This window comes from Mustela nigripes, chromosome 9 (genome assembly GCF_022355385.1).
Source record: "Mustela nigripes isolate SB6536 chromosome 9, MUSNIG.SB6536, whole genome shotgun sequence".
NCBI lineage: Eukaryota > Metazoa > Chordata > Mammalia > Carnivora > Mustelidae > Mustela > Mustela nigripes.
The window spans coordinates 18496261-18640439 of NC_081565.1; the positions used below are offsets into that span (position 1 = coordinate 18496261).

General features: G+C 46.3%; 1 protein-coding gene and 1 long non-coding RNA gene across 15 annotated transcripts; one reads left to right on the forward strand and one right to left on the reverse strand.

Annotated features, from left to right (window-relative positions):
- Positions 1–51788: 51788 nt before the first annotated feature.
- On the reverse strand, positions 51789–53232 carry LOC132024475 (uncharacterized). Of its 2 annotated transcripts, none has more exons than XR_009406249.1 (3): positions 53144–53232; positions 52696–52802; positions 51789–51900 (listed from the first exon to the last, which is right to left on the reverse strand). It is a non-coding gene; the product is annotated as an uncharacterized LOC132024475 (long non-coding RNA). The 2 variants fall into 2 exon arrangements; XR_009406248.1 differs by lacking the exon at positions 53144–53232 and adding an exon at positions 52983–53072.
- TNC (tenascin C) lies at positions 53151–117607 on the forward strand. 13 transcript variants are annotated; one of them, XM_059410942.1, is made up of 28 exons: positions 53151–53607; positions 56337–57746; positions 59076–59339; positions 60378–60493; positions 61181–61337; positions 65178–65447; positions 66680–66865; positions 67130–67219; positions 68872–69135; positions 76832–77104; positions 77673–77945; positions 78560–78832; positions 81309–81581; positions 83936–84205; positions 88128–88403; positions 91710–91982; positions 93566–93838; positions 99418–99540; positions 100648–100791; positions 102852–102971; positions 104723–104866; positions 105635–105765; positions 109193–109325; positions 110815–110966; positions 111885–111981; positions 112889–113050; positions 114936–115099; positions 117032–117607. In XM_059410942.1, the coding sequence occupies exons 1-28, from the start codon at positions 53151–53153 to the stop codon at positions 117140–117142; spliced, it is 6879 nt and encodes a 2292-aa protein (XP_059266925.1). In that variant the 3' UTR covers positions 117143–117607. The 13 variants fall into 13 exon arrangements, with proteins under 13 accessions (XP_059266925.1, XP_059266927.1, XP_059266926.1 ...); XM_059410944.1 differs by lacking the exon at positions 88128–88403; XM_059410943.1 differs by lacking the exon at positions 78560–78832.
- The last annotated feature ends 26572 nt before the right edge of the window (positions 117608–144179 follow it).

The following is a 144179-nucleotide window of genomic DNA, read 5'->3' on the forward strand; positions in this document are numbered from 1 at the left end:
CTAAATGAAAATATCGATACTGTATGAAGTTTAAATATTAAATGACATCACATATTTGACATTATCCAACACAGGATGTACTCATTAGCTTCATTCATTCATGAATGTATCATGAATGTATCAAGCACTTTGAATGGCCAAGAGGTACTCTGGGAACAGATGATACAGTCATGGACTGAACAATCGCTTGCCTTCTTGGAGCCTTCACTGTAGTAGGGGAGCAGGCAACAAAAAGATAAACAAATAGATTTCTCTCAGCTGGAGCAAGTACTATAGGAAAAAAAGCAGCAGAGTGATAGGATGAACAGTGATAAGACGGTGGTGCTCGAATAAACACTAGATTCTTTCCCCTTTTGCTGACATGGTTCTCTTTGTGAACCCCAAATTCTCCCACCCACTGAGCACGGGCCTCCAGGAAGGAAAAACAAGAGGTTATAGTCTATTCAATAGAGTCATCTGACATCCTTTAAGTAAAGTTGTGGACACCAATAGAAGAGTCTGTGGTCAACAGGATGGACAGATTGGGGGTCGCTTTGGAGACCCTTGGAGACTCGTAGCTGTCCTGTCTCTGGGCTTGTCATGGTTGACACTACAGAGGCCATTCTTGGGGAATAACGCTTCCCCCCAAAGGAGGCAGTCCTCAATAATGCCATCTTTGTTGCAGCGGAACATCAGTGACCTTGTTCTGAGCTGGGTCCAAGCTGAAGGGAGAGAAGGGAACGGCCAGCTGTGAAAAGATCAATTTGTTTCCAATCCACTCTTTCTTACCGTCAGAGCAGCTGGCTCCCCACATTGGCTGGGTCTGTCAGGGACAGATGCCAAGTAGGGCACAGACTGAAGAAATACCCCCTGTTCCCACTGAAGCAGGAGCATTCAGCCTTCTGAGCAGAGTCTATGGCATCAGCCATCACCCGGCTGTCTTGCTTTGGGGAGACCCAGGCTGCGGCGGCCAGGAGAGAGTCTTCAAAACTTTAACTGTCCAATTCCTCTTGTTCACATTTGAAAATACCTAGGGTTGGCTGTTTGTAAGAGAGTCAGCCCTCCCATATAGCATAGTTTGGTGTAACCTTCTCCATGTGACAATATCGATGGGAACTAAAACCTTTGTTGCAACCAGTCCACTTCTAGGAATTTATCCTTCAAATAAATTCACAGAAGTGCACCAAGATGAAGTCACAGGTATATTTACCACTGTTCTGTTTGTACTAGCAAAAACCTGGAATCAACTGAATGTTACCATACAGCTTAAAAAAAAAAAAAATGAGGCACATGTAGATTTATGTAGAAAGGAGACCAAAAGAAAAAAGAGTAAGGCAATATGGATGGTAAAATCCATTTGTTATATATGAAGTTAATCCCTCCATCCGTGTGTATGTCTCGTTGTATCTCTGCTTAGACTTCTGTCTAATCCCACTCCAGTTTTAGTATCTGATAATACTCAGGTGGCAAAAGGACTCATGTAGGGTGCTATGAGTGTGCAGGATGTTAGGGATGAGTGGAAACCATCTGTAGATGTAACAGCATAGTAAGAGGCCTCGCAGGCCTCTGCTAACTCCACTCTGTGCATCTGTTTTCCTGGACCGGGATGATGTCAAATCCATAGCCAGGTGAGTGGAGAATTGCTTATATGGTTTTGGCTTTTCCTGAGCTCTTTCTGGATAAGTAACTAAGACCACCCAGTATTTTCAGCATCCTCATAATGGTTGACCCATTTCCTTCTCTCAGCAAAGAGCACAGAGAACAAATGTGAAGGAACCTAAAAGCTCTCCCTAAAAGAAAGAAAAATCCATATTTGTACCAAAAGACTTTTCTCCCTTACAGCTTTAAAATATCTAAACACTTGCCAGTTGCAAATAAGACCAAACTCAGAATGAGCACCAAATGTTGAAGAACAAATAATCCTTCCCACCCTGCCACTAATCAGCTATGGAATTTTGATGGAGTTTCCTGCTCTCACTGGGCTTCAGTTCTCCCTGTGGTCCCTATGATATGCCAGGCTTATACAGAGGACCCACGCCACTTCTAGCCCTGCTTCCAGGGCCAGAAGACAGACATGACTCATCAATCACAGCATTCTCTCCTTCAGATCCCAGAGGATTCCTCCCAATCCTTCCTAATATAGAACTCTAAATAGTCATAAACGATTAACACAAGCCAATATTAAAGATAACGTTTCATTGCCTTCTCCAGACTAGATGATCTTTAAACTTTATTCCAGATTTAACATACTGTTTCCATAATTGAAGGATTCATAGGACTCCAAGCTTGCTCATGAGGTCAAGCTGCATTGCAGAGACACAAGTGAGTTTTTCCCTCTTCTGAGTTATAGAATCTGGTCCATGTAAGGTCAATATGAACTTGACTTCTAGCGGCTTTACACTGTTATCTCCTTGTTATTACCTGTACAACCTTGCTGCCTGTCTGGGGATACTTAATTTCATTATTGAAAGGATATCTCATAACACAATTTTCAAACTCCAGTGCACTGTGCCCACAGAGGTACTCAAGGGTTTTCCGAGGTCCCCAGATGGCGGATAGTTTTAAGGGAATTTTTAGATTCTCAACTTTCATTTCCACTCTTTCTCAAGAATCTGAGGACAAGAATACTCTCCTTTTCATAAATGCCTTTCACCCACTTTAAAAAAGGAAGCCATACTTCTCACTCATCTTGACTTGCCTGGGGGTATAAATTTGTCTGAGAGACCAAACAAAGGTACTATTCAAAATTCTGTTGTAATTGTTGACAAAATGAATGACTGATAATCTAGTAACAAATAATTTTGCAAGTCAGATGACTCCCAATGCTTTGGTTACAACAAAACTAAAGGGGAACTTAATTAAAATGTCAGTTAAAATCCATTAAGAAGGCTTTTTAATGGTTATTCCTAACTGATTTTTGGCATACAACCTGTTAAAAGATTATTAACGCTGCTATAACAAAAGTCCTTCTTTTCTCATCTGTTTATTTCTGTGAATGGGTTTCTCAGGGCTTACAACCTAAACATGAAAACTAGGAATAGAATTTATATAATACCATCTCATCCTAGCAATAATGTATATTCCTTAACAGACATATGATCTAAGCGAAGAAAATCCATCTCATTCAGAAAGCACTTCCAGGGGCACCTGGGTGGCTCAGTCAGGTGAGTGTCAGATTTCAGCTCTGGTCACGATCTCAGGGTCATGGGATCAAGTTTTGTTTTGGGCTTCACACCAGGTGTGCAGCCTGCTTGGGATTCTTTCTCTCTCTCCCTCCTACCCTCCCCTGCTCCCTAAAAATAAATAAATACATAAATAAATAAAAAGAAAGGGGAGGGAAGGGGAGGAGAGGAAAGGAAGGAATTTCCCATAAAATCTTCTTCATGTCATAAATACTTATCAAAATTTTATTAAGTATATAGTGAATTTATCAATTGAATACTTCTTTTTTTTTCAATGGCTTTCAAATTTATTAGAGATCAAGTATGCATTTTATTATACTAAAAATATTTTAATTTCTATATACATTTTATCTTTTTTTTCCTTTTTTTCTTTTGAGTATAGGATTTCCTTTAAATTAGATTTTCCAGCGGCTGGTCCAAAATGAAACAAGATGGGATTGGGAGGGAGACAAACCATAAGTGACTCTTAATCTCACAATACAAACTGAGGGTTGATGGGGGGAGGGGGTTTGGGAGAAGGGGGTGGGATTATGGACATTGGGGAGGGTATGTGCTTTGGTGAGTGATGTGAAGTGTGTAAACCTGGTGATTCACAGACCTGTACCCCTGGGGATAAACATATATGTTTATAAAAAATAAAAAATTTAAAAAAAGTGCAGCAATTGAATACTTCTAATAACTGTTACTATATTCAATCTAGAAGAAATTATCTTGTGCTGGAACCCTATTCCTACAGAACATTAAAAAAATTAATATTAATTTATATACATCTTTTGTTTTAAAGGAGTAGGATAACAAAGAAAGACTTTCAAGTATAAAAATACCCTACATATGATAAACTCCTGTGGAGGAAATTGAACGGGAAAAGACATTTAAGGAGGAAAACAAACTATGTAAGTTTTCAACTGTTAAGAAAGATCTTATTCATGTATTTCTTAATGGATAAATAGTACCAAATCAGTATGGAATTTAGATTTTGTGAAATCTGTTTCAAAGAGTTGTATTCAAAAATGATTATTATATTTTAATATACTTGAAGTTACAGCCTTTGCAACTACTTAAACATACAGTAACAGCATTTGTCAACTTTAAAGGTAAATGGTTTTCTGAGATTATTTTGGAGGTACAAAGCAAACTCTTAAAGATTACTATATTCACCACCTGAAGATTTACTGTATTTACCACTACTGTATTTTGCCATCTCTTCGATCATTTTAACAGGGTAGATCAAATGGTAGGTATTTAAAGGGACCCTACGTGTTGATAAACTAATCTGTGTAAAGGTGGGGAGGATGACACATTTTCTAAGTATAAATGTTGCTTGTCAAGTTGGGCTGAGATTGGACTAGATCTGGTTCTCTTTGTCAATCTTAGTCCAGTGTTCCTACACCTGAACCCATGCTACCCTTTGTAACTGGTCAACACAGCTTACGTTAGGAAATGGAAAGATTTTCAGCTCTGGGCTTTGTTGAGAGATTTAAAAAAAAAAAAAAAAGGAAAAAAACAAAAAAACTCTTCAATTACAAAATATAATGCTGGCACCTTGGAATCAATGCCTCATCTGGAGAACACAAGCAAAGCGATAAATATTTTTTTAAAGATTTTATTTATTTATTTATTTATTTATTTATCAGCAAGAGAGAGCAAGAGTGAGCACAAGCAGGGGGAGTGGCAGGCAAAGGGAGAAGCAGGCTCCACACTGAGCAAGGAGCCCAATGGTGGGCTCAATCCCAAGACCCTGGGATCATGACCTGAGCTGAAGGCAGACGTCTAACCAACTGAGCCACACAGGTGTTCCACAATAAATATTTTTTAATCATTTTTTGGGATACCCTTTCCTTCTTTGGTCAATTCCAGATGCTTTCGCTTCTGGGAAGATTGCCAAACTGGGGTAAAGGCCAGTTAGGGGGGTAGTAGGAGGAAATGAAGCATATCATCTATCTACTGTTGCTTCAGTTTTAAGTGGGTTTATTCATCCATTGACTCACTCAGTAAGCCTTACCTAAACACCGGTCTGTGCCAACTGCTGGAACTTTCAAGTCCAAGAAGACACAGGTTCTGCCTTGAAGAGGTCACAGTTTACTAATAAGGGAATGATAAACTCATGGACAAAAAATTAAGATACTCTGTAGTAAGCATTTTATTAGAAGAACCATCAAGGTGCTATGAATCAGAGAAGGGTGGAGAGACCTATCCTGTAAGAGCTGGTGCTGTTTGGGCAGGTTTTAAATCAGCGAGAAGACAAAGCAGTTCCAGCAGGAGACCCAGCACATACTTTGACACGGCAGCAGATTCCATCATCACATTTGAAGAATGGAAAAGAGACTGTGGTTAATGCAGTGGGTGGAATCAGCGGGTCGGAAGTGGGGACAGGAGATACGCTCAGGAAGGAAGTTGGGGATAGGTCACAAAGAGCCGGGAAAACCTTACTGAAGCTTGATCCTTTGAGCAGTGGGAAGAAGCATGACTAGATCAGGATTCTAGGTTGATGATCCTGGATGCAAAGAGATTACTCTTAGCTGACCTCTCAACAATGTTTTCTCCCTCAAAAAAAGAAGGACTCTGAATCCATGGCCTTCAGTGTATCCAGTCTACATTTTATACTAAGAGGAGGAGGGAAGGAACCAAGAGGAAGATAGTGCCTCATTTGCTTTATCAGTATTTATCAAGTGCCTCCTCCCTTATATGTGCTTCTACACACTTTTTCCTCTCTACGATAAATTTATCAAGCAGGAACTATGATTCCCACCTTCCTAATGTCTACCTCGAGTTACAGATGGGCTGAGTAACTTGGCCAAGGTGACTCTGCTGTAAGAATTAAGACTATTTGCAAACCCCAGCAGCCTGGCTTACATGAACTATTTCACTGTTCAGGACCGTGACAATAAAAACACAGCAAACCAGTGAGGAGAGCCCTTCAAGGGATGAATTTGGTCTACCCTTGGCTCCATTGCAAGTGAGGGGTTCTATGTATATGAGCTCACAGGCCAAGTCTGGAGATGGATGGAACATGGACACTACATCCTTCTGAGGCCAGGGTCACAGAGGAATCTTTTCACAGCTATGGCTTCTGTTGCTGAGCTGGAACTGTCAGGTCCAAATGGTGGTCATCTCATTCTCCTAATCCCACTTTGGTAAATAACATCACTATCCTCTGGTCTTGCCTCCAGCATGCTGCTTCTTTCTATTTCATTCCCCACATCTGATCAATCACCAAACCCTAGCCAGCTTGTTCTTAAAATCGCTTAAACCATCCACTTCTTCCATTCCCACAGGTCCAGCCCTGGCCCAAACCACCATCTCCTGCTAAAATGACTCTGATGGCCTCTCAGTGGTCTCCCTGACTCTAGTTTGCCTTCTTCTGAACCCCACTTCATCCTGCAGTCAGGATGATATTTCTGTGGCTTGAATCTATCCTTGTCCCTGCCTTGTTGACATCCTGGAGTGGCCTCCCATCACCTAGCTGTAGGAGAGACTGAAATCCGTTACATGGCTTTCAAGGGCTGCAGGGGAACCTACCAACCTTGCCTTTCTCACCAGCCCAACTCCAGTGATCCCTCTGCCTCCCACCAGCCTTTCTAGAATGCAGGATGCTGTTTCCCATTTCCACATACCAAAAGGGCAAATACCCCTGCCCCTTTCCAACTCCTTTCCTTCTTTCCTGTCCCCTTCTCTGTAACCCAAAATCATGTCCAAGACACTGCTCAGGTGTAACACTCTCTAGCAAGCTTCCCCCAAACTGACTCCCACCCACATAGATCGTCTACCCACTCTACCATGGCACTCGTCACGTTGGATCACAACTGTGACTATACTTGTCTGTCTCCTCCCTGGGCTATAAGCCTCGTTAGGGCAACCCCTGTGGTTCATCTAAATAATGCTAAACATAGAACTAGTGATCAGAATATATGTATTAAATAAATAAATATCTTCATTGTCATCTTCGCCTCATAATGGACACTGTATGTTCTCATAGTAGATGCTGTATTTGCAAACAGAGTAATTGCAAAAGTTAAATGAGCTCGAACTTTGCCATTAACTCATTAGGGCCACCCCCAGCCTCCCTCTCCTGGGGATGGTAAAGATGCCTTTATCATCTCCATGAGACCATGTTCCCCTAGCAGGGGAACCAACTCATCCAGCTAATTGGAAACAGAGGCTAACAAATGCTTTCTCCACAGTTTTAAAAGTCTGAACAGGCCTTCTGACCATGGATGAGAACATAATAGCTTTTTCACACCTGCTTTTCCAAAAACAGAAAGGAATCCACTCCAAGCTCTGCAAAAGAAAGGCTCTTGTAACATTTCCTTTTTTGGGGAAATTTTCCAATACTGTAGGCCCCAGACTACTGAGTGGAAACTACTTCCTCACTTTTGCCTCCTTCCCAACACACACACACATACACACACACACACACACACACACACTCACACATACAGAAAGAGAGAGACTGAAGCAGGTGTTTGAAGATTTCTCTTAACCGGGAATTGACCCTAGGAAGGGTTGTGTCCCGTAAGCTCTTTCAAGGGAAAGGCACACTGGGCTTGCTAAAGGTCAAGAAAGAAGATGAAAAAGGGAAGGACACAGGGGTGGTCCAGATGCCTAAGCCCTTTCCACACTGTGACACACAGCTGTTTCAGCAAAGTTTTGCAAATCTGATCCTAAAATATATCGCAACGTCACTGAACGTTGTCTGTATCATGACGAAGCGCAGAATAGATGTCCTGTGGTGTAAATGCCTGTGGCAGAAGCCCAAGGTTTACTGCTCTGACTCCTTGGTTACGCCACTGTTGAGCTTTCCTAGTATTTGTTTTCTAATATAAAACAAGCCTTGAATGGATATTGTATTGCTTGGGGAGGGAAAAGAAAAATTCCAAAGATATTTGTTCCTATCATTAAAACAAATTTTTTTTTAAGATTTTTATTTATTTACTTATTTGTCAGAGATATCACAAGTAGGCAGAGAGGCAGGCAGAGAGAGAGGGGAAGCAGGCTCCCCACTGAGCAGAGAGCCCGATGCGGGGCTCGATCCCAGGACCCTGAGATCATGACCTGAGCCGAAGGCAGAGGCTTAACCCACTGAGCCACCCAGGTGTCCCTGTTCCTATCATTTTTCGGAACTGTTGTTATGCCATACCGATGGACTGTGCAGAGCAAGATAAAGGTGTAGATTGTTAAACCCTCCAGGACTTAGCATCTAAGAACTTCTACCTACTCACTTTTAATATGGAACTAGTAACATCTGCCCACACTCAATCTGAGAAGATTCCATGAAAAAAAAAAAAGTGTCAAACAATTATCCCAGTGCGTGGCACATGCAGGCACATAATAAATGTTACCTTATTTTATAATCTCATGAGAGAGGCACATATGGAAGGAATTATTTATGATCCTGGCAAAGAGAGTAATCAAGGAACAGAGACACAAGTAAAATATAGAGAGGCGTTTGGAGCGGAATATCGAGGAATGACTTACAGAGCAGGTGGCACTCGGGCTGAGTGTTGGGAGATGAAATGGCATTTTAGATAAGATGACAAGGCTGTCTTCCCAGAAGTCTGTGTAACTGAAACTCAGCACTTGAGTGAGGAAAGAAACATTTCCTGGCTCAGCTAGTGACTATTGTGTCATTTGTTAACATTATCAAATCTTTTCCATGTGTTTCTGCTTCCTATCCAAAAATAGATTACAAACGAGAGACTGAGATTCTAGTTCCCAGCGCATCCTCTAATTTGTCTCTTTCATGAATGCCAATGACTACGGGGTGTTAAGTTGCTGTAGAGTGATGATATGATGACTCGATCTTTTTCTCTGGAGACTGGAAACAACTATCAGTCCCCTGGGGCTGGAAAGAGGGAGGACATCATTTTATTGGAGAGTCCTTGGAAAAACCAAGAGTGGTACCCAAGTGGGTAGAGAATCAATGCCGTCTGTTGCACACATTATTGCTATAAGAGGCTAGAAGGTGTAGCAGAGATTGTGTGTGGACAACAGCTCCAAGGGCAAAGCAACTAGAGGAAGTCCCTGACCTAGTGAGCTGCACGCACATGGTGAGCTGGCAGTGCCCCAGTCATTAGGGACAAGCAGCAAGTTCTCACCAGAGCCAGCCATGGGCAGTTCCCTTGTGTTTCATGAAACCCCCTATTTCACCTTGGACACTGTCCTTTCCAGAAGGTCAGAAAAGCTGAATAAATGCATCCTCCTCTGCCAGGCACACGGTAGTCATCATGATCTAGTCCAGCTGCATCTCTCCCTCATGGATCCTGTATCCATTCCTTCTGAATTATTCACTGCTCCAGAATGTTATTCTGTGACTCCTTGCCTTGCACATGATGTGCCTTTTATCAGAACATCCTTTCCCAATTGCTTTGCTCTGAAGATGTTTTAAGACTCAGTTATTTTTCTTTCCAGCCTAGGTTAAATGATCCTCATTTAGTTTGTGCCTACCTCTGCCACAAGGCTCATTCTACCCCATTCGTCATCTTTTCCACACTTGAATGGAAGCACCCCAAGGGCAGAGGCTGGATATTTAGGTCCCCACCACCTAGCATGCTCAAATGAATGTTTGTGGAATAAATGAGCCAATGAATTACTCACAATATGGCTACGCTCACATGGAACAGGAAGATAAGAGGCCCCACTGATCCTTCTTCCCAAAGAGTTCTATTTTCATCCTATAAATTGTTCCACCCCCCCGGGGAGTGTTGCTCACCATCTTGTCCCTGTTTCCACCCAGGAGGGAGGTCTTTACATAGACAGAATTAGTTGTCAACTCAAAGGTGAGCTCTGAGGGATACGGCCGGATCTCTTACCTACCAAAATTTCTTCCTGATCCCTGACCATCTCCTCCAAATTCAAGAACAAGTTCATTGATCCCCACTTTGGCAGGGATGGTCTATCTCTTCATCAAATTTGTTTCCTCACTTTCCTAAGTCTCCCAGATAAACTTGCAGTTGAGTGCGGTCCTGTGATTGGGTTCTAGCCCATAGAATGTCGCTGCTGCCTCTGCTCCGTGATCCCACCCTTGCAGTCCTCCATTTTCTTTCTACCGCTGGCTCACTGCAAGTAAGCATGATGTCCAAGGAAGTCATGGAATGGCTTCCATAGATGGAAGCATTCTGGTGTGACTGCTTGATGGAGAGTCAGCCCCCTCGTGGGGATCTTCATGGCCAAGATACAAATTTCCATTGTGTTAAGCCACAGAAATTGTGTAAGGATTTTTGTTTGTTTGTCTTTGTTTTTTCCTGTTACAAATTTTTACTTCCACCTACAGATGTGTCACAATTGAGCCAATGATGCTATTCATCAGATAAACCCAAGAGCAAGGACTCTGGGAGGATGGGCTACGAAGAGAGCAGAAAACACCCTAAGCTTGAGACAGAAGGCAGCAGCGGCATGGCCAGGTGAGAAACGTGTGCCCAGGGGGAGACCGGAGCCTTACAGACACCTGTTCTACCTGTTTGCTACAGGGCAATGCCAAGAGGAGTCCTAGATCCTTCCATCACTCCTCATGTAACTCCCCTTGGGTAAGCCATGCCTTCTGCACGAGTGGGAGGCATCTAGCTTGGTGAAGACCGAGGCCTTGAAGGAAGTGAGACCTAGGTTGAAATCCTGGCTTTGTCACTTAGTGGCTCTGTGCTCGTGGGTCAGCCAGCCTCACTCGTCCTGTATCCTGACAGCTCTCAAGGGGAGATGCTAATCGACACATCACTGTTTCAGTTACATGAAATAATAGTTGTTAGGCACATAATAGAATCTGGAATATTATAACCAGTAAGAATTAGTACTCATTCTTACCCTTTCCTAAGAAATAAAGCTTCTACAAGATCTCTATCACTCGTCCGTTTTTCTTTCTTTCTTTCTTTCTTTCTTTTTTTTTTTTTTTTTTTTTTTGAATTACAGACTTCTTGCCACTGGTGTGGTAAGCGCAAGAAATACGCACAGAGAAACACCCAGTCCCTGCCCTCCAAAGAGGATACCAGCATCCTTTGGCTTATTTCTGTTTCCCTCCTTTCTCTCCTTTGATAAAGCTGCAAACGAACACCTCTCCTTGCCTGTCTTGGGATCCGCTTGAGTTTGGAAGGTCATAGGCCAGCCCAGAGAGCACCAGGCCACTGTGGGTCTCTCAGAGCCAGAGCTGCTGTGGACGTAATCCAATCTGACCACAGAGACTGTGACTAAGCGAAAGCCCATCTGCTGCGAGGCTTCCCATGTTCTCAGGAGGGACCAGAGCAGGATATGAGGCGGCGGCGGCGATCTCGAGGTGAGGGCTCTGTGCGGAAATGGTGAGATCCCCCACGTGTAATGTGTCTCACCGCAGGCCCGTGTGGGTCTCCCCAGCATGACCTCATCCCGGAGCTCAGCACGTCTTGGATCCACACACACTGTTCCCTCCATGTGCTCAGGGGACATGGGGGTGTGCATAAGTGTGAGCACGTCTGTGTGCAGTGCATGGTGTGCGTGTGTGCGTACACGTGTGTGAGGTGCTAGAGGGGATAAACCAGGGCTGCTCACTCTCAACACCATTGACGTATTCATGCTATCTAAGCCTTTGGTTTGGGGGTCGGGCAGAGGCCCATGCATTACAAGGGGCTCCACAGCATCCCTGGTCTCTGTCTGCTAGTTGCCAGAAGCGTTCCCACCCAGGCTGTGACAGCCAAAATTATCTCCAGTCGTTTCCAAATGCCCCCTCGGGAGGAAAACCCCTTCTCTCCCAGGTCCGAACCATGGGCATAAACCATATATCAAAGCAGAGAAAAATTCAAGAGGAAAGTAAAATGCAGTAAGTCCCCAGCTCTTCTAGTTTTAGAGATGAAGTAAAAGCTGGTAAGGAAGTTATGTTCAAGTTATATTAGTTCAATAAAGAGAAAAATCTAGAAGCAATAATAATTACCGGTTGTTTAGCATTTCATGTGTCCTGAGTATGATAGTAAGTGCTTCATCTCACTGACTTAAGAACGTGAATGTAGTGGTTTTTACGTCCATTTCATGGATGAAAACACAGAGGCCCAGGGAGGTGACCAGTCTTGCCCAGGAGCATGCAGTCTTGAAAGTAAGAGAGCTGGGATCTGAACCCGGGTCCCTGTGACTTAAACCCCAAGCTCAGAACCACTGGGTTCTCTTAGTGCGTTACTTTGGAGTGTGTATGCAACATCGCAAAAATGTCAAAGTCCGTGATTTAAACCAGTGAGTATTTAATGAGAACGTCTACATTCAGCCTCAGCCTAGACAGAGGTAGGTGGGTTTGAGTGGAGGAATCAGACTTCCTGTGCCTTTACGGAGACAAGACTAACCAACTCAAGTCTGTAAATCAACATGAGAGAGCGCGCATATAATTAACCCCTAAGGGGGTGGTACATTTTAAGGCATATAAAGTAAAGGGCAGGCTGAAGAGAAGGAGCATGTTTCAGGGACTGTGTTTCTAGTATTCTGCCCCAGAATGGGGCGGCCCCTATGCTGTAAGACTCCTAAGTGGTGACGTGGAGCTGAAGGCTTGTCCTTGGCGTTGGACGGTGCCAGGATCTAATTCCAGCTCTGACACTTACCAGCTGTGTGGCTGGGCAAAGCACTTCACAACGGGGAGCGTCGGCTAACTCTCCAGCAACAGAGAGATGGAAATGCTCAGTTCTCACGCCATTAGATGGGCACATCTAATGGCGTGAGAGTTCATTTGCTTTGGGAACTCCTCAAGGCGCAGCAGTGTAGTGGTGATAAGCAGGGATTCTGGGAGTCGAAGAGGCAGGATTTGAGTCCAGGCCCTGCCATTTACCAGTCGTACCGCCTGAGACATGTTATCTCACCTCTCTGAGTTCCTGAGCTATTTCCTTAACTGTGAAGTGGAAATAATAGTGATGAAAATAATATGTCTCCACTAGGTTAGGAGGATTAAATGAGTTTGCCACCTGGGACGCACTTAAGTCCATAGCACAAAATAAATATTATATAAATATGTTTTAAATGAGTCAAGTAAAAATTCACATTCCCATTCTGCAAACTGCAAAGGAAACCAGTATCATTAATAAAGAAAAATAGCTTATGTTATTCTTTTTCAATCAATAGCAAGGTATTTTTAAATGGCTAAGTATTTTCTGCAGATATCAGTTTTGTCTACAAGGAGTGACTTAATTATTTTTTAAAAAATACAAACTTTAAAAAATTCTCACTCCTCAGGATTGAACTAAGTTTGTCCAGGAAATGGGAACCAATGTAGAGCCTCTCACAGTGACTTGGTTCTTGTTTTACCACACTCATCACTGTTTTGTTTGTGAGTATATGCTTTTTGGTGTACTTATGTGTTTTGTGGTCACCTCACCATGAACCTGAAAGTTCAGTGAGAGTGGAGACTATGCCTTTTACTGACTGCCTCTCCAGCACCTGACTTAGTACATGGCACATAATAGATACTCATTTTGTGAGATGCTGAGCGAATAGAAAAGGTCAATGCACTCTTTCTGCATTTTCTTGTTAAAATAGTGAATCTCCTAATACGGGAGGTGTTCGAGCAATGGGAAAAATTTGGTTCTCTGTACTTCTGTGTCCCTATCATAGCCTCATACAGGGACTTTCACTACAACACATATCACGTTGTTCCGCAGTCACCCATTTCAGGATCTGTGTTCTCCCATGAGGACTGTGAGCACCTGCAGAGCTGGATGGATCACCTTTTAATCCCTGTCACATGGTCCCATTACAGGTAGGTATCCAAGGTGGGATACACGTCTGAGTCCAGTAGATAAAATCTGTAACATGAAAACATTGACGTCTTAGAGGGAAGGCACTGTCGACCAAACCACAACTCAGACTAAATTACCAGTCTGATATCTTCCTCCTCAACTCATCAATTCTAGGCTTCAGCAGTTCTAACTGCTGCCAACTCTGTTCATGCAACATCCCACAATGAGGAACAAAAGATTTCAGTCATTGTTTTTATTGCTACAGGAAAAACATAGACAATCAACAATTCCATACTAAATTAAATTGGCTGTTTTTATAAAGAAAAAGCATGAGCCAGATTTTCACATCCAAGCTTCTGTTTCAAAGATGATGAGATTCAACCATTCATAAAACAAATATCTACAGAGTGCTTGCTCTAGGCCAGTCACTGTTCAAGGTGCTAGTTAAATATTGTTGGATCACTCAAGACCTAGAGAATGATTTTGCCATTGGGCGTTCTTCCAAGGTACCTAAAGGAAACTAGGTGTTTGGGATAGAGAGAACAAAAGGACTCAGAAGTCTGAGAGACAAACTCTCCATCCTCTGACCTCAGCACCTTTGGAGAAGGAAACAACCAATAGTTATTAAGTTAACTAATAACTAATAGTTATTAAGCCACAGACAATTCTTAGCCAGAGAGTAGCCTCCAAAGCAGATGTCTGGGCATTGAGAAGTCTGGCAGAATTCTAGGTCTCATCTCTCCAGCCATCATGTAACTAACTTCCCTTTAAAGCAACTTCTTTCATCACTTCATTTGTGATTGTTCTCCATGGGAAGAAAGAAGGATTTCTATGGCTGGCCATAAGCTGGTAGTTTTATGTCTATAGCCCTGGAGTAAATCTAATACTCTGCAACATTGGAGCATAAGAAGCATAGCATTCCTTTATTCCTATTTATTCTTTATTTCTTTATTGCTTTGCTCTTTATTTCTCTTAACCCCGTCTTTCTGCTCTATGTGATCACTCAAGTAACTGGTAAAATGAAATAATAATAATAATAATAATCACCAACCATCCAGTAGAATTCAGTCTCAGCTCTGGTGGGGAGCTGTTCCTGGTTCATTCAGGCACTCAAGGATTTTACATGTCCTAGAATACCTGGGGACCACTGCTCTCCTCCTTTGGCTCTGGCCATGGCAGATAGCCTCACTGGGCAAGCCTGCATCCCTAGCAGTGAGCAGCTGTGCTCTGTGCACACGCAGCTGTGGTGCTGGGATCTCAGCAAGGCCTGAGATCACTAGTTGAACTAATATGTAAGTGCCAGCTTTGTAGGTCAAAGGTAGTCGAATACCAGCAGTTTCACATAAATCATCTGTGAGATTCACTGTGTGCAAACAAGACTGCAACTTGCTGAAGAACCAAAATACTTCCACTTCCTTTGAAAGCATGCATTCACTACTGAGTTCTGCTCATGAAGCCAGGCTCCCAGAAGATCTCTCATTGGCAACAGGATACTGACACAGAGGAGCTACTGGCAGAATGTGCTTCAAAGTGAGCCCCCCTCTGCTGGTCTACAATGCAGCTGTCGCACTGATTCATTCCGGCTCCACCCCCTCCTGCCCATGGGGATTAGCAAGGCTTCTCCGGAACTTCCTTATAAAGTGCTTACAGGGAGGAAGTCCCCTGTCATCTGCTTCAGACCGTGAATCACACATCTATACTTACGCTAGCGCACCGCCCTCGCCCGTGTACCATCCTTCTGCGAGTTGGGTCCATTCCCGGCCTAGGCAGGTGTCAGAACAGGATTTAGGAAGCCTTTGAACTTCCCCTACAGAGGTGGGTCTCTGAGACGGGGTCTGAGAGCCTGGCTTGGCATCTCACTATGAGGCTCCTTTGGTCCCCAGATACCACAGCTCCAAGTGATGCGGTCACTGGGTGAGCTGGGAATCTGAGGGAAGTCCACGAGAGAGGACTTGTGGATTGTGCACAGAAGCCGGGAGGCAGAGCCGTGCCTGGCAAGTGACCCTCGCTCTTCTCAGCCACCCTCTTACCTCTTTTCTTTCTAAGTAGAAGAAGCTCTGTGTGAGCGCCTGGGTGGCTCAGTGGGTGAAGCTTCTGCCTTCGCTCAGGTTATGATCCCAGGGTTCTGGGATGAGTCCCGCATTGGGTTCCCTGCTCTGCAGGGAGTCTGCATCTCCCTCTTGTGTTCTCACTGTCCCTCAAGGAAACAAATAAAATCTTAAAAAGAAGAAGAAACAGCTCTGTAAAGGATTTTTTTAAGCTTTTATTTATTTATTTGACAGACAGAGATCACAGGTAGACAGAGAGGCAGGCAGAGAGAGAGGAGGAAGCAGACTCCCTACCAAGCAGAGAGCCCGATGCAGGGCTCGAAACCAGGACCCTGGGATCATGACCTGAGCCAAGGCAGAGGCTTTAACCCACTGAGCCACCCAGGCGCCCTGTGAAGGATTTTCTAAGAACTCAACTCCTCTGGCTTCTGCGAGTCTCACAGAAACTCGACAGGTCCCTTCCTCCCTATGATCCATTACTTGAGAATCAGCAGCACTGGACTTTAGCCTCAGCTGACCACAATTCACAGTGTGTGGGCAGAGCAGGCCACGACTCCGAGCCTCCTTTTCTTATCTCTTCCTTGAGCACAGGGATCTCTTAGCTCTTTCAGCTTGACAAAGTGTGCTGCAGAGGGGTCTGAGCTCAGAGTTACAGATGAGCGGCTGCCTAGATAAGTCTGACACTTATGAGGGCCAGGCTGCCCCTGGAATGATAAGGACGTGATGGGTAAGTCCAGCTTTTCCCCTGTCTCTGGACTAAATCACTCAACACTGCAAAACTCCTCCATCCAGAGGCCACTTCAAAACTGTCAGGCTCATGGGGGAGGTGGAGCTCCCTCCAGCTTCCATGCCTTTCCCCATCTTCCAGATGGTACCTAAAAAGTCATATCCAAGGAGCTGCAATAAGAAGATATTTGAGAATCTACTGATGTGGAATGACCAGTTTTAAGGCCTTGCTCTGCACGATGCAGAGACATCATCTCATTGAGTCCTTGTCTTCGTTTCCTATGGCTACAGCTACTATAAGAATCTGCACCAATTCAGGGGCTTAAAAGAAAAAGAATTGGGGCACCTGGGTGGCTCAGTGGGTTAAAACCTCTGCCTTTGGCTCAGGTCATGATCCCTGGGTCCTGGGATCGAGCCCCGCATCGGGCTCTCTGCTCGGTGGGGAGCCTGCTTCCTCCTCTCTCTCTGCCTGCCTCTCTGCCTACTTGTGATCTCTGTCTGTCACATAAATAAATAAAATATTGAAAAATAAAAAAAGAACAAGAATTTATTCCCTTGCCGTTTTGGAGGGCAGAGTCTTAAAATGAGTTTTATTGGGCTAAAATCAAGTAGTCCATGGGGCCAGTTCCTTCTGGAGGCTCCTGGGGAGAATTGTTCTTTGCTTCATTCAGCTTCTGGTAGCGGCCAGCAATCCTTGGCATGTGGCCACAACCCTTCAATCCCTGTTCCCCAGTCACTCTGCCGTCTCTCCTGCAGTCACATCTCCCTCTGCCTCCCTTTTGTAAGGTCACTTTGTGATTGCATCTACGATAATCTCCTTAAGACACCACCCTTAATTTAATCACATCTGCAAAGTCCCTTTTGCCATAAAAGGTAACATTTAGAAGTTCTGGGGAATTAGGTCGTGGCCATCTTCCGGAGGGTTGGGGGTTGCTTATCGGCCTACTGTAGTCCTCGTGTCCACTGAACAGAGTGAATAGTCTCAACCCCCAGTTTATAGGCAGCAACCCAGACGGAGCTCACAGCAGTGACGGCATTTGAAACATCACACACTATATAAATGACAGAACCCAGATGATACCCAAGTCTGTCCAGTTTCAAGCAATGGGCTTCTTCTGTTATGTCACCGTACCTCATAAAACTGAGGAAATAATACCCATATAGACAGCTTCCACAGTGCAAACCAAGGAGCCCAGTATTTTACGTGCGGAAAACCTCTGTCAACCTACACACTGGCTATGTGACTTTAAGTCCCTTGACCTCTCCTCACCTCAGTGTCCCCCCACCCCCTTAATGAAGGGGGAATGTAGGCATGAGAATAGAAGTAACATTAATGCTTTGTCATGTTATTAACAAATATAAGTGGTCTATTTGCTGCTACTCCTGCTGTTGGGAGACTGCGGCATAGGGAAAGATTAGAGGTGGGACCGCCCATCAGGACAAAGGCGAGCCCACGGTGCTCCCCTAGGAGGAGAGTGACCCCGTACCCCATACAGTCCATCCAAGGGAGCTTCCAGCTCTGAGGCAAGTGATACCTTCCAGCTGACTCCAAATAGGGGAGAATTTTCCAGCATCACTAAGGAAAGAGAATGCACAAAGGCTTGGAAAACTGTGGCAGGACAGAGACCTTAAAGCCCGCTACAGGAGGGATTGGAAAATGTATTCCACTACTCCAAGGAAGTTAATGCTACTTCTTCCAGATAAATCATCTCTCAAACCAACACTAAACAGCCCTTTGGGAAAATACTCAGTGAGGTGCGTGAGTATGCACGCATATGTGCATGCATGCCTGTGTGTGTGTGTGTGTGTGTGTGTGTGTGTGTGTGTTTTGCACATGCTTAGCAGGATGGAAGGGAAATCTGTGTGGGCTATTTCAATGAACTCAATTTGGCCAACCTGGGAATTTCAAGGTATGTTTCAATGTCTATACATTCTTTTTGTGAACATTTTTATTTTAGAACATGGTTCTGAGATTATCTTTTCTGTCATTTAAGATGAGAAATTAGAGGCACCTGGGTGGCTCAGTGGGTTAAAGCCTCTGCCTTTGGCTCAGGCCATGATCCCAGGGTCCTGGGATTGAGCCCCGCATCAGGCTTTCTGCTCAGTGGGGAGACTGCTTCCCCCTCTCTCTCTCTGCCTGCCTCTCTGCCTACTTGTGATTTCTATCTGATAATTAATAAAATCTTTAAAAAAAAAAAAAGATGAGAAAGTAAAGGCCCAGAGTAGAATAAATGACTTGTCTGTAAGAGTCAATGACCACCATTTTGAGATTACTCAGAGTGTGGCAAGCATAAACATTTGACTGGGTATATTTCCTTTATTCCTGAGAGCAACTCTAGGATGTATCGGTTCATACTGGGCCCATTTTACAAGTGGGGGACCTATAACACACAAGTTAAGTAATATGGCCCAGGTCCTCCTTCTTCTCATAACTGGTTAATGGTTGAATTAGGATGGGAACAAATCCATACCAGATCCATTCACAACTCTAGTATTAGCATGGACGGATGGGGACTTGTCACTGAGCCCTGTAGTTAGAGCACCCAGAAACACCTAACCAAAGCCCTTCTTTTTTTTTAGATTTTATGTATTTATTTATTTGAGAGAGTGAGCACGAGTGGGGGTAGGGAGAGGGGCAGAGGGAGAGGGACAAATAGGCTCCACACTTAGTGTGGAGCATGACTTCGGGTTTGATGTCACGATCCTGAGATCATGACCTGAGCCAAAATCAAGAGTTGGGTGCAGGCACCCCCACCAAAGCCCTTCTTGCCTCATTAGATTTTTATGCACAAACTCCAAAGTCTGTCCGGTTGGTCCATCTGGGTTCAAGCACGTCATCTTTGCCTCTGGGTAACTGTGAAATATGTAAGGAAGCACCCCCCAAAAACAAGAAGCCAAGGTTGGAGTTTACAGACTGAGTCTGGATCTTCTTCTTGCTGCCATTTGTTGCTCATGGGTCTGGCATGATGTACCTACTAACATCTCTGTACCTCACACTCCCCATCTGAAAGAGGGCAATAATAAGAGTGTCTACCTAGGAGGCTCATGGTAAACATCACAGAACTGAACACAAGCCAACAACTTAAAAGATGCCCTACATGACAGGGACCACTCAATAAATGTGAGCTACTGTTATCTACCATTGTCCACCAACAAAAATCTAAAAAAAACCAAGGAGAAGGGACAAGTTAAACTTCCTCACGAGCATCTAACTCAGCTGCAACAAATCAGTCAAGATACCCAATCTGCATTAACTTCAAAGCTATGCATTCCCTCTGTGACCTGCATTAAGCCCCAAGATGGCTTGACTCACTCATATTTGTCATTGCAGCCTGGGCTCAGACTAGTAAACATGCCCCAGACCACTTCCCCAGCCATCTGGAGGGAATCCACAACTTCAGACCTTCCAACTTCTCATGGGCCAGTGTTAATCTTTTGAATCCTCCCTCTTCCCCTTGGGCCTCCAGCTAAGAAGCCTTCTTTGGAAAATGTTAGAAGACAAGACAGCACCGGGTGGCTTCAACTCCCTTTTCTCCCCTGTTAAACCTGCAGAAGTATTTTAGACAGAACCTGGGATTCATGCTTCTCTAAGTGCAATTCAGTAATGCAAAGTGTGAGCATTTGACTGGAATTTTAGGGGGAAAAATCATTTATTATCCCCCAAATATGTATAAATCATCACAATTTCTCTTCTACTCTCTTCCTTCATCTTTAAACCAATGTTTAGAGGTACTAGGGTTAGGAATTTTTATCTGTCTCTCTAATGGGGAATCTGAGTTTCAAAGAAGGGACATGATTTCCTCAAGGTAATTCACCTTGTAGATGGTCAAGCTGATGAAACCCCAACCTACCAGTCTTATGCCTTTTCCATCATCTAGATAATCAGTTAGTCAGTCATTTCATGGGAACATTAACTGACTTCTCAGTGCTTTGGGATGGGAAGCAGAGTTCTTGTCTTAAAGGAGCTCTCATAGTCTCAATGAGGAAATAGATGAGGAAATCAGTGATAACAATGAAGACTCCAATCATCTAATAAATCATTCCAAGAAAGGGTTTTTTTGTTGTTGTTGTTTAGCTTCAGTATCTACTGTGGGTCTAAGCCATTCTAAGAACCATGATGTGTAGGAATGATATTCACAATAATTAGCAAGTGGCATAGCATAGGAACCAACCATGAACATATCTGTTAATAAGCCAAGGAAAGGTATGGTGCCTACCCTCATGGTCTACTGAGGTAAAATATATAATGTGCTAAAAATGAAAAATGGAAATCTGGATGAGAATAGAAGAGGGGTCCTTCTCTCTTAGTGGAAGGCCATGGAAATGTTCTTGGAAGTATATAAAGTAAATCTTGAGAAATGACATAGGAACTTGCCATGCAGACAAAGAAGAAGGAAGGTTGTTCTAGGGACAGGTCACTGAATGTGCAAAGTCTCAGAGCCCTCTAAATTATTTCTTTGATTATTTTACTTAAAATTTTTAAGTTGCTAAGATCCTTAGGGGTGACTTGTTTGGTAACCAGTACCCTGAAAACCAAGGCAAGGAAGGGATTTGCCCCCAAGTTACCCAGTAACTTGTCCCACTCTCAGGACTTGCCCCACTCTAAGCCAAAGCTCCATCCCTTCTGCGATGCTGACCAGTCTACCTATCGGTTGATTATGCAGCTGATTTACCCTATTCCATCAAGAAGGAAAGCTGTCCTCTAGCTTGCAGTTCATTCAATGACGCCTTGAGCTTTCTCGTCCTTTATTGTCTCAGGAAAAATGAGAAGAGATGGCAAAAAGCATCGAACAAAGACTTGTGGACCGCAAATTAGGGAACCTTGACTCCAAACAAATGCGTCTAATTGAATGACTAGCCCATTGTGTTGGGTCCGAGCTCCTTCGTTGCTCTGGGAGAGATTTCTGGTAATTGTAGAGTCATGTGGGATTTCTGGAGTTAGCACATTTCGGGAGTTAGCACACTAGATGAATCCCAAGAAGAGGAAGAGATTGGGAACAGTGAAGGAGTGGCTAAGCAGGTGGGAAGCAGGGGGTCCTGTGGGAAGGGGGTGCCAGACTTCTCAAGGAAATGAACGCCTGACTGCCTCAGATAGAGGTAGTCCTGACCAACATTCCACTCACTGGCTGATCCATCTGGAAAAACAAAAAGAGCATTGCATTTCACAGACCTTCAAGGAAATGAGAATGATCTCACCTGAGGCAAACCCTCATGCTCCCTCTGGCCTTCAAACCACAGCCTCCACCAGCAGCCAGTGAGGGAGGATTGCAAACAAGAAACAACAGGATCAGCCTTTGGCCCACTCTGTGCAGAGGTGTTTCCAAGCACTCACTCCATCCTCTCATGTGGAAGAAAGAGCTTACGGTACGAAGAAGGACAAGACCGTAAGAGATCGGATGCCAAGAGGTGTGGCCTCTGCCAAACAGGAGAGTGAGTGGTTATTAATTCTATAAGCATCCCCTGCTGTAATGTCTAGAGTGGAAAGCAGCCATGGTGGCTTTGAGCAAGTAATTTCTGTGAGTTCCCTTTCCTCATCTGTGCAATGGGTATGTTGGACACGATAATCTAGTTTCCCTCTCATACTCTATGAAAGAACAAGGACAATGTTTAATGATACAGCACAGCATGTCAAACATTCACTTGTTCCTCCATTACTGTATTCATCCATTAAACTCTATTTCCTGAGTTTCTGCAATGCCCAAGGCTCTGTGCTCGACACAGAAAAAGCAGGCGTGATCCCTGTACTCTGGAAGCCTAGAGTGTAAGGGGAAAAAACTAGACATCCATCTACCATGTACAGATAACGAATGTCCTAACGGAATTCCCACATATTAGGGTGCTTGGAAACACTTTTTGTGGATGAAATCTAGGAAGCTCTGTGGGGAATTTGGATCAGAACTGGACGATAAGGTGATGTGTGGAGGTGGAGGTGAGAGTTCTGGGTAGAGTACAGCATTAGCCAGGGTTCAGTTGTTGGAAAGTGTATCCAGACTCTAAATTTGCCTGGAACAGAGGCAGCAAAAGGCGCACAGATCGATGGAAAGAAGTCCTTGTCTGGACCACTCCTTACACAGAAGCCAGGGTGTGGTTCTCAAGATGCCACATGGATTTTAGAGAAACTTCCTAAAATTCCTGTCTCTTCTAAAGATACATAAATAAAGCTAGCCATCTCTTTCATATGTTGCCAGAATATACTTCCATGATAGTAACTGAATGCTTACTCAGAGTCTCCTGTGTTTGCTCCATTGACTTATTCCTGCCTTGAGGACCAGTCTAGTGATATCTGGCTTTGTTTTCCCTCTGATTGTCCAAGCCACCTGTATTTGACCCCTAGTCTATCCTGTGGAAGACGGGGAGGACAGGAGCTGTCAGGTTTGGGATGTTCCCAGAAGTCATATTTATTACCCTGTTTCCTTGCATGCTTTTTTTTTTTTTTTAAGATTTTATTTATTTATTTGACAGACAGAGATCACAAGTAGGCAGAGAGAGGGGGAAAACAGGCTCCCTGCTGAGCAGAGAGCTCAATGTGGGGCTCGATCCCAGGACCCTGAGATCATGACCTGAGCCAAAGGCAGAGGCTTAACCCACTGAGCCACCCAGGCGCCCTCTAGCATGCTTTCTTATTGCAGTTAAATACACACATAATCGCAAACGTATACTGATTACATGCTATATGTAAATGTAGCCTATATACCATGTGAAATGTAGTACATACTGTTCTAATGTTTTACTCCCTAACCCTGAGAGATAAACTTGGTCAAATCTGGGAAACCAAGAGGCCAGGAAGCATTCACTGCAAGTTGAAAGACACAGTCTTGTGCTACTGCAACATACTTTGGCTGAAACACAGAATTAAAAACTTCCAAAACAACCAACATTTGAATCAGCCAGAATGTTCAAAAGTTCAAATGAGCTGTTTATGACATGACTATTTATGGGCTTTCTTGCTGTCTGGGAGGGTCACTTAAGCAGAAGATCCTAGAATACAGAGCCATAGCAACCATGGGGATGACCTAACCTTGTCCCACTTTTTCCAGACAGAGAAACTGAGGCCCACAGCAATAATAATAAGTATGGGAATTACATCATTCATTATTAAAAACATTCATTATTAGTAATGAATCAAAAAAACAAAAACAAAAACCAAGGATCTCCCCTTTAGCTCTTATGGAACAAAGAAATATATTTTCTATATTTAAATAGAGCAGTTATTTTTGTACAAGCAGTATTATAATTCAATAGGGCATAAAACATTTAAATATCATCTGACAATGTTCCTGGACAGTGGCGCACATTGGAAAGAACTATAGAGTCCCGTGTTGTCATCTAAATGCTTCCCAGGTGTATTCCCTAAGTGGACTGAATTACTTCCCTAAACCTCCCTTTCTTCATGTGTCAAAAGGGGTCGACACCTGCTTGGCTTGAGCAAGCCTGTAATGAAATAATATCCATGAAGTGCCTCGCAGAGCACCTACTATAGACTTAATAAGGGTGGGTCCAACCATCTCCACAGGTTCCAAGGGCCTCATTTCCCTCCACGGTCACAAAACTGCTGTGCGTTGTGACAAGCTGAAATGTGGGTGCTGTGCCCTCGAGGCTTCCCGACTGCCTCGCATGCCTGTGTGTGCCCTGCGGATCCTCAGTGCATGCTAACCACCGAGTGAACGGATGACTCAGAGCTTGGAAAGAATCCACAGCACGCTGGAGAGCAAAGGCGCAGTTTATGTCTCAAAGATTAAGTTGTTAACCTTTTTTTTTCTTTGTGCTGGACACCTTTCCGCACTGAGAAGAAAACTTCAGAAAGGTTTTCCCCAGGAGGTGCTACTTAGAAGACGGGCCCATTCACGGAACATGGGCATTGTCCACAAAGCTGCCCCTCATGGGGGGGGCTGGGGGGGCTGCTGGGAGGGTGAAGCCTCTGGGCAGCTGGGCAGGCTCCCTCGCCCAGAAGACCAGCCGGGCAGATCTGCTGTTCCCCGCACTGCCCTGCTGCTGACAGCTAATCCTGGGCTATCTCTCTGCTGGCCCAGAGAAACCCAACCGCCCTAGGCTTCTGCAGGGCTTTAGGTCCTCTTTCCAGGAACTGGGCTCAGCCCCTTTCCTTTTGGAGGTGCCATTGAGCAGCTGCGGAGCAGAGCCCCAGCGCGCCGCGAGCCCAGGGTAGAGGTGGCGTTTCCAGCCCGCCTGAGCAGCAGAGCCAGAGCTGCCGGTCCTGCGCCCTCTCATTCCCTGGGCTTCTGTCTCACAATGAGAAAATCCGTTTGGGGAGCCAAGCAAAAATCACACCTAGCTTACAGCTGCTCTGGGTCTGGGTTGGGGGTGGAGAAGGGGAGGAGGCAAAAGAGGGAAGCTGGAATTCCTACTTTTGCCATAAATTGTATGCAAATGGGTTCCTTTCCTGGCAGGGAGCAGGGAGTGAGTGCGTCTTTCATGAGCTAACCCTGTTCCGATGGGAGGGCTGTTCCTTTAATTCACCAACTGAAAAAGTAGGAAAGGATGTCTGGAGGCGAGGCGTCCCATTACAGAGGCAGGAGCTGCTATATAAGCCAGCCAAAGCTGGCTGCGCTGGCCACAGCCTGCCTACTGTCACTGCTCTCCTGCGAGCGCAGACTCACGCCGGCCTCTCTTCGCACAAAGACTGTGTGGCTGCGGGTGACGCTGGGGGCAGCGCACGTGGGAGCCCCGCTGCTCACAGCCAGGCACTGACTCCATGGAGCTGGTTCATTCAAGGATCTAGGTCCTTCCCAACTCCGGAGAGGTAAGTGTGTTTAACCCGCATCACCAAAGATCGTTATGGCGCACTGTTTGCATTCTTGGTGTCAGAGGAGCAGTGGGCTCATCATTATAAAACGTCCTCCGTGTCTTCGCCGTTGGCAAAACGGTGTATTTGTTATGATCAGATGCACCTTGACTGTCTTCTGCTTACCCCTCCCAGACTTGGAGGTTTGGGGGGGGGGGCGTTGTTTGAGTTTTATGAGCAGTCGCACGTGGAGGGAACTTTCTGTAAAGTTTTTAGCTCTGTGTCCTCCAGAGGAAAAGTGGGAATCTTCTCTTAACTCCCTGCCTGGCTGATTCACCTGTGATTATTTTGGTCTGCGGGGGAGACTGGTAGAATTTGAAGGTGGAGATCATTTGTGGTCTTGCTCTGGGATAGGTTAAGGGAAGGCTGATAGAGGATGACAGAACAATAAAATTGTATATCTAAACGGCGCTCACCTTGCAGTGTACAAAAGTTTTGTATCCATCCCTCATTCCACCACATCCTCCCTGTGTTTAGACAGAGAGAGGGAGGAGGGCTGAAGAACAGAAGGGAGGAGGCAAGTCCTAGGGCCAGATGAGCAGCTAGAATACTAGGTGGGAGGGGGGACCCCAACTTCCATGCATACCCACAGGCAGGGGGACTCCCCCTGGGTATTTCCTGATTCACTGATCCTTGGGCTGGGTACCTGTGCATGTCTTGGGGTGCTTAGAGCCAGTGGTACCCTGCATCTTTCTAGAATCACCTCCCCCTCCTCACCCCTCATCACAGAAAGCCCTGAGAAACCCCTTGCCCCCTGGCTGGGAAGATCTACCTGGCAGACTCTGAGAAGGGCACAGGGGGTCCTCTCTCTCTTCAGTGCTACAAGGGGATTAGGAGCTTGGGTCCGAAGCCAGGCGTCAGTCATTTTGGTGTCCCCACCACCACTATCATAGATGTTACCATGATGAGAATCTGCAACCTCCGTGGGCCTCAGTGTCCACTTACCTAAAATGGGGACAATAACTTCTGTTGTCATTATGAGAAGGAAATGGAGCATAAAGCATTGGGAGAGTGAGTGCTCAGTAACCGGAAGTTTGGAAAAATCACTGTCATTTGTCAAACACTGCCATCACCTTGGAAGTTAAAAGAGGCATTTAGGCAATCTTGGACTGTTTCTCATGTGTTCCTCACCCCCTACCCCGAGCCCCCTTCTTTTCATCTCCCTATTCTGAGGGCGTCTCACTGGGCTGGCAGGTCGGAGACTTGGCTATATTTCACAAGCAGGAGGTTGTTTTGGCACAGGTTAGGGGAAAGGGAACAGCCCAGGGCTGGATGTAAATGTCAGATTCTGACTCCAGCATGCACAAGGTTTTGAGTTTGGGCGTTTTCAGATTCGAAAGCTGTCAGCTATAAAGTAGGATGCTGCGGGGGGGTCTTCTTGGAAATGCTCTCCGTTCAGAGTGAGAGCAGGACAGGGAGGCCCACTTGAAGAATGAATGCCTCTTTTTCATGTTTTGTGGACTACCCCCTCGCCACTTTTTATGAAGCTTTCCCATATGTTCTTTAGAAATAAACCCTGCTGCCCACCCCCGCCAGCTTTCTGCTTTGCCCTTTGGATATGGTCAGCCCAATGGAGGACTGGGGGAGGTTTGTTCAGCACTAAAGAAATCTGGGGGAAATTTGCTGGCATTGTGTGCAACGGAGCCTATTGCAATGGAGGTGATTGTGCTTTGACCATACGTGTTTCAGGTGGATGACGGCGTTTAGGGGAAGAAATGCGTACACATTATGAATATGCTCTGGTTTGCTCAGAAAAGTGTGAATTGGATAAGGATTAAAAGGGGTATGACCAACTCTACAGTCTTTAAAGATTTTTTTTTCTCTGTGCTTTGTTTGAAAAACCTAGCTTCCCTATCTCATCTTCTACTAACGGCTTGTCTCCTCCCCCCTAAGAAGTTACTGATCTTCCAACCCTCAGTTTTGTTGTCCATATAAAGAGGGTGACGATCTGTATCTCTCTGGGCTTTTGTGACGTCCAAATGAGATAGTATATGGCAGATTCGGTGCTTGACACGTAGTAGGGGCTCAATAAATGGAGGTTTTTCTTAGTTTTCTTGCTTCTCAGTTTATAAGGACTTATCTGAAATCCATGTTCTCAGACAGTGGTTTTCAAACTTATATTTAGTTGTGGAAACATTCATTAAATGAAATGGATGGCAGAACTCCAGTACGGAGGTAAATGTGGGACTGCTTTGGCTGATGTGGGAGTGGAGGGTCTGAAACTCACCCCATTGTTTTCAGCCCTTTGGGACATTTCCCCAGAACCTTAAGTGACACAAAATGCAGTTAAAAATCATAAAACAAGGCAGTGCACATTCAGGCTGCTGTTTTGCATTGCAGTTTGCCCCTTCGGGTCCCCACCTGGAACAGGAATCCATACGATTCCCCGAGTAAGACAGTAGACAAGAATATGGGAAACATAAAAGGCTTAACACGGGATGCTGATTTTAATTTATTTTAATGATCATGGAGAGCCTAGTCTATTCTGTGCCTCTCTTGTGCACATCATCTCACGAAACATCCACACGACGTCTCTGAGTAATGGACCATGCTTATTGGATAAAGACTAAGTTGAAGAGTAGAGAGGATGAATAATTTTTCCAGATCCTAGAATGCAGGGTGATGGAGCCACTTTTCAGACCCAGGTCCCGGTGACCCCCAAATCAATAACACATTTCACCGTGTGCTTTCTGAATGCTGCTGCTTCTCGTGCTCGCTGTCTTTAGAAGGGAAAAATACTTCCTTTCTGACTAAATCTACCCCTCCAGCCAGACTGTGGCCACCCATAAATACGCAGTAGCCTGATCATATAACCAGAATGGAATTTGGGAAGGGAATTCAAGCTGACAGATTGAAAAACATGCCCTCCTTAATTCTCCCCCTTCTGATGCTCACGATGAACTAAAAACACCTATTCTGCTCTTCCCCTGGGCTTCTGTAGACACACAGCCACGTTTTCTTACAAGGAAAGCAAAGCTATCTAACAGGTATAAAGCACAAGTCTCTCCACACTGAAGTCACTTCAGTTTGGAAAGTACCAGACATTCAGCTCACCCCAGATACACAGTTCCTTGTGGTGAGGATAAAACACATACACACAGTAATTAACATTGAGGCTAACTGTGTGCTAGAATTTGTCGTTCCTTATCTAATTCTCAGTGTAACACTGCAAGTTATAAATCACTCCCTCTATTTTATGGACAGAGAGTGAAAACCCCAAGAAGTTAAGTGGTTCACATGAGGGTTTTCCATAAGTCAGGAGCGGAGTTGGCTTTGAACCCACACTCTCTAAAACTCTACTCTTCTTTCCACGGTGCTTTATTGCTTCCTGACGTCAGGCAGGGCTGACCCCTTATGGAACCTTGAATGATCTCTTTCAGTCATTGGCCAGATGGTAGAGAAGCCCCGGCTGACATTGGTATCTATTGACTTTACAGAATAGCCCTGCATATATCATTTTTCATGGTGCCCAGAAAAGGTCAGCTTATAGTGGTGCAATTCTCTGCCTAGAAACAGAAAAGTTCGAATTTCAGCCCCAAGAGAGAGAGAATGACACTAAAGGTAGCAATCGGGTCATTACTGTTGGTTTTCTTCCCAGGAAAGGAGGCACATACTTTGCTGTGCTCTGCAAGCTGGAGCCCTGCTTGGAGAAGCAGGACCGCACCTGCCCCACACCCTCTCTGAGAGCCAGCTAAGCCGAGCATCTGGTGTAAAAGGGCTGATGTGGGGACAGAGTGAGATCAGTGTGCCCAGCCTTGGGGCAGTGAATCTGAAGACGATTGGGAAATAAAGGGTTGTAGGCTCCAAGCCACAAATTTCCCTGAAGTCCTAGAGATGAGGGTGATGTTCAGTTACTTCTCGACTTGAGAAGATCAGAGGGGATTCCCGTGAATCTAAACCCGGCCAATCTGAACATCTCCAACATGTGGGAAACATGAGACGAAGGCTCCCTTCCAACAGGGAAAACCCCATCAAACTCCTGCCATCTCCAGGCAATAACCCCATCCCGACAAAAGGCCTTACTTATCATAAAGGGCTGCGTGTACCACGTGACTTCTTGGTAGAGGGGAATAGTCTGTGTGCCTACCTGTTTCCAACCCTGGTAACCAGACTTTTCTTTCAGTAATGCCTCAAGCCTAGAATTGTTTTTCTGTTTCTTTCTGCCTTGTGTCATATCTCTGGCCTCTACTTAGTCATAACCTCACTGAGCTCTGTCAGTGTATCCTTTGACCCTCCGTGAAGGATTACGAGCAAAATGCCCACACTGAACGCAAACTGTGCAAGGAAATGTCCTTCCACGTGCATATCTAGTCTCTTTGTGAATGGAAGTGGAAAAAAAAAATCATGCCAAGTTGTTTCAGATTTTTTGCAATTTCCTGAAATTCACAGGTTCTTAATTCTGTAGCCATGGTAACTTGAATAGGTTTGGCTGGTCCTTTGACACCCACTCCCATCCCCCAAACACCCTGTGTCAAGAGCAGGAGAGATTTTGTAAGCTCTGAAAGTTAACAGCTTTGCCTCAGAGCAAAGCAGTGGCTAGCTCTTGCCCTGGAGGAGGTGAGTTGGCTGCTATGGACTCCTGCGTGAACAGGTCCAGGAAGGGCTTCTAGCTGGGGTGTGGGGGTGATTGTAATAGCTAACATTTCCTAACAACTCTACAGGCATTTTGCCTTTGAGTCATCAACTATCCAGCCAGTGTAACCACCCCCTGTTCAAACATGGGGATCCTGAAGCTGAAAAAGTTTAAGTAGCTTCCACACAGATAGTAAATATCAGAGCCAGAACTCAAACCCAGCTCCAAGTCCTGAACACATACTTAAAACCATTAGGATAGGGGGTGCCTGGGTGGCTCAGTGGGTTAAAGCCTCTGCCTTTGGCTCAGGTCATGATCCCAGGGTCCTGGGATGGAGCCCCACATCGGGCTCTCTGCTCAGCAGCGAGCCTGTTTCTCCCCTCACTCTGCCTGCCTCTCTGCCTACTTGTGATCTCTGTCTGTTAAATAAATTTAAAAAAATAAAATAAAACCATTAGGATATGTATGTCAAGCTTGACACCTTAATTCTTTTCATTTTCTGGTAACAGAGAGGGCTGGACACCCTCTCTAAGAGAGAATGAAAAGAGAATGAGAACCCCAGTGTTCTTCTCTTCAGCGGGGCAGCCACTGGCGGTATCTCTGACTTGCTCCTTCTGGTTTCACTTCCTGTGGAAACTGTAATGAAATAATTAGTGTATAATTCCTGATGCAATGTGTTTCTTCTACTGGACTCTAAGCAGCCCAGGGTGAAGATTGATCCACACCTGGGGCCCTTCACCAGCCCGAGACCTGAAGCAGGTGCACACACAGAAGCAAGTGCAGCTTCGTGAAGCCATGCCTAGCCTGGGCTGGCTCAGCTACCCCTCTCCTAGTTCCCTCAGAACTCTCTGCTTCCCCGACTGACCTCTGTGCATTGTAAATACTTTGATAATCCCCTCCCCTGCCCCACCTAACTGCACACCCCTGACATCAAGGTCATCAGAGAGGCAGCAACTGTGTCTTGCTCCTTTTCCCCAAAGCCTCGCCACCTGCTGACAGGTACCAGGCCCCCAGTAAGTTATTGTTGAAGAAACTCTCTGCCGTCCCAAAGGAAATGGAACAATAGCACAGCATTGCCTCGCTTCTGAACTATGTTCCATGGCTTTTGAAGCATTTTTCTCTGTTGGGTTAGTTTTTGACCAAATAGGATGCACATAAATTTATAAACATATAAAATGACTTTCCCATGCCTCACTCTTAGATTGTCCCAGCAACCATAGATAACCTTACAGGTAGGTAAACTGAGGCTAGAATGGTTGTCATTTGCACAAAGTGGAGAGCGGAAAGCTCCCACAACTATACCTTCACTGTGCCCCTCAGCCCTCAGGTTTTCTTCCCTTTTTCAGAAAAGAAGGAAGTTAAAGACAGCAGGTTACTCTCCAGGAGAATATTTACATTTTTAAAGGGCTGTTCTGTAGAGAGAGCAATGCTTAACTGATAAGAGAATTGCCAGTGTTAGACTTCAGGCCAGGGGATCCTTGGGAGGAGGAGGAGAACTCAAATTTATCATCCAGGGTTATGTTCAGGGGCAAAACCATACTTGGCAGAAAGAAAGATGAAGGGGACTGAATACTGAGCGCAAGTCAGTATGTTTCTGTTCAGAGCTCTAAGCCTACATGTGCAGCATAAGGAACTCCTGGCTCGTGGCAGTGCACTGGGGAACTTTCTAGGCATGTGGTCCAGCAGGAACACGTGGCCTCCCTGCAGAAGTGACACACTACAGCCAGAACAAGGGAGCCCGAAGCAGCCCTGGGCTCTCAGCCAGCCAGAGCCTCTCTCAAACACTGCATCCAGTCTAGGCACCAGGATACAAAATAACAGCAACAACAGCAATACCAAGAAAGCATGGGGATACATCCAGATAAGAAAGCCACAACTTTCTGGTTAGGAAAGAAACAGTCTGGGAGAAGCAAGTACGCAAGGAGCGGGAGAGAACCCACCTGCTAGGGAACTCAGGGAAGTAAAAATCATCTCGTGCTGGGCACCGGCACCTTTGGTGCTGCCCCCAAGGGAAGCGAGCTGCTCTCTGGGAAACTCCAGCCCTGGGTCCTGGGATGGTCACAAGGAGGTGGCTTGATGTAGATATGTCACAGTAGAGTGTTCTCACTTAGAGAGTGTTCTAAATCAGAGGTGGTTTGTTAAAAAATTTTTCCGGAGAACCTAAAGGATGTTGACATTAAAAGGGCTCATCGGCAGCCTCTAAGCCAGGGCTCCACCTCCAAGGTGATCTGGGGGCTGCCGTGGAGAGATGGGGAGGCCAAGCAGGGGCTCCATTCAATCTGATTTTAACTTAAGCCCTTCACTTTTATCTGTTTTGTACACAGAGCTTCCTCATGAAATGTAATTTGGTCAAAGAGTTCTGTGGCAAAATAATAATAATAATAATAATAATAATAAAGTTTCTGTAAATTGCTGGCCTGGTTTAACTCCGCTTATTTGGATGATAGTGAAACTGAGACTCAGAAGAGGGAAAAGTCTCTCTAAGATCTCACGCCAGCTGGCAACAGGGTCAGGTCTCAGTCTGAGGTCTTCTGACTCTTGCTTTTGGAAGCTAGGGACAATATTAAAAAAAAAAAATGTCAGATTTAATATATTATTTAAAAAGGGAAAATTATTGGATTCTTATTCTCTGAACAGCTTTAGCACATATGGGTTGAGGCAAGAGGCCACTAGATTTGTTATCTCTTGCTGCGTAATAAATTGCCATGAAGTTTGGTGGTTTAAAGTAACATCCATTTGTTATCTTAAAATTTCTTTAGGTCAGGAATGTGAGCATAGCTTACTTAGCTGGACATTTTACTTCATGGTCACTCTTGAGGCTACACTCACAGTGTTGGCCAGAATTGGGGTCTCATCTGAAGGGTCAACTGGGGAATTAGTAGCTTCCAGGCTCACTTGCATGGTTGTTGGCTATAGTCAGTTTCTTGAGGTCTTTTGGCCCAAGGCCACCCTGAGTTCCTTGCCACATGGACTTCTCCAACATGACCATTAGTTTCTTCAAAGCCAACGAGAGAGAGAGAGAGAAAGAAAGAAAAAGAGAGATGGGGAGAGACAGCCTGCAAACAAACAGACATCTTGTACAGCTTAACTGTGGAAGTGATACCCATCACCTTAGCCATATATTTTTTTGTAAGGAATAAGCCACCAGGCCATCCCACACTCAAGGGAAGAGAATTGCACAAAGATCTGAACAGGAGGAGCAGTATCACTGGGGCCCATCTCAGAGCTTCTCTGCCATTCCAGCACTCCAGTGTCACCTATTTCTGACAACTTCTTATTAATAACAAGTTCACCCAAGCCACCTGCACTTCTGATTGGCAGTCAACAATTATGACAGCCACTAGAGTGGACTGTGTCTTATTTATGCTTTCCCTCCATGTATAAGATGGAGCCAGGTGTTTTGCATTAGATGTCCTAGTTCACTGGGGAACCATCATTCCTCTTGAATATCTCAGGATAGGATCATCCAAGGCAGTGACTTCAAATATATTTCATTCGAAAGCAGGATATTTGAAGTAACAAAATCTGAAACTCATCCAATTTCTCCCCTTCCCAACCTATTCCTCTCTCAGCAGATATAATGAAGGCTAAAATTTGGGATTAATTCTTTCTCCCTTTCCACTTTTTCTTTCCTACACCACCATATTCCAAATCTTGTGGATTCTATTGCCTTAATGAGTAAATCAGTTCACTGACTCCCCAACCCCTCCCTCATCATCCTAGTTCAGGTCATGCATCTCATAGGTGGACCATAGCAATAGTTTTCCCAGCGGCTACCATCCCACCAGCCTTTCCTTTCAATCTGTCCCTCAACCTGGGTTGTAGGTAAACCTTCCCAGTCTTAAAGACTCCCAAATGATTCTCTTCTGGCCACAGAAAAAAATTCAGATCTTCAACCTAGAATTCAATTTCTTTCATGGACTGGCCTCCAACCTCCAAACACATCTTGTACTTCAGCTGTAATCCATGCTCTCAACACCAACTGTTTCATGATTTTTATGCCCTGGAAAATGCCACTCCCTCTTTCCTATAATATCCTTCCCTTGTTTTTTTTTTTTTTTTTAACCTATTCATAATCTCCTTTCAAAATTCAGTTCAAAAACCACCTCTCTCCTCTGGGTAGAGGAGATATCCTTTTATTGTCATCCTATTCGACCCTGTATCTTTTTCTGTCATCACCCTTATCATTCTGGAACTGGCTGTCTGCTCATAGATCAACTGCTCCTGCCAGTATAGTTCTTGAAAGGAGAATTTGTATCTGGTTCATCTGAAATTGAGCACAATTGGAATAAAATTAACCTTCAAACACAGACAGGAGTTCTTACTGTGTCCCAGATTTGGACTTCTCTTTCCTCACTAGAGTTTATTTAGAAAGCCCAAAACTTGAGGTTGTTTTCATGTCTTGCCCCCTGGGCTTCCAACTGTGTAGACTACTGTCTACTGTCTACTACTGTCTACTACTACTGTGTAGTCAACTGTCGTGACTTATGACAGAAGGAAGCCAGCCCTGTTCTAGGACAGGAAACTATCTCAGGGCACAGACTTCAAGGAATGCCCTTGTTTTCAGAGGAGGCTTCTGGATCAAAGCATGCCCTGCCTGGGGTTTGGAAAAACCAGTACCAAGGACAGAGGAGGCCTGTCTGGGGATTTGAGGCTGAGTCACAGGAGATCCTGTTATCTGGAGGTTATAACAAGGATCAGTCTACAGCCAGTGGGAGGAAGGAAGGACTCAAGGGAGGGATGGAGACAAAGAGTTCTCTGTCTTAGGACATGGAGAAATTCACCGCACAGGAGAGGATCAGCTAATTGTTCAGAGTATGGCTTTGGCATTAGTTCTGGGTTCAAGGGCTTGCTCTTTTCTTATCAACATGATCTTGGCCAAGTTACTTAATTTCTCTTACCCTCATCTTCATCCATAGTAAAGGCAAAATAGTAGCACCTACTCCAAAAGGTTATTGTGATGATTAAATGGTGTAAGGGTGAGTGCATTGCTTAGTACAAAACTCAGTCGGGTATAAACATTTTATTGTCATATTTGCTACCTGTTGTTGAAATGGTCATGGGGAATAAAGCTCCATTAGACAAGCAGTTACCAAAACTGTGGCCCGTGGAGCAACATTCTCATGAGATGCAACTCTAAAAGTGTTTTGTGGACAAAGGGGTTTAGGGAATCCTTTCCACTGTGTCCTGTTCTTGGGAATTCTTTTCTTTTTTTTCTTTTTTAAGATTTTTTATTTATTTATTTGACAGACAGAGATCACAAGTAGGCAGAGAGGCAGGCAGAGTGAGAGGGGAGAAGCAGGCTCACTGCTGAGCAGAGAGCCCGATGTGGGGCTCAATCCCAGGACCCCGGGATCATGATCTGAGCTGAAGACAGAGGCTTTAACACACTGAGCCACCCAGGCGCCCCAGGAATTCTTAGCTCACATTCTAGAGGTGGAGATAAAGTAGATAAGAGGATATGCAAGATTCTTTTAAGCTCCTTGTGGAGCTTACATTATGGAGGAAGAAGATAGATGATAATAAGGAATCAAATAAACGTTTGAGTACAATTTCAGGCAACTATTTGCTAAGAAGAAACAGAAAACATAGTAAGGGAACAGACAATGAGATGGTTTTGAGTGGGGTGTCCTTTTCAAAGGGTGAGACATGGAGATGACATTAGGCAGAGATCTGAATAAAACAGAGAAATGAGCTCTGTAGGTACTCTGCTGGGAGTTTAGATTTTATTCTAAGTTTGGTTAGAAGCCAGTGGGAGATTTTGGGGAGAAGAGTACATGATCTAAAAAATCCTGTAGCAGGAACCTACTCAGCTTTGTTTAACCCATGTCCCCCAAGTTACTTGACCACAAATGCCATTTTCCACAGGACATGTACCTAAAAACATTCTGGAATGTATTCTGGTAAATTCTGCACTAGAGCACAAGGCTTCATAGATTTTTAAAAGGACTATAAATTTGCTCTCACTCATCTAGACCTATGGTAAAAGCCCAGCAAACCACTCGGGCTGAAACAGGAATGCCCAGAGCAAGAAAACCTAACTCTAGAGGTAAAGAGAAGTGGGGTGTCACCCTAATTAGCAGCTCTTTTTGGCTGAGATGATCAATGAGCACAGCCAGGCTTCAGCAAACTCTGGAATCCCATCTCAGGCCAAAGGAAACTTGCCAACAACTGCCTAAAAACTAATAAGTGTTTGCAAACAGTACACCTTGGCTTAAGCATTCTCCAAAGGGGAAGTGTACAAAACTTGAGGTCCAGCCAGAGGCTCTGGGAGAAAGAGGTCAAATATTTCGGTGCTTACACACAGACAGCCACCAGATTGCTGCTAAAGATCTAGGAAATGGAAGGTGAGGTGTCTGCTTGGGCTCTGATCTCTCTCTTTACCGAGCAGCAGTAATTTAAATTTTCACCTTATAGCTCTGCCTATTTGTGATGTCTGTCAAATAAATAAATAAAACCTTTAAAAAAAGTTTTTTTTTTTTTCACCTTATATAAACAGGAAGTTGCTTGATGAATCAGCCTGGGTAGTAATTGAGAGCACGCATTTTAGAGTCACAAGGTAGGGTCCAAATGCCGGCTGTTCATTTAAACCAGTCACTGAATCTCCCTGAATCTCAATTTAACTTTCAGATGTGCATAATAATACCTGTCTCACCAGGTTGCCATGACAAATGACAAGATAAATGATTGCATGTATAAAAAGCTTCTAGCATAAGGCATGGCACAAAACAGATATATAGAAGGCTCTCAACAAAAGGTTAGTTTCCTTCTTGTCCAGTTCACTCTGTATCTGGTTTTACAACTATAGTCCAGCAACCATCAGGAAGCCACCAGGTGGCAGCCTATTTTTATAAATAAAGTTTTATTGGAACACAGCCATGCTCATTCCTTTATGCCATGACCATGGCTACTTTTTCTGCAGTTGTAGACTTGAGTCTTTGTGACATAGATCATCTAGCTGCAAAACCTAAAATATTTACTGTCTGGTCACTTAGAAATGATATGGACTCCTGCCAGTGTGCTAACTTTAGATACCTAATTTCCAATCACCACAACCTAGCAAGGTGTATATTATTATATTTACACATATGAAACAATTGAAACAGAAATAAAGGCTCACCTAGTAAGTCCTCCTTCCAAAAACATAATACTGAAAGAAACTTCGAAGAATGACAGAAGAGTTATTCATTTTTGTGATTCACCCTCGATTTCCCCTGGAACCTCCTCTGTCTTCTATCTCTCCCAGGCTAAATTTGTTGACTTGCCTGACATATGCTGAATTAAATGCTGTTGTCCAGAAAGGACTCCCCCATCTCTACAAATTTATTTATTTATTTATTTGTTTGTTTATAAAAGTCCATTCTTTTAAAAATGAAAGTTGTAATTTCTAGACCCTCTGCAAGACTCTCATGCCTTGACTGATTTCTTGGAAACAGTACTCTTTTTTTTTTTTTGGTCATACATAGCATGAGGGCCAGTTTTCCAGAAAGGAGAGATTTGTTAAGCTCCTCTGTCTGCTACTTCTCACTTTATCTTCCTCTCACTTACTCACTTTCTCTCCAGGCCAGACTCAAAGAGAGTAGGCTGTTTCCAGGGGCTTTAAAGATTTGCCTGAGACATAGATATTATAGCACATTTGGCTCTGTGCCTCCCCTCAAGTTCGAAACTGTACATAAAATGGCCATATGCACTCTGGCTCCCCAGCCCCGCCCTCTTAAGGGGCCCCATTTTAGGGATCCAAAAATTCTACTTACTCATGTAAGTAGAATTGTGTATCCCTGTGATATTTCTTGCATAAATATTATTTAAACCTAAGATAAAGTGAATCTTACTTAAAAAGATAACTTGGTGTAGCAGAAAGAGTATAGGGTTTGGAATTATAAGACTGAGTTCTTAATTCTAAATAACATAATTACTGGCTGGGCAAGCTATTTCACCTTCTGACGCTTTCAGCTCTCATAACAATAAAAGATGAACAGCACTTCCTAACGGCTAAGGTTGCCATCACCATTAAAGGGCATCTGCTGGGACCCCTGAGTGGCGCAGTTGGTTAAGCATCTGACTCTTGGTTTTGGCTCAGGTTGTGATGTTAGGGTCATGAGGCTGAGGCCCACTCAGCACTGAGTCTGCTTGACATTCACTCTCCCTCTCCCTTTGCCTCTCCTGCTCATGGTCTCTTTCAAATAAATAAATAAATCTTAAAATAAAAAGGGCGTCTGTAAAGTTCCAGGCAGAGAATACGTGTGATACTGTCTGCCTTACTCACGGTTTACGTTGGTGGAAAGTTTCCATCCACAAGCCTTGCACTCAGAGACTGGCCATGATTGAATATCGTCATTACTCCCATCGAACGTGTAAGGAAATGGAAGGAGGAGGGTGTAGATTTGTTCCAAATCTGCACTTTCCCCATTGTGTGCCACCAAACCGAATCCCGTGACATACTTCAAACACAAAATAATCAAGTGGGTTTGGAAAACACTATAAACTCTCCTCCTCTTGGAGATTTCCGATGAACACAAACCCATTAAAGACCCTGGAAAACCCTGAAGTAAACAAAGCTGTAAAATTTGTTTGGTTTAAAATAACATTTGGTTTAAAATAGCATTTTCCAAACATGTTTAACTAGGAAATCTTTTTTTCCCTTGCATTAATACCTGCCAACATGTTGTAGATTACATTTTACAAAATGCCACCTAAAGTTATACAGCTAATTAAACCCAAGTCAGGGGTTAAAAATATCTATTTTTTCAGGCTCATGCACAACTTCTCCAACTCTTTCTGGAAGTAAAGGTCTTTTATTGTCAGTAGTTACCCTGGACCCTGACCACTGGGTCGTTTTGAAGTTTGCCTTTTTGCTTTGCTGTGCAGACCACACTTTGACATCAGTCAAAGATGGCAGCAAAGCCGAGGGTTAGGAATGGGCTCTCTAACACATGAGTCTGTCCCTCTGAATTAAATCCCTGCTGACCCTTTCTCGCACTGTGAGCTGGAGCGGTGTGAACCTCAGTTTCCTCATCCCTAAATGAAAAATAAATAAACAAACAAACAAAGAAAGGCAACTACTTCATAGGCCTTGGAGAGGATTCAACAAAATAACCCAAGTAAGACAGGCAGCACGATTCCTGGCACAGGTGTGTTCAGTCGGTATTAGCTCCTGTTGAAGCATAGAAATGGCCCCATTTGAGAAAGAGAGAAGAGACAATGAACGTATGTTCCCTTGTGTATCACACAGATTAATTGCCAGAGCAGTGCTAGTTTTCCCTGAGAGTCCAGTGTCCTGCTTCCAATTTTGGAAGCATAGTTTCATTTCGGGAGTCAACTTCTATCAAAATGCATCAAGTTTTATTGCACTTGAATCATACCGGCCTTTATATCATCAGACACTCCATCTGGTTCCCTCTGTCTCAGGTCTCAATCGGCATTCCATTCATTCACATATCAGCACATCGGCTCAGAAAAGATTGCCAAAGCCATCTAGTCTTGCTATGCCAAATATTTGGCACACATATCAATGCTCTCTCACTTCACGACCCCTGGAGTTCATTATTAAGCCATTGCAGCACTTTTACCCACTGAGTCCAGACGAGACCATGGCGCCAGGTGGCCATATCAGCTCACTGAGGTTGACAAGAAAGCTGAAACTCAGCTGCATCCCAAACCAGTTCAACCTCTCAGTCGATGTTTGAACCACCTCTATAATATTACTATTTTTTCTTATGTCTGATGCTGAGGAGCTCCCTAATAAGGGAAGCCACAGAGGAAGAGGAGAGAAAAGCAGAACAGATACTAACCCTTAGGTAGCATTCATAACTCTATTATTCTAGTCACTGTCTCCAACAGTCCTGGAAAGATCCTGATTTTATAGCTGAAGAAGCCACCATTCAGAAACGTTATAGGTTTTAGTCCAAGGCTCCCCAGCAGTTAAGCAGAGTTTGATCTCCAGCTTTTCTGCTCTAAAGGCTATATTCTTCCCTATCCCATCCCAGTGCCTCCTTAAGAATTTCCAAAGACTTACAAGGCTACATCTCTGGCATTGGGTGGCTAACAACAGTTTCACAGGGGTCACCATGTCCCAGAGCCCTTTTCAGAAGGTCTCTTATATAACGTTGAGGTATGAGTCAGTCTGTAACCCATCCCTTCTAGACAAAGCTCTAATCTCTTTGCTTTGGCTCAAGAGCTCAGGAACCTACTTCCAGTAGAGTCAACTAAATTTCCTGAAATTCTGGATAAAGGCCAGAGGAGGTCATTGTTCCATTAGGAAATGAACTGAAATTTACATTTGGAGCAATTTTCCAGAATTTTATAAGAACCTATATTGTTGCCACTTGGTCGGACCCACTTTTTATTTTCCTTTCTGTCTAGGCAAGAAAGAGGAGAGAGAAAGCAAGTGCTCTGCAAAATTTTTATTTCAGAAATTGAAACCAGACCACACCAGGGCAGTTTGTGGTCTGAATGTATCAATGGATCTAGTCATATTTCATCTGAGCTTTTCTTAGGTATACTAAACCACAAATATGAATCTCATTATTGTGTCTGGATGGAAATATTTTATAGATTAAGACTTGTGAGTTTAATTGGGTTGGTAAGGAAACTTCTGTTTGGGGGATGGGAAGAAGGAACCCACAAAGCACCACCAGTCCTTCAGCCAAACAACAAAAGAAAGAAACATTTTGTGGGGAGCAGAGGGCTGTACTTAATATTGGCTACTTGACATGGGTCTAAAATGAAGTCCGAATTTAAGTTCAGCAGAAATATTACCAAATTAGTAATGGATCACAGGTCCTTAGAACCAGAGTCAAGGACTGGGGATGCACACTCTTGCTTATTTGACAGGAGAGTGGATGGGACCTGCCCAAGGTCCCACAGTGAGTGGTTGGCAGGACTTTGCCTCAAAGCTCATTTTCTAGCCCTTTGATCTGCTGCACTCTCCACTATGTGGTCTTAGTAGAGCCTCAAATCTCTGGGAGCTGAAAAATAAGTAGTGAAAAGTCAAAATTCAAAAGAATAAAGAGTGACCTAATCTAACCAACAACAAATACTGCCTTGAAATGGAAAGAATTGCTGACTAATAACGAAGGAGGCTTCATTCCCATTGAAACCAGAATTTTACACTGAGTATATCAGAGGCCTGGTTGAGTTTGTCTCCTGCTAAAGGTCTAGTTGAGTTTACTTTGTTCCTGTGGAAGGTCTGTCTCAACACAGACAGTACCAGGCTCTCAAGAACCCTTGAGGTGTTGCCTGGAATCTCATGGGAAGAAGCCCAATGTATCTTGGTCTCCCTGTGCTTAGTGTAGTGTCTGGCACATAGTAGGTACCCAGTGAACAGCTGAGTGAATTAAAATGAAGTAATTCCTGGAGTGCAGCTATAGTCAATTCCTTGATACATCTTATCCTAGAAGAGATCACGGGAGAACTAATTCTCTGAGAGCTATCAGGAAAATAAGAGTATTTGTTCATTCAGTCGTTCCATGCATAAGTACCCCTGCTATGTGTAAGTTCAAAGCAAGAAATATATTCAGCTTTATTTCATGTAAATATAAACATATTGTGCCTTCACTATGTTGTGGACACTGAGCTTGGTGTTGGGTAGTAGGAGATGAATGACTCAGATATAGTTCATGTCTACATGGAGCTGACAGATTCCATTCAATCTAACTCCTTATAGTCCAACATAAATACAAGATAGAATTGGCTTGTGCTCTAAAAGAGAAAGATATACATATGTAATAAGTCATCCAAAATCAATTTTAGAATGACACATGATGGAAATCATATCAAGTCAAGAACTCAAGAGAATTCAGAGGGAAAAAATTACCAAAAAAATTCTAACAATAGATGACTTTTTTTAGCTCTATCTTGAAGGACAAATAGATTTGTCCACTCAGAGATGGCAAAGGGGCTCTTGAGCAGTCTTCAAGACATCTGGTACCCTCTCTCATTGATAACTGGGCTTTGACAGTATCTCCAGAGATTTTCCCAGTTGAGCCAGGTGTTTGAAAGTTATGGAGACAGAGCTTGGGACTGGTCTTGAACCACAACCTTTTCCCCAGCCTTCCAGAACTAAAGGCTGTGGAAGACTGTGGTTTAGGGCACATATTTGGATTCAGATGGACTTGTGTTCAAGTCTTGACTCCACTACTTAATGCGTGTCTGAACTTGCATAAGCCACATAAATATTCTCTGCCTCAGTTTCCTCATCTTCAAAATGAGAATAAAGATACTGCCTCATACCATTTTGTAAGAATTTAAAATTGGAAACTTAAGATACTTACTAGCAAAATAAGCACACATGGAATGGTCGTAGATGACCTTTTTATGGCTTTCATTAGCATTTTTATTATTTCATACTCTTACCTTCAAGGCCTTTTCAATCAACATTTGGTGGTTCTGAGCATTTCCTCCTCCAGGAAGCCCTCTGGGAGCTTACCTGCTCAGACTGATACTTTCTTCAATTCCTTCTTCAGGCCAGCACTGCTACTGAACCTTGTGTATGTTCTAGTTTCTGAGATTTCTGGAAACAGAATAAGTCCTTCTTCTGCAGAGTCTCCCTAGCACTTAGCACAGTGTGCAACCCATAGTAAGTAAATAGCAAGTGTCTCTTAAAAGAATCTTCTCACTTAGACTCTTGCTGTTAGCCTGAGAGTGTGCCATGTTCGCAAACTGCAATGACACTTAAGAATATCACAAATATTGGGGCGCCTGGGTGGCTCAGTGGATTAAGCCACTGCCTTCGGCTCAGGTCATCATCTCAGGGTCCTGGGATCGAGTCCTGCATCGGGCTCTATGCTCAGCAGGGAGCCTGCTTCCTCCTCTCTCTCTCTGCCTCTCTGCCTACTTGTGATCTCTCTCTGTCAAATAAATAAAATAAAATCTTTTAAAAAAAAGAATATCACAAATATTAAATCCGCAGTACATGGACTTAAAATCAAATAAATTTGTGGGCATCTGGATGGCTCAGACAGTAGAGCATCTGACTCTTGATATCTGCTCAGGTCATGATCTCAAAATTGTGAAATTGAGCCCCACGTCAGGTTCCCATTTGTCCATTGATGGGCATGGAGCCTGCTGGAGAGTCTCTCTCTCCCTCTGCCCCTCCCCAACCCCACACATACATGCACGCTCTCTCTCCCTCCCTCTCTCTCTCTCTCTCTCTGAAAAGATAAAAAATAATAACTTTTAAAAAACACTGCATTTGTGAACTTTCAGGAGGAAATTATAAGCTTTATGATTAGAATATGCTGATCTTCCTCATTGTTGTATCCTTCATGGTTCACTCAAGGCCAGGCAGATGGTAGGTATTTAATAACTATGTACTGAAAAGATGGTTGGTTGGTTGGTTGGTTGGTTGGTTGGTTGGATGGATGATGGATGGATGGATGGGTGGATGGGATGGATGGATGGGTGGATGGATGGATGGAAAACTGAAGAAAACTTATAGGCCAATAAACCTGGAAATCTCATAACACAGAGTCTCTCCAAGACCCTATTGCTGATACTTCTTTCTGAAGTATCTTTACAAAGACCCCAGACTAAGAATTACTAGAAACCTCTCAGATGCTCTTATTTTTGAAGGGCTTTCCGTAGCTAGGGGGAAAAGATAAACCTCAATCAAATTCATTGACCAAGAGGGAGGATCTCTGAGTTTTAATATCAACTTTACCACTAATTAGCTACGGACCTTCTCTGAGGTTTCAGTTCAGTAATTCCCTTTCAAGGCCTGTACTACATCTCCTGATTCAGATGTATCTGCCTGGAGGGATGTATTCATACCAACTGGAAAGCAGGGCTCTGCGGAAATGGATAGGTGCTGATTAGCAATGCCTGCCACGTATACTAGAAGGATGTGTTTTGGTGATACAAATTTGCCACCCCCCTACTCCATGATCTTCTACAGTTGCTTTTAAGCCCCACTCAAATCTGATTTTCACTCATGTCTGTCTGTGTCTATGGAAAGTGCTGAGAAGCTGAGCCAAATGTTTCCCGTCAGGAGTAGTGTCTTAAAAGAGTCAACCGCAAGTAGCCTCTTCTGAAGAAATCCCTGGCAGAGCGGCATGGACAACCATCCCAGGAGGAGCACTGCCTCTTGGCCAGGGTACTGACCTCCCAGAAAAGAGCCCCACCCTAGGCTCACAGACTTGCCTTTCTTGCTACCGAATGAGAATAAATAAACCAGGAGAAGAACCAGGGCTGTGACCTCTAAGTCCTCACTCCGCTGTGGATTTCAGAGTATCCCTATCCCTTGACAAACTGAAGCACTAACAATGGTACACTTCCAAGGAAAAAGGAATAGAGGGCAAGAGGGGGCTTCCCCGCCATCCCTTATAAATCTCCCATCCTTCAGAGACTAGCCTTCTAATAACTGCCTTTTCCAAATCAAGGATACAAATCATCACACAATAACAACACGCACAGATTTCTGAAATCTCTCCCCCCTAAATATTTTTCATATATTATCTCATTTAATCTCATTTTCTGCCTCTTGCAGTTAGTTGAGAGAATTTTATTCTGAGGTTGATACTAGTGTATCATTTTGCAAGCAAGAAAACTGAGTCTCAGAGAGGCAAAGTTACATATCGAAGGTTGTAGCTACTAGAAGGAACCATATGAAGTTACCTTCTATCCAACCATTTCTGACCTACAAAAATGGCAATTCCATAGGGGTCAAACTGAGAGCAAGTGGCAGAACCAGGGTTCAATAGTACTCGACTAATTCTAGAATAGATATTCTCAAACATTGCAGACGTTCCCTGGATAATGGTCCATTCTAGCATTTATCGTTCTTCCCTATAATTATCTGTTGACATGTCTGTTTCCTTTACTGGACCATAAATTTAATGAGAGCAAGAATGATCCATCATGGGTCTCTCAGACACCTCACTATCCCTTGGGCTATCTTAGCACTCATTCAACTTATCTGTGTTAAATGCGAGAATGAATAATTTTTCAAATGAGTTAATTCTCAGCCCTCTGGGATGATTGCTGGCTCCAGTAGCATCCGAGTTGGGCACCGGTTAAGTCACCATGCGACATGAATGGATAAATGCTTTTTAGTGCTGGAATTCAAACACCTAGGGCTTGGAGGTGCTTTGGTTTGGCAGTCAGAGTTCTCTTAATTCTTTTAAGACAGGTTGTGCTGGCCTCACTAACTGTAAGGATCAGATGTCCTCGGAAAAATTCCACCCTCAAGGCTGTTTCCTGGCTCCTCTCTCTTCCTGACACATTCCAAGAAGGAATTTATGGATGTTGGGAAGGACAAGGGGTGAAGAATTTCTAGAACCTTTAAGAATGCCCATGTAAGCAACTCCATGCTTAAATGACTGTGTGCGATAAAATTCTCTTGCCTGTAAGCAAGAAGAAAAAATTTGGTGTGAGCTGCCTCATGCAGCAGAAAGAGATTCATCGGCATTTCTAAACACTAGGAATCCTCCTCGCTGCCCCCAACCTAGGATATTTCATGTGCGTGCCTAAGTCAACAAGATAGATATATTCTGGGAACCACTGAAAATGAAGTCATAAGTAACTAATTCTGAAATATGATTCTAGCCAGTTGGAAGCTTTATCTAAAAATGAAATTGTTTATTCTCCAGCTGTGACCAGGGAAAAATTCAAAGATTGTTGATTCCTTTATCCAGCAATGGTCTTTGTCCTGTGGCAAGGTGCCTAAAAATAACGGATAGTTTATGTCACGCTGCTTTCAAAAGGTGAGGTACAAAGCAGCTCTTCTTAGAGATGGGGTGGGCGCAGATCTGATCACCAGATAAGAGGCACCTTAAAGTGTAAAATTATTAACCAGAAAGCCCTTGGGGTATGGCACCACAATACCGACCTGCTTTCCTCACCTGTTAAATGAAGTGTCACCTCAGAGTAATGTTCTGAATAAAAATCTGTGATGCTAAGATCTGGGAAATGATCCTTCAATGGTAACCTCTAATACCGGAAAAGGTGAACCAAGAATTAATTTTTATCTTGAAACAGCCATGAAGTCCTAACAGCTTAATGCCCTCCCCAACTTAAAAAAAAAAAAAAAAAGTCTTCAGGACCATTATTTCCATCTCTTTAAATCTGGAGGGTGCAACAGTAAATATGCCAGTATTTGGAGACCAGGGACTACTTAGTCCTCTTGACAGAGGACACAGAGCAATTAGACACTTATCCTTAGAGAGATACTATGTTGCTTACTGGGCTCAGTGCCAGCTTCACCTTGACCTTTCATATACTCCTATTCCTAACTCGGGTTCTACCAACTGTGTGTGCTCACTCCTTTCCACTCCCCTGCATGTCTTTGACCCCTGAGTAGAACTAACCTTCAGTTGTCCATCCACGTGACCCCCACCTCTGCCTCTAGCAGGAAGCCACAAAAGGACATGTTTGTCATCTTCTTTATTCTCCACATCAGCCATGGACTCCAAGTCCCTTGCCTTTTCTCTGTTCCCCTTCTAGACTTCCACAGGCTTTGAATTCTACCCACATGCTACAATTGTATCCATCCACTTTCCGAAACTGCCACCCATCAGTTCAGGCCCATCCCAGATGGCACATCTCTCAACATGTTTTTCTTAAGCCCCTCAAAAGAATGCGGCCTCCTTCCACTTCAGACATACATAGACTTGGGTTGACCAGTCTCTGTTATTACCTGTTACATTGTTATTATAATCATGATGTATCTCCCCGATTCTCCCATCTCTTCTAGATGCAAAGTTTCCTTTCTGGTCCATTCTTTATTTGACCAGTGTTACTATTGCTTCTGTTATTATTAGCCACCATATATAAACCACGTGCTGTATGCCACGTGCCATGCTAGTAGCTTAACATATATCTCACTTCACTCCATTCTCCTGAAACACCATGAAATAGATGTAGAAATAGCCATGTAGGGGAGTCCAGGCAAGTGGGACTCAAGGGGTGATCCCATGGCCACAAGAAGCAGCTACTAAGTGGAAAAGCTGGATTCTAACATAGGTCTATTTCTTTCCAAAGATCAGGCTCTTTCTCTCACACCCAGCTACTTTATCAACAGAATGGTTTATATTGCTAAAGGGAAGGGACTGAGTCCTCTCAAAAACTCTGGAGCCAAGTAGTATATGGGTCAACAGAAAGAGAGCCATAAGTTATCTCTGACAGGTTCTACCAGCTTCCAAGAGAAGGGTGAGGCCAAGCAGGAAAAGATGTTAGGCAAACCCAGAGTGGTCCTGGAGTAGCTTATCTCTCTGCTATGATTTGAGGAGAAGAAACTCATAGAGAACTTGGGGCTCTGAAGTATGAAGAAAGAAAGAAAGTGAGAGAAAGAGAAGTGAAGGAGGGAAGATGGGTGGTAGGGAGGAGGGAAGGAAGGAAGGAGAGAGAAAATATTTCCTATCCCAAGAGTAGGATGGGGAGCAGGGTTCGGGAAGGATGCAGGTCTGGGGCAAGATGGATGTACCTTCAGATTTGAGGAGGACAATAGCCATAAAGACCATTTCTTACCTGTACCTGGATTATGTTTGGACATGTAAGGTCCAAAAACGTAACAGAAATTACACTGCACATACATATTTTCTAATGTTTCGCTGAGTTACCATACAGACACCATCTTCTTACATGAGTTTCCTGCCATATGTACCTGAGGTACTCCCCCATTTTCACGAGACAGGACACTAAGCAACATCATACAGATTCTCTCTGACCTCTCTGAACTTCAGTTTCCTTGTCTGGACCATGGATTTAATATCACTAAACAGTCCTCTCAACCAATCCTGCTCGGTAGAATTTCCTGCCATAATGGAACTGTTCTTTGGCTGCATTAATGTTCTAGTCACTGGCTGTGTGCCACTATAAAACACTTGAACTGTGAATATTACAACTAATGATGGAGATTTTCATTATATTTAACTTTAATTCATTTTCATTTTAACAACTGCTCATGCTGCTGGCTGCCATATTGGACACTACAGCTCTAGACCAGTGCATTCAAAGTTTTCTGCCTCTTCTTGAACCTTCTATCTCATGGAGGAATGTTTATGGTATTTTTTTTTCTCTTGATACTAATTATGTTTTGGGAAATTCATAGGAAAGGAGGGATCTAAAGAATCTCAAAAAAAAAAAAAGCACAGCAGTTCATTTGGATCTAAAAATTACTTTTGATAAAGATACAAAGCAGAGTCTGCTCTGCACTACTTTTCTGCACCCAGAATATATGCTGAGACAGGATAAAGAGCAGGGCAACATGCAAAGCTTGGAAATAGCCCCTTTGTCCTAAGCGTGTAACCCCAGCAGTCTATGTGTTGAGCCAATGCAAAACTGTGTCTCTTCCTGCTGTTCTCTTTTACAAACACTGATACTCAACTAGATCCTTTAATCTTATCATAAAATATAGGTAGACCTCGATCTGGATCTACATCCATATCTTCAAAAGTGTATTTGTCTGGGAACGAAAGAGGAGTCTCTACTTCACTATAGAACTTTTATCTTTGCTTTAAAAACAGATCTGTATATGCCAAGGTAGATTTCAAGAGTTGGGAGAAAGAAAATTCTAGAAAAAATACTAATTGAAGGTCATACTTTTCACTACAAAACCTTCCCTTTGATGAGCTCCCACTGCTGACAAAGGCCCTGCCATCTTTGCTACCCACATTGTCTCCTGCACTTTTCACAACAATCTTCTGAGAACCCTTGTATCACATTTTAATGATGATGTGACTCTGGCTTAGGAGATAGCATTTTACCCAAGAAAGAGAAAGTTGAACAGTGACTCAAACCCAAGACAGTGTGTCTACAGAAGTTGTGTTCTTCAACACAAGTCTACATTCCAGTGCCTTGGGTGGTGCTGTGTTCTCAAAGAAGCTCTTTCTATTGGAGAGTTCCAAGTAGAAAAATATTTCTTCTGTTGTGCTGAAATTTGCCTTCTTGTAACCATCCCTCCTCCCCACCCCAACATAAACATGCATTGGCCCTTGTTCTGTCCTTTGAGGACATAAGGGACTAGCCAGATCCCACTTCCCTAGAATTTATACGTGGTCATCCTGTCCCTCTCAACCCTGGCTTTTTCAAATAAAGGCTAAACACACACAATCCACACTCGTTCCTCCTGCAAGATAGTTTCCAGACCTTCCATTGCCTGGTCTCTTCCTATAAAGATAAGAATCTGCTTGTGTTTTTTAAAAGTCTCTATAGGATAAGTTGTTCATTCTGAAATTTTAAAAGCCCTACTGTCAGAACATGACCCTTCACGTCTAACCTAAATTATCACAACTACAGTCTAAAGTAATTATCCTCAAGGGAGACATTAACCAGCCAGTTGTCTGCATGAGAATATTTTACATTTTTAAAAGTTATTATTTGCTCCCTATCTTTTTCCTCTCTGATGTAAATATTTCCAGTACTAAAAAATTTATCTTCATAAGGTTTACCTCCTTCCCCATCAGCAGTTTCTACAGGGCCTCTTTCATCTAAATCCAGGTTGCTATAGAGTTTAAGACAGGACTCAGTGCAGAGGTCAAGCTCAAGCTTAAGCAAAGGAAAAGCTATTGAGCTGGACTCACGGCTACGTTTTGTTCTTAGGAGTACAACAAAACAGTAGTTTCTTTAAAAAAAAAAGGTTTTTTTTAAGATTTTATTTATTTATTTGACAGAGAGAACACAAGCAGGGAAAGCTACAGGCAGAGGGAGAGGGAGAAACAGGCTCCACACTGAGCAGGAAGCCCATTCAGGGCTCATCCCAGGATCCCGGGATCAGGACCCAAGCAAGGCTTAACCCACTGAGCCACCCAGGTGCCCCAGCAGCTCCTTTTAAATATGTGCCTACTATGGACCTGTCACCATGCTGGATGCTTTCTGGACAAATTTCTAATCCATAATTCCCTTTGGAAAGACTTCCACTCACATTTTACAAATAAGGTCATGGTGAGAGAGAAGTCCCTTGTCAAAGTCACAGAGCTAGTGAGTGGCATTGAACCCAGGTGTGTCTAATTTTTAAGCCAAGGCACTTTCCTCCACACCAAAGATGTAATGGGTCTTTTCCAAAGTACAAAAAATATCCTGCCCTCAGACCACTGTGAGCCAATGCAAAATACAAAACCCTCAAGAATCATATTTCCTTCCTCCAAACAATGCAGCATTTGGCTGTGCCAGTGTAAGTCTCTGACATACGACAGTGAAAAATCCTCACTCAACCCATACTCTGGTCATTATTACCCTAGACTCATTGCCTCAGAGTCTCAACCAGCAGCTTTAATAGCCTTTTTAGATGGAAATTTAAGTCATTTAGCAACACACAAAAAAGTGTTGGATGAAAGTCCAAAAGCATTTCAAGCTTGGCCCATGGCCCTTCCTCATAAAAAAAAAAAAAAGAAGAAGAAGAAGAAGAAGAAGAAGAAGAAGAAAGAAAGAGAAAACTAAGAATTGTTGGGAAGAAAGTGGTGGAAGGAAGGACTTTGTGGAAGGCAAAGACAGTTGAAGTGATTGCAATAGAGTGTGCAATTAATGAATATTCGTCCAGTAAACAAATAAGATGGGTTATGCTGGCTTAAAAGAAAAGAACTTGCCAAGTTTCTCTTCTTCATAATAATTTTTTTCAGTGGGCTGGCCTACATCAGAGATCCACACATTCTTATTTAGGAAACTAATTTGAATAAGAAAGCATACTCAAAAGAAGTGTTTGTTTCCTTTTCGTTGTTGTTGTTGCTGTTGTTTGGGGGGTTTGTTTATTTTTGCCTAACCAGGGAGTAGATGCCCAAAGTAGCTGTTGCATGGATAGATGGTAAAATCTCAAGTATGAATATAATTAGGACGTAATGGAGATGTGTGGGTAGGAATTGATTAAATGCACAGCCAGTGCTTTCTAGTCCCCAGACCTGTCTGTGCTCAGTCCTACTGTTTCAGTTTTCCCTACCATCACCCTGCTCCAGATTTCACAAAGACTTCCTGTTGTCCTGCAGGAGGCAATCACGTGGAATCATGTTGATACATTCTATCATTGGGATAAGATCTTTCTGGAGGAAAAAAAAAAGTTGGAGGACCTCTGTAGAATAAGCATTCCAAATACTGCATCTAATTGACATACATGGTCATCTCTGAAGAAGCAAGTGTAAGAATAACATGGGCATAGAAAAATGCCAATTTGCAAAGTGACCAATTAAAAACCAAATACATCTCAACTATTTTCTTGAACTATATTCAGGAGTATTTTCCAATTAAATAGGAGAATGAATGTATATGTATGTGTATATGTATATGTATATGTACATATCATTCCCACATGCATCCAGAGCATACTTAGGTCAATTTATAACCATCTAAGGTTTAGCCATGTCTTCCTATCCACTCAAGAATTTCCCAACCACCTTTGACAACAGCCCTTGCTCCAGCTACCTTGCTTGTCCATACAGATAAATAGTCATAAGACAGATGAATAAGACAATTTAGCAAAGTTAGGAACTGCCTCTCAATGACATAATCTCCTCCATACTCTGTTGGTATCTTATCCTCTCTCTTTTTAAGGCTTAGTTTAGATTCTATCCTTTCCAACTACCATTCTTCGACAATTCTTTTCATTTGTTTCACACTCCATAAGCAGTAGTACCCTATACCACAAAATCAGTCATTTGCATTCCTTCCTACTTTGTTCCTTAAGTATTAAATGTGTGATTCCCTTTTATTTATAATTCTAATGTTAAGACCTCTGAGGGTAGCCACTTGGTCTTGTTTATTTCTACCTCCACAAAACTCTGACTATTGTGGAAAACACAATATGTTTATTAGTCTGTTCAGGCTATTATAGAAACATAACACAGACCATTATTTTGACTTAAACAACAAAAATTTATTTTCTTACATATTCTACAGGATAACAGTTCCAATTCAAGGTGCTGGAAAATTCAGTCTGGTGAGGCCTCTCTTCTTGGCTTGCAGATGGCTGCCTTCTCAGTCTGTCCTCACTCGACCTCTCCTGTGTGCACAGAGAGAAAGAAAGAGGGAGAGGGGGAGTTCTGTCACATTGGTGATCCTCCTCTACTAAGGTCACTAGCACTAACAGATTAGGGATGTACTCTTATGACTTCTTTCAAACTTAATTACCTCTCTACAGACCCTATCACCAAATATAGTCCCATGAGAAGTTCAGGCTTCATTCAGTATATGAATTTGGGGAAAGGAGAGGACAGGATTTAGTCCATAACACTCAGTGAGAATAGTGTAAATACTTGCAGATTGGAGAAGACATCAGAGATTCATGGACATTCTTTCTGAGCCATCTCCTGCCCTCAATCATAGTTTGGACAACTGCTTTAGAAACATTCTATCAGGTTCTCCAAAACACCTGACTTTTTAAGGTTTTAGAAATAGATCAAGGAGAAGAGAAATTGAGGCTCAAAAGGGCTGTTCCCGTGGTGACATAACAATTAAGAAGCAGTGGACTGGAATTAAAACTTGCCTTGCCTTCTAGCATGTTCATTGTTTGAACCTCTGCCTCCCAGGGTGGAGGGGAACCAGCAGATGCTGCTCTGCTAAATTGGGACTGGAGGACAAATAATAAGAGGCAGGAAATACTGAACATCTACTGTGATTATGGCCTCTTGGCACTACAATGACTCATTCAGTAGGCTCATTGAGGAAAGATTGAAAGGATTCGTAAATCTATGAAAGATTTCTACTTATCATATTGTTGCTTATATCATTATTTTAACTCTGACATTAGCCACTCACTGCACAGAAAGAGAAATAGGACAAAAGTTACATGACTTACCCAAAGGCACAGAGCTAGAGCTGAGATCCAAATCCAGGTCTGGTCTATACCGTTCCAAAGTTTTGCCCTTTTCTCTATTCCTTGCCATCTCCCCATATTTCCAGAAGCTGAAAAGTAAGTGAAAATCATTCCTTCAAGACAGCAATATTCTTCTAAAGGCCAGTTTGTATCAACACTATAGGCAATACTGGAGGAGTATCAGGAAAACTTCCAACGCAGGAGATAGAACATCAAAATTCACTCAGAATGACAATATTCAATAGAGTCAATTAGCAATGGATACTAACAAGCTTGTTGTTTTCCCTCATTTCCTTGTAGAAGAGAATTCCTTTGAGAAGATCAGGAACCCACTCATCTGGATTCTCCTCTGTGCTTCCACATCCGCACTTCTGCCTGAGACTGAGACAGCCTAGGAGCGAAAGCACAAAAACCCCCTAGCCAAACCCACCTCCACCATGGGGGCCATGACCCGGCTGTTGGCGGGCATCCTCCTAGCCTTGTTCACCCTCACAACTGAAGGTGGGGTCCTGAAGAAAGTCATCCGGCACAAGCGACAAAGCGGGGTCAATGTCACTCTGCCAGAGGAACAGCAGCCGGTAGTGTTTAACCACGTCTACAACATCAAGCTGCCTGTCGGTTCCCAGTGCTCAGTGGATCTGGAATCAGCCAGTGGGGAGAAGGACCTGGCCCCACCATCAGAGCCCACTGAGAGCTTCCAGGAGCACACGGTCGACGGGGAAAACCAGATCGTCTTCACACACCGCATCAACATCCCCCGCCGAGCCTGCGGTTGCGCGGCGGCTCCCGACGTCAAGGAGCTTCTGAACAGACTGGAGGAGCTGGAGACCCTGGTGTCTTCCCTGCGGGAGCAGTGCACCATGGGAGCCGGCTGCTGTCTCCAGCCTGCTGAAGGTACACCCAGCCCCTCGCCGTCCACAAGGGAGAAATGATGAGCACAGCCAGCTCCCTCACTTTGTTTCCAAAAAAGGTTCCCTGGGGAACTGGCCTCACAAAGTGTTCATTGAAAAGAGATTTTATGGTCAAATAAATGTGGAGAAAGTAGCCCTCTCTGTTCTGCTCTTGGAGAGTCTGGTTAACAAATGTTTCTCAGAGGAGTTTCTAGACCTCTGAGAAGTCTTGCGTGGAAAAACCTTGTTATATTTTAATGACCAGTTTCCAACATTTATTTAACTATGAAATCTACACATTCTGTACCCCAAAACCTAAGAATATATTATGAAATTCCTGACCAAAGATCACTCTCTGAAAGGTGCCGATATGGCCCCATCACCTCATTGTCCAGGCAGGAAAACCAAGGCGCAGAGGGAGGGTGGGATTTTCAGGCCTGCCACAAGTGATCAAGTTAGGGCTTGAACTCACAAAGACACAGTCCTGCCTGTGGTGGTACAAAGTCTGGGAACCGGAAAAAAGGTTCCAGTTTAATGGCAGCAACAACCATCATCACAGTATGCATTGAGCCCTCTCTTATGCATCAGGCACTGTAATTCATTACCTCATTAAACCCTTCCTAGAACTCTTTGAGATAATGTTTAATACTCCCATTCTACAGATCTAACAGCTGAAACTCAAAGTTAACTAACTGGCATAAAATGACACCAGAGTAATAAGAAAAACAAGTTCTGAGTGCAACTGTGGTCTCCAGAGCTCACGCCCCCATCCCCCCCATAATAGCCTGTATCCGGTTCTTCCTTTTCTCTGGGATTTTGCCATTTTAGAATTGTCTTCATCTTCACTGCCTAGACTTGACAGGGCTACAGGAATTTTGGCAGCTTCAAATCAGAGCTGAACACCTTTATTTCTGCCACCCCACCCCCCCCCCAAAAAATGAGAAAGCACTTTGATAAGTTATTTCAAGAGTAGACCTAATCACCCTAAGTGGAGAGGACTATAGGACATACTCTAGGTTTCCAAGGTGGGTAAGTTTCCTTTAGGCACAAATGACTTTATCTTCCACTTCCATCAACTCCCTGGCAAAATGCAGATGGAAGTTACATAATAGGATTAATGCTAAAGAATGGGTTGAAATAATTGTTGAATGCAGTGCTGTCCGGGAGAAATATAACATGAACCAGATAGTCTTAATTTTTCCAGTAGTCACATTAAAAAAATGAAAAAGAAACAGGTGAAAATAGTTCTAATGAAAGTAGTTTTACTTAGTATAACCATATTATCCACTTTTCAGCATGGGATCAATACAAAACTTATTAACAGGTGTTTTATATTCCTTTCTTTAAACTAAGCCTTTGAAATGCCATATGTATTTGACATTTATACCAAATCTCAATCCAGAGTAGCCACCATCCAATTGTTTAATAGCTACTGTGTCTCATGGCTGCCATACATGAAAACATATGATTCTCACCTTTTGAACTCGTTTTTCTTTTTTTTAAGATTTTATTTATTTATTTAACAGAAAGAGAGATCACAAGTAGGCAGAGAGGCAGGCAGAGAGAGAAGGGGAAGCAGACTCCCCACTGAGTAGAGACCCTGATGCGGGGCTTGATCCCAGGACCCCAGGATCAAGACCTGAGCTGAAGGCAGAGGCTTTAACCCACTGAGCCACCCAGGTGCCCCTCAAACTCATTGTTTTCATTGCCTTCTTCCCTGCTGTTAGGAAGGAGCTAAAACATATTAATACAACTGTATTTGGGTGCAGAGAAAATGGAGCGAGCTTTGTTTCTTCTCCCTGGCTCCATGGAGACTACACCAGCCACTCCTGCAAGCTGAGCCAAGACATGAGGCAGACTTCAAAGAGTTGGAGGCATGTCAGCCCTGACCATGTCTTCCTCAGATTCACCCACCACTGCAGGCTTTCGGATGGGAAGAAAAAGCTAGACACACATGAGCATTGTGGAGGCAGAGCCACATTAGAAGCTGTACCGACAGAATTAGAAAGCCATTCCTAGGCTGCCTCATTTCAGTAATGGAAAATCAGAAAGTTCAGTCACATAAATCAACATAGTGACTTGAGTCAACCCAAAAAGCTCTGCAAGAGAAGATCACAATGAGAACAACAGTAGGTCTGTAATGTCCTCACTTAACCCTGATACACCCCAGGGAAGCAGGCTGTTGGTCCCATTGACTGATGAAGAAACTGATATCCAGAGCATCTAACTCGCTTTCCAAATGCAGCACCGCTATGGAGCCAGAATCAGAATTGAGTTCAGTTCAACAAATATTTCTTGGGTGAAACAATTATTCTCTTATGTGCCTGACCTTGACTAGGTGCAGGAGAAATTACATAGCCCAGCCTAATACATTCCACGAGGCAGTGATCTATAATCACCAGGGTCATGGGTATATTTGAAAATTCGATAAAAACTACAGATCCCCTCCCCGAGGGTGGAAAACACACACACACACACATACACACACACACACATAAGTACACAGTCTTTCCCCAGGAGCCCCAGTTTCAGAAAGTACAGGTGAAGAATTCACGCCTCCTCTAAGGGGATGTCAGTTCCCTCTGATTTCACACCTGAGGCAACTAGTTTTCAAGCTAGATGGGACCTGAGGGTGCCACCATCTTCTGGCTGTGTTGGAATCGGGGTCCCGTGGTGGTAACAGAGTAAGCCACTGCTTGTGCTCAGCTGCGGGCCTCTGTTCTCTGGTTGCAGGCCGCCTGGACACGAGACCCTTCTGCAGCGGCCGAGGAAACTTCAGCGCGGAAGGCTGCGGCTGTGTGTGCGAGCCTGGATGGAAGGGCCCCAACTGCTCGGAGCCCGAATGTCCTGGCAACTGTCACCTGCGCGGCCAGTGCGTGGATGGACAGTGCGTGTGCGACGAGGGCTTCACGGGGGAGGACTGCAGCCAGCCGGCCTGCCCCGGTGACTGCAACGACCAGGGCAAGTGCGTGGGCGGGGTCTGCGTGTGTTTCGAAGGCTACGCGGGGGCCGACTGCAGCCGGGAGCTGTGCCCGATGGCGTGCAGCGAGGAGCACGGCCGCTGCGTGGACGGCCGCTGCGTGTGCCAGGACGGCTTCGCGGGCGACGACTGCAACGAGCCGCTCTGCCTCAACAACTGCCACGGCCGAGGGCGGTGCGTGGAGAACGAGTGCGTGTGCGACGAGGGCTTCACGGGGGAGGACTGCAGCGAGCTCATCTGCCCCAACGACTGCTTTGACCGCGGCCGCTGCGTCAACGGCACCTGCTACTGCGAGCAGGGCTTCACGGGCGAGGACTGCGGCCAGCTCAGCTGCCCGAACGCCTGCACCGCCCACGGCCGCTGCGAGCAGGGCCAGTGTGTGTGCGACCCGGGCTTCGCCGGGCCTGACTGCAGCGAGAAGAGGTGTCCCGCCGACTGCAACCAGCACGGCCGCTGCGTGGACGGCCAGTGTGAGTGTGACGCCGGCTTCACGGGAGCGGACTGCGGTGAGCTCCAGTGTCCCAATGGCTGCAGCGGTCACGGCCGCTGCGTCAACGGGCAGTGCGTGTGCGACGAGGGCCACACCGGGGAGGACTGTGGCCAGCTGCGGTGCCCCAACGACTGTCACAGCCGGGGCAGCTGCGTCTGGGGCAAGTGCGTGTGCGAGCCGGGCTTCCAGGGCTACGACTGCAGCGACATGAGCTGCCCCAACGACTGCCACCAGCACGGCCGCTGCGTGAACGGCATGTGTGTCTGCGACGACGGCTACACCGGGGAAGACTGCCGGGACCTGCGCTGCCCTCGGGACTGTAGCAGCCGCGGCCGCTGCGTGGATGGGCGCTGCGAGTGTGAGCACGGCTTCACCGGCCCTGACTGCGCAGATCTCGCGTGCCCCGACGACTGCCACGGCCAAGGCCGCTGTGTGAATGGGCAGTGCGTGTGCCACGAGGGTTTCATGGGCGCCACGTGCCAGGAGCGGAGGTGTCCCGGCGACTGCCACGGCCACGGCCGCTGCGAGGACGGGCAGTGCGTCTGCCAGGAGGGCTTCGCGGGCCCCGACTGCGGGCGGCGCTCCTGCCCCAATGACTGCAGCGGCTGGGGCCAGTGCGTGGAGGGCCGCTGCATCTGCAGCGAGGGCTACTCCGGGGACGACTGCTCCGAGGGTGAGTCCCGGCGCTGAGCCACCTGCTGTTGGTTCGGAAGCGGCGCCGGTGCGGGTTGAAGAGCTATGTGTCCTGTTACACCTGCGCCCATTCCCGGGAGCACACACACACCATTGCAGGGGCCCGCGTTACTCACCTGTCACAGGGCTGCCTATTAGAAGGCTCAGAGGCTCATAGAATTTTTCCCAAACACTCTTATCTGGTACATTCTAGAACTGTTATTTGAGTCTACCTATCTAGTCTACACGGAGTGTAACACCCAGTGCCCTGTGGGGAGGTAGATGAAATGAAAACAGCCTTTTTGCCAAATATGAACCTTCTCATCTACTCCCCACTGACACTGAGCCAAAAATAACCTAAATCCCTCTATTTGGATGAGAGCAAAAATTCAGCTCAATTGAATGGACAGTGAGATTACATAAAACTGTTCTACACGCACACTCAGCTAGTGAGTAAATGCTAATTAATCACTTGCGAGGTAAACCCATCTCTTAACTCCTTTTTTATGACTGTCTTCAATCCCAATTGCGAGGTAGACCCATCTCTTAACTCCTTTTTTATGACTGTCTTCAATCCCAAGGATTATAAACTCCTTCTAGGAGTGCCATCCTGACAGCACAAGGCACGGTATACAGTAAGAGCTCAATAAACCCGGCTTGAGTGAAAATACAACAAAGAATGATAATGCTTGTGTTCACTGAGGGTCTTCTTTGCACTCCTATTAGCCACCCAGACTATACTTGTTGTAACAGAGAATTTCTGTCCCAATTAAAGGTATCATTGATATGAATAAATAAATGTGTTTAATGGGCCCAAGGCAGGGAACCCTGGTTGGAAAGAACACCAGGCTGGCAGGGAGGAGGTGTGAGTTCCCAATTTGCTGAGAGAAGCAAAGTTGGGCCAGTCCCTCTGCTTCACTCATACCTAGAAAATGAAAGAATTGGACCAAAGGAGCCCCAGAAACCCTTCCTGCGCTAAAGATGAATGACCTCGAGTTCAGAGCAGAGAGCCAAGCTCAGGCTGCATGTGCCCATGCCAACGGCCCTAATCTGAACTAAGGTCCAGAGAGTAGAGAAGTTGGAAGGGTCAGATCACAAAGAAACCTGAAGGACAGCCTGCAGACCCAGCACTGTAGCCTGAAAGTCACCAAAGGTTTTCAAAATGAATCACAGCAGGAGGCTCTTGATGAGGATTTCATATTAGGAAATGGAAGCTGGACATTGGGGCTCAGTGACTGGCAGTGGAAGGGACAAACACACCTAGAGAGAGAATCTATAGAGGACCGTACTAACACTACCTGACCCAGCTATCTTTTTGCCTTCCTGCCAGTGTCCCCTCCTAAAGACCTCATCGTGACAGAAGTGACTGAAGAGACTGTAAACCTGGCCTGGGACAACGAGATGCGGGTCACGGAGTACCTGGTCATGTACACGCCCACCCACGAGGACGGCCTGGAAATGCAGTTCCGCGTGCCCGGGGACCAGACATCCACCACTATCCGGGAGCTGGAGCCAGGCGTGGAGTACTTTATCCGCGTCTTCGCCATCCTGGAAAACAAGAAGAGCATTCCCGTCAGCGCCAGAGTGGCCACGTGTGAGTTCGCAGAACCCACCCCCACCTCCAAGCCCCAGCAGCGTCTGCGGCCCTTGTCTTGCCCAGTGCATGACCCACCCCCCAAAAGTCACCGCTTCCCCTTCATGCCCGAAGCAGCAGAGCTGTCCTTTCATCATTGCACAGATTAAGACCCTGGGATCCAGTTAAGCCCACTGAATTTTTTTTTTTTAAAGAAACCCCTTGCCTACCAATTCATTTAACTCACGATAACCCTATGAGATCAGGACAATTATTAACCCTTTCTATAGATGAGAAAACTGAGACTAAATGTTCACCATCTCCTCCCAAATCAGACTCTTTATAAGTGGCAGAGATGGGATTTAAACCCTGGAAGTCTGGTTGCAGGTTTATGCCCTTACCCATTCTATTCTACTGTTTCCTTTCTATGGAGCTCACTGTCCACATATTAAAAAAAAAAAAAAAAAAAATAGGGTTCAAGTTCTTCCTTTAAGAATCCAACATCAGTATAATTCCCTTCATACCTAAAAAGAAAGGCTAGAAATTGGTCCTTATTTTTGCTAACTATAACATTGACTGCCACATATTGAAATGTGCTGTGCGCCAGGAACCATGCCCAGTGGTCGACATGCAACTATCACTCAGTCCTCAAAATGTTCCCAAGAACAGGCCCGCTTACCTCTTCCTCCCAAATGAAGAAGGTGAGGCTTAGAGCACTTTCTGCAATTCGCCCCTTCACGCACAACTTGTAATGCAGAGCCTAGATTTGAGCCCAAGTTTCTCGCATTCCAAACCCTGGGTTCCTATGGCTTCACCATATGAAATTGCCAGGATTTAATCCTATGCTAATAGGATTTAATCCTATGCTAATGCTAATTGTCACGCTGCCTCACAGTAAACAGCATCCCACAAGTAGTCAGGAATAGAATCCAGCTCTGACAGGGGTGGGGCACCCACCGGTGGGGTTCAGGGAAATCACCGCTTTGTCCACCGCCAACCCCACCACCACCACCACCACCGCCAACATTCAGCCATCCTTCCCTCTGCTCTTCCTGACAGACCTGCCTGCGCCTGAAGGCCTAAAGTTCAAGTCCATCAAAGAGACATCTGTGGAAGTGGAGTGGGATCCTCTGGACATTGCTTTTGAAACGTGGGAGATCATCTTTCGGAATATGGTAAGGGGCACAGAGGAGCGGGCATATTTGACCTCGAGGATCAGAAAGATCATCTGGGAGCTCTACGGACTTTTTATATCAACGTTATTGCCTTCACTTCTGGTGGGAGACAGGGGTGTGCTTACTTAGTCCCTGCATGTCTGCAAATACATTCTAAGTGATTTTTAAGAAGTCAGTAAGCATAGCCCTGAGGGCTGTGAGCTCAAACAGATGCTGAGCTGTCCCCTTGCTCCTTATAGTCTGGAAAACATCTACTCAGAAGAGAATAAATAAGCTCTGTCTCCAGATGCCCCTAGGCATATCTGACCTGCAGTATCCCTTCTCTCTGGGAAGTGGGTCCTGAGTCTGAGGCCAGGCTTTGGCACTAACCAGCCATTGGGACAGCCCCATAACTTCTCTGTTGCTCGCTTCCCAGACTGTCAAAAGAAGGATTGAATCTGTGGCGCTGGACTGCTTTGGCTCTCACATTCTGGCCCTTGACTTGAGTGTCCAAGGAGTGAGTACAGAGGTTTACAAGAGGCAGAAGCCAACTCGAGAGGCGTCCTTATCCTCTGTGCATCCTCTGCCACGCTGATCTGCTGGCTAGGGAGAGCTCAGCAAAGGAGTGGATGCTGAAGGAGTGAGCCACAGAGGAGAAGAGGCTGGAACCTTCTTTAGGTCTTACCAAGACTCTCTCCTGTCTTTCAGAATAAAGAAGATGAGGGAGAGATCACCAAAAGCCTGAGGAGGCCAGAGACCACATACCGGCAGACGGGCCTAGCTCCCGGGCAAGAATATGAGATCTCTCTGCACATCGTGAAAAACAATACGCGGGGCCCGGGCCTGAAGAGGGTGACCACCACCCGTGAGTATCACCTTTCATAGCACGGACCCTGTGATAAAGCTGACCATGCCCCACCTTGCCTCCTCTGGATAACATTCCCTCTTACAGAGCTTCTGCATCAACTAGGTTTTGCTATGTAAAGAACAAGCCCCAAACTTAAGTGGTTTGAAACAACACATTGCTGATTTGGGGTTGGGCTCAGCTGGTCAATTCTGTTTTGGAGTGGGCTTGTTTCTGCATCTGTGTGGGCTAGGGGCTGGTTGGCCTCGAGTGGCCTCTGTAGGCCAACCTGGGCCTGCTCACACAGCAGCTGAGCCCTGTTTCACTTCGTCAAAGCACATCTCAAGGCCATTCCAGATGTAAGGAGCGGGAAACAGATCCATCCCTTGATGAAAGGAGCCTCAGAGTGACATATCAAGGCAGGCACAGGTACAGGAGGATCAGTAAGAGAGACCATTATAAATAACCTACCACATCATCTAATCTGAAACACCGGTCTTGGGAAAGAGGTTGGGCAAGTATTATTGTTATTTTTTTTCAAGAGTAGAAACTAAGGCTTAGGGCTTCAAAATCAGTTTAACAAATGCCACATGGTGAACACTTGGGGGCCACCACAGGGTCAAAATTGTCAGTGAGGGTCAGTTTTATAACTCTCACCCCCTTTTCCACTGGCACTGATGAGGCGCTGGTCTACGTAGAATGTTTATCCCGTATCTCCAGTAGGAACACACGTTAAATGTCACTCAATAATAAAGATTTCAGAACTTGGAGGTAGAATAGAATTTGGTACTACTAGATCCTTTGGTGAGGAAGAAAAAGAAAATCTGGATTTGGAGTTGTTCTACCAAGAAGCCAAATGTTGAACACCAATAAATAAATAAATAAAATTATTTTGCATCACCATTTGGGAAACCTCACCATCTTCTTTGAGATAGCATCTGTACCAACTGTTTAAGGGATTGATTCTTTTTGGCAGGAGGTTGTTGGAAAATTTAAACCTATTGACTAATGACAAGAAAGAACATCTTGCATTTAAATATTTGCACACTTTGCCTCACTCAGAGCCAACCCCTAGATTGTCTCCTCTATAGACAAGTGTTTTCCATCATTCTGACACCATCCCTCTGTGGTAGGTAGAGAGCAGGTATCGACAGGAAAAAATCATTAGATCACCAGAAAGGCGTAGAAAAGATCCAGCAAATGCTTACCTGCTGTAGAGAGGGCACACCAAAACTCCAAAACACATTTATCTGCCCCTCGCTTTTTAATTTACTTCTGGGGATTAACTGCTTTATTCTTCTTGCAGGACAAACATCCGAACACCTAAATTCCCTAGTCTCACATAAATATCAGCACTGAGGGGCAGATATTTCCGTGTTCATTTCACTGCTGGCTGAACTTTATCCAGGTTTAAAGGACCTCAAAGTTTGGGTGACAAAACATTTTTGGCTCCTTCACACTGGTATCTGTATAAGGCTGTATTACAACCATTTCTGGCACCTAGATGCTTTTGAGAGACGTTCATATTTAAAGGAACAAGCGTATGGGCTTTGGACCCAAACAGACCTGAATGTGAATTCCAGCTTCGAGGCTCACATTACCTTGCGAAGTTCTACTTCTTGAAGCCTATGACCGGCCATCAGGAACATGGGTTTATAGTGTCCTTGCAGGGTTGTCAGGAGAGTTAAGACATACAAGACAGAGCGCTGGGCTTGGTATGTAGTAAACCACAGCAGTACTAGATCCCTCTGTTCAAGGATCCAAATCTGGGAGATGCGGGGGTGATCAGTGAGCTCGACTCAATCCTGACTTCTTACGAAAGGGCTGCTAAGGACAGGAGCAGGTGTGGTCGGGGTGCTTGCTAACACCCGTAAGAACACGGGACAGGCAGCTTCACTGTTGAATTGTAACTTTGCTTTCATTGCGCATTCTCTGGGTTCATTGTCTGTAGGCTGAGACTGATGGATGAAGGCTTAGAATTCAAAAGATAGACTCTGCAGGTTTCTCCCAGTCAGATAGGACTTATTCTTCCTCGTTCCCTATATAACACTGAAATTCCTTTCATTGGAAAGGAACTTTCCTAATTGTTTCCTAAACCAGTGCTAAAAACACAAACGTAGCTCTTTTTAAATTGAAGAAACAAGGAAATTTTGACTGGATGCCTTCATATTTTAATTTTAGGCATTTGCCAAATTTTCAGTTTTAATGTTTGCATTAAAATTGTTTATGTAATTAGAAAAAGAGAATTCAGACATAAAGGACAAAGTCCAACACTATGCTGGGGATGAAAAGGAGGTCAAAGACCCACTTTCCAAATAAATGAATTTAGACCCTATCTACGTTGAATAATACATAAACTAGAAAAATATGTTACAGAACAGTGAAAAAAGTGTATTAGGATTCTCTTATTTATTTATTTTTTTGGATTCTCTTATTTTTTTTTCCTCTTATTTTTAATTGTGCTAAGACCACTTAGAATGTGATTTGCTCTCTTCGTGAGTAGCATTCCCTCCGGTCCCTTTGTTGTTGGGCACATCCCTAGAACTTACCCGTCTTACATAAACTGAACCTTTGTACTTGCTGAGGAGGGTGTATGTGCTCACCTGATTACAAGGGTCAAAGAGGAATCTCGTTAGGAAGTGACAGGTTAAGTGGGGTTTTGAGGGATGACTAAGAGATTTTTCGAGGAGGAGGGGTGATCTCAGGAAGAACAAGTGCAGAGGCCAGGAGGGGAGAAACAGCATGCCGCACCTGCTGTCACAACACAACACACACGCACGTGAGAGCACAAGGCTGGGTGGGACAGGAGGAGTCTGAGGTGAAGGCACAAAGATGGTGAGGCTTGGGACAAGCCATGGCTTTCTGCCTGAATTCTTTCCTCACAAGTAACTCTCCATACCCGGGTAAGCCAGGGGTGGCCTCCCATTTGAGCTCCATAATTCTGATCAGCCATTCAGGGATTTTTGCTTATTTAAAAAGCCAGAGAGACTAAATAAATGTTTTTTTGTTTTTTTATTTTTTTTAATTTAAATTTAAATTCAATTAACCTGCTTACAGTACATCGATAGTTTCAGATGTAAATTAATGTTTTTTTAACTGAAAAAGGCCCTAAGCTTGTTTCTTTATTTTTTTTTTTTAATTATTTATTTATTTATTTGACAGAGAGATTACATGTAGGCAGAGAGGCAGGCAGAGAGAGAGGAGGAAGCAGGCTCCCTGCTGAGCAGAGAACCCAATGTGGGACTCGATCCCAGGACTCTGGGATCATGACCTGAGCTGAAGGTAGCGGCTTAAACCACTGAGCCACCCAGGCGCCCTCTTTTTTTTTTTTTTTAAGATTTTATTTATTTATTTATTTGACAGAGAGAAATCACAAGCAGGCAGAGAGGCAGGCAGAGAGAGAGAGAGAGAGGGAGGGAAGCAGCCTCCCTGCTGAGCAGAGAGCCTGATGCGGGACTCGATCCCAGGACCCTGAGATCATGACCTGAGCCGAAGGCAACGGCTTAACCAGGTGCCCCCCTAAGCTCGTTTCTTAACTCATGAGCATGGAAATGATAATAGTAACAGGGCAACGACCACTTATCATGTGACTGCCATGCTCCAGGCTCTGCGCTCGGTGCTTTGCAAATATTATCTCCTTTCCTGTTCAAAATAACAACAAGCCCTGCAAGGTAGTTGTCATCCTGCCTATCTAAAGTTTGTCAAATGGGAAATGAAGACTCAGAAAGACAAAAGAAGGTAGAATGGTTAGTAGACACTGATCCGTCCATGCATGGAGCTGGATGGCTGCAAACCCCTCTCTGCTCAGCCCATGGCGCCGGCCCCAGTCTCTGAAACCACTCTGCTGTCTGCCTGTCACAGGTTTGGATGCCCCCAGCCAGATCGAGGTGAAAGATGTGACGGACACCACAGCCCTGATCACTTGGTTCAAGCCTCTGGCCGAGATCGATGGCATTGAGCTCTCCTACGGGATCAAAGATGTGCCTGGCGACCGCACCACCATTGATCTCACCCAGGATGAGAACCAGTACTCCATCGGTAACCTGAAGCCGGACACCGAGTATGAGGTGTCCCTCATCTCCCGCAGAGGTGACATGTCCAGCAACCCGGCCAAGGAGACCTTCACAACAGGTAGTGGGCCTTCTCCGGTGAACAGCCAGAAGGGAAAGTAGGGTTGTGAGACATCCATCCCACTCCGCTGGGGTCCTTCCAGGCTCCTCGGACAGTGGAAATGGAAATAGACAGTAGAAAGGGAAATTTCATTCCTTTAAATATTTATTTTAAAATATTGTAGCAATTGATCAACTTTTTCAAGGAAAAAAAAAAACTCTATCCAAATAACTTTCTAAAACACACACACACACACACACACACACACACACACACACAAAAGCATACTGGGAAAGTGCTGGTCTGACAATCTCAGGTAAAAGAAGTTCTGATTAAAATAAAATTCATGTAAATATTTCCATAATAAAACGCAGTTTATGGAAAGCATGAATAACAAAGATGCCTCTGGCATTCCTTTTTTTAAAAGATTTTATTATTTGAGAGAGAGAGCATGAGTGAGGGTAGGGGCAGAGGGAGAGGAGAGAGAAAACCCAGAAGCCGACTCCCAGCTGAGCATGGAGCCCAACATGTGGTTTCATCCAGGCCCTTGAGATCATGACCCGAGCTGAAAACGGAGACATACTGACTGAGCCAGCCAGTCACCCCTGTGGCATTTTCTTAGAAGTCCCAACAGATCCATCAATCATTGAGCCAATAAATATTTTTTCAAAGCTCAGTAACTTATGAATTATTAGAAATACAGCGATGGGCACGGCATACCAGTTCTTACACTCATTCAAACTTACCTTATTCGTAAGTTTCTGTGTATTTTTCTCTTTTTTTTTAAGATTTATTTATTTGGCAGACAGAGATCACAAGTTAGGCAGAGAGGCAGGCAGAGAGAGAGGAAGGGAAGCAGGCTCCCTGCTGAGCAGAGAGCCAGATGTGGGGTTCGATCCCAGGACCCTGGGATCATGACCTGAGCTGAAGGCAGAGCCTTTAACCCACTGAGCCACCCAGGCGCCTCTATGTGTAGTTTTTTTAAGCATAAAATCTGAGGAGCATGAAAATGACTAGAGTATCACACACATTAATAATGGGGAAAGGTAAACGAATAAATAAAATAAAATAAGGGCAAAAGAGGTGCCTGAGATGCAGTATTTGTTAGATCTGTCCGTTGGGTACTGAGTTGAGGGGGTGTTGCCATTTTTTCTCCAGGGGCATGTGTTGCATGTCTTAGCTTGAATTTTCAGACTCCCACTCTCCTAGCGCCTAGCATTTTCAATGCAAATGTCCCTTCCTCTTCCAAACAGGCCTGGATGCTCCTAGGAATCTCCGTCGCGTCTCCCAGACGGACAACAGCATCACCCTGGAATGGAAGAACGGCAAGGCGGCCCCTGACAGTTACAGAATTAAGTATGCACCCATCTCGGGAGGTGACCACGCCGAGGTCGAAGTCCCACGGAGCCAGCAAGCCACCACCAAAGCCACGCTCATAGGTGAGCTCTGCCTCCCCGACCCAGCCCACCCACACACTGGGTTGGGAGGGGTGGGGCATGTCCCCATTTTGCAGCCCCCCACAGAGAGAAAGAAGTGCAGTCCCAGCAGTTCTCTCACTTGGACTTCAGCGAGACAGGCTGTAGAACATACCAGACACTGAGAGATCATAGGGTGCAGTGACAGACAGCTCAGGACTGTCTTCATGATCCTCGGAAAGTTTTCCCAGTTTGGGGCTAAATATCCACCTGCACATTCTCCCTTAGGTTTGAGGCCAGGAACTGAATATGGGATTGGAGTGTCTGCTGTGAAGGCTGACAAGGAGAGCGACCCAGCCACCATCAATGCGGCCACAGGTAAGACAGTCGTTGGTCCCCACCACCTCCGGGCTGGCGCTGGCAGACACGCTGGGGCCCAGGAGGCAGAAAACCTATTTGGAAAGAAACAGTAGATGCACAGAGGAGAAAGCATCCCCTAGGATCATCTATCCCAGATGTCCAATTCAAAAGTAACATAACCACACCGCATCTTAATGATCCTAAAGGGGAATGAGATTTTTTTTTTATGAGAAATTGGAACCAGATTTTATAAGAAACCTGCCAACTTTTTTTAAAGTTCATAATCAGTTCTTTTTCTTTCTTCTTCTTCTTTTTTTTTTTTAAATAAACCACAGTCTGATCAAAACACATCTGGGAGGTTTTTTTTTTTTTTTTAGGAAACACCTGACTTTTATACTATACCCTTGTCCTACAGACAGTAGGTAGCAGGAACATAGTTTCAGACAGACTGTGCTCTTACTTTCATCCTGAAGCTCCAGGCTCTGGCAGAGGGCGATGAGGAAGGAGCTGTATGATTTGAAGCCATTGACTCTTTGCTCAAGTTCCCCCCCCCCCTGGAAAATTTGTTAAAAGAAAACTTTTCCCTCTAGTTCTCCACCAGCCTCCTCCATCCTCCCCCCAGTCACTGTGAAGAAAATGGGTCTGGTGTGCAAAGGGGATGAAGGTCATGCCTCATGGAGCTTCCCCATTATGCAGGACCCAATGCTGATCACTTGCACAAACACACTTTTTTTTTTAAGATTTTATTTATGTATTTGACACAGAGAGAGATCAGAAGTAGGCAGAGCGGCAGGGAGAGGGAGAAGCAGTCTCCCCAGTGAGCAGGGAGCTCGATGCAGGCTTCTATCCCAGGACCTTGGGATCATGACCTGAGCGGAAGGTAGTTGCTTAACTGACTGAGTCACCCAGTTGCCCCACACACTCTTTTTTATCTTTTTCTTTGGAGGTAATTGTCAATTCACATTCTGTTGTGAGAAATGATACAGAGGGATTCCCTCAGTTTCCCCCAATGGCTAACAATTGTGTAATCATTGAACAATATCACAACCAGGAAACTGACATTGACACAATCTATCAGCTTTATGTATATTTCACCAGACAGTACATGCAGCTCATTTTTGTAGGTGGGTGTACTTAGCCCTACACAGTTTTATCCTGAGCAGCTTTTTTCATCCATCGGTATGGTTAAGACACAGAATAGTTCCATCACTAGGGTCGCTTTTGTCCCTTTTTTTTTTGTCCCTTTTTTTTTTTATAGCCACAGGCAACTCCTTCCCTCCCTCCCCCTCTCCCTAGCCCTGGGCAATCCCCAGTCTTCATCTCTGTGCTGTTGTTATTTCAAGAATGCCACATAGAAGGAATCATACAGAGAATGCAACCTGCAGAGAGAGGCTTTTTCACTCCATGTAATTCTCTCAAGGTCCCAGGTCTATTCAAATTGATCCTTGTGTCAACAGTCAGTTCTTTTTAGATGCTTTTAACTGAGTAGTATTTCATGGTATGGACATATACCACTATATCCCTTTTAATCTTCCAAAACATGAAAACAGACCCAGATGAGGAAGTTGCCTGCAGCCACACAGCCCCTGTAGGGCAGAGCTGGGATGCTTAGCCCAAAGCAGCCCTGCCTCCCAGCCTAAGGCCTGGACATCTCTCTGCTTTCCTCCCAGACATGGACGCACCCAGGGACCTACGCGTTTCTGAAACCACAGAGACCAACCTGACCCTGCTCTGGAGGAGGCCTTTAGCCAAATTTGACCATTACCGCCTCAACTATAGCCTGCCCTCTGGCCAGCCGGTGGATGTGAAGCTTCCTAGAGACACCACGTCCTATGTCCTGAGAGGCCTGGAACCCGGGAAGGAATACAGCATCCTCCTCATCGCCGAGAAGGGCAGACAGAAGAGCAAACCCGCACGAGTAAAGGCATCTACAGGTGAGGTCAGCCTCTGAGCTCTCTCCAGACCCTCTGCTGATTCTGAGGTTTGCAGACCCAGAAGTCTGCCTGTCTCCCCAGGGGAAAACCAGGTGGGAAAACACACAACTTTCTCTACATAGTGCTTTGAAGGAGCTACTTAAATCTCTTTTCCTCTGTCAGCTGATTCAGCGAAGTCTTCTTGCTCGGAAATTACTATCATTTTTTAAGATATTTCTTCCTAGGAGAACTTAAGGCAGCGGGGTTTGTGTTTGTCTTGGGCTTTTTTAAATTTTATTTTATTTTGTGCATTTTACAGAGTTTTTTTAAACCGTTTCTTATTTTTTTTCCCCCTCCTTTAGCCTAACAATTAATTTACTTCTCACTTTATTTTTTTCAAGATGACCAAGGTGTTGGTAATAATTTTTTTTCCCACTTAATGTTTTTTTTGTTTGTTTATTTATTTATTTATTTATTAGTAATTTCTACACCTAATGTGGGGCTCAAACTCATGATCCCAAAATCCGGAGTCACGTGTTCTACTGACTGAGCCAGCCAAGCACCCATCCCACTGAATGTCTTTATTTCAGGTCTTCTGCTTCCTTTCAAGGTTACCTGAAATGTTGCGTCTGATCCTTGGAGGCTAGCACAGTGCCCTCCGCATTTTCTCTTTTCTCCTAGTCTCTAAGAGGCAAACTTCTTTTTTCCATGACAGCTAAATCCTGAAGTGCGGTGTTCCTTCTAGCCCAATATCCTGTTCCTGGTACCTGCTGCCATAGTTCCTCAGTGGCTAAGTTGAAAAAATAATCAGGAAAAAAAATCCATTCTCCTGGTATTAAAAATATGTGCACGAATTGTGGCCCCAAACTATTCTAGAGGTATAGGTGGAAAATCTTAATTCTTCAGGGCTTGACAAGGAATGTCTTTAGTCTCAATTTAGTCTTTATTGAGAAAACCCACTCAATACATTGTAGTGTGCTGATATCGGAGGGGAAAGTGAGTCATGTACTTAGCATTGTTATTTTCACTCCTGTGCTCCTGCTCACTGTCTGTGGGGTGAAATTAGACAGTGGGAATATTAGATTGAACACCATCAAGGAAAGGGGGTGATTGGGAGAATCAGGGTCAGCTGGAGAAAGTGTCACAGCCGGGATGTTTGTCCAACTCAATCTCAATAAGCAGAAAAGAGGTCATAATGATGGGCAAATCTGGAAATGGCCTTGAAGAGTCTTCATCATTTATGAGTACCTTCCCTTGCAAATAACAGAGAACTCAAAAAACAGTCACTTCAGCAAAATGGAAGTTGGTTTTTCATAAGGTAAATCTGAAGCTAGGTGGTTCAGGTCTTGGGTAATAGTGCCAAGTTATCAGAGACTTGGTCTCCTTCTCTTTTTCTGTTCCACCATTCTTAGTCCTCAGCTCCATTCCCAAAGTCACCTCCATGTCACAATATGGCTGCCACAGTACAGCCTTCACATCTGTGTTCTAGGCATCCTGAAGGAGGAAGAACCAAAACCAAGGAGTACCTCCTAGATGAGTCTTTCTGGAAACTTCACCATTAACTACTACTCATATTTCATGGGCTACCCCATGCTATAAGCAAGTCTAGGAAAAGTAATCTTCTGGCTCAGCTTGTTGCTGCCCACATAAAATTGTCATTGTTTATCAGAGAGAGAGAAAAGGGATATTTGGTAGACAAAGAGCAGCCTCTTCACAGAATCTCAAGTGAGCTCAAGTGGTCACTTCTGTTGACTTTGCACTGCTTCCCACCCAGCTATGAAATGATCATCAAGGCGTTCTGGAGGGATGGTTCAATCCTAGGTAAGGAGGAGCAACATAGAATCCAGAATAAATAGATCTCTGGTAGAGATTTGAGTGTTTCAACTTTATAATCATGAGCTTGTCAGAAGGTGTCAAGGGACAGCAAATGAACCTGAAAAACAATAGAGAAGACATTTCTTTCTCTTTGTTCTTCCTACTTCCTCTCCTCCTCTTCCTTCTCTCTCTCTCTCTCTCTCTCTCTCTCTCTCTCTTTTCCCACTTTTCCCTGCATTTGACAAATGCTATATCAAAGATTTTCCTATCTCTACTCCATCCTTTTACTTTCTGGCTGTAGGTAGGTTAGCTCCTGTCTCCAGTGGAGAAGCCCCAGACCTCAGCAGCTCAGGAAGACAAAAGTTTTCAAGTGAACCACAGGCTGAGATTACTTTTAGACTCCAACTAAAAGCCCAGTTTTGGCATCCCAAAGACTCAGTGGTTTCATTTCCCCCACCACACATCCTTAATATGGTTTCCAAAAAATCACGTTGTCTATTTAAAGACATCTTTCATTTCAGGAAAAAAAAATGTGCAGAGTTCCTTTTATTGGCTCTTCCCCCATGGTCTCCAGAATATTTTTCCATAGGGCTTTCTCCATAAGACAGTTTTATTTCATTAAAAGTGAGGTGGACATCTCTTTCCTTCTCTCGAATTCTGTCTTTTCAAGTCTTCTACATTACTTGACCAGTAATGTTTACAGCTGAGCTCTGTGCACTAAGTTCTAGGGATTCTAGATAAGTTAGGATTAGGATAGATGTGTGCTGCTGAGGAACTTGCTGATACACAGCCCAACAACACAACACTCCACTTGCTAAAGCTGGGGGTACAGAGAGTTCAACGGGAACGCAGGATGATTTTGGGGCATCAGGAAAGTCTTGAGATGGGCAGAAACTTTTTTTTATTTTTTAATTTCCTTTTTTTAAAGATTTGTTTATTTATTTGAAGGAGAGGGCCTGAGCAGGAGGGGCAGAGGAAGACAGAGCAGGAGAAAGACTCTCAAGCAGACTCCATGCTGAGTGCAGAGCCTGATGCAGGGCTGGATCCCACAGTCTTGAGATCATGACTTGAGCTGAAACCAAGATTGGGCGCTCATACCACACAAGCAGCCCCATCACTGGATAAGAGCACAAGTCTGCAGAGGGGTCTTATAGAGAAGATGCGGAATTGGCTGTCCCCAGGGCAGTTTTTTTCCCAGGGAATTCTAGAGCTCTAACCATGGAATTGAGCCAAAGGGCAAACTTTTTCCTTGATGCAGAACCAAATTAAAAGTACATGTAAGCCAGCTGCCCATCACACCTGAAATAAAATCCAGAGACCCTACCACAGCCTACATGGCCCTAAAGGATCTGTCTCTTCCAGTCTCTCTGACCTCACTCCCACCATTTTTCCCCTTGTTCATTTCACCCTGGTCACCCTGACCTTCCTGCTGTTCCTTGAGTATACCAAGCCTGCTCCTGCCTCAGGGCATTTGCACATGCCATTTCTACTGCCCAAATACCACTCCTCTCCCAGTTATTCATTGGCATCCCCCTCATTTTATTTAGCTCAAGTGATTTCTCAGCAGACTTCTCTGGCCACCAATCTGAAATGGTGTTTCCATCCTGACTGACTCCTTCATGCTGCTGCAGAGTTCCTTACCTGCCCTGATATTTTTCAGTAGTTGGTTTATTTGCCTATGACCTGCCTCCGACTACCGACCAGAATGTAAAGACTCTGTCCCCTTTATCCAGTGCTGCACCATCCCCAATGCCTTAGACAGGGCCAAGCATAAGACATGTGCTTCATGAGGCTTCATGAGGCTCTAGCTACACCAGAGTGGTAATGTTTCTGTTGACTCTCCTGGTCTTTTCCTTCTACCTCTGCATTAACAGCCCAAATTCCCCCTGTTCAGGATTAAGGGAAGGAATGTTACTCTGTTGTCTTCAGTTAAGCTTACTCTAGATAGAAAAGGAAGGAAAGAGAGGAGGGAAAGAGGGAGGATCGGGAGAGAGACGGAGGGAGAGAGAGAAGGAAAGAGAGAAAGGTAGAAGCCCATTAAAGTTGAGGAATATTAATGTGTGCCAGGCATCTCCCCCAGGCCCCACACCCCGCATTTATATTTTGATTAACTCAATGAAACCCCACTTAAAGTGAGGCCATGGATTTGCTGTGAGCAGGAGGCACATAGAGCAGAGAGAATATGAAAAACACAAGGCCAAGAAAGCATCTTTCCTTACCAGCATAAGAACTCATCTGTGATACCCCAGTAGTTCTCATGGGTTTGGAAAGCAGAACAGTGGCATTTTTCTTGTAGTCACAGCTGCAAGTAACAGGGAACATTCTGCTGAGATACCGTTCTGATTTATTCATGGAACAAACTGAATTTATTCAAATATGTAACCCTCCAACAAATATTTATTACTTAACTGCTATGGGTCGGACAATGCTGGTGTCTCTGTAGAACAGGAAGGCACACCGTGAGGCACACTGCAGAGAGAAAGAAAGAACCAACACCAAAATTATAAGACTATAACTAGTTTGTTTTAGAGGGAAGTTGGGGAAGCTATGAGAGCAGAAACAAGGATCCATTCCAGACCTGAGCAAAGGGAAAGATGGATACCAGAGAAGGCCTTTTGGAAGACGTGACACTTGGCTGAGTCCTCAAAGAGGAAAGGAAGTGAGGAAGGGGGTAATGACATTTCCAGCAGGAGGAACAGCATGTGAGAAGGCACGAGACACTTCCTACTAGTGAAACACAGGCTTTCCAGTCCTGCCCTAAGATAGAGTAGGAGAACAGCAAGGTATGGGGTTCGAGACATCATCAGAGACTGTCTTCGAAGGGCAGTGAATATCGTGCTAAGGGGCTTGGACTCCATTCTTGACAGTGATAAAGAGTCACTGAAAAGTTTTAAGGCAGGCAAGGCATTTAATTTTAATTACCTTGACTTTGCAAGGTGAGATCAAAGCAATTAACTCCACCCTTTGGGTCCTCAGGTTTGAATTCGGCCATCTACCTGCTTTGGGAGAATCACTTTCTCCCGTCAGTGAACACCGCAAGTGAATTCCTAATTAGCTAGAACTTAGTAATCACCATCTACAAGATGGTGGAAGATTTAAAGTTGGCACATCTGAAGGTTTAAAGCTGGCACAGCCGGAAATTCCTCCAGGCCAGCTGGTCAACCCACCCTGAGCATAGAAATGGGATTTCGACCTTCTGATTTCCCAGGCCCACTGACATTGTTCAGAGGGTAGATGCCAGTGCACAGCTGTAAGGAAAAAGACAACAGCCTTTTCATAAAGAAATGCCAAGAAATGCAGCGTGGAATGACAGAGCGGAAACCCTGGGCTCCGGGGACAGTAAGGCCACCAATGTGTCATTTGCTGTTGAAATGTAGAGTTTGCATTTATGTGAAACTTCTTAGTCCCCACCTCAGCTATTGTCCACTGTGTTTTTGTTTGCAGCATTCCCTCTAATTTCATAATTATCCCTTCAATTTATCTCAATTCTATTCACTGAAGTTACACCTTTTACTTATCTGACTAGCATTTGTTTAGGGAGAAAGGGTGGGGATGGGGGACGCCGATAGCACCCAGGGCAGAAACAGTCAGAGCCCGGCTCGCTAAAGATAAACTGATACTCTTCCTTGATCTGCTTGTTAAAAAAAAAAAAAAAAAAAAAGTAGAAGAATAGTCAAATGTTTCGGTGGAAATATTACCCTGATTATTAATATTTACTGAGCAACATGGTGTTACGTGGAAGTCATTTGTCAGCTGTAAGAACGGAGGGAGCAGGACGTGAGGGGTGTCATGTAATAGTGCCAGTGGCATAAAAAAGCCATTCTAGAGAGAAGAGAAGGTTCTCCTCCGGCTTTCCAAAACCATTCCTGACCTCCTCCTCCCCGCCCCAGTTAGGTACCTCGCCTCACCTTCCCGGCAACAATGGTTCTTGACATTGTTTTCATGGGAAAAAATAAAAAAGGCTTTATGTCTGAATTAGAAAGACAGCTTTAAAAGCAGTTAGCTGAGAAGGAGAGATGGTGACTTAATTCACATAAAGAGGAAAATTGTCAGTGCCATCCAAGCTCCTGACGAGCAGTTTTGACAGCAGGAGAAAAGGAGAGGAAAGTGGGATGAGTCACGGGGGGCATTTGTGGATGATAGGGTTAATCTCCCTACCCTTGAAGTGTGGCTTCGATTGGTTTTTGTCCTATATCTCTTCATGCGTGAGGACTACTAGAATATTTGAAAAGGACACACTCTTGATTTTAGTTGTGCTTAAATCCCAAGGTCGAGGAGACAACTGTTATATCGGTAGCAGTGCTTTTGGGCCAGTGGGTTTAAGGATGGCTGACTTTCCCTTTCTTTCCCCCAAATGATCTTTCTGATCAATATCACATTTGTGTGGTTAAGAACTGCTTCAGGTGAACTTCAGGGCATGAATTTGCATTATATGAGGAGCCTGTAGAATGGAGTTCAAGAAGAGGCATGGCCAACATTTTCTGTAGAGGGCCAGAGAGTAAATATTTTAGACTTTTCAGGCTGGAAGGTTTCTGTCACAACTATTCAAGGATCCCTGTAGCAGAAAAGCAGCCATCAACAATACATGAATGAACAAGCATGGCTGTTCCAATAAAACTTTATATATAGACCAAAATTTGAATTTCATTTGTATTTTCATATATCATGAAATATTCTTCTTTTTGGATTTTTGACCCCAACCATTGAAAACTATAAAAAAAACTGTTGTTAACAGTTCATTACCAAAGTAGGCAATAGGCCAGACTTGGCCCTCAGATCATAGTTTGCAGACCCCTGTTCAGATCAAATAAGATTTGCTGGAGTACAGGCTTTGTCAATGTGAAACACTAAGGAAGAACTTTTCCCAGAGCTTGGAAAAGTCTGAATTAAATAGATTCTTGAAAAGAAAGATTTTTTCCCTCAGAAAGGATGTCTTCCATCCAGTCAAGCTAGGATTTTCAGGTTAGAGGTGTCCTTTAATGGGCACATAGGGCTCTTTTGAAACTAGCAGCCAATGGAAAAACAATTTGTTCTTTTAAATGAGCTCGAGGCAGTTCTTGCTCTATTGTTTACAGGATCCATTTCTAGAAGAAGTCCTTTATTCCTAGGTCACGCAAAGCCCACTTAAGCTCCGCCCTGGGCGAATTGTTACCGGGAAGGCATATTCAGACAGGTGTGTTATTGCTGTACTTTGTGTGTACAGGAGATGATTAAAGATCACCTTTGCTTTTAATTGAGCTTAATAAGCTCGGTTTGTCCCAGGCCTCAGTCTTTCTCTCCAGTAAGGGACTGTTTTGTAAAGACTCGTCCCATTCCTCAGTACAACCTTACTTGGACCATGTTCATCTATCTCTGATCTTCCTGAAGTGGTTTTATATAAACTGACTTGAGCCCCCAGAACTGACAAAAAATCCCAGCATAGAGACTATAAAACAGATCCTCTAGATGAGACTAAGGAAACAAGATCCAATTCTCTCAAAATGCAGAAGGCTGAGCAGCTTAGACCCAGCAACCTAGGAATGCCTGGAAGCTGTTCCTTATGGTCTTGTCCTTACGATGACAGACACTTTCCATGATGGAAACCAAAGCCTAGAACACTACAAACATGGATGTGTAGAGTTTTCTAGATCCACAGGACGCTGGTCAGGAGGAAAATGCCATTTCCAAAAGACACAGGCAAAGAGGCAACAGGGAAAAATAAGTATTATATTGAGTTTTCTGTTGATGTTTTGATGGCGGCCATAGCACTGGGGCTTACACTGAGAGAAACATGGCAATCGGCCCCACCCCAGCTCCCACAGCAGGCCTTTTCAGCGTTGGCAATGGCTTTGCCATTTCTGGGTTCCCAGAAGGAGAGGAATTTGAGGAAGGGTTTAACTGACCCATCTCTGTCATTATTCAGGCCATGCCCCTGAACTGGAAAACCTCACCGTGACCGAGGTTGGCTGGGATGGCCTCCAACTCAACTGGACCGCAACTGACCAGGCCTATGAGCACTTTGTCATTCAGGTGCAGGAGGCCAACGGGGTGGAAGCAGCTCAGAACCTCACGGTACCCGGCAGCCTGCGGGCTGTGGACATCCCAGGCCTCAAGGCCGCCACCCCGTATAGAGTCACCATCTACGGGGTGATCGGGGGCTATAGGACACCGGTGCTCTCTGCTGAGGCCTCCACAGGTACCTCTCTCTCATGCTTCCATTTCTAGCTCCTGCTGTCCCTAACAGGAAATCACCCACGGCTCATCAGACACGACTCACTCCTGACTGGACTTGGCCTGCCCCAGGTCATAGCGCTGTGGTGTCTCATAAAGGGGAGCCATCAGGCTGTACAACTCTGAGGGCACCTTTGACAGCGCACCCCATGTGAACAACACCCTTTGGGGTTGCGCAGAGCCCTGCCTGGGGACGATACCCACAGCCCCAGCGGCGGGGTCATGAGCTTCATGGACTCCCTCTTGGGAAGGGATGTGAAGGCATTATATTTAAGAGAAAAAAAAAAAATCAGAACATTAATCTCCCTGTGCACTGAGGGTTGGGGTAACTCTTTAATGAACTAAGATGACAAATATTTTCCTAGCCCGCATGCTCTTTGCTCACTTTCTCAAATTCAGGAAGTTGCACGATGCATGTTTGTCTAGAGAAAGTCCTATATTTTTCAGTAATATGAAGTCTACTCGGGTGTTCAAGGTTCCCTGGATCTTGCTGTGTGATTTGATCATGAAACTCATTCTTTGTCCTTCTGCAGGGGCAACTCCCGGTCTGGGAGAGGTCGCTGTGTCCGAGGTACGCTGGGATGCCCTCAGGCTCAACTGGACTGCTCCGGAAGGAGCCTATGAACAGTTTTTCATTCAGGTGCAGGAGACTGATGCAGTCGAGGCGGCCCAGAACCTCACAGTCCCGGGAGGACTGAGGTCCGTGGACCTGCCTGGGCTCAAAGCAGCCACTCACTATAGCGTCACCATCCGTGGGGTCACGCGGGACTTCAGCACGACTCCTCTCTCTGTTGAAGTCTTGACAGGTATTCTAAACCAGTCCATTAATCTGCTTCCTCCCCTTGTCTCTGCTCAGGGGACATCCAAGCTCTTCCTTCTGTAAGCTGGGCTCAGCCGTGCCCCCCTCCCCTCGGGGAACACCAGTGAATCATCCCCACTTCCCTCCAAATGTCCTAGCCCTTATTTGGGCATGTCCTGGTCCAGCATGGTAGCCAATTCCATGGAAAATTCCACCTACTCTTCCCTTACAAAAGTGAGAGGTGACTTTTCTTTCAAAGCAAGTTTCAATCATAATAGCTAAGGAGTTGGAAAGCACACTTTGCAAGTGGAAAAGGAAAAAAAACTGGTGTGAGCTCATTTTAAGAACACACTAAAAGATTCCCTAAAGCCCCATTTATATGTTAAGCATGGAAGTTATGAACAATTCCTAGAACTGTCTTTCATTCCCAGAGACCAAAGAGAAAAACTCTGGCTTTAGTGCTCGCAGTTAGAGCGTGCTCCACACCTGCCGTAAATCACGCGTCTGTAATCAACACTCACCAGACGACTCCGCCCAGCCTCGGCTGGAGGGTCATCTTACCCGAATCCTTGCATGCAGTTCCTGTTTTTAGTAACTCGGCAACTCTGTGTCCTCATGCAGAAGAGGTTCCAGATCTGGGAAACCTCACAGTGACCAAGGTCGGCTGGCATGGCCTCAGTCTGGACTGGATGGCCCCTGATGGGATCTATGAGCAGTTTATCATAGAGATCCAGGAGGCTGACCGGGCCGAGGAAGCTCACAGTCTCACGGTTCCCGGGAGCCTGCGCTCCGTGGAAATCCCAGGTCTCAGGGCCGGGACTCCTTACACGATCACCCTGCATGGCGAGGTCAGAGGCCGCAGCACTCTGCCGCTTGTTGTGGAGGTCGTCACAGGTATAGGACCCTCCTCCCATGCCAGGGACTTGACTGAGCCAACCTCCCTTTGGGATAGAGAACATTCCCCAAGCGTCATAGTTTCATCTCCATGTTCCTGACAGGCAGTGAGAATGCAAGTTCTAACTTAGGAAGGTCTGGGTTGGAAGCCCACTTTCCTGGCTGAATGCTCTTGGGTCTGTCGTTTGACATGTCTGAGCCTTCTTTCCTCGCCTTCAGTTCAGAGATAATACCCCACCTCGGAACATTGTCCTGCGCAGTGAATGAAACCATGACCGAAAGTGCTTAGTGAAGCTCACATCCTGTAGGAAATACTGAACAGCAAATAGGTTAATACATCAGGCAGCAACATATCGTAATGAAAATAGCAGAAATAGTAGGGCTGTGGCACAAGAATAAGGTCAAAAGTTTCTAGAGAAATCTTATCATGAGTGGCCTCAGAGTCACTGACTGCCGTCCAACGGGTAGTCATGTGTCCATGGAATAACCTTTGAAATGATCTGGCCATCTTCAGCCGAAACTGTCCGAGTCTCTCATTCTCTCCTTAACAGACACTCAGGACAGCCAGCACATTTCCAAAAGAGAGCAGCAGTCACATTTGACTCCAATGTTTTTCATTCAGTGTGGAGAGGAAAAACAATTTATCTCAATCTGTCCCCTGGAGATATGCTGCTGCATCTGTTATAGGAAAATTCTGTGCTGTTTGTGAGGTTTTTAGAAATAGCTTGAAAGGGGGAAAATGAGCCAAATTTTTGGAGGGTTTTTATGCTGGGCCCTCAGCCCATGCCCTTTGCTATACATCCTGTGTTTTGATAATACCACCCATATAACCTCTTTCAAATAATTTGTTCTTCTTGTTCACATATACCAAATAAATTTGGTCCTCGGTAGAAGGATTCCAAAAATGAGAAAGGTGATGTCCCAATCCACCAAAGCTGGCCAGGTTATATGGTCCTGTGCTGCTTGAAATATCTTCAGACCAAATGAGCAAAAGGGGCTTTTGAGGCCCGTGTGGTCTGGATACAGGATGCTAGCGGTCGGTCTCTGTTGCATGTAAACTTTTGTTTTGAGCAACAGAACTCCTTTTGCACATGAAATCTCACCAGGAACCCCACTCCACAACAGATAAATGGACAGCTCTTCTCAGTGAGCGAGGGAGGCAGAGGGCACTTCCTGCACAGACAGCGTCCCAAAGCATCACGGTCACGTGGTACCGCTTGAATCAGCCCCTCTAACAGGTTGAGTGTGCTCGGGCTCACCACTGAGATATTCTTACATCTAAGAATAAGAACTTCAGGGGCACCTCTTGTGGCTCAAATTCCTACAGATAATTCCTTTTCTAACTTCGAATCCATGGCCCCTTCAGCCTTTAAAAGGAGAAGAGCCTGGGCATTTAATCCTCAAAGGTGTTCCCCTCGGCAGTGGGCTTTGCCATGTTCAGAATCCAGACTTCCTAAATCAGCAATGAGAACTACATTAACTGTCCTTCCTACGTGGTGGAAAGATAGATAGTGGGCCCTGCTCTGCACCATTTACCAAGCAAAACATAATCACTTTTAATTAAAAGTGAGCCCTCATTTCGCACCAATGGCTTTGCTTCATGGTGCAGACATTCCTCATCCAGGCACAAAGTACTCGCGGAAGGTGGGAGGGAGAGAACCGAGCCAAGAATCCAGCACAGAACATTTGATCCCTGAAAGCTGAGTAAAACAGCAGACTTGTCCAGACCAAGACAGCGGACACTTTATAAAGCCAGCCCGATAGCAGGTGGCCAGCAATTGGACAGTCTCTCCTACGTGAAGTCATGAAACGAGGCAGACAGTTGTTTCCAGTACCGCTGAGAAGCTCCAAGGTGAAACAACTGAACAGTGATGTGTTTGTTGGGCTGCCTCTTATGGGGCACTCACTGTGGGTCAGATATGACCCTCAGGGGGGTTGTAAATGGTCTTTAAGCATCACACAGTCCAATGACAGGGCACTGTCCGCTCCCTCTGTAGATGAAGAGAGTGAGACTCAGGGACAAGCTGCGTGATAGGTCCAAGACTCGCCGGTGGTTAAATATCATTGTTGGAGTTCCAACCAAGGCCCAGCTGCCTGCAGAGCCTTCGCTTTTAACCATCCCTCCCCTTCTTACCCTGACCCGCAGTCCCACTTTGCCAGCTGCTCTGTGGGTTCTGGCCCTGCACGCCGAGAGCCCTCCCAGGTGGGTTGTTCAGTGGTCTGCTGGACAGCATTGCTCTCTCAGTGAGCCGTGCGGGTCTTCCCCTTTTTGGCCATTTGCAACTCCTAAAGAAAGCTGTGGCCAGGTTACGGGTGTTCAAGCTAGAAATAAATGCCCAGAGACCAAAAAGGACCACACATGCCCAGGAATACTCTCCCACCTCTTTCTGTCTTCCGTAGACCTGGGCTGTGGGACGTTTGGTTTCTTCCTTTTGTGCTTCGCAGAACTGACTGATGCCTCTCTGTCCTTCTTCAGAGGAGCTCCCCCAGCTTGGGGACTTAGCCGTGACCGAGGTTGGCTGGGATAGCCTCCAACTCAACTGGACCACAACTGACCAGGCCTATGAGCACTTTGTCATTCAGGTGCAGGAGGCCAATGGGGTGGAGGCAGCTCAGAACCTCACGGTGCCCGGCAGCCTGCGGGCTGTGGACGTCCCAGGCCTCAAGGCCGCCACCCCGTATAGAGTCACCATCTACGGGGTGATCGGGGGCTATAGGACACCGGTGCTCTCTGCCGAGGCCTCCACAGGTACCTTCCTTCCCACTGCCGATGCCCCTCCCCAAGGCACCTGCTTCTTCTCCAAGAGACTCTGCAGAAAGTCAGCTTCTCTCCCTGAGTCCTTTCCTTCTGCCTCTTAGCGGCTGCTCATGCGTGCTGCGCGACAGCCCTGTGACCTGTGCCTCGGTCTACAAGCCCCGGCCATTTCGAGAATGAATGATACAGCCATTGCTTTTTCTGACCTCCAGCCTCTAGCCTCTCCCAGCCTTTACCTAGTCCTACCACTCCCTCTCTTTCCAAATGATGGCATTCTGTTTCAGGAGACAGCCTGATGGTTTTAATTCTCTTCTCCAGGGCTAGAATAGAACTAAAAGCCGCCCCTCCCCTCACCATGTGTAAGTTCTGGTAGAGCACAGATTATTTACTTTAGAGAGTCCTTTTGCAAGTTGGAAACCGGTACTTTACTATCCCAGACCCCTCAAGGGTATGGGCACTGTGGTTCTTGCATTTAAAAGAAATGTTTTAATTTAAATGTTTCTTTAAAATGCACTGAGTATAATAAGAGAACTGAATTACCCTCCTCCGGGCACTTCTCTCAGATACTGAGTCATTGTTAGGACACCAAATTAGCAAATAGCTAGACCAAAAAGGGAAGGAAAAAAAAAATCACACAATTATGACTAGAGACAGTACCAAAGAAAAAGCCATTCATTAGGAGAAGTCCACACAGCAGCATTCAAAGCAAGGAATGTCCCGGGCTATGAATGTCAAAGATCTGATGCCCCTTTTTGCTCTTTTAATCAAGAGGTGCTCCCTGGAGTGTTGGCCTCAGCGTGGCACACCCCCAGGGCCCACCCAGGAGGGTGTGTTAAACTCTGCTCATCACGGCGGCTCCAGCTGGCAAGGTGGCAAGGCATTCAGTGCCCCCCAGGAGCCTGCCGCAGTGAGCAGACTTCCCAAGCACTGTTCTCCTATGCTCCTCTTCCTCCAGGCCTCCACTGCGTAGAAGCTCAGCAGAGGCCATCGTGTTTGGTTCTGCAGGTGCCTGCCCCATTTTTAGATAGTTACGGCAACTAAACTTCCGTGCAAACCCATACGATCTCCCTGATTCCAGCAAAAGCATCGCTCTGCATTTTAGCCTCAATCGTGTCAATAATCCTCGCTGAGGCAAACGTAATACAGACAGCCACTGTGTGAATGATGACCTTGAAACGCCCAGGAATTGCAACTGAGGCTACCCAGCATGGACCCAGGGCCCTTTGATCTGACATCGGGATCATAAATCATCCCTCCCCAGAAAGCAAGAGAAATCACTTGCCATTTCTGATCTTTCCTGCAGACCTTGTGGTTTGGGTGCCCATAGTACTTTTATGTGTGGGGTTTTTTTTCCCCCTTTTTAATGATATCAACAGTCTTGTTTCTGATGAATTGGTAGGAGGGCAGAAGGGCCGTAATTCCATCTGATCTGTGTCTCACTACATCTGATGAGATGGAAAGGCCTTCTTCTTCCCTGTTAGAGAAGCAATATCAGCTCTTACCACCTTGCTTCTGCTTTGCCCTCTGCCTAGTTTATTCCTGCCGCATGACAAAACATCGGTGAGGCAGTCTCCCAGACAAAATGCTATTTCTTGGCCGAATAGGGCGGCCTGAATGCCTTGCCTCGGCTCAGCTCTCCTGGTTGGCAACACACTAGTAGCTTTCTTGGCCCATGCAGAAGCCGTTAAGAGAGGACGAGCTTTTCCAACAGAATATGAAAACAGCCAGCCCTTGTCAGGGGTATATACAGTGACAATACCAAGAACCACGCTGACGAGTTGCCAGTTCCCTTTAAGTCACAAAAGCAGAAGCCTCCAGGTACCACCTTGAGAGGGTAACGGCATCAGAGTTACTCAGTCTTCATTTAACTAGATGGGAGCTCCTTCAAAGCAAAAGATACCCCCAGGAGGGTGCCAAGCAACTTTTGGTCTCCTGAGTGCAATTCAAGAGACTAAGAGCTGCCAGCACACCTATCTTTTGAGCGATGGCCAGCATCCCCGCCGTGGGAATCCCCGAAACATCTGAGTTCGCAGTTCCCGCTGACATCATCTAGATGACTTCTCCCACTCACGATCTCAGCCTGATCCTGAGTAAGCCTGATCGCGTAAGGCAGCTCCAGAGCAGAAAAATCTAACTGCCCAACCCTCCTCTTGGTCTTCCCTTGTTAACAAATCCCCTGTGTCGCTCCCGCCGGCTCCGCCAGGTAACACCTGCCGCCTCTCAACCGTAACCTTGAACTAGCAGATCCTTCTGCCCAGCCCTGGTTCTATTAACAACCTCAGTCTTAAAACACAAGCCTGATCAGTAACCCCCCATTTTTTTTTCTTCTCTCCTGCCCCCTTTTTCAGCCGCAGGACCTGAACTTGGAAACCTAACTGTTTCTGACATAACTCCTGAGAGCTTCAATCTCTCCTGGACAGCCACCGACGGGGCCTTCGAGACCTTTACCATTGAAATTGTTGATTCCAATAGGTTCTTGGAGACGATGAAATACAATATCTCTGGTGCTGAACGAACCGCCCACATCTCAGGGCTACCCCCTAATAATCACTTTGTTATCTACCTCTCGGGACTCGCTCCCAGTGCCCGGACTCAGATCGTCACCTCGGCCACCACAGGTACATCCGCTCTCTCCCATATCTGACTCCCTCTCTCTAGGTCTCTGGAGTCTTCTCGGCAAGGGGAAGCTGCTCCTTCTCACCTGCTGAGGCCACAGCTCATGAACTTCTCTAGGAGGCAGGGCTGGTTAACCTAACTCTCTTCCCACAGCGGCCCCAATGGTGCATTTCCATGAAGTCCCCTGCCTGATCTATTACTGACCAGGACACATGCAGCCTTAAGCGTAGTCTGGTCCAGATTGTTGAATGGAATCTGGAGAAAAGCATTCTGCCCTTCCATACCTAAAAATCCAGAGTTGTCCTTGATTTGGAAAGACATCTGCATCAATCAAAGAGGTCTTAAAAATTATATTTTGTGTTATCCTAGTTGACCTCCTAATACCCAAGTATCCCAATGATTTAATGAAACTGGTGCTATTTGTTTTGTTTCAACTGGGAAAATGTCCAAAAGAAGAAAAAAAAAAAAAAAAAGAGCAGGTTACTAATCAGATGGGGGCACGAGGAAGCTGTGCCATCCAGAATGCCCCAATTCTATCACCAGCTCTAGGAGCAAAGACCCGAGCATGCTGTCTTGCCCCCAGAGAGTGAATGGTTGATTTCAAAAATAGAAGTAGTCATGTTTCAATAAGGAACTTGGTCAACCAAAGCATACGCTGCTCTACTTAAATTTGTACTGTCTGTGGTAGACATACTATGTGAGATGTTCTCTGGGATGCAGCAAAAGGGCATTCTCTATCTGAATTCAGACAGGAGAGGCTTATCCACTCAAAATAGCATTCTTAGCCCATTTGGGGCAGTGAATCAGTAAATCAGAAAAGAGTTCACATCACAGCATCAAAATCGTCTATCACAGAAGTTACCCATGGCTGAGGGAGGGTCTGTCCTCATTTTACGTGAGACTACAAATTGTCACCGGGGTGGTGGAGAGGTAGTCCTGGCCAGATTCAACTACACTGAGACCTAGGGAAGAAAACCACCCAACCCCACCTCTTCTTTTCCCATGGCGCAAACTGGGTTTCAACAAAGGACCTGTGTCTTTATCCAAGGGTGAGGTCTAAAACTTTATGGATTTAGTCTTATGTGTTTTGGTTTTTGACTCTGTAACCGTGTTTTAAACTGACACACTTTCATATCTCTTTGTTTTCTGCTTACTTTAGTAGCCGAACCTCTCCTTAGCCACCTCACTGTCTCAAATGTGACCTGGGCCAGTGTGTCTCTGTCGTGGAAAGCCCAGGAGGCTACCTTTGATAGCTTTCTTATAGAAATTAGGAATTCTGACCCCCGCCAGGAAACAGTGGTACACTCTCTGCCCGCAGCATCTCGCAGCTCTGTCATCGCCAACCTCAATGCTTCTTCTAATTACACTGCCCACCTTCATGGGCTGATTGGCGGGCACCGTGTTCAGACTCTGACGGCCCAGGCAACCACAGGTACTTGCCACAATGGCTTCTTCTCTCTCCGTTGAACTTCCTCTGAGGGTGAAAAAAAAAAATCACTCATTACCCATTTTTCATCCTCCTCATTCCTCCAGATCATTCTCAGATTTGATAGGGCCACCCAAATCAGAGCTTCAAAACTTGAAAGAAAGAAAGAAAGAAAGAAAGAAAGAAAGAAAGAAAGAAAGAAAGAAAGAAAAGAAAAACTCTCACCCCAAATTAAGGAACTTTGGCATCACCCTCTTTTTCCTAAATAGGCACTCACATCTGGAGTTGCTCTGTGTGTTTGTATAGAATTAACCTGACTTGCCTTGGTTAAATTTCTAAATCATCCTTCCATTTGATCTTGAATAATCGTTTCTAGTTTCATCCCCTTTATCATCTGCCTGTGGTCTAATCAAAGTTTACCTCTGTTGTATTCAAAGAGGTGCATGCATGCCAGTTTTGGTCCCCTGATCAGAATGTTCTACATCCTCTTTCTCTCCCTCCAAGATTCTGAAAAGTGGTGCCCAGAGCATGCAGAGAAAAGACCCTAACGCACGTGAGAGGAACCAGCCGTCTCATCGTGTTCTTGAGACTTCTGTTTGCTTGCCTTCCCTACAAACAGACTATTCCCTTTTGACATTTACCCTATGAAGCATGCTTTGTCATTTACTGACAACTGTCACAAATTGTTAGTCTTCTTTCATCTGTCATCGTGTCCAAATCTTGGTGCATGTGGTGAACATTCAGAGCATTAAATTTCTGAAAAGATCCGTGTTTCTTGGAAGCAGACAGCATGCCCAGGAATTGTCTGAAGGATCAGAAGCAGGAACGGAAAGATGTCCCAGCTTGCATGGAGCACTGACCCTGCCTTCCCTCTCTATCTCTGAGGTCCTTCTTGCATTTCCCTTTTCAGCTTGGCCACCCCCTTTGGGAGCCAGCTGGAGGCCAAGCTGCCAGGAGAACCTCGGTCTTACTCTGCATGGTGAATGTGTTCGCACTGCCGGTCTCTGTCTGGTGGCATGAGAAGAGTCCTAACATGCATCCTTACTTGGAGAGATGGCTTCCACAGCAAAATACAAGGAAGGAACAAACAGAGGCCTCTTGGGGGGGGGGGGGGGGGGGGGGGTGTTCTACCTTCAGTGTGGTTGAAGTAATTTGCCAGGGTTGTGGCTAAAAATTAGAGCATCATTCGCTTCTCAAACGAATCGCCGAGGAGGAGATCCTGTGCCATCCCTTACGGCCGTGTTCTGCTTCTGAGCCAAATCCTTGTTACCCTTGGAGACTTTCTGGCATCGCATTAAGCTGTGCAGTTGTCCAGTTAAGGTTTCTCCAGGTGCACCCCTTCTTTCCTCTTAACACCGGAGCTGCAGCCACACAACTCCCAAGTCCCTGGAGGAAATCGTCTGCTTCTCTCCCTAACTCTAAAAGGTTGGCCCCAGTACCTCAAACTTCTAGAACTGCTGCCTCATTCTAACACAGAGTTAGAGTTGAACTTATTTTCATGGTAGTATTACTTGATAAGTGTGCATTGAGGAGGTCAGACCATCTACATCCCAGCTGAAACCAGTGATACAGGCCCCCTACATCAACAATGAGTCCCTTCATCCCTGATCTCCTAGTCCTTAAGGGACAAGAGAAACCTAACATCCAGGGGAGCCAGCTGTCCTTGCAAATTATCCAGTAAGTGGATCTTCTAGGCAGAAAATGCAACACCTAGCTAAATTTTCTTTTAACTTCTGGATACACCAGGAAGGATTTCGTGAAAGCCATTTTACCTTTGCGGTACGTAGGGTAGGGTGCAGATCTCCCTATGGTGTATAGGAAACTTAGGTTTCTAAATACTATGAAGAATTTCTCTTGTGTGGATATTAGCCTTTAATTTGTACAATCCTAACAGATCAAAACAAGATGAAATAAGGAAATTTCAAAGTAGCATTTTCTAAGCTGTGCTCAGTGGACTGCCAACTCCTTGAGATGTTCAAAGACTATTTTTCCGAATGCATATCCACTCATCAGTCAAGTTTATGAAATTCTGGGCTAAGCAAAATTAAGCAGGTTTCTTTATAGAACGAGCATTGCAAAGGCTATAACATGCTTTGTGAGTCTCTAGGTGAGAGAGAATATCTGTAAATACTTCACTATAAAGCTGTTTTTCTTAGAACAGCTACAGAGCGTGTGCCCCACTGCAAACCTTAGAAATGCACCCTTAATATTCCACTACTCCTGTCTACCATTCTAATGACCTGTTCGCTCGTCTTTGTACATGGCCAGAAAATGGTCATGTCTGTCCTTAAAAAGAATGTGCATCCAGGCCCGCCAAGAAAGCAGTGTATTCTCTAGCGTTATAGTAGATTCAGGTGTAGCCACGGGTGGATAGACTACCTTTCTGCAAATATTTGGAGGGATTGGCACTTTCATGTCCTATGGCCACATTCTGGAAAGATCCGTCGCTTCCTCTAATAATGTCTCTCTCTCTTTCGCCCATGTCCCTTTCCCTTCAGAGCCAGAGCCACAGTTGGGCACGCTAATCCTTAGCAATATTACTCCTGACAGCTTCAACGTGTCCTGGACCGCTCGAGCCGGGCCTTTTGCAAAGATTGTTGTCAATGTTAGCGATTCTCACTCGCTGTATGAGCCCCAGCAGCTGACAGTCTCAGGAGACACACAGCACGCTCACGTCACGGGCTTGGTGGAGAACACAAGCTATGTCGTTAGTGTGGCGGGGACCACCTGGGCCGGGGACCCCACCAAGCCCCTCACGGCCTTTGTCACGACAGGTACTCATTCAGAGGTTGTTGCTTGTCTGCCGAGAATTTGGAGGTGGGAGCGGGAGAAAGGTGAGAGGCGTTCTGCAGGCACTCAACCCCAAATCCAGTCTTTGCTCCAGGTGTACACAGCTAAGGGAAGAGGGAGCAGATCCTGTAGCAAAGAGGGGTATTTTGCCACCATTTGTGGGAAATGGAGACCGTGTATTCGACAGCTTTGTCAAGTTTCCAGGGATTTTCCTTGCCTAGCTTTATGGGCTGATCCATATTTTAGCGATTCTGGCTGAAGAGTGAGTTCTAAGGTAGTAACAGCCAAGAACAGGAATTTTGTCCATAAATCATGCTATGCTAAGGCCATTTATAAACCACCTGCCCCAGAAATGCAGTAATTTATCTTTTTTCTTAAAAAAAAAAAAAAAAAAAAAAAAAAAAACTTCGTCTTAAATCAACATCTACAACAGATTTCTGAAGGTTTGACCTAGCACAGCAGATAAATCCAAACTTCATTAAAGCTTAACCATATATTGAACTTGACCTCTAACCTCTCTTGGAATTACCTTAAGAATTGCTTAAAGATATGGCTTTCCATTTTCTTGCCTGAGATTATCTCAGATCAATGGCAAAGACTGCAAATGGTGTGGATTTACCATATCCCTAGCCTGACAAACCTCAGGAAGTCTTTAGAAGTCTCTGGCCTTCCACTAATGATAATTTTCAGGAGACTTTACCTTCTGATTCTCACATTAAACCAGGCCTCTCCCAGCATCTCAACTGCTGCCAAGAAGATATGTTAATGCGTTCAATTAAATATTTAATTGGAGGCAGCCGTGATGACCTCGAAGCATGAGGGTTTTGATATCAGGCCTGAGTGGTTTCTGATCTTCTTAGCTGCGTAACCTTGGCTGCTGTTTAACTGCTCTGAATTCCAATTTCATTATGAATGAAGACGGGACGCCCACAGCTACTTGGGGCAGCCCCTGTCTCAGGAATTAAATGGATACAATGAACTTTAAGGGTCTGGTTTCCAGCAAGTGCCTTACAGATTCTGGGTTCTTTCCATTTCCTAGCAATAGGAAGAGAGCAGTGTTCTGAAAAATAAGCCGCAAGTCTAGATAGAAACTCGGCAACTATTGTTGTGAAATCATGACTTTCCTGTGATTTTTAAGAGAACACGGGACGTGGTTTTAACAGGAGATCAGAAAGTGTTTATATTTTCTGTCCCGTTGCCTACTGTGAATTCAGTCGTTCAGACAAGTCTTCAAATACAGAACATGCTCTTTTCTCAGTGGGGTGGGGGAGGGAGCGGTGGGGACTTCCATATTCTCACATCCCAAAGCCATGAGATGAGCTGGAGGGGAGGAATGGCCAGTCACCCAGCCAGGTCAGTCAGGCCCTTACTTGTCGCCTCGCCTCCTGCAGGACCTCCCACAGAACAGGGAGAAGAAAGGCAGGCTGGGAGTGCTGGTCTTGGGAATCCTAGATCTGGTTACAGCATTGTCTCAGCTAATCCCTGAAGTGAAAAGACCCTGAGTTTTAAAAGAAGCATATTTTTAAAAAAGAGAAAGGATAAAAAAAAAATCTGAACATGAATGACTATAAGTAACAGGCCCTGATTGACTGACTAATTATCCTGAACGCCCTTCTTTTCGTTGGACTCTGCCGCTTTCATGGGGTGGAGATGCAAAGCGGCTAGCTACCAAAGAGGCCGCATTTATCTAAACAAAACTCAGCAATGGAACTTGAGAGCCATGTCTTGCACACAGAGAAGCCTCTTTGCACAGCGTATGAAATTTCATCTCTGCCTTTGATAGAGCTATGATTTGAGGTAGATCCTTAAATGGTAAAAACAAAATAAAATAAAATAAAAATAAACCGTCAAAACAAAGAGCAAGTGTGTTAAAAAAAAAAAAAAAAAAGAAAGAAAGAAAGTACAAGTCCAAACCACAACAAAATTTAAATTACTGCTTCAGGAATGAAACATTCATTCACTTGTTCATTCAATCACCAAAATCTTTAAACATTTTTCTTTACATCCCGTGGATTAGACCCTGGGTGTTCATGTAAGGTCATTTATTTCTTTGAACGTTTCTATTTAGAAGCAATGGAAAATGTGCCTCCAAATGAGGGGGAGCTAAAGCAGCCTTGGTCATGGAGTTCCCAGCCCCACGCCCCCTCCAGTGAAAACCAACATTCACCAAGACCATGCTTTGTTTTGCTAGAGGCACTGGACCTTCTCCACCGATCCTACTTACATCTCCAGACTTGCCAGCCTTGATGGGGTCACTAATTAGATGTTGGCCCAGGGTGTGGGAAGAACGTTGAGCTTGGAACCAGATGGCCTGGGTGGGAGGCCAGCTTAGCCCCTCAGTAGATGTGTGATCCTGGATAAGTCATTGACCTCTGTTTCCTTAGATGTCATGAGGGTGAAGGGACAGGTAGCAATAGCCACTTCACAGTGTCATTGTGAGGTTCGAATAGGAGAACAGATGTGGAGCCTGATCAGTTGGGACATAATGGCACCTAGGAACTTAAGTGATATAAGCTCAGTCCTTTTGGAAACCCCCCTGTGTAAAAACCTCACAGCACCTGGGACACAGATGTTTGGTGAATGAATGAACAGATGACAATAGAAATTACTAAAGATCCAATATGTCTTTATCTCCTGACTTTATCCAGGAAAACAAACAGCCAAAGAAGTAACGAATCCTAGTATTCCTTAACTGGGCTGCAGTCATGATCTGCTAATTCTGACACATGAAAAACCTTACCCCCCTCCCTCTAGTTCAGGTTATGAGGATGTATGTCACTAATAGGTCTCATCCACTTGATTCAAAGTGAACTAGAAGTGGACTAGAAGCATGAAGTATACCAAAAAGGAAGTATGTATTTAGGGGGGGAGAGGGGGGATTGATTTCCTTAAAGACCTTCAGAAGACAGAGGGAAACAGAGAAAGGGATCCAAAACCAACAAAAGTCATCCAATTTTATAGGGAAAAAATCATGGCCTTCAGAGTGGGACCCCGCTAAAAACTTCGCTCTGTCACATCCTTGCTCTGTGACTTTGGTCAAGCAGATCGACCTCTTTGAAACTCAAGGTTTTTTGCCTGCATAATGGGAATAATGTCTATCTCATAGCCTGTTGAGAGATTGGCATGAGATAACATCATCTGTCCCCTAATAAGCTCTTACTAAATATTCATTTTCTGAGAATTTAACGCATTTAGTGATTGGGTATCTGTCGCTATTTGTGGAGACATGTGCTATCTCAGCAGGGTCAGCGCCGCTAACCTGAGTTGTTTTCACTCCTCCCTTCTTTCAGAGGCCTTGCCCCTTCTGGAAAACCTAACCATTTCCGACATTAATCCCTACGGGTTCACAGTTTCCTGGATGGCATCGGAGAATGCCTTTGACAGCTTCCTAGTAACGGTGGTGGATTCTGGGAAGCTGCTGGACCCCCAGGAATTCACACTTTCAGGAAACCAGAGGAAGCTGGAGCTTAGAGGCCTCATAACTGGCATTGGCTATGAGGTTACGGTCTCTGGCTTCACCCAAGGGCACCAAACCAAGCCCTTGAGGGCTGAGATTTTTACAGGTATTTGGATTCAAGTGAGCCATTTTCTCCCTTCCTTGGTTCTCTTCCATGTAATCCATCTACCACATCACCATCTACCACAACACCAACGTCCTCGTCCATTTTCTTTACGTAATCCATAGATGTGGCCTGCTCTTTTGTGTTTCCCCCCACACTCTTCCTTGTCTTGTGTCTCTACTGAGCACTCCTCTTCTCCCACTCCAGAAATGGGAAGGTCAAAATGTTTGTTTGCCCCTTGGCATCCCAAATCTTGTAGACTGTGTCTTGTCCAAGTTCTTGTGTGCTTACTCCACATCACCCTCTTCTGTGTACATCCTGGCTGGTCCTCAGCTATGTTTCAGCCTTCTCAAAAGAAATATACCAATGAGGATATTTCAAAAACTTATTTACAACATTTGCCATCTCAACATCTCAACTATGATCTTGATAAACTTACCGGGTGGGCTGGTTATTGGAAACCTAACTGCGAACTTATTTTATTGGCAAACACTAATGTCATAGAGATTCTTTGACACAGACTAAATCCATAATTTTCTCAAGACTAATAATAATTCCTAGATACATAAAACATTAACAACTTTTAACAGTCAAAAATCTGTGTTTCCCAAAGTCTTTCCAGATTTTACTAGCTCCATAGGCTATTCAAAGGTCCTGCTTGATGAAGAAGTTCCATGTACAAATAAGTTTTGGAAACATAGTTTAATAGGATCCTTGACAACAGGGCTTTCCAGAATAGCCCAATGTGCATGTGTCTTTTCCAAGAGGGACTTACCCAAGTAGTATTTCCCAAACTTATTTGACATCGAATGCCTTTTAAGGAAGAGGAGCAAACAAGAATGGTTTGTTCTGAGTACACTTTGGGAAACTCAGCTCTAAATTTACCTTGACAATGAGTTTTGTCTAGTGAAGGCAATCCAAGATCATACCTTGAGTCCAAAGTATGGAGTACAAGAGGTTCCAAGCCTCAGTTCTATCCTCTGAATGCCTGTCTAATGGTTTAAAAAGTAAGCACCAAGAGTAGGAGCCTTCTTGAGTACAACAATTCCAAGAAAAATGCAAAAGGACCATAACATAACATTTTAAAAGTCATTTTGCTCAGGATCAAGGGAAATATAATCAGCAGTATCATCATGGGCAACTCTACAGATCGTTAATACTGGTTTATTTGTCTTTTAAAAAAGAAAAAGACAAAGGTCTCACAGAGGATGGGCACTCAGCCATTGGAAGACAGAGAGCAAATGTAAACAAGTTACTGGCTTTGAACTTGTTTAATAATGCATGGGAGGGGCCAAAGCAGAGTCTAGATGTGGACTGATAGAATTGCTTTTAGACAAAACTCACATATGCAAGCATCCACTTGGCTTGTATTGGATGTATGAACTGCATCTTCCCCTTCTCCTAGACCTACTTGTTTGTGTTGAATGATTTTATTTTCGGGAACTCAGGACACTTCTGTCCCTGAGAGCCAGGGCCAGTGCATACTAATAACCCTCCCTCACCAACCCCCCATCCCGCAGAAGAAGGCTGCATGGGCTGGTAAATGATGTTTTCTCTCCTCCTCTCCCCATGTTCTCCTCCTCTAGAAGCCGAGCCAGAGGTGGATAATCTTCTGGTTTCAGATGCCACCCCAGATGGTTTCCGTCTGTCCTGGACAGCTGATGAAGGGGTCTTCGACAGTTTTGTTCTCAAAATCAGAGATACCAAAAAGCAGTCTGAGCCACTGGAAATAACCCTACTTGCCCCTGAACGAACCAGGGACATAACTGGTCTCAGAGAGGCCACCGAGTATGAGATTGAGCTCTATGGAATAAGCAGTGGAAGGCGATCCCAACCAGTCCGTGCCTTAGCAACCACAGGTACCGTACCTCCACAGGAGAGAACGGAGAAAAGTCGTTAACGCGGGGGTCTACTTTCACAGGGTTGGGAAACTGCAAGAGCTTTGAACGCAGCCAACTCTTTCAATTACAGACGGTGCGAGTGTGGAAAATTTGGCTGAGCCTTCGTGCAAGAGGAGCAGGATGCCATTTATTTAATGGGGTTGTTGAGGATTGAATGAGATAATTCATGGCAAGCCCACAGCAGAGGGTCTGGTGCATAGCAAGGGCTCTGCAAATTAAAGCTATCTGGAGTTGCATTATTTTCATTAATACATCATCATTATGACAATTATTGCAGTTTTTAAATTCCAAAGACCCTTCTTCCAGCTGATTTTTTTTTTTTCTTGGATGCAGAGGTACCTCTGGGCAAATGTTTGACGTTACAGTGTGCAGGGGATAATGGAGAAGTGGTACCTCCACCTATAAAGATGAATATTTACCAGATGCAATGTGTAAATAATCCATTGCGTGCTCAGGAAGGATCAAAAGAGGGAGCTGACAAGGTCGACAGGCTGCTCTTCGTGACGTTCATGATTTTATAGGATAGATACTCCATAGCAGCTCTAAAAAGCACTAGAGGGGAAAATGCAAACTTTTTCCCGATGAGTTGTTTCAGGGAGGAAAAAGGAAGTTGATTGGTAACAGGACCCTTTAGAAGGAAAGACCTATAACAGGTGTGGTGAATTCCTTCCTGAAACTAAGGGACAAGGAGAAACCAGCATTCCTGAGAGAGACTGCTTCAAGAGGAATCAGAAGAAAGAATCACAAAAGCACAGGGAGAGGTAAAAGGGACCAAGGAAGGGGGGTAGCCCAGCCTCTCCTGCTCAGGGAGAAAGATGCGATTTGCCTCACGTCACATGGCCAGGTTTGGTGTAGAACCCAAACGCAGCTATTTTAATACTATTTTATTATTGTATTTCGATACTTACTTTAATACTATTAAATGTAAGCAGGCTGGATGACAGAGAACCACTGAGTGTACATACTTGCCGTCTCAGAAAAGCAGCGCGTTAGCCAAAAACTCTGTGCGCAGAGGTGGGTGCATTACCGTGACAAGGTGCAGGACCCGTGGAGCTCAAAGAAGCCACCTACAGAAACCGTAATCCTTATCTGTGGGTGTGGAGGAAACGCTAAAGTGCAGACAGCAGTCCAGGCGGAGGAAAAACCGTTTCTTAGTAGCTTGGACAGTCTGTCCATGGGATGCGGGTCCATGTCTCCTCCTCTCTGTGGCTGCACATAAAACAACCTCAGATCACAGACCGAGCCTGATTTTGACCTCGGTTTGTAAACACTGCCTTTCGATATTTACTTCTGATCACTGATTTTGTTTTGCCAATCTTTTTTGCTAGAGGCCCTGCAGTTCTAAAGCCAAAAAAGAAGGAATAATCAAGAGGTGTTTGTTTTTTTTTTTTTTTTCTTTTTGTAAGAACCAAAAAAAAGAAAGAAAGACCCTGTTCTTTCGGGAAAGCTTTTCTTTGATTTCTTATTTTGGGGATTTGTATTTCAAAGCCAATGAGAAGTAAGAGTATGTGTGTGTGTGTGCGCGCGCGCGCGCCCACATGTGCCTGCATCCCTTGCTCTGTACTTGGAAAGGACAGGACAGGTGACTCCATTAGACAGAATATGTCTTATTCCATTGTAACCTCATGTGTTTTATGAAGTTTCCCTCTTGTATCTCCATCCTCCTCCTTCTTTCCTTCCCTGCGTAGTTGTAAACCCTTCTCTGGGATGTTCTGTTCCTCTTTATCCTCACCAAAGCTGCTGCAGGCTCTCCGCTCACTCCCAGAGCACCAGCTGCCAGCCCCGAGTGCCCAGTGGTCAGGGGCAGGGGCGGCACATACAGCGATGTGGCCTAGAGCCTCTGGGGAGAGTCCCTGGAGCCTAATCCTTGCTCTACCAGCTGTGCAGTCTTGGCCAAGTCTCCTTTCCCCTCTGAGCCTCAGTGTCCCCATCTGGCAATAGAATTTAACTCAGAATTCAGCTATGAGATTTTTCTTTCTTTCTTTGTTTTTAAGGATTTTATTTATTTACAGAGATCACAAGTAGGCATAGAGGCAGGCAGAGAGAGAGGGAGAAGCAGGCTCCCCACTAAGCAGAGAGCCTGATGTGGGGCTCGATCCCAGGACCCTGGGATCATGACCTGAGCAGAGGGCAGAGGCTTAACCCACTGAGCCACCCAGGAGCCCCTCAGTCATGAGGTTTAAGGAAGATCATGAATGTCAAATATTTTGTTTCCTTGCCCTTTGTAACAATATTAACTGTTTCTATGTTTGGATGATTTCATGTAAATTTAATTTTTTAAAGGGATGCTTGGTTCAAAGTTCAAAAATTTAGAAAGGATCTATAGCAAAGTCTCTCTGCACCTCCGTCCCTGCTCCCTAGCTGCTCGAAATACTGGCATTCAATATTGCCACTTCCTTGTCTGTAGAAATAGACAAAATTAGACATAAATCTATTCTCTTTTTAAAAAGATTTGCAGAAAACCACTCTTCTACAGTCTGGTATATGTGGGTTTCTTGCTTACTGGATCAGAGAGATAATCCCATACGCCTTCTTTGCTTCCCCAGACCTTACTGATGGATTCGTAGGTTGATCCCTGTATTTGCAATGGCAAATGGAAGTTTGTGCCACTTCCTCCCAACAGCCGTGGTCCCTCTTTGAAAAGTCCTGAGTTGCCAGGAGCATTTTTGGTCTCTGGGGAGCTAAACACCAGTGTGCCTCCATGCACCAAATGGTAGGGCTCCGGAACAGACAGAAAATAGTTAAAATCCCAGCCACGGAGTGTGATAGCTTTGTCTTCCTCTTCTGGAGATTAGAGTGCTTAGTGAGGAGCCTGAGATGATTCCTTCACCTGTCCCCCTCACTGCCCCCAAACACATACCCTCCGCACTCCCTTCCACCCCAGAGGCCATGGGGGTAGTCAGTGCCCCTTCTCCCAATTCCCAGAAACCAGTCCCCTTTCCCAGCCAGTTAACCTCACAACTCCTCTGCCCAGCTCTAATTCAGATGCACTTGAAACCACGCACCACCAAGTGACAATGACGTTGTGTCCGGGGGGCCTGACCCAGCAGGCCTGCAGAGACCCGCTCCTGTGTGAACCAGGCTCTTCATGCTCCATCCCTCGGGCTCTGACTCCCATGAGGCATAGAGACTGTAACCACCAATTACAAGGCATGTCCTCCATGCCACACGGACAGGGCAACGGACACTTATCTCCACGAATCACCGTGACACAGCCAGACCAAGGGAGAGCACATTCAACCCACTTCACAGTTGGGGAAACTGAGACTAAGGGGGTAAGGTGTTTTTACCTAGGAAAGGCAGAACAGAATTCAAACCCAGGTCAGTCTAACCCCCAAATCCTTGCTCTTAAACCATACTGGTTCCAGTAGCTATCCTCGCAGCTTAATACGGGACGTATTAAGTATTTGGTAAAAACATGTTGAAGGGAGAATAAATTTTTTTTTTAAATGACTTTTCATGGCCACCTCATTAAAGCAATGGACATTTGCTCCAGATTTGGGCATGGCAACTTTTTAGGCAAATTGCAGATAGAAGCCCTCTTCTACCTCCTTGGGAGTTTTTAGCAACTCCAAATGTTTCCCTAATGGAGTTTTTGTTGAAAACCAAGCATCCACTTGGGAGAAGAGAGGCATCGCTTTGCTTATGTCTCCCAACTCTTCAACAGAATGATTCAGTTGCTGTGGGAGGCTCTGTCTTCAGGTTCCTGTTGACCATCTCCTCTCCTGTGGTGCTGGAGGCTTATGGGCGCTATTTATGACAGAAGGAGATAGGCTAAAATAACTCATAGTCTTTAACACGGAGAAAGGCCTAACATCCAAAAATAGCACAGCACTGAGCCTGGATTCCCATCACTCCCAGGCCATTCCATCAAGATATTAAGCAAAGCTATTTCCCTGCTGCCATTCTGATGGAGCACCGCCCTCAGGTGTGCATGCTGTATGACGCAATGAATTCTGAAGTCTTCTAAGACAGAGCAGATAATATTGCCCTGTAGATGAGAAAACCTGGCATCTAGAGATATAGACCATGGCCACAGAGATCCATCTAAAATGTGCTGAGGCTTGCAGTCAGAGCGAAGGGCCACCTGGACCAGGCTAGCCACAGGAGATTCCCGGTGCCTGCTTTCACACACCTCACTGGGTTTTATTTTCAGCCAACCTTATCCAGATCTTTCCTGGGAATTGCTTCAAAATCAGGGTAGCCCATGGGTAAAAGAATTATATGGGGAAGAAAATAAAGAGAGAACAATCACTTTTACTGAATTCTTACTCTCTGCCAGATTCTGTTAGGGGTTTTACACCCATTAGCTCTGTTAATCCTGAAAAATATTCCCGTAGGTGGGCATGACTTCTCCCACTGGACAGATGGAGCAACTGGTGCTCACAGAAGTGAAGGGAACCGCCCCAGGTTGCCAGGGCCCTCCGTGGTATTTGGACAATCAAGATCTTCCAGGCTCCAGAGCCCTTGTGGTTTCAAAGCTTGGTTCCAAGGAAAGGGCAGAACCCCAGGCAGCCACAGAGTCTGACTACCAGGAGGAAAGGTCACAGGAGAAAGCCAAAAGAGGAGAGAAACAGAAATGGAGAGGGGGAAAAACATCTCCCCCACGTGGGCTGTGGGTTTTAAAACTTAATGATCAATGTGGGTTGGAGAGGGAAAAGATGAGGAAATGAGCTCCCCGGAGACCTGAAAATTGTTTCCTGATCTCTCTGATTAAATATGGTCAGCTGAAGAGGGCAAAGAGCTAAGCCAAAAAATACATAGAAAAAGCCAGCAGAAACTGGGTTTTGGGGGGAGGTATTTATGTAGCAGAAACTGACCCATGGGCAAGGCTCTCCCCGCAGGTAGACCTGTGTGCAGGAGGTATTGTGTTTACTTTGCTTGCTCTCCAGGCTCTGGACCTCCATCCAGTTCTGGGAATGGGTTTGTCGAGGTCAGTTTCCATGTCAATGTTATTTCCAGGATCCCCGGGCTGCGCCAGCTCTGCTGCCCAGTCCTGGGCCCAGAAAGGTCACACCACAACAACATGCGTCGGTGAACCAAGCCTCAGTTTCCTCCTCTGTAAAATGTCTACAACCACACCTTCTTCTCAGAGGTGTCTAAATGAGGAGTAATCCTTATCAGTTACAAAGCACCACATAATTGTCAAGTCTTGGAATCATTTAATAAAAGGAACTAGAAAGCAAAGGTTTGGGGGAAAAAAATTGCTACAACTGAAAAATTATAGGATGGCATATTCCAAGCTGTGAAACCACCCAGCCTCACTCCCTCAGGTATCAGTTGTGGTGTTAACATTCTACTTGAACAAAACCTAATGCCAGCTCTATGGCGCTGGGCCCTGGGCCTGAATGAGAGACCAGTTGTCTTTGTCTCAAGTCACAACTTGACCACAGATCACCGCGTTTTCCATCCTCAAGGCTTGGCTCAGACACTAACTCTAGAGGCTGAGTCTTCTTAGATAAGGAATCCAGAAAGAATCATCGACGAGCTAGAGAGTTGACTGTTTCTGGGTTTCTCATGTGCTTTCTCCTTGACAGCCATGGGCTCTCCGAAGGAGATCAGTTTTTCAGACATCACTGAAGATTCGGCTACTGTCAGCTGGATGGCGCCCTCTGCCCAGGTGGAGAGCTTCCGGGTTACCTACGTGCCCATTGCAGGAGGTAGGGCCCTGGAAAGGGGGTGGGGGGAGGAGCAGCCCCTGGAGGGTTTGAGTGGGATAATGAAGTGACTCTCATAACTCCCAGCCTCCCAAATAGGACCAAAGAAAATTACTTTCTTCTGTTGGAGACCATCTCTGTAGATTTCATTTGTAAAGGGCTGTAAGTAAGATCCTTGGAGGAAGTGCCTTGCGAAGGGTCATTTTATGAAGACCCTCTCCGGCCTTGAAACCCCTCTATGAGAAATGGACCCCAATGTTGTTTCCACACAATGGCAGAGACTCTAAATACACTGGTCCTTTTCTCTTTGAGCACACTCATCTGAAAAGCTGATCCTGACCTGCATGTATGTGAGGTTTTACCCTTTGGTCCTCAGATGTGTCTGTCTCAGTGCAGATGGGGAGTTGTGGCCTTGCTAGTGGAACTAGGAGTTCTAGTTCAACGCACAAAGGCCACAACAAAGACCGTGGTTGGGGCAGGGGGGATGCTCCATCAGATCTGTGCAAAGACATTCTGGCAGGTGGTAGTGTGTCCAGAAAGCATGGCTGATACCTCTTCAGAGTGAGGCTGTAACAGCTCTATAGAAGTTTGGCTTGCTGGTATATAAGCTCTTTACCAGCCCTGAAATTGTAAGAAACAGAAATTGAGGCCTTCTTCACAGTCTTGACTGTGACCAGCTTCTTTCTTTAAAAGAGTAGGCTGTCTGCTGGGAAGGGAGTCTGTATACTCCAAAGCTAAGACAATGGGTTAAATAGATGAGATATACATTACATACTGAGCTTTTCATATTCTTTGTGGGGGAAAATAAATAAATAAAAACACGCCAGCTCTCTACTGAACGGAAACTTGCCATTTTTAGCACATTGTGACTTCATGTTTTTTCCCCTCCTGGCTGGGTTTTTGGCATCTGCACGGATGGAAAAAAAGCATTATACAAAAAGTAAGACGTCTTCTCTTATGCCAGAGGGCAGGAGTAAATGAGAGGAAGTCAAAAAAAATGGTACTGGATCAAAATATAGTTTCATTTCAAATCAGATACACCCGTTCTTGGGGCAATAGTAAGTTTTGATGAGGTTCACCATTCCTGATCTTGCTTTTGCCATGTTCCAGGGACACCGTCAGTGGTAACCGTGGATGGAACCAAGACTCTGACCAGGCTAGTGAGGCTCTTACCGGGAGCAGAGTACCTTGTCAGTGTTGTCGCCATGAAGGGCTTCGAGGAAAGCGAACCAGTCTCGGGATCCTTCGCCACAGGTGTTTTTCTCACCTTATGCACGATTGCTTGTGACTCAGAAGCTGGAAAAACTTCTTTTATTTGGGGAAATCCTAGTGCGATGTGGAATGAATGTGGAGCACCAGAGACCTCATTTCTGGTCCCTTGCCTCTTACAGGCAGGGTAACCTTGATTTCATCCTTTACCATCCTGGGCCTTCATTTCTTGGGTTAGTGTGGAAGAAAGAACACAGTTTGGGAGTCTTACCGACCTACATTGAAATGTCAAGTCCACCACTTAGAGATATGTGAGCTGTCAGTTAATTTCTCCAGGATCTAGTTTCCTGCTTTGTAAAATGGGTACAACACTGCTTCCTTTGCAGGGTGCCATAATTTATGACATGATCTATTTAAAACAACCTGTAGATATAAATGTGCACATGAAGCCACTGGGAATCCTTTCAAGCAGGTGCCTCGCACAGACAGAGAACGGGGATTGCTTTAAAGTAACCGTTCCTGATTGGGCAGCTCCTGCATGCCAGGCACTGGTACTAAACCCTTTGCATTTAAACCATGAAAATGCCTTCTATCATTCCCATTTTACAGAGGAAAAAAACTGAGATCCAGGGAAAAGAAATACCTTGGCCAAGGCCACCAAACTACTAAATGCTGGAGCAAATTTGAACTTAGGTCAGTCTCACTCCAAACCCCATGTTCTTCTAAAATAGAGGATTATTTTCCTATTATAACCTGATTTGTACAACGTACTGTAAGGAAGGGGAAATAATGAATTGCATTGAGGGAGAATGAAGTGGAAAATTTCTCTTCAGACAGCCATGTCTCTGAACAATTTATCCTTTGATAGAAGAGCAATTATCCAGTCTAATCCATTAAGGGATCCAAAGAGCGGGCCTCATAGGAAATTTTAAAAATACCCTAATAGTCGAAAAGAGTTGATTATATGCAATTATAACATCCCATCTGAACCCAGAGTCCTCTCTGCTCTCCACACAGGCCCGTATTTCCCCCATAGAAATCTTTCATTCACGGGCTCTCCGGTTACAGACGGTGGGTGCACTCCCTCCCGAGGCCCACTGTCCTGGACATTTAAAGGAGATCCTGTAGAGACAGGCTGAAGCAGGAAGGAGCTCGGAGCAGACCATGTGGGCTCCTGAAAGTACCCTGACTCCGCCTGCTTCTCAGGCTGGTCATCACATCTCTTGGGTCTCAGGAGCCTTGTTTCTGAAATGAGCTGCTGACAGCTGCCCTCCAGCCTCCCAGGGCCATTGTCCTGGGATAATTGAGTCATAAATGCAAATGCAAGAAGATCATAGTCCTATTTACATTAACTTCTGAGAAAGGGATGCTGGGCCATCGCAGGAGTCGGTTAAACGGGCCAGCGTCCTCTGTCAGTACAAGTCATTTGGGAATCACGTCAAAGACGCCAGTGATGTTAACAGCCGCGTTACTAATAGCAGCGGCCATGAGCGAGCGTTGCCCCAGAACGTTTCACACATGCAGTGCCTCGTTCATCCTTCTAGCAGCTGCCCCGGGACACCTGAGGAAATGAGGTTTGGAGAAGGACACACAGATGCTAGGCAGAGAAGGCACACTAGAACCGGGGACTGCCAGCTTCTGGGGCTCCACAGTGCCCCCCAGCCCCCTTACTGGTTCTCTCACTCAAAGCCCAGAAAAGCCTCTGGCAGCCCTGACTCTGGGAGGCTCCCCGTTTTGTAAGATCTTGCCCTGGGAACAGTGATGAACCACAGCGATAACCCCCATGATGTTTATACCGCTCCTTTCCACCTCCACTATCGTGTGAGTCCCAGAGTATCCCTGAGGATAAAACCAGATAGAATGAGGATGCCCCTTGCACAAGTGGGGACACCGAGACCCAAGAGAGCCCAGGCAGCAAGGGAAGGCCTCATGACTCAAACCCAGGGCGTCCCCGCTCCAGACTCAGGATGCGGAACTCTGCGCACACCAGACGCCGCGTCCCAACCCCAGGAGTCCAGGAGCAGTGAGAGAGCGGAGCAGCTGTGGGCTGATGTCTGACCCCACCACGGCCTAGCTCTCCAACATACCATCCTCTTTCTTTGCAGCTCTGGATGGCCCATCTGGCCTGGTGACATCCAACATCACCGACACGGAAGCCCTGGCCATGTGGCAGCCAGCCCTCGCCCCCGTGGATAGTTACGTCATCTCCTACACAGGGGAGAGAGGTAAGGCCATGTCTATGACCCTCCTCACCAGGAGGAGTGTCTGTTGTGTCGTTCTCCCTCCTCCCTGTCATGTTTGGCCCCGGATGGCAAAAATACATGGGTAAATAGACTCATGGGCTGAAGCCAGGGCTGGACAGGCCAGTGCGGAGGGCCTGACCAGAGGGAAGCAAGGGAGGCCTCACCCATCCTCCCCTGCTTGTTGACAAGTGAAGGGCATCAATGTATGGTTACACCAAGGAAGGCCAGTAGGCCATTTGGAAGAAAACTAAGGGCACATCTCCAGCATGCATGTGTTCCCCCAGCCTGTCCCCCTCTCCTGTTAGTCTTCCTGCCTGTCACCATGAGCCTTCCTCTCCAGGCAGCCGCTCCCATCTCTTACAAAGAATAAGTTCAGAATCCATAGTCATAAACAGGCTATTTCAGGGGACACTGGGGAGCCTGGGCCTCTTAGAGGCGACAGAGGAGGTAACAGATGCAATGGAGAAATCAGAAATTTTTTGTCCTCATGTTTGCAGACATCTGTGCTAATTAATTTGCTTAGTTGGCCGACTCAACACTTGTTTGGGGCACCAACACATCACGGCCACCAAAACATAAGCTCAAATACAAGGAAGAGAGAGGAGAAAGAGATTGTTTTTCAGAGAATGAATTCATGCTTTTGTAATGAACTACTCTAGAAAAAGACTTCACTATCTGAATCCCAAGCCATATGTAAGTTTCCTATTTTTCAGTTCAGGGGTGTTTTACATGCAGTGACAACATGGAGGGACGCCGTGACCCATGCCTGGGGCCTCTGAAAGTCTGCATTCACTCCTGGGTCACTACCTAAGAGAGGTCTTTATGGGCACAGAGCAAGCGGGAGAGTGTGGGAAGAGAGATTTGGGGGGTTGTTCTTTTTATTCTTCTGTTCATTCACTCATTCATCTCTTCAATTCTTAAATATTCCCAATGAGCGAACTCTGAGTCAGGGCAGCTGGTGATGTACCTACAGTGAACGAGAGCATTGTTCAGAGGGAAGATGGAATTAGTAGAGGCAGACCTAGAAAAGGGCCTGGTCCACAAGAGGGGGTTTCGTGGGTGAGAAACAAGACAATCAACTCATCCCAGGTTACCCAGGACTTCCCCAGTTCCAGTACTGAAAGTCCCATGCCCTGGGAAATCTCTCAGGTGGTCGGTCACCTGTGATCAGGAAATAAACACATCCACCTGGCGCCATGCTTTGGTTTCCCCACTGGACTTGACCCAATGGGTCTGAGATGCAGTAACGAGGCTTTCGTACATCTGCAGCTGCCCGATTTTGTGGTTCTCCAGCCTCGTGATTTAACAACGTTTGTCAGATTATAAAAGCACATGAGAGTAAGTTGAAAAAGAGGGGAAAGCAAGTAGCATTAAATCTGGGCAGCCTGAGGCTTGGAGACGTTAGCTGCAGCTCTCCTCCAGCTGGTTCCTGAGCCTCCGCTGCAAAGCTCCCCCAGACAGCGCCACATGGCAACACTTCCTGACCCCCAGGTCCCCTTCCTCCCGATTTGATGCATGGAAAAATCCAGTCTCCATATGATAAATCCTTTGTGTATGAAGTGAGCGATCAAGAAAGAAAACAGGGCGTGAGTCATTTCAGAAATCAGACCTGCTTTTCCACAGGGTCGTTGAAAGTTTCTGCTAGAAGTAGGTGTGCGCACCATGTGCCAAGTGCGCTGATGGCTCGCACGGGGAGCGGTAACCGCCTTGGTGTGTGTGTATTTCATGTTTAGTGCCAGAAATTACGCGCACAGTGTCCGGGAACACGGTGGAGTACACTCTGACCGACCTCGAGCCTGCCACGGAGTACACACTGAGGATTTTTGCAGAGAAAGGACCCCAGAAGAGCTCCATCATCACTGCCAAGTTCACAACAGGTACAGAGACTCCGGGAGCTGGAAGCAGCCCACCCACAGCTTCCATCTTAAACGGCCATGCTCTCCAACCCCTTCTTTCTTAAGTCAGATCCTTGCAATGTGATGACATCAGCATCAGCTAAATTCACCGGCGCCCCCTCACTCGGGACCTTAAGAAACGCATCATTTCCTTTTGAACTGAAATGACCACGTTCTCCCCATGGACTAGGAAATGGTTTTAAGACGAGGGCTTTTTTAAAGTGTAAAACCAGTCCCCATTGGGCCTCAACCCAGTATTTAATGATCCTTGTTCTAGGCAGGGAAATATTTTTAAGAGAAGGATTTTTCAGGCATGTTTTCCTAAATGTCCATTGGGTTTTTATATAGTGAGATCTTTTTGCGAACTGCAGCAGGCAGGGAAAGTGAAGAGGCATCCTTTTGTGGTAGGGGTAAATGCCAATATTAGCATTCATCTGCCCGCTTGCTTATTCAGGACCTAGAGGGGTTGGGAATCATGTTCCCAGCTGTGTCTTTCTCCCCAAATCCATCCAAGGCCAATCTAGAGTGTGTTGAGCTCAGGAAAATCTGGCCTTTAGGATGAAACGAACCACAGAGAATTCTGTCTTTAGAGATCACATGACTCAGCCTCCTCATTACAGATGGGGAAGGTTCCACCCAAGGTCATGTAGATGAACGGTAGGGAAAGCCAGCCTTCCTAATAACCCAGCCAAGGGAGTTTTGTCCTAGAGTTGCTGACATATTTGCTAACAAATGACTTACCTTCTGCAGACCTTGATTCTCCAAGGGACTTGACTGCTACTGAAGTTCTGTCGGAAACCGCCCTCCTCACCTGGAGAGCCCCCCGGGCGTCAGTCACCGGTTACCTACTGGTGTATGAATCTGTCGATGGCACAGTCAAGGTATCTTGCAGTATATAAACTCCCCACTGCCATTTGAAACATGGATGTGATCCTCAGTGGAGAGAAGAATCACCCCAGGGCTGTTTCTGCATCTCAGTGCAGCTAGGGAGCTGAAAACAAAACAAAACAAAAAAATTAACAGGGATTGGATGCCATGCCAGACCTTCTCAATCATATCTCCAGCTTCCCTGTCTCCCTTTAACCAGAGTCCAGTTTTGATAGGTCAAGAACCACTGCTCACAAGACTTGTGGACGTTCTAGGAGCTGGGTGCATGGTCTTTTAATGTTTTATTGAGCAAAAGCCAAGGGTTTCTTTAGCATCTTTGCCATAGATGGCGTCATTCCATTATATATTGAAACATACATCACCACGTTCTTTAGACAACAATTATTAATACTATTTACGGCAAATGTTATTTATATTCTCTGCCCCTTAACATCTTTTCTTTTACCTTCCAGTGTGAAATAACTTTAGCCCTTCCTTTCATGCAAGTGAACTTGATCTCTAAACTTTATTTTCTGAACTCATTATTGAACTTTTCATTTTGGTCATCACACTCTACATTTCCACCATCTTTTCCTTATTCCAGGCTCATCTGTCTTTCTCTAGTCTATTGTTTGTATTCTGCCTATCCTCTCCTCTCTATCTCTAAGAGTATATGTTACTGGTGGGTTTTTTTAAAATATTTTATTTATTTATTTGACACACAGAGAGACATCACTAGTAGGCAGAGAGGCAGGCAGAGAGAGGGGGGATAGCAGGCTCCCTGCTGAGCAGAGAGCCCGATGCGGGGCTCGATTCCAGGACCCTGGGATCATGACCTGAGCAGAAGGCAGAGGCTTTAACCCACTGAGCCACCCAGGTGCCCTGTTACTGGTGTTTTATTCTACAACCTGCATAGTGTCTCTTCCAAGCTCTGTTCGTTCATTCATTCTTTCTTTCTTTTTCTGTTTCACTGCTGTTGTTTGGTTTGGGTCTTCATCATTCATGTTGGAGACTTCAGCCCAGTGTCTGATGGTCCTTTGGTACTTGAGTCAAGAACAAAACAGCTTATTGGGAGTTCCGACTGCAGACATGGGGCTTGCCAACTAACGGGGCTACGGGGCTCACCACAGAGTAAGCAAGTACCCAGCGATTTTGTTGGGGGACTCGAAAGTAACAGCTCTGTAAGCCTTTTCTCTTGAGCTAATCCACCTCCCTAGAGGATCCTCCAAATCCTTCAAGCCAAGCGGCCAGGAGTGGAGTTGGAGGAGGAGCCTGGGCCCCCTCGGTGCACACACCTTTAATTCTGTTCCCAGATAGCTCCACTGGGCCTGGCGGACTGGAATCCAGAGCCTTCCTTCTGGCTCAGTGTCTCCAGAGAGTACATCTCAGCCTCTCATCTGGACTGGGAAGGGCAGCCGTCCAGACTGGGGCGGGCAGGGTGGGCTGGGTGGGTGGGGACATGGGGAGAGCTTGGAATCGGATCTGTTCCTCATTTAAGCTGTTAAACAAACTTTTGTTCAGCCATGCCTCACACTGGCCTTCAAAGGCATCTTTGCTTTTGTACACATTCCGTTCCTGAACTTGCTGGGCCCTGCGGCATTCCCCCACCCCCACTCGGCCAGCTCTCCCCGCAGCCTGCTGGGCTCTGTCCCCTCGCTCGGTACCCCACAGCAGCCCCTCCCATCCATCAGGATTCTGTGGACATGGCATGCCCCTGTCTGTCTCATCTGTCATCCGCTTCATCCTCATAGACTTGTACTTTCTGTCCCTTCACTCTCATTCTAAAGAGCTAAACTGGTATGTCCAATCCGCCATGTTTGACTAGACGTGGACACACATTTCTAGTTACTCCCGTGGCCCTTCTTTAACTTGACAGAACAACAGACTGACTCACTATGTGCGTGGAGGCAGGTCCCTCAACTTTTCTGGGTGTCGCGTTCCCATCTGTAAAATGAGTGCAGTGGACTCACCAGCACCCTTTCTAGAACTGAGCTTACCTCAAGTCCTGGGCCTCATTTCAATCTACTCTGATTGCCTAGAAAAGGACTTTGCACAGCCGCTGAGAGAGCTGAGTTGTAATTTTATCCCCAAGTAATTCAATGAACCCAGCTTAATAGCTAATCCTTCCCCAGGGACCAGACCTGGGGGCCACGTAAAAGTCACTGGGTCACCTGTGTCAGCCTACTGAATTACCTTCCTGCGTGTCTAGTCCCCATCACTGTATGTTTCACTCAAGAAAATCAACCTGGTACAGGAGGAGAGAGTCCTAGGTAGGTTGTGGGGAGACAGGAGGTAAGACTGGCCCCTGCCCCCACCACTTACAGAGTGAGAGCGGGTCCCTCAGATTCTCTGGAAGTCAGTCCCCCACCCACCTCCCCCATGGAAGACTCAGGAGAGCCCACCTGCCCAGCATGAAGAGGCGAGAGAACCTTGCAGGACCTCTGCACTGTCTCGGTATTGTCTACACCTCACCGGCCGTGTTTGCAGGTGACAGCACAGCTGGACTGGGTTTGCTAGCAGTGTAGATTGAATTTAATACCAGACACCAAGGTCGTCTGCTAAAAAGTGAATTCACTGGCATTGGAAGCTGGAAAGAGGATTTGAAAAGGAGGAAGACTTCCTGAAAGCTGAAACAAATGCTCTCCAGACAGCAGCGCCGAGAGCAGTCACAAACTACAGGGGGGAGTGCGAAGAGGTCTGGTGGTCATGCCTCTCCTGGATATCTCATTCTAGAAGGAGACATGCTGGGTCGGCTCAGGCCTTTGCCCTTGCCTGCTGAGCTCCCGCAGTCATCCCTTGACTCGAGATCCCCATGCTGACTGCATCTGAACAGCTCAGGGAGCTTCTTCAGTATGTGCCTGGGAGAGCCCCACTTCCGGCTCTTAGGATGCAGCCAGTCCGGGATGGAGCCCAGGATGGAGCCCAGGCTTTGTATTATTTTCAAGCTTCCCGAAGGACTGTGAAAAAGAGCCTTATTAGGAACCACTGATATAACTGGTCTGAGAATCTAAACCCTTTGCCCTTTGTGTGATTTATCTTGCTTCCAAGTTAAGCTGGGTTCACGTCATTCACTTGTTCAAAAACTTTTGGGGAATCCACATTCCTTATCATGATAAGCTTCAAGTTCCATAGCTTGGCACTTTAAGGCCCTTTATAATCAGGTCTTTGCCCACTTCTTCCACCACTCCAGCACCCAGCACGAAGTGTGGTTCACCTAGGTCATTACTTCCTCCTCTGTACCTTCTGGCCTCAGGACCTTTGCTCATGCTGCCTTCCCCTGTCTCTCATGTCCAGAAGTGAGCATGGAGCCTGACATCGAGTGAGACTCCGTGGATCCTTTTGAGTGAAGAAATGAATGGATGGGGGAATGAATGAATGTATCATCTGTACCCTGAGGATTTATGTGACAAAGGACTATTACATTCTTTCTTCTACCCCTAGGAAGTCATTCTGGGTCCAGAAACCACCTCCTATAGCCTGGCGGAGCTGAGCCCCTCCACCCACTACACGGCCAAGATCCAGGCACTGAACGGGCCCCTGAGGAGCAAGTTGGTCCAGACTGTCTTTACCACAAGTAAGGAGTTCCGGGCGCTGCTGGGCTTTGAGATCGAACTTTGTGAGACAAGACCAACCCTCCACTTCTCCTCTAACTATGACTGAGTTTTTCCCTCAAATCTCTTAAAAGGATCAGTGCCTGTCTCTCCCTGCAAGCCCAAGGAATGTGGGTGCAGGAGGTTAAGGACCTCGTGGTGAGAGGGAAGGAGGGCCAGTAGTGAGAGCTCTGGACACAAGCCCCATCTCCACCACTTGCTCTGGGTGATCTAGGAAAGTTACTGCCATTCTGCAAGCCTCAGTTTCTTCATCTATGGGATTCACAAGTATCCCTTCCTCACAAGACCCCTGTGGTCTCTGAGCTCCTAGCCCAGTGTGCGCGCAGGCGCTGGGCTCACTACAAGCTGAGGCCTTTTTTTCCTTCAGCGTGCGGGCCATTACAAAACCCGCCCATGATCAAAATCAAAACCAGTCCTCCCACCAAGCTGGTAGGATCCTCAGGTCCCGTTTTCTGCAGGGGAAGCAGAGGATCCCAGAGATGAAATGACTGTAGGTTCTAGCATGAGTGAGAGGGAGATCTGGGCTCGGGGGTTCCGGGCCCCAGAAAGCTGCCCCATACCTGGCCACCAGGTGTGGTCTGCAGACGGCAAACATGCAAGGCATTTCTCTGGTGAATTCAGAGGACGTGCTCATTCCTGAGAGGGGGAGAGGGGCCCTCTGGAAAGCCCAGAGCACGGGGTACCCAGAGGGCATCCCAGTGCCTCCTGCCCTTCGCACACGGCTCCAGTTACTCTGCGCACCCCTGCTGACGTTGCTGCAGAAGCCAGGGTCCCCTTTGCCAGAGGGGTCAGGTCAGAACAGCCAACTCTCTGTCCCACCTGCTCAGCACAGCCCAAGACTGCGTTTCTGTCAAGTTGGACGTTGCTTTGCATCACATTAAAGCACTTGGAGGTTTCCCAGGCATTCATGTTTGGTCCCTCCCAGACTCAGAGCAGTTAAATGACTTCTCCGGTGTCCTGAGGCAAAGGAGTGCAAGTTCAAGACTAGAACCCTTGTCTTTGGCTCTCAAATCCTCTGAAGAATTTAGAAAGCATGCTTGTTAGATGCCCCGTAGAATGCCCTGATCCACAGCAAGCCACCGCATAGAGCTAGATACCCAGCCATCCTGCCAGGACCTGGGTCTGCTTGAGGTAGATCAAGGTCAGCCTGATACTCGTTCCTCAGAGCAGCTCTGTTCTCCACCCCCGCACTGGCACCCCACTGACATCACTGGTGACCTCCATGAATAGAAGGGATGGAGCTGGGTGCCTTATATCTATAATCTTTAAACCCTCATCGAACCGCTGCAAAAGAGGATTTATCCCCAACTTGCACACAAGAGAACGGAGCCGGAGAGAGGTCAAGCTGCTTGCCTTTAGATACCCAGGCGGCGTGCAGTGGGGCTGCAGTCTGAAAGCTCCTACCCCAATCCTCCTGCTCTAAGAGGCCCACTCTTCCTTCTCATCCTGCAGCTGGGCTCCTGTACCCATTCCCCCGGGACTGCTCCCAAGCAATGCTGAATGGGGACACCACCTCTGGTCTCTACACCATTTACCTGAATGGTGATAAGGCTCAGGCTCTGGAAGTCTTCTGTGACATGACCTCTGATGGGGGTGGATGGATCGTGAGTATCCCCAGTCCTCAGCCCTGGGGCCTGGGGGCAGAGGGCACAGCAGGGGCGGCGGGTGGGGGGGGGCGGCGGCACGTCCACTCACATACTCAGACACCGATGTTTGGAGGTTTTGCGAGATCATGCCTGTCATCCAGAGACACTTGGGAGCTGTCTCTAAAAAAAGGAATGGGGAAGAAGCTGGGGGGGGGGGAAACAAGAGAAAATAATTTTTTTGTAATTTATCTGATCTGATCCTCAAACAACTCTCTGATGCATAAAAATGAGGATGGTCATGGAACCCATTATGTGGCTTAATTAGCATTTTCTTTCGACCACTGTGCTAAGAGTTTGATGTGAATTATTTCAATCCCAATACTGTTTGAGCTGGGTAGTATTTTTTTTAATTAATAATTTTTTTTTTTTAATTTGAGAGAGAGAGAGCAAGAGCAGGGAGGAGGGCAGAGGGAAAAGAAGAAGCAGATTCCCTGCTGAGCAGGGAGCCTGAGGCAGGGCTCCATCCCAGGACCAGGAGATCATGACCTGAGCCAAAGGCAGATGTTTAATTGACTGAGCCACCCAGGGGCCCCATAAACTTTATTTTTTAAAGCAAAGTGAGCATAAAGTACAGAGCGCGCCCACATTCCCCCGTCCCATGTGCATGGCCTCTCCCCATATCAGGGTCCTACCCAGAGTGTTGCATTTAGACCAAGTGATGAGCTAATCTTGACCCATCGTGATCACCCAAAGCTGGGTGATATTTTTAATCCCTGTTTTTCAGGTGGAGGTGGCCTGCCCAGAGTCACACAGCAAGTTAGTGACAGATAGAGCTGGGGACTGGTGCTTTTCCCACAGCTCCAATGCCCTTCCTCTCAGAGAGATGCCTTCTATTTCTTCTGAGAGCTAACGTGCACCCTGATTCATATGTTCCAGGTGTTCCTGAGACGCAAGAATGGACGTGAGGATTTCTATCGCAACTGGAAAGCCTATGCTGCTGGATTTGGGGACCGCAGAGAAGAGTTCTGGCTTGGTAATGTACCCCTGCCTGTGTGCGTCCCAAGTGCCCATTTCTGCCCTCCTTGTCACTGTTCCTAAGCCACAGCAACCCATGGGAGAGAAAGAGCCTAAGAGGAAACAGTAGCTCTGGTGGTAGACACAGGATACCAGCTCTTCCTTGTAAAAGACTTTAAGTTCTCTAGGTCATTAAAAATAAAAATCTGGTCCAGGAAGAGCCAACAACCAGACGTGAAGGATAGCCTAGACTAAAGTCATTCACTGAACCACATCAGACTCATCTTCACTGATATTATTAACTGTTTCCATCCTGGGCTCCAGGTGCTGGGATGGGCCTTATAGCCATAACCTGGAACACCCAGCACCTGCGCAAGCTACAAAATTCCCGGATTGCACGTGGGAAAAGAGGAATGAAGTCATATGCTCACAAGAATCTAGCCAATAAGCTGTAGAGCTGCCACTTGAAATCTCCCCAAACACCACCACGAAGCCACCCTCCATCCGTCCATCCATCCATTCACGCAGCACGCACTTTCCCACAATCTCCCTGCAGGGGGCACTGTTCCACGCTCCGGCACCCTCACTGGGAAATGTCCATCCCCTTAGTGTCCACTGCCTTCCCCCTGCAAGGGGCTTTGGAGGTTAAAAGTGCTTTCTCCACCTTATCTCCTGGATCTCCACGATGCCCTAGGAGGTGGGCAGGGCAGAGATGCCACCTTGAATTTCCCTGAGGCTCAGAAACACCCTAGATTTCACCTGGCGTTGTGCCAGCGAGGAGCAGACCAGACCAAACCTCAAGGCCCGGTCTGTGGGAGGCAGAACCTCTTTGTAGAGCCCAACCGCTGCTCCTACAGGGTGATGGAGTAGAAGCAATGGCCTCAGTCACTCGGGCTTCCTCTGTAACCCTCGCCTGTCCTCCACAGGGCTGGACAACCTCCACAAAATCACAGCCCAAGGGCAGTACGAGCTCCGGGTGGACCTGCGTGACCACGGGAAGACCGCGTACGCCGTCTACGACAAGTTCAGCGTGGGGGATGCCAAGACTCGCTACAAGCTGAGGGTGGAGGGCTACAGCGGGACCGCAGGTAGGGGACAGCCACAAGCCCCGCCTCCGGAACCACAGAAGCCTTCCTTAGGCTTTTAGCTCATTCCTCCCTCATCCCTTCCTTCACGAATCCATCCATTGATCAGGTCAACAAATATCGGAATCCTTACTAGGTACTAGACCAGAACATCAACTGGGCAGAGTAGAGTAGATACTTTGGTCACCAAAGCAGAGTAGGGTTGGGAATCAGAACAATACGTCTTTTTCTTACCCATTTTTAGATATCAACTGAGCCTGGAGACTCACCTAACCCTGCATCTAAATGTATTTATTTATTAAAATTTCTTGTACATACGACCCCCCAGGGATCCCATTAATGAGCGGGTGTGGACACACTGAGGTTCTGTGTTTCCTATGGGTTTCCTGGCACTGCCACTGTTGGGGATGCTGCTGGTCTGTGGACCCCACTCTGGGTTGCAGGCATTGACTCCTTCCCCAGCTGCTTGCATCCTTTCGAGGGGTATCCTCTGCCACACGGTCATCTAGCCACAACCCCCAGACCTCATGACCAGAAGCTCACTGCCTGCCAAATGGTCCTTGTGGATCTTGTCCGGTGCCTAAGCTAGCTCAGATCGTGCAGATGTCATGGACTTGGCATGGTCCCTGTGTGCTTTACCAGCTCCACATTAGTGGAGAGGTTAGTAAGGAAGCCACACACATTCAGACTTACGAGGGAGCCTCTCCTCTTTGCAGCTGTTCCGGAAGCATTACCTCCTTCCGATTCTCAGGGACACTGGTCCAGGAAGATGTCCCTGTGACACAGATGAGGAAACTTTGACCCAGAAAAGCTGCGTTATTTGCCTGAGGTGGACCCAGGGGTGGGCTTGTTGGCAGACAGGTGTGCTTGGTAACGAGGAGGGGTCGGGTCTGACAGTACACCCACCCTTCCCTGCTCTGGGGTGGCATCGGGTTATGTCCATGAAAACAGAAAAGGCAGACGCTGTGGTACCTCCCCAGCCTCTCTGAGCCCTGAGAGGAAACATCCATAATGGGGAGAGTCTCCAGAGAAAGATTTGCTATCTAAGGAGAGGCCAAGTGCTTGCGAGATCAGCATGGCAGTAGTGAATACAGAGAGCCAGGGGCCGAGATGGTGTTCATTCTTGTGTCCCTCAAAGAGGTCTGACATTTTATCACCTGGCAATAAATATCTGTTTGAGTGAAGTGGCTTCAGGCAAGAAGGATATTGTCACCGGGCAGGGGTCACTGAGCAGCGGGAATGCAGCTACACCCGCCTCTCTCTGCCTTCGTCTCCAAAGCCCCCTCAGGAAGGGACCGCGGTAGAGCTGCTCCTGGTGGCAGCCCACGCTCCACAGAAGGGCACCTCATTTCCTCCATACCCTCCTGCTCCTGGTCGCTTCCTCCTTAACCAGGCATCTGAGGCCCTTTGAACCTTGCTTCAAAAGACCAGTCCTGTCTTTCCCTCTCTGAGCTCCATTATGTAAAGGAATGCAAAACAAAATGATCAAAGTAGCGAAAATCACAGCTGCTACACGTACCCCTCTACCTTCATATCCACTGACTGTCCCACCTCACGCTGAGGTGGGCGGAATCAATGCGCTGGTTCCGTTTTCAAGAAGAGAACACTGAGGCTCAGCTGGAGGCCTGACATGGGCCAGGTCACACTGTGGAGTGAGAGCCGGACCCTCCAAAGCCATCACAGGCCTCTTTCTGGCACATTATGCAGCTTCCAACCGCCATGAACCCTCGGGGGTTCCCCTCCAGTCCTGTGCTCGACACTAATTCTCGGCCTGAGGTTCAAGGGCAGTGACCCCAGGATCTTTCAGCTGCCACCCCGGTTCTGCCCTTCCAAGCCCCTGAGGAAAACCTGTTCTGGGACTCCTCAGACCCATATCTCCTCTCCACAGGTGACTCCATGGCTTACCACAACGGCAGATCCTTCTCCACCTTCGACAAGGACACGGACTCAGCCATCACCAACTGCGCCCTGTCCTACAAGGGGGCTTTCTGGTATAAGAACTGTCACCGTGTCAACCTGATGGGGAGGTACGGGGACAACAACCACAGTCAGGTGAGCCAACTGTGAGGGTCGGGGACAGGTGACAGGGGGGCACCCCAGCCCCTCGGTCCCAGCCGAGACTAGGGGGCAGCAACCTCTGGGACATGGTGTCACCTCTGTTCCCGCAAGGAGGAACCTCGGGGACACAGGAGGTTGGATGAAATCCTCGAGACAGCACCTGTTAACCCGTGAAGATCCCGGGGAGACCACTGGTCAGTGGATTCCAAAACAGAGAGCTCTCAGCAGACAGAGCCAGAGTCTGAACTCCAGAAGGAAAGCAGACTAAAGGGGAGGTGTCTAGGTGATGCGGGGGCAAAAGTGGGGTATTCTTTCCACCTTACGATGTTGCCCCAGGATACTTTCACTCTAGAATTATTGTACTACCTTTCTTTTCTCATTCCCTGCCTCCACAGTGACACAACGTCCTTCTGGAAACAAAAACAAAAACAAAAACGCATGCCCGAAAGGAAACTTCTTTTTCCATCCTCCCCCACCTCCAGTGTGGGCTGACGTGAAAGGCCACGAAGGAGTTAGGGGCGCCCCGTCCCAGCTCTGGCTCTGCTCTGGCAGCCGTGTGGGCTCGGTGACCTCACTTTCCTTCTCTGGCCTCAGTCCCCAGCATAGAACAAGGAGGGCTTGCATCCCACTCGGCACCTCTGTCCGAGGGACGATGGAGGGCAGAGGAAGGCAGGCCAAGTAGTTCACCAGAACTGAGTGGTTACAGACACATTTGCCCATGGGGCGAGCCAGCCATTCTCACACCCGACCTGCCAGTCGGATTCAGAGACCGTCTGCAGTCAGTGAATGCCAAACAGAATCCCATGAAGTATCTCTATTTTCTTGCCTCATTTTACCAGCCATTAACTTCTCCAGGTCTCCTCAAAGCCCCATGCCGCTAAAGAGAAGAGAAGTCAGAGAATGAGGTGGTGGCTGCCTAGAGGCAGAGGGTTGGACCGTCCCCAATCCCCCAACCACACTGTGGGGCAAGGGGCATTGTGGGTTTCGACAGGCAGATTCTGCTATCTTTAGACTCTGTGGGAGAGTTAACATGGAATTAGGAGGCCCAGACACAAATATAATCTTTTCTTGAGGAAAAAAAAAAATCTCCAGCCAAATTTCTAAGGATGATTTTCCCTGTTGGAGATGAGAGAAGTCATATTTACTTCGTACCTACATTGTGCCCAGCGCTATGATCGCTCCCTCACAAACTCATTTAACCCTCATAGCATTCTTCCAAGGTTGTCACTTCAGACCCAAAAGGGGTTGGGGGGTGGGGGGGAAGATGGTGAAACTAAAGCCCAGAAAGTTCTGATGACTGGTTCAAGACCATTTATGTCTCAAGTAAGAGCCTTAAGGTTTAACCCTATATGTCAGGTTGTAAAATTTGTGCTCTGCCTGTGTTCTTCCTGCCATTCCAGACGAACCTCTATTAAAACAGTCCACAGGAATCCTGGGAACTAGAGACTTCCCTGCATATAGCTAGTCAATTCTGTAACCTCCAAGCATGACCTGAATTCCTTCAGCACCTACTCCTACTGATGGGAGGTTTCACCAGCCACCATTTTGTTTCATGAACCACCATTTTATTTCACAAGCCACCATTTTGTTTCACCAGCCACCATTTTGTTTCATGAACCACCATTTTATTTCACAAGCCACCATTTTGTTTCACCAGCTACCATTTTGTTTCACTATGGGAGCTCAAAGCTCAATGCAAATGCAGGTAGCTTCTGACAGACATTTGAAAAACTGAGTCAGATTCAGCCAGCTCCTTTTGCAAGTTCTCAGTAGATGGATCAATACACAGATAGGCAGTAGACAGCTGTGAGATACCAAATGGTCAGGTTCAGACAGAACTCCCTTTGTTCCCATCGACCAAGCAGCAGCGGTCGGTGAACACCTTGTCTAGTAGAAACCCATCTGGAGGCCTTCTCTTTTTCACAGGGCGTCAACTGGTTCCATTGGAAGGGCCACGAATATTCCATCCAGTTTGCTGAGATGAAGCTGAGACCCAGCAACTTCCGAAATCTCGAAGGCAGGCGCAAGCGGGCGTAAATTCCAGGAAAAACTAACTGGGTGGGAGAGGAGCAGGGCCCAGAGGAAGAAGCAAATTTTACCAAAGTCTCAATACAACCTGTCCAACCATCAAGCCACACCCGGGTATTTGGCAGGAGATAAAGGTGACCGTGGATCATGGGGGCCGATGACAAGAGCACTGGCCTCCCCTTCTCTGCGAGGACTTCCTTCGCACCAAAGACAACAGTCTCCACAGGTGTCTGTTTCATTGTTTGAATCAGCAAACATCTTCCATTGACAGCATCAAGGTGGTTGTCTTGGGTGGCTCTGGGAATGGGAGAGGGGTCGGCTGTACCGTGGTAGTTTGTGTTAGAACTGGCTGTATTTTACACAAAGCTGTATAAGTATCATTATTGTTGTTCGCAGTGATTCGGTGTGTGTCATGGGAGGCCGTTCCCCCCTCCCCGCCTTTTTTTTTTTTTTTTTTTTTTTTTTTTTACATTTCATGCAACAAAAACCAGAAAAGCAATACTGTTTGGAATTTAAGGATATGATTAATATTATTAATATAATAATAATGATGAAAACTAAGAATTTTTAAAGAGATCTTCCTTTCCAAAACACATCTGGACAGTACCTGATTGTATTTTTTTTTTTTAATAAAAGCACAAGTACTTTTAAATTCAGCTGTTGTTGCCTTTCGTTGTTCAGCCTGAATTCCACCAAAGCCAACGTACTTGAACAGAGGAAGGAATGCAGGAAAGGGACAGAAAGGAACAGTTAGGAAGAAGGGAAGAAGAGAGGGGGCCTACAGACTGGGAGAGAAGAAAGCACTTTTTTGAACAGAGTTGAACGAGGTTGAAGAAAGGTTACCACTTGAGACTCAGCTTCTTGCTCAATATTTTCAAGACTAAGAGTGTGTGGTTTCAAAGATGCTTTTATACCCATCTTCTAGAAATTCCATGATGTAGATGAGGAGATAGCTGTTAACCCAGCAAGGATCAACATGCCCAGCGGCAAACTAGCTGAGTTCAAATCTTGGCTCCACCATTCCTTAGTTCCCTAATCTCTCTGTGCCTCAGTTTCCCAATCAATACTCACACTTCTTTTTTTTTTTTTTCTTTCCTTTCTTTTTATTGTATCTATATGAAAAGACGGATGTTAGCTGAACCTTCTGTGGTGATCATTTCACAATTATGTAACAGAACCCACCATGTTATAATGCTTCAAACATATACAGTGATATATGTCAACTGTTTCTCAGTAAAAACTGCCCAAAAAATTTATATAGAAAAAAATCACATCAGTTGACTAAAAACCTGATCTAAACCAAAACTCAAACTGAGGTACTCAAAGAGCAACTAATGAAAGAAAGTAACATCATGAATTTATTTAATACTCACACTTCTTAACTATGTAGCATTTCTGTGGAAAAAATAAACACCAGCCAGATGAGCCCCTGAATGTGGTGCCTGGTGTGGAGGAGGTGCCAGTAAGAGTCATTTGTCTTTATGATCACTTTATATATGACGGGCTGGGGGTCATGGAAGGGCAATGACTCGCCCACAGGCTACCCACCCAAATAGTCATAGGACTGGATTTCAGCTCAGGGCTCTGGCCCCTGTGTTCTTGCTCTCCCTCAGGACCCCGATGAAAATCTTTCCTTTCCCGAGGAAATGTGTGCTCTGAGTTGCGGAATGGTGGAGTACAAAGAAGCTCAGCAGATCATTCCTATAACCCCAAGATCTTGGAAAGAGAAAGAATGTCTGTTGGGAAGATCTCCCCCCTCCCTACTCAGGACCACCCCCACCCTGTGTCCCCCAGCCCCGGCCTGAATGCGTCTAGGAGTGGAGGAAACTCACTGCCCAGCACAGCGGATCTGCTTGTACTTGGGCAATATCAAATATGGGGTCGGAACCCCACCTTACACATTCGTCTTTGAAAACGGGGTGGGTTGGGGGGTGGGGAGAAATTCCCAGTTCATTCTCTTGGGGATTTTCAGCAAAGGGACTTATTTAATGAAAATGTTTGGGCTTGATAGGCCTCATTCAAATGGAATGTGGTGGCTCAGACTTGAGGACCAGAAAAATTTATGGCTCAGGCCAGATCCTTCGCGGCTGGGTTTATCTTGCTTTAATAAATGCTGTCACGTTATATACACAATGGGCTGCTCCAGATCATAAGACTCGTTGCCTGCCATTCCGCTATAGCAACACTCGCCTTGCTGTGTAAACCTGAACAACCAGGCCTCGAGTGGGAGACTTAACTCTCTGCTGGCAGCTCCCTGGGGAGACTCTGAGATGTAAGGAAGCGGGTGAGGTACTTCCCAGAAGCCACACCAGAATCCAATTCCCCATCAAACAGGAGTCCTTAACCTGGGCGCTGGGTCCTTAACCTGGTTGCAGAAGCCCCCAGAGGGGGGATGGGCAGGCAGAAGGGCCCGAGCCAAGACGCGCAGAGCTGCCCACGTCCTGGTTAAAGCATGAGCTTGCCACTCCTCAAATATGTCCTCAGTCCCCGACTCTGGGTTCCTTTAAGCAACGCCTCCCTCCTGGAAGGGGTCCTGAGACTCCACCTTCCGGGAACGCTCTCAGCTGGGAATGAATTTCCAGGGAGTCTGGCCTTCCTTTTACCCTTCCTCCAAATGCTTCTCTCCCTTCCCCCTGCTTGTACCCTTCAAGGCCACCCTGCATGGATTATGTCAAGGGACCTCTGTGCCCTCAAGTTTCTGGTTGGCTATCAGAATGAGAAGTGCTGGGACACTGCCAGGAGAGGGGAGGGTGTTCAGGGTCCTTAATTCCAGCACCACCTCTGTAGCATCACAGGGGGCTGACAGTTTCTCTCCTAGCAGAGGCACAGCTCCAGTCCATGGGCCGTCCCCGCTCAGCTCTCTCTCCAGCTGGCAGGAAACTGTCCCCTCTCAAGTCCCTTCAGGCCTGAGGATGGTCCCACACCTCAGCCACTGCCAGCCCTGGGATGGTGTGACCCCCTGCGGCTCTCCTCTTTGTCTGCACCACTGGAGACAGTCCCTCTTCTCCTGCCTCTCCTGGGGACCCTGACAGACAGGCCCCTTCTCCGGGACACTGGGCGCCACTGTTGTCTCTGGCTGCTGTCCCTACACCATTCTTTCCACTCCCGCCTCCCACCGTGGAAGCCACAGGGGAAAATACTCTCTCCCACTCCCCGCGGGAGCTGGGGCATGTAACTTGAACTCTGTCCACTGGATACCTGTGGAGGGACTTCTAGCCTTGAACAAGGAATGCAAATCAAAGAGCCTAGGAGGCTGGTTTCCCCACAACCACCACAGTGTCTGCCCACATATCCCCATCCATTGGGACAACCCATCCTACCTTCTCCCTTTCTCGGCCTGCTCCTCCCAGGCCATGCTTCTTCCCACCGTTCCCTGCCAACTCCAAGTACGGGACAGGTGAGGGGGGTGTCCCATGGGCTGTGATGATCGGCTCTCTTCTCCCCAAGGATTCTCTTTTCTTCTTTCTATTTCAAAGTCAGTACAGAATAACGCCCCCATCAGTCCAGCACTGGGTGAACAACATAACCATGGGCCCTGGTCTCTCAGGAGCTTCCATGCCGGGGGAGGCTGGCAACAGCCACGCACCAGATAAGCAAACCAAGGGTATGCTTGGGAAGCAAAGCCGAGACACTACAGGAATATCTAACGAGGACCTGACCCTGACCGGGAAGGGTTCCCTGAGAAAGGACATCTGAATCGTGACCTAAACGATAAGTAGGAGTCAATCAGGGAGGAAGGCAGGGGAAGTAGAGGGCAGGATATCTCTAGAGGCCCTGAGACAGCCAGACTGTGCAGAAAGCCAGCCAGGAATCCTGTCTTGATGGTTCTTTCCCTCCAGGATAAGGATTTCAATCTTTTTTTCTTAAGTGCAATGGGAAACTGCTAAGGAATTCTAAGCAAGGGAGGGTTAGGACCCTATCTTTTCTCCAGGCCATCTTTGGGACGGGAAGTGCCACAGGGGCCCATGGGAAAGGTGGTGGAGTTTGAGTAGGCATGTTGTCCTGGAGATGGGGCATACTGTTCTGAGAGATGTTTAGAAGGAAAAACCCACAGGACATGGGGTCCCATAGAGCTGCTCCTCGTCCACACCCCAGTTCCAGAACTTCTCTCAGTTCCTGCAGGGGCATCTTCTAGAATCATCTCCAGTGTCTCCTTAGGGGTGTGTGGAGCTGGAGTCAAGGCCCCCTGAGCCCCCAAAACCAAGGCTGGCTGCCGGGTCCCATAGTACCAGGCCTGGCTCCTTGGACTTTGGATTTGGGGGAGGGGGGTGCCAATCAGGGAAGCTCCTTGGAGGTTACTGTTAGAATGGCATTATTGCCATAAGGTGAGGCTGTGGCGGAACACAAAGTGTGGAGGGGTGGGGGGCCTGCCCGGAAGGATTTATGTCCTGTGAGCACAGCTGAGAGTTGCTGATGGTGTTTAAGGCAGGAGAGACAACGTCAGCGTTGCTCTCACTCTCATGCTAGAAAGGCATTTGCTCCTGCCACCCTGTCCTCTGGCCTCAGTGGGGTCCTGGACATCCTCATAGGTTACCCCACCACCACCACCTGGATTCCAGTGGGTGTGGAATCCTTGTGGCCAGCAGAGGGCTCCCTCCCCTCGTCCTCCTCCCTCCACAGCCAGGCCCACAAGTGAATTTAAAGCTCAGGAAGGAAGCTGGAAAAGGCTCTCCTCTTGAGAATCACTCCAACCTCGCCGAGACTGGAGAACAGATTTCCGTGTGTTGCAGAAACACACACACACACACACACACACACACACGAGTCTATACGAGCAGCTCCCATTAGCCCAGTACATGTGCAGCTGCAGATAAAGGAACTGTTTCAGAGCAGTGAAATGGCTTCTCTGACGTTCACTTGACCTTGAAGTGCCAGAGCCAGGACTGAAATCTTGGATCTTCTGACTCCTTAGGCCAAGTGCCTGGAGAAGCATCGGTCGGCGTACTTACTCCTTTCTCTGTTCTTCCATTTGGCACACAAGGAACCCCCATCATAAGCTGGTTCCCTCATAACACTTGACAGTTTGCAAAGCCAGTGTGATTGTAATTGTTGAAAGTCATCTTTGCAGTTAGAGCTGAGCTTGAATTCCGTTTTCCAATTACACAAAGATCTTGGTCGAGCAGCTTAATTTTTCTGAGTATCCCGAAACATTAGAATGAAGACGATATACACTGATGAGAAGCTGTGATGCTTTGAAAGAGAAAAAATAGACAGCTGCCTGACCTGGAGAAAATGCCAACCACACACTTCCCTCTCTGACGTGGATAGACCCTTGCTCAAAGCTGAGCATCAGGGTAATTACTCAAGTCAGCCAGCAGATGGCAGTCTCCCCTGGCTTTCGGAGAGCACCCCATGAGGCACTCCTAGCTGATGTGTTCAGGTGGCTGGAGACCTTGGCTCCCACAGACACCTCCAAGGAAACACCTCCACCTTCACTCCAATCACCTGCTCCATAAGAGGTTCAAATCCCGCCCAGGGGCAGCAGGGCTTGGCAGGCTGTCTCTTCTGTTTTTGTCTTTCCCTCGGCTACACAAAACCTTATGTCAACAACCACAAACCTTGCTTCCCACCTTTTACATCAGGCTGTGTGGGGAGAGGAATGTGGGGGTCAGGGAGGGCAGGCTTCTGGCCCACATGTCCAGCATGTTCAACAGCTCCGCTGTAGTGATGTCTCCTCACTAACTTACTTTCCGTTACGAAACCCTTACCGTTGGGAGGGAGGGGCAAGCCCCCACAATTTCTTCCGTCCTATGCTGGCTCCCCTGGCTTTCCCCTGGCCCTTCAGCCTTACGACTTCTCCTTTGCTACAGCGTACATAATGCTCCAGCACAGAGCAAAGCCCTTTGGGAAATGGGACCTACTTCTTATTATCATTGCTACTGTTTGACTTTCTCTCCTCAAAATCCTGGCTTAGACGGTGACCCCCTGGATTGCCCAGAGTAGCTTGGACATCGGAAACACAGCCAAGGGCCCTGCGTCCTCAACGCTTGGCTCCTTGAGTCAGTCTATACTCCCAACGAGGTGTAGAGCGATCCTTTCAAAATGCTGAGTCACATCATCTCGTTCCGCTGCTCCAAACCCTACAAGCTTGCCTTCTGGCTCAGAGCAAAGCCTGAGACATGACAGTGGCCTTGGAAGCCCAGAGAGATCTGTCGATACTGCTTGGAACGCCAGCCGCCGTGTATGATGATCCGGGGACATGGGCTTGTCTGCTGTTCTTCAAAGCCAGCACTCTCCCACGGCAATGCCTTCCCCTGGAAGGCTCTTGCCCTCACACCACACATGCATGTGCATGCGCGCGCACACACACACGCACACACACACACCATTTTCTCACCTCCTTCAGGCAACCTCCCAACGTCATCTGCTCCATGAGACTCTCCCTCACTGCTCCACCTAAACACACATGTGCACGACCCACGTGCAAACCTGTGCACACGCACACCAGCCCCGCCCCCAGCCCCCACACTCTTCTCTTTCTCCAGGGCTCCTATTTCTAACCTGACTCACTGCTACTTTACCTACTTACATGTATGATTTCTAGAAATTAAGCTCCGGGATAGCAGGGACTTCATGCGTGTTTGCCTCCTGCTGTCCCACCAGCACCTGGCACGGAGCCGGTTCTGTGGTCTCCCGGTCCTTACCTGTTGACCAAATACAGGGCCAGACCTAGGAAGACAGGCAAGCAGGCCCTATCCGCCTCACCTTTTTTTCTATTTAATTCATAGAGTATCCACTCTGTCCCCAAATCATCATTTTCAGCAGAAACAAACTCAGAGAAGTGATTTCTCTCTCAGAGTCTTCATGCGACCAGAATGGATTCCAATCCAGTTTCTGCTTGCCCAAGCTGTTACCACAGTGGGTCAGAACCTGACTCGTGATTTAAAGAAACAGCAGAAGAATTGCTCTATAGAAAGCCCCAGACAGCAGCCACTCCTAGGGAGGGATGGGCTAGGGGCTGGGACTGTCTCACAGCCAAGGAGGGAGAAATCCAGCAGGATAGTAGAATGGAAAGCACCATAAATATCAGGGATTTGAAAGGCAAGCATGGTGCGTATCCAGCCGAAGTTGCTTGTCCAGGGACTTTCCACACACGAGGTCCACACGTACTGTCCAAGGGTAGCCTCCCAATTTTGGACCTTCCAATTTCTGCCCTCCCCTGCTCCCCCAACACACACACTGAGAACCATCATTTTGCAAGTGTGGATGGGAATGAGTAAAATTAGTGACCTGTCAATCCTTTTATTTACAAGAATTAGCTTTAAAAATTTACTGAAACAATAGGGAGAGAGAAAGGGAGGGAGAAACAAAGACAAAGAAAGAGACAGAAATAGAGACAGAGGCCGAGACACAGAGAGAATTTTCCAGGGATGGTAGAAGCCTCATAAACTAAATTTGCCTAGTTGTGGGTTCAAGAGCTTCTCCAAAAAGAAGTATATCTATTTCCTGACAACCACATCCTTCTAAGCCATGAGCCCAGGAGATGGTGGAGCAGGCCCCAGGTGGGTGAGAGGGGTTTGGTCTACACAGCAGACCTCACTCAGCAAAGGCAGAGGACGGCCCTCCTCCTGGACCCCCTTCAGGGGAGCATCAGAGTTGGGTTTGAAAAAGCATCCACCTCCACCCAAAAGCCCAGTCCTAAGGCAGCAGAGAACTCTCTTCTGAGTGCAGCATAAGCCTAGTTCTGACTCCACGCTGCTGGGGAGCCTGGCCTGGGGGGCTGTGTCGCCATCACACCCACAGTGTAGAGCACGGGAGCGGCACCATTGAGGTCTCTGTATTACGGTATGAATTCACAGTAACTGCCGGTGAGTTCTCAGGAAGGGATCTCAGGGCCTAACCAGGGCCAGCATGAAAGAGAGTTGTCCTCACTTAAGAGATGTCGTCTTTATCTAGTTGTCATCCTCAGAATGGTGCTCACGTAGACAATCGGGGACTGAAGGGATTGGAAACACCCTCTTTCTAGAGAACTAGGTGAGATGACCAGCAGGGACATCACTTCGGTCTCAGAATCTCCGCAGGCACGTTCTGGACGACAGAAGGCAGACTCGTCCTGGTGGGTGACCAAAGGAAGAACTAGGGTCCCCCGGTAGACTCTACATGGGGACAAATGGCACCCAAGCGAGGAAAGAGCTTGTCGCGACCACAGCCCTCCAGGGGACAGACGAGCCATCGGAAAAGCAGAAAGCTCCTGGCCCTGGAGGGGTCCTAGGGCTTGAGGTTCACGTATTCAACAAAGCGGCCTTGTCATGTCCCTTCCAGCCCCAGAATGGACCCATTCTCCCCTCCGGCTCAGCTAGTTGGGTCATCCAATCTGTTGAAACGCTTCTGCTCTGGGTTTTCAGCCTCCAGCCTGAATCTCAAATGCAGCCAAGGAAATCCATCATGACAGAGTTAAGAGACCACGAAACACAGATTTATTGAAAGAAGACAGCCCCTTCGGGAGACAGGACATAAACCCAGTGCTCACTGCTCCCTCAAAGCCCTTCCTCCAGGGAACGCGCCGGGAAGGAGCCACCCCTGCAAGGTGGCAAAACCCTAAATCTCCTAAAAATTGTAGGTTTAATGAGTTTCTTAGAAGCCAGCTCCTTACAGAAAAAGAAACCTGCAACCCCAACCGTGGCCCACCGCCCAAGACTTTCAATGCCTCTTGGGCAGGGGTATTGGCTGTGAGAAAATACTCAGGATCAGGGTCCCCGTCCTAACGTCACTCAGGAATCCCGGTAGGTTTGCACAAAGCTGCAGTCTCTGGAAAGGAGATCTTAAGTGTAAACAGGGATGTCATGTTATCATTTGGCCCCCAATCTCATTCACACCTTAACCCTTTCTTCCCACTAATGTAAATGCCGAGAGCATTCAAGGGGAGCGTGAATGACTTCATGGGCATCCTACAATGCATGCGTTGGATGGTAAGGCTGGAGGTTGGTTCTAACGAGAACGCTAGACACGGACCCAAGAGAGTGCCCACCTGACGAGACTCTGGGTGTACTGGAGGCGGGAATCTCTTCTTAGCAAACTCTGGATCCACAGCCCCTGGTGAGGAAGATAGCTCTATGCCAAAATCAGTGAATGAATCAATCCATCCATGGATGGTTTCACGCTTTGGCTCTGCTAGGAACTAGCGATGTGATCTCGGCAGAGTTGTACAACTTCTTGGAGCTTAAAATGTGTTCATCCATAAATCAGAAATGATTTGTATGATTTCAATAAATGACATGATGCGTATACAGTGTCCCAGAAGGGGCACCTGGGTGGCTCAGTTGGTGAAGCGTCTGCCTTTGGTTCAGGTCATGATCTCAGGGTCCTGGGATCCAGCTCCACGTCGGGGTCCCTGCTTAGCGGGGAGCCTGCTTCCCCCTCTCCTCCCCACTTACATTCTCTCACTATCTCTGTCTCTCTCTCAGATGAATAAATAAAATATTTTAAAATAAATAAATAAATAAATAAAGTGTCCCAGAAAACTAACTGAAGAGGAAACCTGCAGAAGTGGAAGTGGGTTGGGGGGTGGGGTAAGCAGGTGAAGGGCGTTACGGAGGGCACATGATGTGATGAGCCCTGGCTGTTACATGCAACTGATGAATCCTTAAACACTACATCAGAAACTAATGATGTACTCTATGTTGGCTGATGGAATTTATATTTTAAAAAATCATTAAAGGTAAATAAAATAAAATAAATTAAGTGTCCCAGAAAGTGACTGGCATATGGTAGGTGCTCAGCAAACCAGCACACCCCTTCTACTTCCTAGGACCATCCTTCACACAAAGGAGATCTGTGTGACAAAAACATTGCCTGACTGATCCATACTTGGAACTGATATGAATGAGCTCAGTTAACTGAGGAGGAAGCAGAGGCAGGTGAGGTCATGTGCCTTGGGTCACGTGGCTGCCCCACGGCAGGGTTTGGGGCAGAAGGAGAGAAGGGAATCCACGTGGATTTGTCTTTCATTTACACTGTGATTTCCTCTTAGACATTCGGCTGCTAAAGGCAAAGTCCCCAGATCTTCTGGAGGATTCACCAAAGAGTCATGCCTTTAGCAGCTTCTCATTAGTAAAGCCGGACATACAGACACGGCAAACAGCACTCAAAGCCATTTATCCTTAAAGGACCCACATAATAAATTCTTACTGCATTCCCTTCCCTCTTTCTGCTCCCAAGAATTTATTTCTGCACGTGAGTGTGTATTTGATGCTGCCGTCGGGAAGCGAATTGCACGTCACCCAATGTGTCCCCTCACTGCCTTAGCTACAAGGATAGTAGGGGCAACCTCATTGCCCCCTTACTCCAGTCATCATGGCTCAGGTCTGTGGCAAGTCTATTCCTTCCAGTTTCTTCCACTGGTTTCTGTTCTCTTTTTCATCCGAACGGTCTGACTTTGCCTTCTGTTTAATCCACAGGTCTTTCTCGGGGAAAGAAAAAGAAGGTAAGCAAGAAGAACATCAACGATAAAAAGGCTCACAGATTCCCAGTTTGGACTTTCCTAGTCTGAAAACAGTACCTGAAATCCTGCGAGGTAAGGGATATCTCTGTACCCGTTACACAGACGAGAAAACTGAGGCAAGGGAAGGTTAGAGAATGTCAAAACCACATTGTTGTGCTCTATTTAAGGTGATCAGAATAAAAACGGAACGTCTCATTGAGAACCTCGTGATCCAGGACCAGGAAGATGACTGAATATCCTGAGTACACTACAGGCTCTGGAGAGGAAGTCAGCCCACGCAGCACAAGCACCAACCGCCGTGATCAGGAAAAATTCCATGTTCCATCCACCTTCCACATTCCACTGTCAGGAACAGCAGAACCTGACGCGGCAACAATGTAAGCCAAGAGGTTATTTATTGCTGTAACTGGGTTGGAAGGAGAAAAGACACGTTAAGGTAAAAGGGCACACACCCTAATGGTTTCTCTGCCTGCAAGGCAGACACAGCACTCCACCAGCTCCCTCTGACCCAGTGCCTCTCCCGAAGTGCGGAGAACGGAGACGGGGGTGGGGAGGAGGGAAAACCTGCAGCCCCGGCTCCTGCCCACAGGCTGGAGGGTGACTCATGCTGTGCAGGCGAGCTGGTCCTGCTGAGCTCCTCTCAAAGAGAAGTGGCTGCTCCCACCTGTGGCTCGGAAACCATGGTCTGCAGAAGGTACTGCCCAGCTGGTCTGCATTCCAGAGTCTCCAGAATCCCAGGGGCCACAGCAGGCTGCGCTGCCTGTGCACCAAAACCCCAAAGAGCCTCCTTCCCAGTCCCCAGATTCCCATCGCCCTCAGGGTTTTGGCATGAGCGACAGCCGGTGGAAATGCAACTTCGTGGCGGTGTGCATGGAGGTTACCACTTCTCCCAAACATCGGTGTGGCCACCATGGGAGTGGAACTCACATACACGGCAGTTCCCTTGAAATGGCCAAGCAGGACCAGGAGGGGAGCCTTGTCTGCTCCCAGGAGAGCATGCCGCCAGCCCAATGCTATTTGCGGAGATCACTGGGGACCTGCTGCGCCCTCCTGAGCACCCACGTCCTGCTGCCTGGTTCACTCCCCTTGTTGTCTGCCTTCTCTGCTGTGTCTGACTCTGACACCTTCTACCCCGACACCTGACAGGCAATCCAAGCTTTAGCTCGCCTTTGGTGCCAGCTTCCTGGACAGGTGTCGACATTTGACCTTCTTTCTCTGTAATGAACCCAGCCCAGATCCAGGATGGGTCTGTCCGAACAGATCCCAACGCCAGGATGTAGGCACGAGCTGGGAGGCTTTAAGCTAGCCTGGCCAGGCTACCAGAGAAGGTTCACAGAAAGGAACATGTCACGGGATCACGGGAAGGAGTGACACAGGGAGGCTCCTTCAGATAGGAAGGTGACAGTGGCACCTCACCCTTTGGTATGGCACAGGGCTGTCAATTCAAAGAGGCGGGGAGTGGGAAACAGCTTGCTGAGGGACATGGCCTCTGCAGACATTCCAGGGTCTTCCCTGGTCCCTGACATCAGCACAACTGCAGGGTCATGGGCTGTCCTGCAAGCTCGCCTCTCCGCCTCTCCCCTTCTCTGCCTCGGGCCTTTCTTCAGAGCCTGGGAAGCCACTCCCATCTCACCCAAAGACACTTTCCAAGTGGGAGGTGGGCCAGGCGTGGGGACCCTCCACCGCGGAAGGACAGGCATGAATGACTGGACGAATGCCCCAGGTCCCTCTCCTTTCACAGAAGGAGGCACATTCCGCAGGCCTTCCCACGGCCTTCCCACGGAGGGGTCCCAAGGGGACGAAGCTGTAGTCGCCCGTGCAGGAACCGAACAGCAAAGCCCACGTTGGCCGTCCTTCCTCCCTGGCTCACCCTGCCCTCGCGCTCACTCCCGCATCGGGGGGTCGTCTCCCGGGCTCCTGCCTCAGTCTCTGCTGTAGGCCTGATGGGCTGAGCGGGATGCTCGTCATAGTTGCAGTGAGAGTCAGGAGGGCTGTATGAGATCATGCCAAGGAGGTTAAGATGAGCCAGAGGGCGAGCAGGCCACGGAAAAGCTTGAGATTTCAGACTCCCTTGCCTGGGCGGTCAAGGTGCCTGGGAAGCCTGCCAGTGGGCCTGCGGGTGGCGGTGGTGGCGGGCGGGGTCTGGCCTCACCAGGGCTAGATGGAGGTTTGAGGCCTCCACTAAGCCGGCGCAGGGAAAGGATTGGGATGGGCAGGGACAGTGATCCAAAGGGCCACTCACCGAAATGGGGCCACCAGGGAAGCCACAAGGTGAAGGTCTGACTCAACCCTTCTGCCGGGGCCCAGAACTAGCACACTGGATTTGGCATGAAAATAACCGCAGCTTTCCTGAGCGCTGCCTCTTTTCAACCTGCTAAGCAGTTTTCATAATGAGCTCATTTTGTTCCTAAAACAACTGTAGAAGTCATTCTCCCCATTTTATAGATGGGGAAGGTGAGCTCATTAGGCCCTCAAACCAAGACTCGAATCCAGAGTTCTTGGATTGCAAACTGTGGGCCCCAGCCCACCAACTACCCACCCGAGATCCAATGGGACTGCATGCAGTCCAGGCTCAAGGTCAGCAAGTGACCCTGCAGATGGAAGCTTGAGGACGGCAGGAGGGAAGAAGTGAAAGAGGTATCAGAACGCAGGCGTAGCCTGGATTCACTGGCCTCGCCCGGGGAGAGACGCTGCCGGTGCCTGAGACTCACAGCGACAGTGACCGTGTCCTCTGTGGTCACATGGAAAATGTCCTTCCATTCGTGCACAGTGTTTCTCAGACATGTCATCTGCTTTCAAGGCCCAAAGGGAAAGGACTCCAGGTTGGGGTGGACAGGATGCTTACTTTGTTGTGTCATTTAGAAAAGAACATAGAGCCATGCTTATCTCTGCAGTCCACACTCCCATTTATAAAACATATTCTAGTCCTCAAAATCATGACACCAAGGCTGGGGAGAGCAGAATGTATGACTCGAGTTCCAGAGAGGAGCAAACAGGATCAGCAGGGTTGAGAAGCAGGACAGTGTGGTCGAGATACCAGCCCCTGGCCTCGGAGTCGGGAATGCCTGCTCTAACCTGAGATCTGTCCCTGACTGGCCTCATCTCCCCACTGGTTCCCAATTCACCTTGGACCTGACTTTGCAGGCTGGGTATTGGAGAGGCAATAGTGCAAAGGTGGAAGGAGCCTGATTCCCAGAACAAGCCCACAGAGCAGAGATCAAATCCACCAGTGGCAGTGTTCCGTGACATGAGCAGGCAATGCATTTCTATAGCCTTCTGCTCATGGACTCATTTATTACAGCAAGTAGCTAACCTTGGCTCATGGAGTCCCTGTGCACTTAAGGCGGTTTCCTCTGACCTCAGTCCAGTGGATTCAGCATCATTCGAAGCCTCCATCTGGAGCTCTCCAAGCTGGACTTCACTGACTGCACATTCCTGTTCCTGGCCCCAGTCCTTGCCCACTGCCCTTAAAATCAGCGAGGCCACAAAGCCCAGCACCACTCAGCTCTCCTCTCTGGTGGAGAAGTGCCAGCCTCATCAGATAATCCAAAAGCCAGATCAAAGGGCACCAGACCCAGTCACAGAAGACCTGGTACTGACCTCAGCTGGATTTATAATTTGCTAATTTTCTAATTTGCTACTTGCTATATACCTTGAGCATATTTCCTCAGTTTTTGGTCATGCTTTCCCACCTCGAGAACTATGGGGCTGCCCTCAAGGACACCAAAGCCACTGCTCACACTTTAGGATTCTAACAGGTACCTTCAAGGCCTGAAAGAGAAAAACAGGGTTAATTACTCAAAGCTATGGGATAATTAAAGACAGTGGCTTCCCCAGAGTCTAAGGGAACAAAGATTTCTTTAGGCAGATATCATCTTTGTGAAGGAAAAAGAGCAGACTGCTTCCATTACGAGCCCATCCCATTGTTTGCAAGATGGCCACAAGGAATGGAGAGGCAACAGGTTCTCACCTGGAAAGACCTCATTCAAATCTTGCCTTTACCCCTAATGACTGTGCTGGCGGGAACTCACCTCTCCAAGCCTCCATGTCATCACTGGCAAAGCAGCATCTCGCACAAAGTTGTGGTAATTAAATGAGACAAATGGTAGCAGCACACACTGTAAGCTGTGGCAGGGAGTTCCCTTTATTGTCATCAAGCTAGGGCAAGGGGGAAGCTGGTCTGGGAAAGCAGGGGGAGGGATGGAGACATTTCTTTCATTCATGCATCGAATCATTTATCTCAACACGGGGTGTCAGGGGCTGAGATGAATAAAACATAGCCCTTGACCTCAAGAAATTCAACGTCTGGGTGGAAAGTCTGATGCATACACAAGTTACTGATCCCCTAGTGTGATAACTGCCTCATACATGTGTAAGGAAGCCAGCACCACCCCTTCTAGAACATGCTCCAGAGAGACGTCCACGGATGCCCATGGAAACCTGTACAACAGAGATGCCTGTTGAAATGTTGGTTACAAATTTAAGAGGTAGAAAAAAAGTTAAAAGTCCATCAGTAAGAGAGCAGGTAAAATGCAGCACATAAATCATTAACGTGGAGTCTCATGAAGGTTGAGTGGAAAATGTAGTTATCAGATTATATATACATTTGGGTATCCTTTGGCTGGATTTTAAGACCACACACCAAATATTCTGTATTTTTCACGGATGTGTGCAATTGGGTGTATAAAAGTATTTTTTTTTAATGGACTAGAAGAATCCACATCAACGTCATGAACCTGGTAGCTTCTGGGGAAAGTAGGAAGGAAATGGGCCTGGGGTAAAGGTCAAGGGGACAGTAATTTCATCTGTAATGTTTTGCTCATGTTTAAAAAAAAAAAAAACCAGAAACAAATATGATAAACCTTAGCATTTGTCTGGTTCTTTGGAGAGTGTTAATACATGTGATATTATTCTTTATACCTTTCTGTATTTTTTAAATTTGTCAAGATAAAAGTCATCAGAATATAGAAGTGGGTCGTACAAAGAATGATGAGAATGTCTTTCCCTCAGTTATTCTAAGCTGACCTTAGAGTAAGTCCACGCTAGAAGGGGGGTGGCCAGAAGACAAGATCAAGGCCAATAGGGGTTGCCAGTGGTCGCAAAGGCTCATAGAGCATATCAATTGATCACGGTGACATTGCCTGGGGATCAGCATGAAACTTTGCTTTGGAGAAATGAAGAGCTAGCTTTCCTGAATTTTCCACTTACTAATATAACAAGGTTGTAATCACACATCAGTTCTGAAATCTATCGCCATCTCTCATGAAGCTAGTTCCTCATGCTAGTTAACGGATAAAAGGTGCACTTTAAATTCCATTTCAGCCAATGGTTTAAACAGGCTCTTTGGGAACTTCCCAGTCTCTCTGGGAGAAAAAGATCCAATCCCTAAGTCATAGTTTTCCGCCTACCATCCCCAACTCCTCTCCAAGATGGCGCCCGGGCGTGGTTTATGCAACCTCATAATGGGAGTGCAACCCTGGGGCTCACAGACAGAAAGCCAGGTCAGTGCTGGTGTCAAAAGCAACAGCCATGATCCACCTAATTGCAGACTGACCTGCTAGAGCTGGCATCTGAAGTCTGCAACCAGTGAAACTTGAGGTCTGCTGTGTGTGTGTGTGTATCTCTCTCTGTTGGGCAAAGTCTGGATGCTGCCTGGCTGATTCAGAACCATAGAGCTTTATGAGGCTTGGCAGTGAATCCATTCAGGTTCAGCCCAAATGGTTATTTCTGTAGCCTTCTATACAGAACCACCTTGGTCCTACTATGATAGACCATCTACCCGGCACCCAGCTGTCTGCAGCACACAGGAACCAAAGGCAGCTGGAGAGGGCTAACCCTCTAAGCCTCCCTGGGCCTCACAGACATGACACTGCCATGGTTATTTTGAGGTGACTGCCCTGATGGTACCAGGTCCTGTGAGGTTGCTCTACTAAGTGGCTCCCTAAGCAGAGAGTGGAAGCAAGAACCATCCTGTGTTCTGGATGTTTTTCTCATTTATCTAAAGTGCTTTTCTTGGCCAAATGCCCCCGTAGAATGTTTCAGTCCTCTCTCTTTTCCCCTCCCAGTCTTCTCTCCATAAAACCCTTAGCTGGTGTGATAACTAATTGTCTGGGTAAGTGTGGCTTGACCACAGTACTAAGATATTTGATCAAAGACACCCAGATGTTGCTGTGAAGGTACTTCTTAGATAAGGTTAACATTTAGACTTTCATTAAAGCAGACCGCTCTCCATAATGTAGGTGGGCTGCATCCAATCATCTGAAGGTCGTAAAGCAAAGGCTGACCTCCCTCGGGAAAGAGGGAATTCTGCTAGCAGACTGCCTTCAGTGTTAAGCTTCAACGTCAACTCTTCCTTGAATCTCCAGCCTGCTGGTCATCCTTTCCTTCTCTATAAGGTCCAGTTTGCAAGCCTGTGGACTTACTGAGGAGGTCAAGTACTTGTCCTCTGGGATAATTAACTTGTTGGAGGTAAGAGGCTGCAAGGAAACCATGGTTAAAGGGGAAAAATTTACATTTATTATTATAAGTTTTTATTGCCATTATAGGGTGTGATCTTGGACAAGTCTTCTGGTATCTGTGAGCTTCTGTCTCACAGAGTTGCTCAGTCAAGATATTATTATTATCGTTAGTAGTAGTACTCACTTTTGGAGATTCTTCTAGTCCCACAGTGTGAAGATGACAGAGATTGTAAGTGTCAGAGTTGAGGCTCTGCAAGGGTGGAGGTAATGAAGTCAGTGTTCATGGGCCACAGTCAAGGTTGTATGGAGCACATCTGTGTAAGCTTAAGTTTTAGATCGTCAAATCATGGCTGTGTCATAAAATCCAGGTGGTGGAGAGAACTCAGACTAGCATGTGGTCAGCGATGACCAGCCCAGTGATTTGGAGGCAGTGGGATCACAGCTGAGAGACAGAGAGAAGTTATCTGCTCCTTGGTCCCACAGCCTTCTGTCCCAAATGGTGTGATCATAGCAAGCTTGTCTTTGACTAAAAACAACAACAACAATCCTCACAGGAGCCAGACTTCACCTTCTGCCCTGCCAGGTAAGAAGCAAACCTTCTAGCAACTTCACCCTTGGAGTCCGAGAAGGACGGGAAATTCCCCTGGAAGCCCAGAAAGAACCGAGGCCAAACTCTGGGCTTTTTCTGAGCAAACATTTTGAGAGAAACCAAAGTGATGATGATGTGGAAGAACGGCCGGGGCTGTCCCCGCGAACAGCAGTGAGGCTTATGAAAACACAGGGATTAGTACCGATGAATCATTGCCAGTCCTCTCCCTGACAGCGCTGGCTAGGGGCGAGCCGAGAAATACCGGATCTCCGAAAGCGCTGACGAGTTACCCACCAGGCCTGGGAGGTGGATGGCTTTTGAAATTGGTGGGAGGAGAAAGCGGGGAGTGAAGACACGGAGGCGTAACCCCCCTCCCCTTCCAGAATTCACATTCTTCCTTTTGGTAAGATCATTTCCTACTTTTTCAGAAGTGTGGGTGATTCTAGAATCTGGGTGAATGGCGCCCAGGATCCCAACCTTCTGTTCTTCCGGTGTGGGTGGGAATTCATGGCCTTCTGTGACTCTTGCCCTTTGACAAGCAAGGAGGAGATGCTCGGAGGCGAGCTTCCTTGGTTTGGGTTAGTAACAGGAAGGACAGACTACAGGTCTTTGGAGCATGGCTTCAGACAGAATCTAGGGTGAGCCCGGCTTTAAAGGCACTATTCCCTTCAGTGTCTTGACCAACACGATGGATACACAAACATATAGCTGTGATAAAATGTGTAGAACTACACACACACACACACACACACACACACACGAGCACAAGTAACACTGGGGAAACCTAACACCGTGAATTGTATCAATCTTCACATCTTGGTCTCAGTATTCTGTCCTATTATACAGCTTTTCAAAATATTACTACCGGGGGAAACTGGGTAAAGCGTCCACAGAATCTCGGTATTATTTAAGAACAGAAACGCGTTTGGGGCACCTGGGTGGTTCAGTCGGTTAAGTGTCTGACTTGGGCTCATGTCATGATCTCAGGGTCCGGGACCCACATCTCGCTTCCCTGTGAGGGGGGAGCCTGTTTCTCTCTCCTGCTTGTGCTCTCTCTCTCTCTCAAATAAATAAAATCTTTTAAAAAGAAAGAATAAAAACAGGTTTATTGAGATATAATTCACAGATCATACAAGTTCTCCGTCCAAAGTGTACAGTTCAGTGGCTTTTAGTGCATTCACAAACTTGTCCATTCGTCACCATAATTTTAAAACTTTTTAATTATCTCAATAAGAAACTATTGCTCCCTTTATCTGTCATCTCTTAAAACCCCCATGATCCAAACCCTAGGCAACTACGACTCTACTTTCTTTTCTCCATAGATCCGTGTGATTTGGATATTTCTTGTAATTGAAATCATACTGTAGGTGGTCCTTTGTGACTGGCTTCTTTCCCTTAGCATTTTTGGTGGCATGCATCAATATTTTGTTTCCTTTTTTTGACGAACAAGATTCCATTGCACGGATAGATCACACTTTATGTGTTCATCCGTTGATGGACATTTGGGCTATTTCCATTTGATGCTAGTAGGGATAATGCTACCGGGACTACGCATGTACGGCTTTTTGCGTGGACAAACGTTTTCGGTTCTCTTGAGTACATACCTAGGAATGGAATTGCTGAATCATACGGTAACTCGATGTTTAACCTTTCGACAAACTGCCAGACCATTTTCCAAAACAGCTGCCCCATTTTACATTCCCACCAGGAGCGAGCGAGGGTTTCGATTCCTCCTCGTCCTCAGCAAGACTTGCTATTTTGTATCTTTTTCTTTATTATAACCCTCCTAGGACGTGTGAAGTGCTATTTCATTGCGGTTTTAATTTGTTTCCCTGATGGCTAATGAAGTGGCACATCTTTTCACGTGCACCTTGCTCATTTGTGGATTCTCTTAGGAGAAATGTCTATTCAAATATTTTGCCCACCGGCTGCATTATTCATCTTTGACTTATGGAGCTCTGTATCCGTTCTTGCAAGTGCACATGAATCTATAATTATCTCAAGACGGGTTTTTTTTTTTTTTAAAGAAAGGATATTGGGGAAAAATAAAAGACAATTCAAGAATTAAAAAAAAAAAGAAGAAGAAGGGCAGAATGTCACCAGAGAATATATACCGACAACAACCCAGCATATGAAAAGGCTGTGCAACATCATTAGCCATTAGGGAAAAGTAAATTAAAACCACAGTGAGAGCTATCTACACATCTATCAAATTGGCCAAAATAAAAATTAGTGACAAAACCAAATGTTAGTGAGGATGTAGAGAATTTAAGTCACTTGCACATTGCTGATAAGAGATATAAAACACCACAGCCACCCTGGCAAACAGTCTGGCAGTTTCTTTTAAGAAATAAACACGCATAGACCCGTGCCTGGGTGGCTCAGATGGTGAAGCATCTGCTTTCAGCTCAGGTCATGATCCCAGAGTCCTGGGATTGAGCCCCGCATCGGGCACCCTGCACTTCTCCCTCTCCTACTGTTTTTCCTGCTTGTGCTCTCTCACTCTCTCTATCAAATAAATAAACAAAATCTAAGAAAGAAAGAGAGAAAGAAAGGAAGGAAGGAAGGAAGGAACGAAGAAAAAAAAAAGAAAGAGGGGCACCTGGGTGGCTCAGTGAAATAAGCTTCTGCCTTCGGCTCAGGTCATGATCCCAGAGTCCTGGGATGGAGCCCCACATTGGGCTCTCTCCTCAGCGGGGAGCCTGCTTCCCCCTCTCTCTCTGCCTGCCTCTCTGCCTGCTTGTGAGCTCTGTCTGTCAAATAAATAAATAAAATCTTTAAAAAAAAAAAAAAAAGGGTAACCCAGGTGGGCGACAGATCTATGGCAATGCTCTGCTTCTTGTTTCTATCAGTGCCAGGATCCTGGTGGTGGTTCTGGACTCCAGTTTCACAAGGTGTTACTAATGGGAGAGAACAGTAAACCCAGTAAGGCAGCATATCCAAAGCTCTCTACATCGGCATTTCCTACAACAGTAAATTAAAATTATCTCAAAATAGAAGTTTAATTTAAGAGAGACAGAGAAAAAAAAAGAGGGGTTCCTGGGTGCCTCAATTGTTTAAGTGGCCGACTCTTGACATCAGCTCAGGTCACAATCTCGGGGTCCTGAGATCGAGCCCCGTGAAGGGCTCCATGCTCAGCACAGAGCCTGCCTGAGGATTCTCTCTCTCCCTCTGCCTCTGCCGCTCCTCTCTCTCTCTCTCTTTTTCTCTCAAATAAATAAATAAACCTTTCAAGTAAATAAATAAATAAATAAATAGAAAGGTAGCATCTTTGTGGTTCTGCTTACAGTCCTACAGATTATTCATGTGTCATTCAGGGCAAGTGAACATCGTCAGTTTTCCCACCTGAAAAGGGGGGAGAATATGTACTCATGATTGTGGTAAGGGTCAAATAAGAATAAAAGTGAAAGAGCTTACAGCTAACAAAGCACTTGCTGCCTCTGCCCCTATTATTAGAACATTCTCTGATGTCAACCTACTTCCTTTAGTGGGTGCCTCAGTGTCAGAAATGTCCACTCCTCATCATTGGACCTCGTCATGGATAAGGCAGCTACTGTGAGAAAAGTGCCGGAAACCACTCCTTCATACCCAGGCAGAAGCGAAGGTGTTGCTAACACAGAAGCATCCAGGTCCTTCGAAGGACTCAAGATGGGAGGGAAGCAGGACAAGATCTGGGCCCTCCTCAAGGCCACTCAGAGGGGAGGGGCAGGAGAGAGGCCACACTAGAGTCAGGTCACAAGACTTAGGAACTTCTGGTACCCAGGAGTGGGGCTTTTGACTTACCTGCCTGAGTAAGCTTTACTCTTAACCCTGTGGTCTTAGGAAGGTCACCACTCCTCCTCTTCTGCTGGTCAGACGTAAGTCCATGTCAGTTACAAAGTTGGTATGAGGACCACCTCCATGATGCCAGTAAGTGTCTCCGAAACTCCAGTTGCTCCCTCCTACCAATACATCTGCATTTCGACCAAATTCATTTACCACGGCTATTGTTATTTATGTACCATTTTTTCACTCAGTAAAGTCTCTTCTCTGCTTAAATAACCTTATTTGCTAACGGAAACAAAAGCAGATGCACATCTGTTCACATTTTAACATCTTTGAAAGCAGGCATGTTTCTTACCCGGCGTGATGTATGATGGTTTAATTAGTAGAATTATTTTTCCTTTCTTAATGGAATCTATAATAATGTTGTTTTATCATCAGCCACATTTTAGATTCTATTAACTATGGAATGTCTTTTCTTTAAGCAGAAAACCAGAGTTGCTTATTAAAAATAGAAGGGTCCATTTAAACAAATATATTTTTTTAAATTACATTCTAATTAAATTTCAGCTGGAGTGTGCTGCTTGCAAATATGTTAGCCTGAGGTCTGCTCCTGTTCTATTAAAAAAGGGGAAATTTAGCAAGCAAAGAGGGTCACCAATAACTTATAAGCACACACACACACACACACAAAAACCACAAAACTTCCTAGCATCAAACTGATAGGATCTTCATGATGCAACATAGTGATGAACGGTCCCACTCTGCAGCCGCTAAAACTATGTCCTTTAGCAACAAGGGTCTGACTTTAGAAAGCACTGGGAAAAGGATGAGTACCCGAGCAGGGAAGACTGCACCACTGCTTCTGGGAGTGAGGGGTGAAACACTCACAGTCCCTAGGGGAATGAAGGCTACAAAGTAGGGTTCCACATGCAGATACAACATAGTAGGGAGAGATGTTAACTTAGAAGGACATCCAATGACGGGTAGAGTCTTAAAATGTTGAAAGTAGAAGAAACTGGATGAGATACAGAACACAGCATCATATATATATAAATTAAAAGCTTACCCATTCACTGTAAACCCTACATATGCTCACAAGGATACATTTTTAGGATGGGTGTGCGGAGGGTGGGAGAGGAGTGAGGGTACAGGGAAGAAAAATAATATTGATAAAATAAAAATTAGAATAAGAAAGGTTGTTGGGACCAAAAATCATACTGTGCCCTAAGATAAAGTATTTGAGTAACTCAACTATCCCTATTAAAAATCTAAATAGAGTGTAAAGTTCCTATCAGTGTCATGTAGGTATACAGCAGATATTCAGAGAATATCAGCTGCTTGACCTTCAGGTGACCTACAAGGGCTATCTAGAGTGTCTTCAAGAAGTCAAAGTGGTGCTGAATTTCCAGGGACTGTCCCTACATAGATGTCCCTTAGCAGACCCCTGAACTGGTCATGGTCCCCCCACCCACCCCCACACACATGCTGGACTCCTCTAGTTCACCACCTCCACCACCAATCATCACCCCTCCTCCAAAACCATGGGACCTCTATAGCCAGGCATTCTCCCCTAAAACGGATGCACAATCCCTAAGGAGCTGATTCAGGTAGACACTGCTTCGGAATTAAGTCCCTCCATCCCCTTGTACAGATGGGAACCTGAGGCCAGAGAGCAGCAGAAGCATAAAGTGAATCAGAGAGAGTCCCGTAACTCAACCCAGGTCATTCCCCATTCACATGCACACACATTCCCTCTCCACATAGGGTCTGTAGTGCCCTTTATCTGACTTACGGATAAAGCAGTGGAGAGGCCACCGAGATAGGATTTCCATCCCTGGTGGAGAAGACATTCATGGCCAGGGTGCTTCTCACCAGCCACTGGAGCACCAAGACATCAGGAGGCCAGGAAATTACTCTGAGGTCAATAGTGCCCTCGCAGAGGACACAGAAGTGATTAACAGCCAGTGGTGTCATTTCTTAATGCCATTATCACCAAGATGATCTATTCTCTCGAAGATAATAGAAAATCAGGCCTGTGGGCTGCTTAGCAAGTTGGCCTCAGAGAGAGGGTAGGAGGCAGAGGCAGCAGAAGCTGTGAGGTGGGCAAGGGCATGAGCCCTTTTATGAGAATATTTCTCTTATTCTCCAAATATATACCATTATCTTCTTTTTAACAGATACCAAGAGATTGAGACCAAGTAACTTGCCCAAATTCATCAAGCTAGTAAGGGGTTCCAACAGCATGTCTGCTCCCCAGGCCCTGGTCTTTTTCCTGCACGGCTTCCTTAGACCCAAGAAGAAAACAAAACGTCTGGGTGAGGTTTGAAAAGAGAGAAGCCCAGCTTTGCAAGGGAGCGTGAATCCAAGAGGCTTTTACATGCCTCTGTCTCTTGACAGAGGTCTTAAGGGAAGAGTGTACTTTCCACAAGTGGAATGGAGGAGGGCGTTTGGGGTAGTGAGAACGTAGGGCACACGCCTGGAGCATGGGTCGGTGGTTGGGTCGGAATGTCCGCAAGTGACGTGGAACAGAGGCAGGGTGGGGTGATGGATGGCTCCATGCAGATGGACGGGAGCCCGTGTCCTTGGGCTCAGGGTGTGTGTGCTCCATAGATGGCCCTGCAGAGCTCATGGGAAGATTTTAAGGTGGAGCGTGGCCAGAGAAGTTAGCCACCATCCCCAGAGCCTTTGCTGCTGAGGGAGAGAGGGGATGAGAATTCAGGTTTTGGGTCAAACTGACCCAAAAGTTTGAGTCCTAACTGACCCAAAAGTTTGAGTCCTAACCCTGCCCTGAGTTAGCTATAATCTTGGGGGAGAAGACTCACCCTCTTACCGAACACTTAGAACAGGTCTGGCACATAGTAAATGCTTTGCTATATAAGTCAACAATGATGATGATGATGATGGTGAAGGTAAAGGTGACAACAAAGGAAGAGAAGGTGGGGGAGGGGAATTTGTTGTACTATAGAGGGGAGGGTGACTCCAAGGGTCAAAACTTACCAAAGGATAAGGAGTCACTAAGTCTGCAGCTAGTAGGATTCTGGAAAAGTTCTGGAGACATGGCCAGGAATCCCTCTATGGCCAAGACCCTTGTCTTCTGCTTTGTCTGTTCTGTAATAGTTCCCAGTGCCTTGCTGTGGCTGTAATCAACACAAACCAAGAGACCCCGCACGCTAATCACTGAGCTAGGTGTCAGACACTGAAAATGGATTCAACCATCCCTGGCCTCAAGGAGCTTACAGTCAGAAGAGCGGAGGATGGGGAGGGCACAGACATTTAGGCAATGACCCAAAGCAGAAAAGCCAGCCAACATGACTGTAGAGCTGGGTGCTGGGAGTAGGGGGAGGGGGAAGTGAGGAGAAGGTGGGGCTGGGGGAAAGGGCAATTCTGCTCCAGGAAGAGGGAGCAGAGGCTTTGACTCACTGAATCTAAGAGAAGATTAGAAAAACCAATGTAAAAAGAACAGAAATTGGGTAGTTCCAGGTTTCTGCATAGCAGGAAAGAACCAGTCGCTTTGACCAGGCCTTAGAATAAATGTACAACCCTTTCTCCATTTGGTCTTCTTTGCTCAGGATTCCAAGTCCTGAATGTCCCTTCTTTGGTTTCCAGAAGGCAGAACATCAGGAATTTTCATCCTGTGAGCAGATTCATTTCCAGAATGAAAATCTGGTCAGAGTTGCCAAAAGAGCAGAAAAGATACAGATTACCAGAAAGAAGAAGTTCAAGCTCAGGCAGACACAGCTAGGTTCCCAGCCAGTCTCCTCTGATTCGGCTCAGAGAGGGAGAGCGCGGGTTGTAAACTCCTCCTGCCTTCCCCACTCCGGGCATCCCTTCCACTGGGAGCAGTGGTAAGATCTAGTTCTGGCCAATGAGAGGTAGGCAGAATCCAGTAGTGGGACCCCCTGGGTAACCTCTGGGAAAGGAAATGCCCCCTTTGGGATCTGTTCCTTCCGTCCGTTCTTTGCACCTGAAAATAGTCTTGATACCTGGAGAAGCAGTATTCTTGTCTCCTAAAACAAAACTGCTCTAGGTGGGGAGCTGGGAAGGGAAAAGGAAGGAACCCAGGCCAGGACTCTGTCAAACTACTTACTTTGGAGTGGAGACAGAATGAGAAACGCAAACCATCTGAGTTCAGAACCCTCGGGACAATTAGTTTGACAGGTGTTTGGGGTAGAGGGTGGGGAGCTGGCCACCTCCTTTCCTTGAAGCTCAGCAAGCGATGATGCAGGAAGCCTTGCCTGACCCCCGGAATAAATCACAATTCCCCCATTTCATAGGTTTGTGGTTCGCTGGTCTGTTCCCTGTGGGCAGGGACCACAATTATTTGTGCCTGTTGGTAGAATGCCATGTCCTTTGCTGGATTCTGAGCTTTGCAAGGGCCCAGTTATATCTGTATCTGTAGCTCTATATTGTATCTGTATCCGTATTCATCCATCTCTCTATCTAGCATCCATCTAAAGCCCTCGTGTCCCCAGTACCCAGCACAGTGCCGTGTACAACACAGGTCCGCAAATCTTGCTAAGTAAGCGAACGAGTGAGTGAGTGAATGAATGAAAGGGCTGAATGGAAGTCGTGAGATGAAACTGTATCTTCGGGCCCCTCCACCGCCTTCATTTCTAGAAGAACAAGACATGAATAAACAAACTGGGGATTCCTCAGTTCTTCATAAGAGCAGAGACGCCTCTGAAGGTTCAGGGCTGACTATCCAAGGCGTTGTGTCTCCAGGGATTTCCTCGGAGCCCCGCCTGGCTTCTCAAAGTGCACAGAGATTAAGAGTGTGTCTCCGGCGAACAAGAGATTGGTCCTGCCTGGAGTCTGGGGGGCAGGTGGGCTGTGATTGCTGAGGATCATGCTCTCTGCCGACTCCCCGATGGCCCTCATGTCTACTACCCCCCCTCCCTACTGCTCTACCCTCGCCCTCCCCCACTGCCACCACCTGATCCCTAGGGTCGGTGGCAGAAAGCAGCACGCCTTTCCACAGCCCTGAATCAGGCCAGCTGGTGTATCATGCACAGTCAAAGCCACATCAAAGGCTAGAGTTGGGTTGGCGGGTCTACACTGAAAGCCCTCAGGAGCCACAGCCTGGAGGCCTGGGGGCTCCTGAGGCAGCCTCTGGCTCCCTGGGGGACGAGGTACTTTCCTGAAGAGAACACATCATTCGGCTCTTCCTGTGCTTTTACTGTAAATTCTTGGTTTATTACGCACCTAAGAGGAAGGACGGAGGGGAAAGAGAGACAGAGACACAGGGGAGCTTTGATCCGAAAGCAGCACACACAAAGCAAGAGACATGTTCAGAGCTCTGAGCCACAGGGCCCCCGCAGGCAGAGACTGGGGTCCTGACGTGGAAAGTAAATGTCCCTGGAACAGGAAGCTCAAGGGCCAGGGATGAAAATCCAAGCCTCCTTATGCTTTGCTCAGTGCTCTTTCCACACATCCAGACAGCCACTCTTCCTGAGACACCTTGAGAATCCAGGGCCTTCTGGAAGGAGGGGAGGCAGTGGTGTGCACAAAGGGCCAAGCAGACACACATTCAACTAACCAGGGCCAGTCACTGCATCTGGTATCTTAGAAAACACAGAAATAAAAAGCCCAGGGCTGTGCCGCCAAGGAGCTCCTAGTCCATGGAGAAGACCTGGACGACCCCAGGCTGACTGCAAGAAGGGTTCATCATGCACAGAAAAGAAATTTGAGTCAGGACGGGGGAAATACCATGCACCAGACATCAGTAGAGCTTCCCTGGCCTTTGGCATGAGCCTGTGTTCACTGGGGAATGAAAGGTCACCGTCAGCAGAGGTG

Coding starts and splice junctions, on each gene's coding strand:
- TNC (XM_059410942.1), top strand. CDS start 53,151: ATGGGGGCCATGACCCGGCTGTTGGCGGGCATCCTCCTAGCCTTGTTC. Junction 93,839..99,417: donor CCGTGCCTTAGCAACCACAG/GTACCGTACCTC, acceptor TCTCCTTGACAG/CCATGGGCTCTCCGAAGGAG. Junction 110,967..111,884: donor CTGATGGGGGTGGATGGATC/GTGAGTATCCCC, acceptor CATATGTTCCAG/GTGTTCCTGAGACGCAAGAA.